Source organism: Ranitomeya variabilis, chromosome 7 (genome assembly GCF_051348905.1).
Source record: "Ranitomeya variabilis isolate aRanVar5 chromosome 7, aRanVar5.hap1, whole genome shotgun sequence".
In the NCBI taxonomy this organism is placed as follows: domain Eukaryota; kingdom Metazoa; phylum Chordata; class Amphibia; order Anura; family Dendrobatidae; genus Ranitomeya; species Ranitomeya variabilis.
In genome coordinates this window covers 68,130,698-68,274,876 of record NC_135238.1, presented here as the reverse complement: position 1 = coordinate 68,274,876, position 144,179 = coordinate 68,130,698, and the positions used below count along the sequence as shown (strand labels likewise).

The 144,179-nt window shown below is 44.5% G+C and overlaps 2 protein-coding genes and 2 long non-coding RNA genes across 7 annotated transcripts in view; 3 read left to right on the top strand and 1 right to left on the bottom strand.

Annotated features, from left to right (window-relative positions):
* Positions 1-8,907, top strand: part of METTL22 (methyltransferase 22, Kin17 lysine) — a 256,306-nt gene extending 247,399 nt beyond the window's left edge. For all 3 annotated transcript variants that reach the window (XM_077275255.1, XM_077275254.1, XM_077275253.1), the window contains one exon: positions 4,672-8,907. In XM_077275255.1, the coding sequence (XP_077131370.1) occupies positions 4,672-4,707 (36 nt within the window). In that variant the 3' untranslated portion in view covers positions 4,708-8,907. The remainder of the gene's footprint in view (positions 1-4,671) is intronic.
* A 7,359-nt stretch (positions 8,908-16,266) lies between these two features.
* Positions 16,267-20,006, top strand: LOC143784954 (uncharacterized). Its single transcript, XM_077273568.1, has 2 exons — positions 16,267-17,350; positions 19,677-20,006. The coding sequence occupies exons 1-2, from the start codon at positions 16,643-16,645 to the stop codon at positions 19,683-19,685; spliced, it is 717 nt and encodes a 238-aa protein (XP_077129683.1). The 5' UTR covers positions 16,267-16,642; the 3' UTR covers positions 19,686-20,006.
* Positions 20,007-69,278: 49,272 nt separating this feature from the next.
* LOC143786064 (uncharacterized) lies at positions 69,279-119,426 on the top strand. Of its 2 annotated transcripts, XR_013218228.1 has the most exons (4): positions 69,279-70,087; positions 70,163-70,327; positions 70,852-71,004; positions 118,632-119,426. It is a non-coding gene; the product is annotated as an uncharacterized LOC143786064 (long non-coding RNA). The 2 variants fall into 2 exon arrangements; XR_013218227.1 differs by having other exon boundaries at positions 69,279-70,327.
* Positions 116,206-120,863, bottom strand: LOC143786065 (uncharacterized). Its single transcript, XR_013218229.1, has 3 exons — positions 120,728-120,863; positions 118,976-119,122; positions 116,206-117,920 (listed from the first exon to the last, which is right to left on the bottom strand). It is a non-coding gene; the product is annotated as an uncharacterized LOC143786065 (long non-coding RNA).
* Positions 120,864-144,179: the final 23,316 nt, after the last annotated feature.

Genomic DNA, 144,179 nt, shown 5'->3' with positions numbered 1-144,179 from the left:
AGAGTTAATTTAAACACTTGTGGAAGTTGTTGTTATTCCAAAATCGATTGATTAAAATCAACATTTGTTTGTGGGAAAATCCCTTTCATAAATACAAATCATATTGACCAAAATTTATCAATATGTCACAAAATAAAAAAAACACACATTAAGAATCAGTGATATGTAGAAGCATTCCAAAGTTATTAATGTGTGAGGAGAATAATGAAAATGTAGCATGCACCACAAGATGCAGTTTTAACAGTCCTTTATTACAACTTATGTGCCCGGAGGAGCGGTTGACAGGGGGCATGTGGGGGTGAGGAAAACTGGCCGATAACCGTTTCGCACTACAACTAGCACTTCTACAGGACATGTAAAACCGCAAGTTGTAGCGCGAAACAGCCGTCGCCCAGTTTTCCTGACCCCCTGCCAACTGCTACTCCGGGCACGTATGCTGGAATAAAGGACTGTAAATGTGCAGCTTGTGGTGAGTGCTACTTTTTCATTGTTCTCTACACAACTTTCAAGCAATGTCTATTGTGGAGCACCACCAATATTTGCTGCAAGTGGCTAAATATATATGAGGGCTAGTTATGCAGATGTAATAGGACTGGTGCCTGCACAGCTTTACTTCTATATTATATTCCAAAATTATTACCACATAAAATGACACTGGTCAGATTTGTAAAATTTGGGCCTGGAGAGGAAAACGGAAAAATGGTTTAGATGGTGTGTGGGGTATCATTCTGTCTTTGTTCATATTTTTAGGAGTGTTGTTTTGTTGCTTTGTATCATTGTGTATCGCCATCTGGTCTAGAGTCTTAATTACCTTGCAAAATGTCCGATAATTGAATTAGCTCTGTTACCATCTGCAGCCTGAATGTGGCCATGCCTCTTGATGAACCCCTGCTGACTTTTTCTGACTGTCCATTCATGACCCTTCTGCTATTCCAATGCTGCAAATGTTCTCTGAGCCACTGTTCCCAGGTCTGGGGGGCATGAAAACCATCCATTCTGTCTGCCTACCTCTGGCTATAAGCAAGGGGGCCTGAGGGGGACAGAGAGACCAGTAAGATAGATCCTTTCTGGGATGCTTATGCTAGGGTCAGCACCCCAGAGAGACTTGGAGAAACCTGATTACCCTGTAAAATACTGGTGGAGGAGACCTGTACAGAGAAGTATCTGGGGCCGCACTGCCATATCGATCTTTAAGCGGATAATTTTGACTATCTTCTCCCTGGGCATTTATCCCGTGACTGGACTGCATCCGTGTTCCTTGATTATTTTACCATCTGTGTGGTGGATTGCTTTATGGATCTTTCGGTTTGCATGTAAAAAAGGTTCTTGGGACGGTTCCCTTATGTCTCGCTCTGTTGATTGTGTTATACCCGAGTAGGACTCTATGACAGGTGGGAAGAGTTTAAGAACACAGATTTCTCTCAACACAAATTTAATGCCAAGTGCTCGACCAGTCTCAGTTTCTCACATCCAAGTGAACGGTACATAATCTCCAGTACTTCGGCATCAGACACTAAACAATGTTCACAGCTGTGGAGTTTCGCTCTATACATTGCGTACATCTGGCCACACCTGGAGCAGACATCCATTCATCAGCCGGAGTGTTGGGTGTTAGACCCCCACCAATCTCATATTGATGATCTTATAATATGGAGGATGTCATCAATATGTTTCACCCAGACAATCCCTTTAACCTTTAGAAATAATGCAACCACACAAACTTAAAACTACCAACTAAATAGTTTTATTGCAATTCAAACCATAAAAATTTTTAGAGAAAATTGTAAGTTTTCAATTTATTTCCAAGGCCACATACCAAGTACCAATATCTCGGCTTCTCTTTCTTGTCACAGAAGTAGAAAATAGGGAAACTAATCCATCTACTGTGTATACAATTTCCAAGCAGATTCTCAGAATTAAACATTTTACCCACAATTTATAAGATGGAGAATTTTAAATGAAAATTTCAATCGGAATAGTAGTTTGGATATTTTGCCAAAGTTGTGAAAATATTTCTGGGCCCTTCAGCACTTCTTAGGCCATGTCCAAAATGGCACCTATATATATTTAATTTTTACGCTAAAAAGTCACCTATTTTTATGACATTTTTATTGTTCAAATTACTCATTTCTGCTGAAAGAGTACTGTGTCACTTACCTGTGTGTCTGTTTCACATATAGATCACACTGTACGAACTGTATAATACTTGTGCACTCTAGAGATGAACAGTATTCTTTAACTAAAGACACTTTTCATGAGCTGGTATTCGAAAAAACTTCAATATATAAAAGTGGTACACAAAATAAACGGGAATAGTCTTTTGGAGGGCAGGCTGCTTGGAGTATGGGCTTTTTACCACCAGGTGAATGTTCATGGAACCTTAGTGTGCTAGCTTACGTTTTTGGGGAATTTTGCGTTTGGCTCCAGTGACTTTAGTTTATGGAATTGTTCAATTTTTCGCATATTTTGTGATGGCCGATTCACATGACGAACACCCTTCTGTGAAGTTTTGTTTCTTTTTGGGAAAAAAAAGCATTGGAAACAGTTATGAGGGTGTACTCAAAAGATACCGAAGTTCTTTTATTAAAAAAAAAAGGGTCTTTGTACTTTTTGAAGCTTAAGGCTCTTTCAAAGTACTCTCCATCCGCAGCCTTCTTTTTGGTCAGGTGTGAGTAGGCGAGGCATGAATTTTATTGCAACTCATTTCATGCCCAATCTTCTCCATTTAAATTTGCCAACAGGCACTCCTTAAAATGCCGAACAACTCCATAAATTCATCAATGGTTCTGACAACAGATATTACAAAATGGCTTGACAAATTTTCAGCACATTTTCATCAGTTCAGTCGGTCAATTATAATAATAAAATAGGCAAAAGTTTGAACAACTCGTTGAAAAACAACGGAGCTAAACGGAACCTTCCCCAACAATGTTAGCTGGCATTCCGTGAACTCAACATCAGTTCATCAGAAAATGAATCCTTTTTCTTTTGGGTATCCCCTTTTATCATCCCTCTCCGAGAGTTTTACCATTTAACTCTCAAGAGTAGTAAAAATGTATTTGCCCAATTTAAAAAAAAAATGTTAAGTAAACTGGAACCATGGGCCCAGATTGTTCTAATTAAGTCTACATTGATGGCAGTGAGGACAAATCTAACAAGACCATTATTTGCCTTTTTGGTTTAAACAAAAGCTTTTAAAGGCAGAATAATTAGTTATGAATAAAATTATATACAGAGTGGGCCATGTATATGAAAACACCTAAATAAAATGGGATTGTTGGTGACATCAACTTCCTGTTTGTGGCACATTAGCATATGGGAGGGGAAATTCTCGATGGTTGGTGACCATGGCGGCCATTTTGAAGTCGGCCATTTTGCAAAATGGGCAAAACAAAAATTGGAACAGGACCCTCAGTTTACACAGAACATTATGTTCAGTGATGAGGCAAACTTTTTTGGGCAGGCCATTTATATGGATACACCTAAATAACATGGGAATGGTGATAATTTTCTTGCTTAGGGTGTCTTGCATTGAAATCTGCTGCAATGACCCGGGTACTGCGTTCACCAGACATCAACACAGTTTCTATCCACTCCTCATGTATTAACCTCTGCGACATGTCAATGACTGTAAACAAAGAAAAACTTGTAAATAGCTCATGAAATAATAAAGTTACATTAAAACCAAGCACACCATTGTTTTTCTTGTGAAATTCTTAATAAGTTTGATGTGTCACATGACCTTCTTCCCATTGGAAAAAATAAAGTTGGATCCAAAATGGCCTACTTCAAAATGCCTGCCATGGTCACCACCATCTTGAAAAGTTTTCCCTCTCCCATATACTAATGTGGCACGAACAGGAAGTTGATATCACCAACCATTCCCATTTTATTTAGGTGTATCCATATACATGGCCCACACTGTACAATACTTATTGCTAATTTGTAAAATAAACTTCAACGTGATCTGTGTAATAATTGTCGTACATAAAATGGCACACATTGCCTTTTGAAAAAGAAAAACGATACATATACTGCGCAGATACCTCTGCATAGAAAAGCATAGTCAACTGATTTCTTCTGTATGGTAAAGGTACACCAAACCCTCAAAGGGAATCTGACAATAGGATTAACCCTCCTAATCTATATGGGCATGCAGGTCATAGAAAGTTGACTACATTGATACCTTTGCAACTTAAATTTGATGTCTTATTCCAGATAAATCCACATTTGTTTAGTATGTAAATGAGCTGTTATGATCTATGAGTGGGCATATATCTCACTGAGAGTCTGCGTTCAGAGCTCATTTTAATTAAAAAGGTGCATTACCAATGTGAGACATGTAATGATTGACAGTCTGCTCTCCTGATCGACATGTCTCACACTGGTAATACCCTTTTTATTTAAAATAAGCTCTGGAGGCAGATTCTCAGGGAGATCTATGTCTGGCCCATAGATCTTAACAGCTCATTTACAGATTATGAAAAATGTGGATTGCTCTAGAATAAGACATCATATCATAGAAATCAAGGTATCACTTTAATCAGCTTTCTATGACCTACATGCCCATATAGATGGTATGAGGGGTTGATCCTACTGACAGATTCCCTTTACATACGTTTTTACTAGGTTAATTCTTAATGTAACTTTTTTTTATTATTATTTCAACAGGAGCTATGGAAAATTACAGCAACGACACTTACTTGATGTCTTTTACACTCTGTGTTAAGAGGAAAAAATGTGAATTTCGACGAAGGGAGAAAAACAAAGTATCATTGTACTAGAAAACCAGGAGCCATCGATAATACTTCAATTAATGCATACAAGAGATAGTATAATAGGTACTAAACTGTTATTGAGGTTAACTAAAACATTAACAACTTTAGGTTGGTACAAAATGTATTATGTTCTCAAGATATTTATTTTTATTCTGTATTTTTGATAATTAGTTAATGTAGATAAGCCTCAAAATAGCTGAGGAGATACTAGAAAAAATGCGTAACAAGTATCATACATGTTATACACCAAATTTGTGTATTAGGTGCTTTTTATACCATTATTTTGGTACAAAGTATTCTAGGAGGTAGCAAAAAAAGAAGTTTCTAACTTGTCTAGCAAGCTATACCAAATGTATGATATACCATGCAGCATGCAATGGATTTGGGTTTGATCTAGTGTTATCTAGTCTGGAGGCGGTTTGACGCTTCCATCATTTACGTTCTGATTATTGGCCATGATGATCACACTGGCAGTAGGTCTCCTGATCCAGACTCGACAGCCTCATATGTACCTATGAGTTGAGGTCTGGAGACCCGTGGCCGGTCTATACTCGGAACTTGAACATCAGAAATGTTACAGCGGCCTAAGTTTAGGACAGAAATAATACGTCCTTCATTTTTTTCCAATTTAATATTTCTCGGCAGCAGAAGAGTAAAAACTACAGAACAATATCAGGGTAAATTGTACCTCGCATTTCTCACTTCATAGTAGGAAGCAAACTTATCACTGTTACAGAAAAGCACTGTATTGTTTTAAGATGTTCAGAATATCTGTTCTTTAAATGAATGTATCATCAGAATATTTGCTTTTGCGTAAATCAAATTATCAAAATGTATTTTCCTTTTTTGTTTTGATAATTTTCACTTGGTTCACTAGTAGTATGCCTAATACTAGAACCCTACCTCCTGTTCTTTACATCAGCCATATGGATATTATCGGTGTTGCTGGAAAATTTAAAAAATGTTTCTAACTCTGGAAGCCTTTAGCTTGTCTGTGGATTTCAAACTGCAGGCATAAGATCTTTCCATATGGCGTTAGGTCTGTCCAAGACAGACAGAGGAAACAAACACTAGGGGTCCGAATCATCATTGCATTTTCACCATTTTTTTTTTTGCATGAATACCTCAATTAGTGGTTTCAGATCTATCAGTCTTATACACTGTTGAGCGTTGGTTGGCAGAAAGGGAAGGGTGAATGATGGCACATTTTCCCAGAAAAGACTGAAGAAACACTCAGTTGCGCTACGATCAGAGATTTCAAATATTGTGCTCCAGAAGAAACAAATGTGAATATCTCTGCAATGGAGTGACTCAATGCAAATAGAAAACAGCAGCAAAATAAGGGGAGCTCAAGGACTTTTACAAGGCGTTTTACTAACGTTTTGAGCAAGTGACAGGCCTTTAAACGGAACCTGACAGGTGATACACAGTTTGCATGTATCAGACTGTGGCTGTATGATTTTATGATTTCATCCATATATTTTTTACTCTAAAATGCTATAAAGTTTCAGAAAAAAATATAATTTAATAGCTGCATGGGAGATTTGTCAGAAAGGCGGGTTCCCGGTGGCTTCTTCCTACCTTGGAGAGACAGTTTTTTCCCTATATATGCTGTAAGGTGGCTGTAGGACACCTAGTGGGTGGGAGATTATCCTGGAGAAATGCTTTAGCACATATAGAACTAAAAGCGGTTAGTCGACAATGATATTTTGATTGTGAGCAGCTGATTATTTAGGGTGGGACAGCTGCTCACCATATCCCCACTCCTGGGTGTGGTTCACATGGTAAAATGAGACCTGTTAGTCTCGCACATGGTCTGTGTGTGGAGGTGTGCAGATCTCCTGGATTGAGTGCCTTTGCTAAAGGACTAAGCAGTTGGACTCTAAGTCAGGTGGACTATCCAGCACTATTGGATGGACTTTTTGCTTTATGTTGTACTCCGAGCTGGACAAGGGCTGTATTTGAGTTTCCTGTGATGTGGTTTATGAGGATTGGAATAAACCACTTGGAGTTTTAAATAGAAGCGGTTTCGGTGATACCTCATATTGCTCCCAAGTGAATAGCGTTGCTACAATGCATACAGAGATACCTGTGAATCTCGGGCAGCGGGCAAGGAAAAACCACCTGGGACCCGCCTATCCGACTAGTCTGTGCAGCTTGGTCCATGGTGACTATTAAACTATGTGCAGAAGTGTTTCAGAGTCAAGCATATCTGGCTGAAATCGTACAGCCACGGTCTGATACATACTGCCGGTGGATCGGGAAGCATGTATCAGCTGTAAGGTTCCATTTAAGTCAAACAGCCCTTTAAGAATAAAACTATTTCCTGTTTATTTCAGTAATTTAGATTTCAATATCCACTTCTGAATGTGGCTAAAAAGTCCAAGGTGTTGTAACTCATAAGAAACCTTATTTCTTGAAACAAGTTTAAGGTTTAGATATGTTTTATGGAAAGTAGGTTTCAAAGCAAAATTTCCTGCCATGACACTTCCAAGAGACTAAAAGGAAAACATACAAAAATTGGAGCTTCGCTTCATGACAAGATTTTACTAGTTCTAGGTTAGTCTACTAGCAGAAGGTCCTGTGCAAAGTTCACACTTACAGAAGTGTCATGTACTATATCTGTTGGCCATGGTATTTTACACTACTTTCATGTAATTTGGCAATTTTTAAGGAATTTTTTGTGTGTTTCAAGTAATCTCTCCTGGCTTTGAAATGGAAGAAGAAACACTCTGTGACTGAACATAAATGCAACCTTGGATAGAGAAGGAAGAACGATGATATTCTGGTACAGTATGTACTGCTACATTTCTAATTTGCCAAGAGGTAGCCTGACATAACTTCAAGCTTTAAAGGAAAAACACCCCGTCACTTGACGATGCATCTATGGGCCGTACGTTATAGAGCAGCAGACGCTGAGCAGAATATGATGGGGTTTTGTTTGTTTGTTTTTTAAAATTGAAAGGAACTTGTAATTTACTGATTAAAACCCATATGGATTTTAGAGTCCAGTGGGCGGGTCTACTAGATCTGTGCACACGGTGAGGGCTGTCGGTCACTTACTGGACTCATTCTGGTATTGAATAGATAGCCGGTTGCGTGAATTGTTCCTACAAAACTATATATGAAGCAACTTCACCTGAACTTCACCTGCATCTTCAGCTCCTGTACCTATACAATGCTGAAAAGAGCTAGTGCAACACTTTTTTTTAAAAGAATTCATAGTAAGTCTGTATTGTAGATGAGCCATTCTGTACGTAGACCAGTGTTCCCTAAGTCCGGTCCTCAAGAGCCACCAACAGGTCATGTTTTCAGGATTTCCTTAGTATTGCACAGGTGATGGAATTATTGACTGTGCAGGTGATGCAATTATCACCTGTGCAATACTAAGGAAATCCTGAAAACATGACCTGTTGGTGGCTCTTGAGGACCAGACTTGGGGAACAATGACGTAGACCATTCTCACCCAAAGATGCATTCACAAAAACTCAAAATACCGCTGTGTGTTCACTGTTTGTTACTTTGTGGGAAATGTCATATTTATAGCTAACATTAGTCACTGACTTTACAAAACTCTCTGAATGCTGCACACAGTTCAGCTAAACCTCTGTTCACACTCATGTCAAAATTTCCATTCCAAATTTTCGGTATGCACTATATCTAAAGCTGGGAACACAATAACATTTTTATATTCAGTTTTTCTCTTCCATTTCAGAAAAACAGAATTTGACTGATCAGTTCAATTCTCAATTGAATTTTGTGGCTTGTTAAAACGGTCAATTTGTGTCAGTTCAGTTCCGTTCTGTTCAGTTTCTGTTTAATAATTGGAAAAAAAGTGATTCTATTAGTAAAATCCGAATAGTATCTAACTAACCAGGTTCCACATTAGTGATTTTTTAATAAAGTGATCAAATAAGTGTCCTCTTATTAAATTACTATGCACATTTTAGGCCGGTTTGTGGTTTTTAGATTTGGATTTATCTGTGTGAAATGTTTGCAGTTTTTTTAAAATGATGCTGTACTGGCACAACTGTGTAAAATATAGACATTTTATGATGACAATTCTAATGCCGATACATATATTTATTGAAATAAAGTTCTTCAAAAAAACTAGTTGGATCCTTTTTTTCTTACCCTTTTTAATGGATTTGCAATAAAAATGTGTATTTTTAATAATCGATTGGATGTGCCAGTTTTTCCTCCAAGTTTTTTTTGTCGTTGTAGGGGATAATCATAAAGAAAAATTACCGCACACTCGATACTGAAGTATTGCAGAAAAAATGGTTTATGCCAATTTTATTTAAGAAAAAACAAAGTAATGGTTTGCCACATTGATAGAACAAAACCCGACGTTTCGACCCTCCCGGGCCTTATTCATGGGGTTACTGGAGAAACAAACAAAAATTATATATAAACAATGGTTTGACATAAATTGGATAAGGACACATAACTATAAAGCAGATAAACAAAATAAAATAAATCACCAAAGGAAAGGCAAGCAAGATTAATATATACAAAAAAATATATACAAAACAACTCCAAGGATGACAGTGGTCACACAATCCGGAGCGTCGAAACAATTCTGTCATAGAATGCAATGATATTGTAAATAGACTATCCAAGGTTTTACCTCTAGTCCAATGATATATATGCATAAAGGTGGCAGTAGTGGAGGAAAACAAACGATCTCTCTTTTTTAAAAGGGCATAACCTGTCACAGTGACAAGATCACAGTGTTAGTACATAAATCACATGAGAGTACAGAATACAGATCCTAACAATAAAGGATGGGTACCAGACACGTGTAATGTTAATTAAATATTATGAATGGCCGAGCCAGTAATAAGGTGTTAATCCGGGCATAGTGTAAGATGATACATATAATGTGTTGCCTCTGTGTGTACAGGCAATATATGGATAGCACTAAAACTGATATTAAGTGCTACAGAAAAGTGTCCCATTAGAAGTGCCCACGCTGATGTAGAACAAGGGAACCCTCATTAAGATAAGTCTTTACATGAAAAGTCAATTTACCTTATAATGAGGTCAGTAAGGGCTGCTGTCCCAGAGATATGTAGCTTATTATACAAGGGCCGTGTCATACATGGTGGGCCTGTAGAGTAGGTGGAGACACAAGGGTAAATGGGTGGTAACCAAGGTTACCAGGTAGAAGCGGTCAGAAACGACCGGCCGGAGAAGGAGAGGTGGCGCCACATATGTACCTGTTAGGGGTCTCCTGTGGAGTCAGCGGCGCATCCCGCGCCTTGCTGTGCTGTCCTGGACTGAGGCTTGCAGTGTGGGGGTGGGTGGAACTGCTGCCCTGAAATATCGCCGGACCGGAAGTCCCGGACCGGAAGTGACGTCACTGCACATGCTCACTAAGCCCTGAGTGTATGTAAGGGCAAAACTTTGCCCAGAGGTGGGAGTGTAGCAGCACTGTAAGAAGTGCTAGTGGAAAACCACTTGCGGAGGCTGTATATAGGCGCCAAAGGAGTATCATGACAATGTATATAGCTGGGGCGATTTGGGGATATATTGATAGAATTGATGGTTGAGAAAATGAAAATATGAATAGAAATAAAATGATGAAAATGAAAATAAAATGTAAACAATAAAAACAAAAATGAAAATAAAAAGATTGAAAAATAAAAAATATTAAAATAAATAGTGATTAATGAAAAAAAGGGAAAAAAATGAAAAAACGAAAAAGGAAATAGTGGACCAAGCAAGAAAGAAAAACCCTGACAAGGGGAAATGAGTATTCCGATAATGGAAAAATGAAAATAAAAATTAATGGAAACTAAAAATAAAAACTGGAATAAAATAAAAGTCAAAGAAAATTGTATATAAAATGAAAAAATAAAAAAATAAAAATAAAATAAAAAATAAAAAATAATAATTTGGAAAATAAGGAAAATTGTAGCAGCGATACCGAAAAAATATATATCCATATGCACCGGAAAACTCACCTAGTGGAGAGTAGGCTCAACGTGTCTGGAAGGTAAAAAGATTAGAGGGTTAGTGAAGCATTATAATAACCAATCAATTTCCCTATTGAGACCCTTGGGACTTAGGGTCTCAAGTTTGTGGATCCAGAATGACTCCCTTATTTTCAGTTGTTTAATATGGTTCCCACCTCTTCTGGGTCTAGGGACCTGCTCAATGACCTGATATTTGAGCTGCGCCACTGTGTGTCTGCATTTAATAAAGTGTTCCGGGATAGGTAGCCACGTTTTACTACATCGAATGGTGGACTTGTGGCTGGCTATACGGTCCTTCACATGCTGGGTTGTTTCTCCTACGTACAGGAGGCCGCATGGACATTTTACAACGTAGATGACGAAATTCGAGTCACACGTATAGTAGCCACGAATCGGGTAGGTTTTGCCTGTCCTGGGATGTGTTACACTATCTGACTTAATTACATTTGAACACGAGGCGCAATTGAGACACGGAAATGTCCCTGTGCATTGTGGGATCAGTACAGATTGGTTTGTAGTGGGGCGAAGGCTGCCTATGTCAGCCCGAACCAGTTTGTCCCTTATGTTAGGAGCTCTTCTGTTACACATGAGAGGTGGTGTGGAGAAGCTTGTGATGTTGGGGTAGGCTTTCTCTAGGAGGGACCAGTGTTTATGGATCACTCTCTCAACTTTAGGCATAAGGGGGTGGAACGTGTGGACAAATGGGATCCTGTTCTCATTGGTGTTCCCCGGAGGCAAAGATTGTGGTTGTAGGATCCGTGCTCTTTCACGGTCGAGTAAACGTTTTGGGTATTTCCTCTCCCTAAATTTTTGGGACATGTCCTCTAGGCGTGTAGGGAGTAAAGCCTGATCGGAGACGATTCTGGCAACCCTGGTAAATTGCGAACGAGGAAGGCTATTACGTGTAGCTTTTGGATGACTGCTAGAGTAGTGCAAAAGACTATTGCAATCGGTTGGTTTGCAAAAGAGGTCAGTTGTCAGAAGGCCCTGATCATCCTTCCGGACAAGAGTGTCTAGGAAGGAAATTTGATTTGAGTCAAACTGCATAGTAAATTGTAGTTCCGGATATATGGAGTTGAGTGTCTGATGGAATGCCTGTAGTGTCTCAATAGGCCCCGACCAGATAAAGAAGATGTCATCTATATAGCGTAAATAACAGCTAATGTGTTCCTCATACCTGGCATCAGTATAGACGAAGCTTTCCTCAAACGAATTCATGTATGCATTAGCATAGGCCGGTGCGACGTTCGAGCCCATCGCGGTACCCTGGCATTGTATGTAGTAGGTATCCTCATAGAGGAAAAAATTTTCGTACAGTACTAATCTTAGCAGGTCTATGCAAAGCTGTGTGAAAGTGGTAGATTTACCTGAATTTTCTAACAGCGATTTGGATGCTGCAATGCCTTTCTCGTGGGTGATGGAGGTGTAAAGGCTGCTAACGTCCATGGTGACTAGGAGACTGTCGGGTGGTACACAGTCATGTTGTCTCAATACTCTCAAGAAGTGGCCAGTGTCCAATATGAAGGACTTGTTGTTCTTGATCAGTGGTGTAAGGATTTTCTCAAGAAAAACTGATAAGGGTGACAGTATAGAATCAGTGGATGCCACTATTGGACGGCCGGGGGGATTTGTCAGTGACTTGTGGATTTTAGGGAGTATGTAAAATACCGGGGTAGTCGGGTGGAGATTGGTAAGAAATTTTGCTGTTTGCTGGTCAATTGTACCATTGTCCCTATAGGTTTTGGTAATATGTTCAATCTTTTTACGGATCTCAAAAGTGGGGTCCCTGGGGATCACCCTATATGTGTTGGTATCTGATAATTGGCGTAATACCTCGGTGGAGTATAGTGTGCGATCTAATATAACTATTGCCCCGCCTTTGTCCGCCGGTTTAATAACAATGGTTTTGTTGTTATGTAGAGAAGTGAGTGCCTGTTTTTCAGATGGTGTCAAATTTGCCCGTGTGGGGAAGAGGCCCAATCGATGCTGGTGAGATAGATCCTTCACATCCTTATCAACAAAAGAAATAAACGTCTCAACAGCATGAAATGTATGAGGTGGGGTAAAGGAACTAGGGTTCCTTAGTCCCAGTGACGCCAAGGGGATCTCCGCAACAGAGACGTCCCCGTTGGGAGACACTCTGTTCTCGGAATTCCCCGTCGAAGTCCCGAAGTGAGTTTTCAGCCTCACTAGACGATATAGTCTTTGTAGGTCCCGCTCCAGCTGGAAGCTATCCCAGATAGGAGTGGGACAGAACGACAGTCCTTTCTGTAGTACGTCGAGTTCCGCAGGGGAGAGCGTATATCCTGAAATATTAATGACTAGGTTAGGTGTCTTACCTGCAACCGAGTCGTCATTTTTCCTCAATCTTCTTGTTGGTCGGTACGTTGATAGCCTCCCCTGCGGCCTTTGGACAAAAAATGAGGTCTGCTTGAACCCGTGGACGAGTCGCTCTCCGTGCTGAAGGAGCCTGTTTTGCGTTGGTAGGGACGGCGCCAGGGATGGTTGCCTGTAGAATCGTTCCATCGGTACACCCTATTATGGGTATAATCGTCGTTGTCGCGTTGAAACTTTTGGCGTTTCTTTTCATCCAGAAATCTTTGGTGGTCTGCTAGGATCCTATCAGTCTTTTCCTTGAGGTTGGTCCAATCCGCAGATGCCAAGGTTGAGGATAATTGGGTTTCAATGGCTCTAATACTATCCTTCGTTTCGGTGATTGCTTTTTGTAGGAATTCAATGGTCAGTATAATAATGTCCATAGAACACTTATTGAGGATCTTTTTGTACTTGTCACAAAAATCAGGATTCTCTGAAAAAAGAGTGGGGCGTAGGTTGCATCTAAGGCCCCTCGGGATCCTTCCTTGCTTGTGATACTCTGCCAAAGTGATGCAGTGCAGATCAAAGGAAATTAGTTTCCGTCGTTCCTTCTCGTAGTCCCTTGTCCTCAGTTCATGTAGGGGTGTCTTCAGGAACTCACTAGAGTTCGAGACTTGAGATAGAATATTGGAGCTGGTTGTGGCGTCGTATGCAAAGGTATCTGACGACATCTGGTGGACCGGTGCTACACCAAACCAACCGATTGCAATAGTCTTTTGCACTACTCTAGCAGTCATCCAAAAGCTACACGTAATAGCCTTCCTCGTTCGCAATTTACCAGGGTTGCCAGAATCGTCTCCGATCAGGCTTTACTCCCTACACGCCTAGAGGACATGTCCCAAAAATTTAGGGAGAGGAAATACCCAAAACGTTTACTCGACCGTGAAAGAGCACGGATCCTACAACCACAATCTTTGCCTCCGGGGAACACCAATGAGAACAGGATCCCATTTGTCCACACGTTCCACCCCCTTATGCCTAAAGTTGAGAGAGTGATCCATAAACACTGGTCCCTCCTAGAGAAAGCCTACCCCAACATCACAAGCTTCTCCACACCACCTCTCATGTGTAACAGAAGAGCTCCTAACATAAGGGACAAACTGGTTCGGGCTGACATAGGCAGCCTTCGCCCCACTACAAACCAATCTGTACTGATCCCACAACGCACAGGGACATTTCCGTGTCTCAATTGCGCCTCGTGTTCAAATGTAATTAAGTCAGATAGTGTAACACATCCCAGGACAGGCAAAACCTACCCGATTCGTGGCTACTATACGTGTGACTCGAATTTCGTCATCTACGTTGTAAAATGTCCATGCGGCCTCCTGTACGTAGGAGAAACAACCCAGCATGTGAAGGACCGTATAGCCAGCCACAAGTCCACCATTCGATGTAGTAAAACGTGGCTACCTATCCCGGAACACTTTATTAAATGCAGACACACAGTGGCGCAGCTCAAATATCAGGTCATTGAGCAGGTCCCTAGACCCAGAAGAGGTGGGAACCATATTAAACAACTGAAAATAAGGGAGGCATTCTGGATCCACAAACTTGAGACCCTAAGTCCCAAGGGTCTCAATAGGGAAATTGATTGGTTATTATAATGCTTCACTAACCCTCTAATCTTTTTACCTTCCAGACACGTTGAGCCTACTCTCCACTAGGTGAGTTTTCCGGTGCATATGGATATATATTTTTTCGGTATCGCTGCTACAATTTTCCTTATTTTCCAAATTATTATTTTTTATTTTATTTTTATTTTTTTATTTTTTCATTTTATATACAATTTTCTTTGACTTTTATTTTATTCCAGTTTTTATTTTTAGTTTCCATTAATTTTTATTTTCATTTTTCCATTATCAGAATACTCATTTCCCCTTGTCAGGGTTTTTCTTTCTTGCTTGGTCCACTATTTCCTTTTTCGTTTTTTCATTTTTTTCCCTTTTTTTCATTAATCACTATTTATTTTAATATTTTTTATTTTTCAATCTTTTTATTTTCATTTTTGTTTTTATTGTTTACATTTTATTTTCATTTTCATCATTTTATTTCTATTCATATTTTCATTTTCTCAACCATCAATTCTATCAATATATCCCCAAATCGCCCCAGCTATATACATTGTCATGATACTCCTTTGGCACCTATATACAGCCTCCGCAAGTGGTTTTCCACTAGCACTTCTTACAGTGCTGCTACACTCCCACCTCTGGGCAAAGTTTTGCCCTTACATACACTCAGGGCTTAGTGAGCATGTGCATTGACGTCACTTCCGGTCCGGGACTTCCGGTCCGGCGATATTTCAGGGCAGCAGTTCCACCCACCCCCACACTGCAAGCCTCAGTCCAGGACAGCACAGCAAGGCGCGGGATGCGCCGCTGACTCCACAGGAGACCCCTAACAGGTACATATGTGGCGCCACCTCTCCTTCTCCGGCCGGTCGTTTCTGACCGCTTCTACCTGGTAACCTTGGTTACCACCCATTTACCCTTGTGTCTCCACCTACTCTACAGGCCCACCATGTATGACACGGCCCTTCTATAATAAGCTACATATCTCTGGGACAGCAGCCCTTACTGACCTCATTATAAGGTAAATTGACTTTTCATGTAAAGACTTATCTTAATGAGGGTTCCCTTGTTCTACATCAGCGTGGGCACTTCTAATGGGACACTTTTCTGTAGCACTTAATATCAGTTTTAGTGCTATCCATATATTTCCTGTACACACAGAGGCAACACATTATATGTATCATCTTACACTATGCCCGGATTAACACCTTATTACTGGCTCGGCCATTCATAATATTTAATTAACATTACACGTGTCTGGTACCCATCCTTTATTGTTAGGATCTGTATTCTGTACTCTCATGTGATTTATGTACTAACACTGTGATCTTGTCACTGTGACAGGTTATGCCCTTTTAAAAAAGAGAGATCGTTTGTTTTCCTCCACTACTGCCACCTTTATGGATATATATCATTGGACTAGAGGTAAAACCTTGGATAGTCTATTTACAATATCATTGCATTCTATGACAGAATTGTTTCGACGCTCCTGATTGTGTGACCACTGTCATCCTTGGAGTTGTTTTGTATATATTTTTTTGTATATATTAATCTTGCTTGCTTTTCCTTTGGTGATTTATTTTATTTTGTTTATCTGCTTTATAGTTATGTGTCCTTATCCAATTTATGTCAAACCATTGTTTATATATAATTTTTGTTTGTTTCTCCAGTAACCCCATGAATAAGGCCCGGGAGGGTCGAAACGTCGGGTTTTGTTCTATCAATGTGGCAAACCATTACTTTGTTTTGTCTTAAATAAAATTGGCATAAACCATTTTTTCTGCAATACTTCAGTATCGAGTGTGCGGTAATTTTTCTTTATGATAGACTTGACCTAATGGTCAGTTTACCAGCACCTCACTGTCCTTCGACCTGAGTGCACACCATTTCCCCTATACTTAGTGATTTTTTTCTTGGTGTAGCACCGGTCCACCAGATGTCGTCAGATACCTTTGCATACGACGCCACAACCAGCTCCAATATTCTATCTCAAGTCTCGAACTCTAGTGAGTTCCTGAAGACACCCCTACATGAACTGAGGACAAGGGACTACGAGAAGGAACGACGGAAACTAATTTCCTTTGATCTGCACTGCATCACTTTGGCAGAGTATCACAAGCAAGGAAGGATCCCGAGGGGCCTTAGATGCAACCTACGCCCCACTCTTTTTTCAGAGAATCCTGATTTTTGTGACAAGTACAAAAAGATCCTCAATAAGTGTTCTATGGACATTATTATACTGACCATTGAATTCCTACAAAAAGCAATCACCGAAACGAAGGATAGTATTAGAGCCATTGAAACCCAATTATCCTCAACCTTGGCATCTGCGGATTGGACCAACCTCAAGGAAAAGACTGATAGGATCCTAGCAGACCACCAAAGATTTCTGGAAGAAAAGAAACGCCAAAAGTTTCAACGCGACAACGACGATTATACCCATAATAGGGTGTACCGATGGAACGATTCTACAGGCAACCATCCCTGGCGCCGTACCTACCAACGCAAAACAGGCTCCTTCAGCACGGAGAGCGACTCGTCCACGGGTTCAAGCAGACCTCATTTTTTGTCCAAAGGCCGCAGGGGAGGCTATCAACGTACCGACCAACAAGAAGATCGAGGAAAAATGACGACTCGGTCGCAGGTAAGACACCTAACCTAGTCATTAATATTTCAGGATATACGCTCTCCCCTGCGGAACTCGACGTACTACAGAAAGGACTGTCGTTCTGTCCCACTCCTATCTGGGATAGCTTCCAGCTGGAGCGGGACCTACAAAGACTATATCGTCTAGTGAGGCTGAAAACTCACTTCGGGACTTCGACGGGGAATTCCGAGAACAGAGTGTCTCCCAACGGGGACGTCTCTGTTGCGGAGATCCCCTTGGCGTCACTGGGACTAAGGAACCCTAGTTCCTTTACCCCACCTCATACATTTCATGCTGTTGAGACGTTTATTTCTTTTGTTGATAAGGATGTGAAGGATCTATCTCACCAGCATCGATTGGGCCTCTTCCCCACACGGGCAAATTTGACACCATCTGAAAAACAGGCACTCACTTCTCTATATAACAACAAAACCATTGTTATTAAACCGGCGGACAAAGGCGGGGCAATAGTTATATTAGATCGCACACTATACTCCACCGAGGTATTACGCCAATTATCAGATACCAACACATATAGGGTGATCCCCAGGGACCCCACTTTTGAGATCCGTAAAAAGATTGAACATATTACCAAAACCTATAGGGACAATGGTACAATTGACCAGCAAACAGCAAAATTTCTTACCAATCTCCACCCGACTACCCCGGTATTTTACATACTCCCTAAAATCCACAAGTCACTGACAAATCCCCCCGGCCGTCCAATAGTGGCATCCACTGATTCTATACTGTCACCCTTATCAGTTTTTCTTGAGAAAATCCTTACACCACTGATCAAGAACAACAAGTCCTTCATATTGGACACTGGCCACTTCTTGAGAGTATTGAGACAACATGACTGTGTACCACCCGACAGTCTCCTAGTCACCATGGACGTTAACAGCCTTTACACCTCCATCACCCACGAGAAAGGCATTGCAGCATCCAAATCGCTGTTAGAAAATTCAGGTAAATCTACCACTTTCACACAGCTTTGCATAGACCTGCTAAGATTAGTACTGTACGAAAATTATTTCCTCTATGAGGATACCTACTACATACAATGCCAGGGTACCGCGATGGGCTCGAACGTCGCACCGGCCTATGCTAATGCATACATGAATTCGTTTGAGGAAAACTTCGTCTATACTGATGCCAGGTATGAGGAACACATTAGCTGTTATTTACGCTATATAGATGACATCTTCTTTATCTGGTCGGGGCCTATTGAGACACTACAGGCATTCCATCAGACACTCAACTCCATATATCCGCAACTACAATTTACTATGCAGTTTGACTCAAATCAAATTTCCTTCCTAGACACTCTTGTCCGGAAGGATGATCAGGGCCTTCTGACAACTGACCTCTTTTGCAAACCAACCGATTGCAATAGTCTTTTGCACTACTCTAGCAGTCATCCAAAAGCTACACGTAATAGCCTTCCTCGTTCGCAATTTACCAGGGTTGCCAGAATCGTCTCTGATCAGGCTTTACTCCCTACACGCCTAGAGGACATGTCCCAAAAATTTAGGGAGAGGAAATACCCAAAACGTTTACTCGACCGTGAAAGAGCACGGATCCTACAACCACAATCTTTGCCTCCGGGGAACACCAATGAGAACAGGATCCCATTTGTCCACACGTTCCACCCCCTTATGCCTAAAGTTGAGAGAGTGATCCATAAACACTGGTCCCTCCTAGAGAAAGCCTACCCCAACATCACAAGCTTCTCCACACCACCTCTCATGTGTAACAGAAGAGCTCCTAACATAAGGGACAAACTGGTTCGGGCTGACATAGGCAGCCTTCGCCCCACTACAAACCAATCTGTACTGATCCCACAACGCACAGGGACATTTCCGTGTCTCAATTGCGCCTCGTGTTCAAATGTAATTAAGTCAGATAGTGTAACACATCCCAGGACAGGCAAAACCTACCCGATTCGTGGCTACTATACGTGTGACTCGAATTTCGTCATCTACGTTGTAAAATGTCCATGCGGCCTCCTGTACGTAGGAGAAACAACCCAGCATGTGAAGGACCGTATAGCCAGCCACAAGTCCACCATTCGATGTAGTAAAACGTGGCTACCTATCCCGGAACACTTTATTAAATGCAGACACACAGTGGCGCAGCTCAAATATCAGGTCATTGAGCAGGTCCCTAGACCCAGAAGAGGTGGGAACCATATTAAACAACTGAAAATTAGGGAGGCATTCTGGATCCACAAACTTGAGACCCTAAGTCCCAAGGGTCTCAATAGGGAAATTGATTGGTTATTATAATGCTTCACTAACCCTCTAATCTTTTTACCTTCCAGACACGTTGAGCCTACTCTCCACTAGGTGAGTTTTCCGGTGCATATGGATATATATTTTTTCGGTATCGCTGCTACAATTTTCCTTATTTTCCAAATTATTATTTTTTATTTTTTATTTTATTTTTATTTTTTTATTTTTTCATTTTATATACAATTTTCTTTGACTTTTATTTTATTCCAGTTTTTATTTTTAGTTTCCATTAATTTTTATTTTCATTTTTCCATTATCAGAATACTCATTTCCCCTTGTCAGGGTTTTTCTTTCTTGCTTGGTCCACTATTTCCTTTTTCGTTTTTTCATTTTTTTCCCTTTTTTTCATTAATCACTATTTATTTTAATATTTTTTATTTTTCAATCTTTTTATTTTCATTTTTGTTTTTATTGTTTACATTTTATTTTCATTTTCATCATTTTATTTCTATTCATATTTTCATTTTCTCAACCATCAATTCTATCAATATATCCCCAAATCGCCCCAGCTATATACATTGTCATGATACTCCTTTGGCGCCTATATACAGCCTCCGCAAGTGGTTTTCCACTAGCACTTCTTACAGTGCTGCTACACTCCCACCTCTGGGCAAAGTTTTGCCCTTACATACACTCAGGGCTTAGTGAGCATGTGCAATGACGTCACTTCCGGTCCGGGACTTCCGGTCCGGCGATATTTCAGGGCAGCAGTTCCACCCACCCCCACACTGCAAGCCTCAGTCCAGGACAGCACAGCAAGGCGCGGGATGCGCCGCTGACTCCACAGGAGACCCCTAACAGGTACATATGTGGCGCCACCTCTCCTCCTCCGGCCGGTCGTTTCTGACCGCTTCTACCTGGTAACCTTGGTTACCACCCATTTACCCTTGTGTCTCCACCTACTCTACAGGCCCACCATGTATGACACGGCCCTTGTATAATAAGCTACATATCTCTGGGACAGCAGCCCTTACTGACCTCATTATAAGGTAAATTGACTTTTCATGTAAAGACTTATCTTAATGAGGGTTCCCTTGTTCTACATCAGCGTGGGCACTTCTAATGGGACACTTTTCTGTAGCACTTAATATCAGTTTTAGTGCTATCCATATATTGCCTGTACACACAGAGGCAACACATTATATGTATCATCTTACACTATGCCCGGATTAACACCTTATTACTGGCTCGGCCATTCATAATATTTAATTAACATTACACGTGTCTGGTACCCATCCTTTATTGTTAGGATCTGTATTCTGTACTCTCATGTGATTTATGTACTAACACTGTGATCTTGTCACTGTGACAGGTTATGCCCTTTTAAAAAAGAGAGATCGTTTGTTTTCCTCCACTACTGCCACCTTTATGGATATATATCATTGGACTAGAGGTAAAACCTTGTATAGTCTATTTACAATATCATTGCATTCTATGACAGAATTGTTTCGACGCTCCTGATTGTGTGACCACTGTCATCCTTGGAGTTGTTTTGTATATATTTTTTTGTATATATTAATCTTGCTTGCTTTTCCTTTGGTGATTTATTTTATTTTGTTTATCTGCTTTATAGTTATGTGTCCTTATCCAATTTATGTCAAACCATTGTTTATATATAATTTTTGTTTGTTTCTCCAGTAACCCCATGAATAAGGCCCGGGAGGGTCGAAACGTCGGGTTTTGTTCTATCAATGTGGCAAATCATTACTTTGTTTTTTCTTAAATAAAATTGGCATAAACCATTTTTTCTGCAATACTTCAGTATCGAGTGTGCGGTAATTTTTCTTTATGATAGACTTGACCTAATGGTCAGTTTACCAGCACCTCACTGTCCTTCGACCTGAGTGCACACCATTTCCCCTATACGTTGTAGGGGATAACACTTCCATAATACAAGTCCGGATGTACCATAGATAAGAAAGTTTAACAGTAAAATTAAATCATCATGAAACTTCCCAGACCTAGAAGTTAGTGCAGATCCCAGACAAGACCCTTAAAGTTAATGTACGATACAGATTCCAAAATGAATCCAAGCTTTAGACCAAGTAAATTTAGACCTTCAGTAAATATAGACCCCAAAGTCAATTCAGAACTCGGACTCGTGCCACCACACTGGTTCCAGACTCCAAATGCCATCCAAGGATGAAGTGATATCGACCATGGCATGGGAAGAGTAGGGATATGGAGGTTTTACTGTAATGATGGAAACACTTTGTGTCACCTACTGGCAACTAATGCCGAAACAACTAATACATTGACTAGGCTCTACATGTATTGTGTGTTAAAAGGTCCAGACTAAGAGATTAGGTCATACGATGGGTAGTGGTATCTGAGTATGCTCGGATGCTAACCAAGTATATTGGGTGTGCTCGAAAAATATATTTGAGACCCCACGGATGCATGTCTCGCTGCTGTTCTACAGCAGGGATTGCCTAACAAACAGGCTGTTGAATAGCTTCCAGATGGGAAGCTCCGGGATCTCAAACATATTTTTCGAGCAATCCAAAGACACTCGGTCACCACCCGAGCATGCTCCGATAACCCCTTATCTGAGCACGATCACTCCTCACTAAGCACTACCCATCGTATGGCCTAACTCCTTAATAACTAACTCATCACTAGTAGGGGAGTGCACAAGGTTTTTTTATTTTAAACGTTAGGGTCTCACTGACTGATTTAACCACTTCCAAGGACTTCCCTAAGGAACTCTAATGTGCATTGCTTGACCCAGTGATCCACATATAATAGCAGTCATACATAATCATCGACAGTAACCATTGAGCTTTTATTGTCAGGTGTTAAAAATAAAATTCCTAAATCTTGTAATGTTGTTCCATAAGTGCCAGTTCCATTACTGACTGGCACACACTGCACTACCTAACAGTGCCTGGTCCGACCCTATGTGGCAGCATCTGGAAGATCCATGTTAACAGGGCACTCGTGTAATAGTATGCAGGTACTGAGTATGTCACCACGGAACAGAAAGACCAGCAGTTGAGGGGTTTATTAACCCCTTCACCCCCAAGGGTGGTTTGCACGTTAATGACCAGGCCAATTTTTACAATTCTGACCACTGTCCCTTTATGAGGTTATAACTCTGGAACGCTTCAACGGATCCTGGTAATTCTGACACTATTTTCTCGTAACATATTGTACTTCATGATAGTGGTAAAATTTATTTGATATTACCTGCATTTATTTGTGTAAAAAACGGAAATTTGGCGAAAATTTTGAAAATTTCACAATTTTCCAACTTTGAATTTTTATGCAATTAAATCACAGTGATATGTCACACAAAATACTTAAAAAGTAACATTTTCCACATGTCTACTTTACATCAGCACAATTTTGGAACCAACATTTTTTTTGGGTAGGGAGTTATAAGGGTTAAAAGTTGACCAGCAATTTCTCATTTTTACAACACCATTTTTTTTAGGGACCACATCTCATTTGAAGTCATTTTGAGGGGTCTATATGATAGAAAATACCCAAGTGTGACACCATTCTAAAAACAGCACCGCTCAAGGTGCTCAAAACCACATTCAAGAAGTTTATTAACCCTTCAGGTGTTTCACAGGAATTTTTGGAATGTTTAAATAAACATGAACATTTAACTTTTTTTCACACAAAATTTATTTCAGCTCCAATTTGTTTTATTTTACCAAGGGTAACGGGAGAAAATGGACCCCACACGTTGTTGTACAATTTGTCCTGAGTGCGCCGATACCCCATATGTGGGGGTAAACCACTGTTTGGACGCATGACAGAGCTCGGAAGCGAAGGAGCGCCATTTGACTTTTCAATGCAAAATTGACTGGAATTGAGATGGGACGCCATGTTGCGTTTGGAGAGCCCCTGATGTGCCTAAACATTGAAACCCCCCACAAGTGACACCATTTTGGAAAGTAGACTCCCTAAGGAACTTATCTAGAGGTGTGGTGAGCACTTTGACCCACCAAGTGCTTCACAGAAGTTTATAATGCAGAACCGTAAAAATAAAAAATCATATTTTTTCACAAAAATTATCTTTTTGCCCCCAATTTTTTATTTTCCCAAGGGTAAGAGAAGAAATTGGACCCCAAAAGTTGTTGTACAATTTGTCCTGAGTATGCTGATACCCCATATGTGGGGGTAATCCACTGTTTGGGCGCATGGAAGAGCTCGGAAGGGAAGGAGCGCCGTTTGACTTTTCAATGCAAAATTGACAGGAATTGAGATGGGACGCCATGTTGCGTTTGGAGAGCCACTGATGTGCCTAAACATTGAAACCCCCCACAAGTGACAGCATTTTGGAAAGTAGACCCCCTAAGGAACTTATCTAGAGGTGTGGTGAGCACTTTGACCCACCAAGTGCTTCACAGAAGTTTATAATGCAGAGCCGTAAAAAGAAAACAAAACTTTTTTCCCACAAAAATTATTTTTTAGCCCCCAGTTTTGTATTTTCCCAGGGTAACAAGAGAAATTGGGCGCCAAAAGTTGTTGTCCAATTTGTCCTGAGTACGCTGATACCCCATATGTGGGGGGGAACCACCGTTTGGGTGCATGGGAGGGCTCGGAAGGGATGGAGCGCCATTTGGAATGCAGACTTAGATGGAATGGTCTGCAGGCGTCACATTGCGTTTGCAGAGCCCCTAATTTACCTAAACAGTAAAAAAAAAACACAAGTGACACCATTTTGGAAAGTAGACCCCCTAAGGAACTCAACTAGATGTGTTGTGACAGCTTTGAACCCCCAAGTGTTTCACTACAGTTTATAACGCAGAGACGTGCAAATAAAAAATATTTTTTTTTCCACAAAAAATATTTTTTAGCCCCCAGTTTTGTATTTTTCCAAGGGTAACAGGAGAAATTGGACCCTAAATATTGTTGTCCAATTTGTCCTGAGTACGCTGATACCTGATATGTGGGGGGGAACCACCGTTTGAGAGCATGGCAGAGCTCGGAAGGGAAGGAGCATCATTTGGAATGCAGACGTAGATGGATTGGTCTGCAGGCGTCACATTGCATTTGCAGAGCCCCTAATGTACCTAAACAGTAGAAACCCCCACAAGTGACCTAATATTGCTAACTAGACCCCCCAAGGAACTTATCTAGTTGTGTTGGGAGAACTTTGAACCCCCAAGTGTTTCACTACAGTTTATAACGCAGAGCCGTGAAAATAATAAAAATAAATTTCCCCTAAAAATTATTTTTTAGCCCCCAGTTTTGTATTTTCCCAAGGGTAACAGGCAAAATTGGACCTCAAAAGTTGTTGTCCAATTTGTCTTGAGTACACTGATACCCCATATGTGGGGGGGAACCACCGTTTGGGCGCATGGGAGAGCTCGGAAGGGAAGGAGCGCCATTTGGAATGCAGACTTAGATGGAATGGTCTGCAGGCGTCACATTGCGTTTGCAGAGCCCCTAATGTACCTAAACAGTAGAAACCCCCCACAAGTGACACCATTTTGGAAAGTAGACCCCCAAGGAACTCGTCTAGATGTGTTGTGAGAGCTTTGAACCCCCAAGTGTTTCACTACAGTTTATAACCCAGAGCCATGCAAATAATAAAAAAAAAATTTCCACAAAAATTATTTTTTAGCCCCCAGTTTTGTATTTTCCCAAGGGTAACAGGAGAAATTGGACCCCAAAAGTTGTTCTCCAATATGTTCCGAGTACGCTGATACCCCATATGTTGGGGTAAACCCCTATTTGGGTGCACGGGAGAGCTCGGAAGGGAAGGAGCACTGTTTTACTTTTTCAACTCAGTATTGGCTGTAATTGAGATCGGACGCCATGTCGCGTTTGGAGAGCCCCTGATGTGCCTAAACAGTGGGAACCCCGCAATTATAACTGAAACCCTAATCCAAACACACCCCTAACCCTAATCCCAACGGTAACCCTAACCACACCTCTAACCCAGAAACACCCCTAACCCTAATCCCAACCCTTTTCCCAACCGTAAATGTAATCCAAACCCTAACTTTAGCCCCAACCCTAACTGTAGCCTTAACCCTAGCCCCAACCCTAACCCTAGCTCTAACCCTAGCCATAACCCTAATTCTAGCCCTAACCCTAATGGGAAAATAGAAATAAATAAATTTTTTAAATTTTTTTATTTTTCACTAACTAAGGGGGTGATGAAGGGGGGTTTGATTTACTTTTATAGCGGGTTTTTTAGCGGATGTTTATGATTGGCCGCTGTCACACACTGAAAGACGCTTTTTATTGCAAAAAATATTTTTTGCGTTACCACATTTTGAGAGCTATAATTTTTCCATATTTGAGTCCACAGAGTCATGTGAGGTCTTATTTTTTGCGGGACGAGTTGACGTTTTCATTGGTAACATGTTCGGGCACGGGAGATTTTTTGATCGCTTTTTATTCCGATTTTTGTGAGGCAGAATGACCAAAAACCAGCTATTCATGAATTTCTTTTGGGGGAGGCGTTTATACCGTTCCGCGTTTGGTAAAATTGATAAAGCAGTTTTATTCTTCGGGTCAGTACGATTACAGCGATACCTCATTTATATCTTTTTTTATGTTTTGGCGCTTTTATACGATAAAAACTATTTTATAGAAAAAATAATTATTTTGGCATCGCTTTATTCTGAATACTATAACTTTTTTATTTTTTCGCTGATTATGCTGTATGGCGACTCGTTTTTTGCGGGACAAGATGACGTTTTCAGTGGTACCATGGTTATTTATATATGTCTTTTTGATCGCATGTTATTCTACTTTTTGTTTGGCGGTATGAGAATAAAGCGTTTTTTTGCCTCGTTTTTTTTTGTTTTTTTTTACGGTGTTCACTGAAGGGGTTAACTAGTGATATAGTTTTATAGGTGGGGTCGTTACGGACGCGGCAATACTAAATATGTGTACTTTTATTGTTTGATTTTTTTTTTATTTAGATAAAGAAACGTATTTATGGGAATAATATATATATTTTTTTTTTATTTAGGAATTTTATTTTTCTTTTTTTTTTACACATGTGGAAATTGTTTTTTTTACTTTTTTACTTTGTCCCAGGGGGGGACATCACAGATCGCCGATTTGACAGTTTGCACAGCACTCTGTCAAATTGTCGATCTTACTTCCAGCAGTGCAGGCTGCAGCTTTCATCTGCAGCCTGCTCTGCACCCGGAAGTACTCCCTGCAGGACCCGGATGCAGCCCCGCGGCCATTTTGGATCCGGGGCCTGCAGGGATACGAGGTAAGAGACCCTCGCAGCAACGCGATCACATCGCGTTGCTCCGGGGGTCTCAGGGAAGCATGCAGGGAGCCCCCTCCCTGCGCGATGCTTCCCTGTACCGCCGGCACACCGCGATCATGTTTGATCACGGTGTGCCGGGGTTTAATGTGCCGGGGGCGGTCCGTGACCGCTCCTGACACATTGTGCCGGATGTCAGCTGCGATAGGCAGCTGACACCCGGCCGCGCTCCCCCCGTGAGCGCGGCCGATCGCGCTGGACGTACTATTCCGTCCTTGGGAATTAGGGCCCACCCCACATGGACGGAATAGTACGTCCATTGGCAGAAAGGGGTTAACAGGAATCAGGTTCTCCTCGCAGCGAGGAAGCAGTGGAATATAACTAACAATATAACAGTGCAAAAATATGGGAGTCAAACAGTGTAACAGTAGAAAACGGAATTTCTTGGGAAAAAACACTTATCAGTCTGATGAGGACTTGCTTGAAGGGTCGTCTTCTCCAACGCAGGCGCAGAGAAACAGCGGCACTTGTCGTCCCTCTGTTGTACGTGGGCTGAGTAGTCTGTAGAACCCGCTGCCTGGGGTTTCAGGAGTTAATGTGATATACACCGCTCTGAGTCTTTAACTTTTACAGCACAGCCTATCCCGGGAAAACGATGATCAGTCTATTATTAAGTCTGTCAACAGGAATCAAGGGCTCTGCACTGGTACTGTGGGTACCCGGGGTAACAGTCTCTGAATGGGCGTCAAGGCGCCCCTCTCCAGTCATAGCCGAGTCTGCTTTCCGGTACTCACAAGATGCAGTCTTTTTGGGCGATCTCCCAGTATTTGTCCTCTGACTGGGAGCTCTTTCTCTTTCCTGGAGTGCAGCTGCGTCCTGCTCTGACCGCTGCTCACGCTGCTCTGAACCTTGCGCGGGCGCCTTTCCCGCTCTCTGCCCGGCTTCCTTCCAGTCCCAGTCTGCCCCCTGGGGAACCTGTAGCACAGCTCAATGGTTCCAGGCACGGAGCCGAGAAGGTAACCGCCCCCAGACTCTTCTTGTGCTTCACCTCCTTACACTTGCACTGGTCTGTAAGATCAGTACTTGGCTTTCCCTATACAGCGGCACTCCTGCCCACCCCTTGTAAATACTCTGATGCCACTCCTTCATATCTGGGTGGTCCAGAGTGATGCTGCACGAGGCAAATGTGAAAGCAAAGACATCCCAAAAGCAGCACTGCAGTCCCTTATTCTCAGGATTGATCATAAAAGGATGACATGTCCTAGAGATAAACCATTGCTGTACAAGAAAGGAATACCCCTTTAGATTGTGATTGTAGTTTCAGGAATACCTGCAGCAGTATGTCTTCATCTGCCTCTAGTTCCCCCTCACCTCTCCATAGAAGCTTATAAGCACCAACTGTCATCTCCTGTCTCAGTAATGGGAAAGTCTGAATACACTGAACATACATTTTTCCATGAATTGAGAGTGAATGATCAGTCCTGGAGGAGAAAGAAGCAGGTTTCTCTAATAAAATATATAACAAAGTTTCTTATTTTCTCGTGTACTATTGATTTAAGAAAAAAAAAATTAAACATTTGCTCTCCAAGCTTATAGGAACTGTCACATCCATACACACCTCATTCCATTGTATTTTTTTACTGATCATTAAATTATGATTAGTGAAAAGAACATTCATTTTTGATATCTATCATACAGGAGGACATTTCCTAGGTTGCTTCTCAATCATTAGGTTTTTTGTTTTACCGCTTCCTCACCACATTTTGCAATGGATTCAGTAAAATGTGACCGTTCATACACCTGTACACAAGAATATTCCTGCACAGCAATATTTAGGATTTTTCACTCCAGATGCATTCCATAACTACAGTGGTATCAGAGTCAGGTATCAGAGTCAGGTATCAGACTCAAGTATCAGAGTCAGGTATCAGACAGAGTATTTCTGATGTTATTTCTGATGTTTGACTTTGATTTGTGACCATGTGTGAAAGTCAGGTATAAGAGTCAAGTATCAGAATCAGGTATCAGACAGAGTATTTCTGATGTTTGACTTTGATTTGTGACCATGTCCTAAAATGAACACTGTACATAACACCTCAGCAGTGCCACAGGCTGATTGCCTCCATGCCACACCGCAACCCCAACCCAACCAAGTATTGAGTGCATTTACTGAACATACATTTCAGTAGGCCAACATTTCGGATTTTAAAATAATTTTTCAAGCTGGTGTTATAAAGTATTCTAATTTACTGAGATAATGACTTTGGGGTTTTCATTGGCTGTAAGCCATAATCATCAACATTAACACAAATAAACACGTGAAATACATCACTCTGTTTCTAAGGACTCTATATAATATATGAGTTTCACTTTCTGTAAATTTGTAATTTGTAAAGCGCTGCGGAATATGTTGGCGCTATATAAATAAAATTATTATTATTTTTGTATTGAAGAACTAAAATCATTTTGATGTTATTCTAATTTTGTGAGAAGCACCTGTAGATATTACCCTGTACAATAAATGAGTGAAAATCTGTGACATTTTTTAAACGTGTGCACATCACTCTTCTTCTACTACATGTAGAATGTCGGATGTCCATTTTTCTCACGTACCATAAAAACAGACCTATCATTTTGATCAGAGTGTGGTCTAAAAATGATCAGTTTTTCATGTACGTGAAGGCCATGAAAATCAGACCGCACTTGTATGCCATCTGATTTCTGTCCAATGTTTTTTCAGAGATCGATAGACTTGCATTGCTAGTTTTGATCTGACCATCGATCAAAATTGGACATGTCACCGTAAAAAATTACAGGCATGTGAATGACCCAATAGACTATCACAGGTGCTAGTGCTGTCCATGAAAACGACGGATAGCACTAGTACGTGAAAAAACAGATGTCTGAATGAGGCCTAAGGGACAGTGTCACATGCTTTATTTCAATGCCCAAATTATATCTCATGAAGAGCATGACAAAGATCTAGGATTCACTCACCTTATAGGAAAAAAAAAACGATCACTGTATTTGATACGACCTTCTTTTTCAGGAATCCATGCTGGTTATATGTTATTAGATTATTTTCTGTTATAACTGAATTTTCTGCTGGTAGTTTCATCCTCTCTTCCACTCTCAGGCTCATGGATGTTTTCAGGGCTTGTTTTCTTTTCCCAATAGTATATTTCAGCTAGCTTCCTCCAGAGATTGTCAATTTGATTAAAATTAGGACTAATTGATGGTCAGGACAAAACAAGTATTTTTTTCTCCTTAACCATTTTTGTGTACTACCTCATTTACTTTCTTACACTGGGAAGCCAATTTTACTCTAAAATTCTCTGATATTCCATTGATTTCTTTGTTCCGGTAATATGTTCAAGCCCTCCAGTTCTAGAAGTCGCAATGCAGTTTCAACATTATGGATCCCCCACCATGTTTCACTGTAGGTAGGGTAAACTCTTCCTCCTAGTCTCTATTTTGTCATCTATAAAAAGTTCCTTTTTTTGGTTTTACCTGTCCATAGAATATTTTCCTGGAAGGGTTATGGTTTTTCAATGTAATATTTGAAAGCATTGCTCTTTGTGTCTTTCCCGTCACTGATAAAGCCCTGCTGTGTCAGTGTATAGTGCAAGGTATCAGTTAAAACCAACATTCTAGGTGTCTCCAGCCTAGCCCGAAGTGCTATTGATTTTAGATTGTACATGGTTTATTTACCACATTTTAAACCAATCTTTTATGGGGTTCTCAAATCAATTAAAGTTTGTTGACTGAGTAGCAAACTTGTTGATAACATTTGGAACTGTTAGGGTACTGTCACACTCTGCAACTTTCCAACGATCACGACCAGCGATATACGACCTGGCCGTGATCGTTGGAAAGTCGTTGTGTGGTCGCTGGGGAGCTGTCACACAGACAGCTCTCCAGCGACCAACGATGCCGAAGGACCCGGGTAACCAGGGTAAACATCGGGTTACTAAGCGCAGGTCCGCGCTTAGTAACCCGATGTTTACCGTGGTCACCAGTGTAAAAGTAAAAAAAAACAGTACATACTCACATTCCGGTGTCCTTCAGGTCCCTTGCCGTCTGCTTCCCGCTCTGACTGAGTGCCGCCGTAAAGTGAAAGCAGAGCACAGCGGTGACGTCACTGCTGTGCTGTGCCACTGCCTTACGGCCGGCAGTCAGTCAGTGCGGGAAGCAGACGGCAAGGGACCTGAAGGACACCGGAATGTGAGTATGTACTGTTTGTTTTTTTTTACTTTTAGGCTGGTAACCAGGGTAAACATCAGGTTACTAAGCACGGCCCAGCGCTTAGTAACCCGATGTTTACCCTGGTTACAAGCGAACGCATCGCTGGATCGCTGTCACACACACCGATCCAACGATGACAGCGGGAGATCCAGCGACGAAAGAAAGTTCCAAACGATCTGCTACGACGTACGATTCTCAGCAGGGTCCCTGATCGCTGCTGCGTGTCAGACACAGCGATATCGTATGGATATCGCTGGAACGTCACGGATCGTACCGTCGTAGCGATCAAAGTGCCACTGTGAGACAGTACCCTTAAAGCTGGTGTGCCAAGGTCTTTGGAGATAATCTTGTACCTTTTTAGACTGCTTGTTCTTAATATTTGTGGTATGCTTGGACAGCTGTTTGCCTCTTCCTTAAAACTGGCATTTGTAGGCATCAAATCCATCATTCACACAGCCTGATATTGACCACAGCTGTATTCATTGTTCGTTTCTTTTTTCATGTTCCCAGAAAAAGACTCTGTTTATGTGTAGCCACCTTGCCTTGCTTCTCAAGATGAGCTCCTAAAAGTTTCCCTCAGGACGGTTTCACACGTCAGTGGCTCCAGTACGTGTGGTGACAGTTTCCTCACGTACCGGAGACACTGACACACGTAGACACATTAAAATCAATGTGTCTCTGCAGATGTCAGTGATTTTTCACGGACCGTGTGTCCGTGTTCAAAACACGGAGGCATGTCCACGTTTCTCAGGCAGCACGGTCCGCAAAGCGTCCCGCATATGTGCACACGGAGAACAGTGTGCACGCTCCTCCGTGTGCACGTACCACCACAGGAGAAACAGCGCTAGAGTTAAGCGCTGTCCCCTGCTTTTGGTGCAGAAGCCGGCATTCATTCCTTCTCCCCAGCAGTGTTCGCTGGAGAGAAGGAATGAAAAATCAAGGTTTTTTTTAATTTTTTTTTTGTTAAAAATAAAGTTTGGGGTCACCTCCCGCCTCCCACCCCCTGTGTGCCCGCCCGCTTGCATTGAAATACTCACCCAGCTCCCGCGATGCCTCCTCTCAGCGCCGGCAGCTTGTCCTGTGTGAGTGATCACGTGGTACCACTCATTACAGGGATGAATATGCAGCTCCACCTCCCAAGCTGTCCACTTAGGAAGCAACTCTTTTTGACAATCAATTTCACATGCTGTTGTGCAAATGGAATAGACAGATGGAAATTATTGGCAATTATAAAGACACACTCAATAAAGGAGTGGTTCTGCAGGTGGGGACCACAGACCACATCTCAGTACCAATGCTTCTGGCTGATGTTTTGGTCACTTTTGAATGTTAGTTGTGCTTTCACACTCCTGGTAGCATTAAACGGACTCTACAATGCACACAAGTGGCTCAGGTAGTGCAGCTCATACAGGATGGCATATCAATGCGAGCTGTGACAAGAAGGTTTGCTGTGTATGTCAGCGTAGTGTCCAGAGGCTGGAGGCACTACCAGGAGACAGGCCAGTACACCAGGAGACATGGAGGGGCCATAGGAGGGCAACAACCCAGCAGCAGGACTGCTACCTCAGTCTTTGGGCAAGGAGGAAAAGGAGGAGCACTGCCAGAGCCCTGCAAAATGACCTCCAGCAGGCCACAAATGTGCATGTGTCTGCGCAAACGGTTAGAAACCGACTCCATGAGGATGATCTGACTGCCTGACGTCTACAGATGGGGGTTGTGCTCACAGCCCAACACTGTGCAGGACTCTTAGCATTTGCCACAGAACACCAGGATTGTCAAATTCGCCACTGGCACCCTGTGCTCTTCACAGATGAAAGCAGGTTCATACTGAGCACATGTGACAGTCTGGAGACGCCGTGGAGAGTGATCTGCTACCTGCAACATCCTTCTCCATGACCGGTTTGGCAGTGGGTCAGTAATGGTGTGGGGTGACATTTCTTTGGAGGGCCGCACAGCCCCCCATGTGCTCGCCAGAGGTAGCCTAACTGCCATTAGGTACCTAGATGAGATCCTCAGACCCCTTGTGTGACCATATGCTTGTGCGGTTGGCCCTGGGTTCCTCCTAATGCAGGACAATGCCAGAAGTGTGTCAGCAGTTCCTGCAAGATGAAGGCATGGAAGCTATGGACTGGACTGCCCATTCCCCAGACCTGAATCCAATTGAACACATCTGGGACATCATGTCTTGCACCATCCACGAACGTCACGTTGCACCACAGACGGTCCAGGAGTTGGCAGATGCTTTAGTCCAGGTCTGGGAGGAGATCCCTCAGGATCCGCCGCCTCATCAGGAGCATGCCCAGGCATTGTAGGGAGATTATACAGGCATGTGGAGGCCACACACACTACTGATCATCATTTCCTTGTCTTGAGGCATTTCCACTGAAGTTGGATCAGCCTGTAACTTCATTTTCCACTTTGATTTTGAGCATCATTCCAACTCCAGACCTCCGTGGGATATTAGTTGTGATTTATGTTGATAATTTTTAGGTTTTATTGTTCTCAACACATTCCACTATGTAATGAATAAAGATTTACACCTGGAATATTTCATTCAGTGATATCTAGGAGGTGGGATTTTAGTGTTCCGTTTATTTTTTAAGCAGAGTATTTACCTTGAAATGTCTTCACATTCTGTTCCGTCCAGATGTGTCAGGATCCCAGAATTCCAAGCAGCAGAAGTTCACCGACCTCCATATTGAGAAACCCACACAAATAAAGACTGTATATGCCGTACACAACACACACACTGTATTTGCCGTATGCACCACACACACTGTATATGCCGTATGCAGTCTCTTGCACGGTACCACCAGCGGAACACCATCACGAACATGCCACCGCCAAGATCAGCCGAATAATTCACTGGCCGCCGCCATCTATGTACAGGAGGAGCGCATGCACAGTTTTAATGTGACTGCCGCTATCTGTCTGCACAAAAATGGCGGCGGTCTGATTTACTGCACCTGCGCAAGTTCCGTGCATACGAAATGTAATATCGTGTGCACCACAATTTAATCAATAATATATTAATAGTAAACAAGGTGCCACAGAATGCATGGAAAGAAGCTCTGCACAAATTGAGAAAAAAAACAATGCAAAAAGACTCACTGTGCGAGTTCCATGCAGGCATAGTGAATCAGTCAGCTGATCCCAGCGGCAGATGCGCAATATGTCAAGAGGCAGAGGAAGCCGGTCACATTAAAGGGGTTTTCCCACGAACGAAAGTTCATTTTAAAAATTGCGTCTGACCATGTACAGAGCATACCACATCTCCTGGGCAGGGGAGGAAGCAAAAGACAATACTGACATTACAGCAGGGAATCACAGGATTTCTTTTGTCAGATAAAATATTTAACTGACTGTTTTTAAACAATATTTTGCCTCATAAATGTATCCTCTCCGATCTCCTGCTGTAATGTCAGTATTGTTTTTTGCTTCCTCTCCTGCCCAGGAGCTGTGGTATGATCTGTACACAGTCAGACACAGAAAATTTTTAAAAAGATCTTTCGTTCGTGGGAAAACACCATTAAAAATATCAACGCCAACATGGCTTCTCCTAAAAAGTATGCCAATAACAATGAAAGGAAAGCAGCAAAGGCACAACGTCGAAGACAACAATGGGCCAGCACAGTGGAGGAGAGAGAGAGAGCAGACAAGGGGGAGAGCACATGGGGTAGACAGGTCAAAGAAGAGATGACATGAGAGGGGAAAACAGCAGATGGGGGAGAGAGCGCACAGGGGGAGAGACAGAGCACAGGGAGAGACAGCTCAAACAGAACAGCACATGAGGGGAGAACACAGCACAAGGAGAGACAGCAGACAAGGGGGAGAGCACATGGGGTAGACAGGTCAAAGAGGAGATGACATGAGAGGGGAAAACGGCAGATGGGGAGAGAGCGCACGGGGGGAGAGACAGAGCACAGGGGGATACAGCTCAAACGGGACATTTACTGTACTTATGTTGTGTTGTTCTATACAATAAGAAATAAGTTATTTATGGGGAATAATCATCTTTTATAATTTAGTACATACATGCGTATGTAATGTGGTGCTTTAGGGTCCGCCTAGGTCAAGATCTAACCTAATATGACCAGGGCATCAGTCATTAACACAACCACTGTGGAGTTTTTTCCCAAATGTGCAGTCCCAGAGACAGCTGAAAACACACCGACGTTCTACAAAATCTAGTAGTGCCTTTTTGGTTCGTATTTTAATTTAACTTATGGTTTACGATGGTGGACCAAGCACCTATACAGTGTCTGTGTGCAGTAATTATACACTGGCAGTATCTAACATGTTTGTGATTGTTTAGTTTGTATAAATTCAGCCATATTGTTGCCACAGGACGTCACTTATACTCATGTCCAGTTTTGTCATGACACATGTAAGATGGCTGTTTAGTATGGATAGTGTATGATACTTTGAGATCATGTCAACCCTGCGTGACACAGGACAAGTATTGATCTGCGGTAGGTCTGGAGAACAGATGTTTTACTCCACACATGTTGGGCTACGCGTGAACAGCATATTTGGGTGCACACGACTGATTTCTATTGGGACTGGTAAAGTATATAAATTTAGACAAACGTTTTACAAACTGATGAACTGCTTAGTAGACTGGAGAAACGCTGGACTGGATCTAACACCATCACAGATTTTTATAACTATTACTAGATGGAGGCCCGATGCTATCGCATCGGGAGGGTGCCCCAGTGGTCTGGATCCGAGCGGCGGCCGGGATCCCACTGGCGGCCGGGATCCCACTGGTGGCCGGGATCCTATCATCAGTCTGGATCCCAACGGAGGCCGGATCCCAGCTACGGTCTGGATCCCAGCGGCAGTGGTGATCCCAGCGGAGGCCTGGATCCCAGCGATGGGGAGGGGTCCTTGCGGTGTTGGGTTCTTACGGTGGGGGAGTCCCAGAAGTGGGGGGTCCGGCGATGAACCACAGGTGGTAATGGGCAAGGGCCTGGTACCACCAGCAGGTGCCATATTGGAATAACCATCACTTGGGTATTCCAATATGGCAGTCGGCGTACTTCCGGTGCGGCACGGTGGATTGTGGGATTCGAGGACATCCAGACGGAAGTGGATGACAGACAATTTAAGGTAATTGTATAAATAGATGGTATGTCTTTTATATGTATTTTAATTCCATTGTGTTGTTCATGAGACGGGGTTACATCAAAATGCAAATATCACTTACAGTAAACAAACTAACAATTACAGATGGAAGGTCTGCGAGATGGAGGAAAGATAATTAGTTCAGATTTGTCCACTTTGGGTTCTGACATGATTGCTGATATTATATTCTATGAAACACGAGTGTTGTGAAATGATTGTGTGACAGCCCTAGTATATACATGGCATACTTATAGTTGCATTGGGGAAGAACCCTGTGAGGCCGATATGTGGTAATCTTATACTTTTCCACTTAAAGGGAACCTGACAGCTGATACATGCTGGATGTATGTCGAGGCGGAGTATCAGAGAACGTACTTTGAAAATCACCAGGGACTTAGCTGCACGGGACACTAGTCACACAGGTGAGACCCTGAAGGCTTCTTTCCGCCCTCTGCCACTAACTTGTCTCTCCCTTTACACTTAGGGCAAGAACTGTTACTCAAGGGGAGTGCCATGGAGAAGCCACCAATGACCTGCCTGCTCAACTAGTCTCCGATGCTGCTTGGTTCCCGGTGGCTTTTAAAGTATGTTTTACTCTGCGGTATTTCAAAGTCAAAACTTACCCGGCTGAAATATTGCAGCCAGTTTCTGATACATGCTGCTTAAGGAGAGAACTGTCCCTCAAGCGGAGTGCCATGGAGAAGCCACCAATGACCTGTCCAACTAGTCTCCGATGCTGCTTGGTCCTCGGTGGCTTTTAAAGTATGTTTTACTCTGCGGCATTTCAGCATCAAAACGTTCCCGGCTGAAATATTGCAGCCATTTTCTGATACATGCTGATTAGGGAGAGAATGTCACTCAAGGGGAGGGCCATGGAGAAGCCACCAGTGACCTGTCCAACTAGTCTCCCATGCAGTTTTTAAAAGTATATTTTACTCTGAAACGCTGTGGCGTTTCAGAGTTAAAATGTACCCGGCTGAAATATTGCAGCTAGTTTCTGATACATGCTGTCCATGGTTCTGAAGTCATGTATCCTCTGTCAGGTTTACACTTCTTTGATATTCTTTCATATGATGCTGGTAAACTTTCTGTTCTTGGAATATGGCAGCATAGACATCACTATGATTGTGGTACTTCAGCGGGCAGCAACACATCATGTCACCAGTGTCGGCAACAAGACATCCGACATGGAAGTTACTTTAATGAATCCTCAAGCACAAATGTTCACAGCAGATAGGACTTTCCCATGTATTAGTATCATCACCACAACGACTAATAACATTTCTGAACTTATCACCCAGATAGTTCTGCACGTTCCACATCTCCGAAACACAGATCCACTGCAGATTATAAAGCAGATAGAACAGACTAATGTTAACGTGTTAGAAATCAATACTGTATGTGCTGAGCTCATGGCAGGGGTCGTTTCACAATTGGGTGAAATGTTATTTTACAAAAGTTCATTAGATTTTCATGAAAGTACAATATAAAGAATTATCTTACCATGAAATCCAAGTCCTTGGAGAGATGAATGATAAATTATTAGCTTTACTATATAGCAATCGATCATCTCTTTAATATGTCCATTTTTACTTTATTATCCCCATAAACCATGTTTGGTATTTTCATTCTTTATTTGTTTATCTATTTGCATCTTTATTATATAAACTGTTGTAGTATTCATTAAGAAACAAGCAACAATATGTAAGTAATTTATTCCATATAAACAAAAATACTGGGACACCCAGACATGACACCTACAGGAACATTCGAAATCCACTGGCGTTACGATGAAGTCAGTCCATCTTTTGCAGCTATAACAGTTGTCGTTCTCCTGAGAGGGCTTTTATGAAGACTTTGGAAAGTGTCTGTAGGACTTTTTGCCTATTCATGTAGATGAGCCTTTGGGTTGCGAGACCATGATGTCTAGGGCCAGGCTCACAATCTGTGATCCAGTTGATGCCATAGGAGTTGGATGAGTTTTCGTTCAGGGCTCCCTAATTCTTCAACTCCAAACTCGCCCCAACCAAGCTTTTATGGAGTTGGCTTTGTGCATCGGGGAACAGTCCCGGTGAACAGAAAAGGACCTTCATCAAACTGTTTCCACAAACTTAGAAGCTACAATTGTCCGAAATGTCTTAGCATGCTGAGGCATTAAGATTTCCCTTCACCTGAGCAAAGAGGCCTAGGTCAACTCTTAAAAAATGTCCTTAGAGGGTGTGTAGAACAGGCTGTGAATCAGTGCACTGGGGAGTGATCACAATAAACTCACAGTGAACAGTGACTGTTACCGCTCCCTGCTCCACCCTAATGACTGGAAATGAGCAGCTGCAGGGAAAATATAACTTTGTTTTCTCCCTGTAGCTCCATAAAGGCAGGCAGACTACCTGTAGATTACTTCCAGATATGCAGGAAATTTGTTTTCTGTACACTTTAAAGGTATTTCCATTAGTCTGATATTGATAAACTATCCTATCATCAAAATGAGATCAGTAGGGGTCCGGCACCCAGTTCTCCCACCAATAGGCGGGTACCTGCTCCGGCAGTGGCCAGATGTGGACAGTGTACGTAGGGAAACACCACAGCACTATTACTCTGTCTACACCTGTCTGCTGATGATCCGTGGAGATGCTGGGTGTTGGATCTCCACCTGTCTGATATCATAACAGTGGACAATCCCTTTAATCATAATATAATAATGCATTGTATTGTTATTTAATAGAAAGTACTAAAACCTCTACACTGAATGTGCAATTTTCTTGGAATAAGCTTTGATGGAACGTTCCCAGCACTTTAGCATCTATGGACTGATTGATCACAGCCATCATGTAATTGCCAAGCGCTCCTTTCAGCTAAGAGTTTGTTTGCAGGAACATCTTTGCAACACTTGTATGAAAATGTGAAGGAATAAAATAAAGTGGCTCTCTGAATTTCATTTTTCTGAATAAGACAAATTCCTAGTACAGTGTTCATTATTCCTATTATTCTTTTAATCACAAAAATGTTCTTCATAATGTGAGGCTGTAATAATATTTCTGAAATTGAGTAACCCCCTTAGAAATGGAGATGGATTTTCCATTGGGCCTGAGTGGGGGCCTGTATTTTGTGGCATGAGTTGATTTTTTTTTTGTACCGTTTTCACATACATAACGCTTCTTGATTGTTTTTTATTCAAATTTTTCAGAAGCAGAAAATTCCACAGTCAAATCAGCAACGTGCGCATATTGCCTGATAATTCCACTCCTTCTAGTTTGGTTTAACCCCATCCTCCACTCTCAGGTGTTTACCTCTTCTGTTTGTGTGAGTATATTTGTATGACTGGCATTTTCCTTTATCCCTGTTCATATTACCTTGTTAGTGTGGTTTGTGTGCTATGATACACTACTATTACCCTCTTCCCTGACTGGGGGAAGGGTACAGACTTAGGGTTGATTCAGGAGCTAAAGCAAGGTACGTGGCCCCAGCATCTTCACCATCAGAAGTAATCCGGGGAACAGGGCGAGCTAGGGCGCTCCTAGCATTAGGGACAGGGAAGGAGCCCCTGGTCCCAGGACACCCTACAACAGAGCCGTGAAAAAAAGATAGAAACGTTTTGCTCTTTCGTACCAGCCTGGGCACTTTTCTAACAAAGTGGGTGAGACTTATAGGAAAGGATATTTTATTGAAAGACGTTTCTATTTAAATTTGATGAATTCTTTGCTAATACCAGCATTTTTGCCAATGATAAATTCAGACAAAATTATGCAAGGTAGTTACATAACTTTATTTTTATACAATGACCTAGCTTTATATATATGATATAAAATTAGAACACTTATTACATGTTAAAGGTCAATCTTTCACCAGTTTTCTGCTGCCTAACCTAAGAGCAGCGTAATGTAGGACCTGAGACCCTGATTTCAGCGGTGTATCACTTACTGGGCTCCTTAGTGTACTTTTTTTTAAAATACTGTTTTATCAGCAGGATATTATCAGTAAAGGACTAATAAACTTGCTGTCAGGTAGTCCAACTACGCCGCTATCACTGATTGGCAGCTTTCTGCTTATGCACAGTGTACACAGTAAGCTGTCAAACAGTGGTGTGGGCGATGTTATACAGAGGTCAGGTGGTTGATCTGCAGCAGATAAAACTGGTGTTAATCAAAACTACAGCATGCAGTACAGTAAGTGATACATCACTGGAATCAGCATCTCTGCCTCTACATCATGTTGTTCTCAGAAGGGGTAGAAAAACCTGTTGACAGATTCCCTCCTAGAAAATTATATTGGGGTTGCTAAGACACCCACTAATTGTCCTGACCAAGTTGCCGTTTGAGGAGAGGTAGCTACACAACTCTGAGACAGAAAATCATATTTTGGTCATCACCACAAAATATAAAGCATTGCAGTGTCATGAATCGATTGTTAATGGAATCTATGAGTAATAACACTAGAGTCTTATGTCAAACCAACAAATCCTTAACAAAATAGTAAAAAAATGAAGCATTCATTGAAAATGAGCAGAAACATTTCTTCAGCTCCCACAGTAATTAATACATGAAACAAAATGGCCATGCTGGCTGTAATAGTTGGTTTCCGGAGTAGCTGTAAGGTCAGTATTGTGATGTGTCTTTGTTTAGGGAGAAAGAACGACAAATTACAGCAATTACGTCTGCCCAGATAAATGAAAGCCCAGGAATAATTGCTGTGGTCGGACAGCTGCCTGTACAGGAATGAGTCATAACCATCCACCAAGGATATAGAGAACTGTAACATGCCTTCATTCTGGATTATGAAAATTTGCGCGACGGTTTCCAAAAATTGCAGGCAAGTGTGGCGTTGCAGCATTGAAATTCGCAGTGCAACAACCCAATTTATCGATTAGCTAATGCTAAAATGAGACAAAATATATTTAATTTTGTTAATGACATAATCAGTCCATCACGTACTGGTAGCGGTTATTTTCTTTACCATAGAACACACATACAGAAACTGCAGATGCCTCCTCCTTCTCCCCCTCCTCCTCCTTTGGATCTACAAACTGTTTTGCACTCTTATGTATTTTTATTTTTTCTAAAAAATAATATCCCAATCGATATGCTAATATTCTATATGAAAAAGAAAATGTGTTTAACCTCTTTACGACCACCGATACACGGACGTTAAGAGGCCTTATTCCCTCATTGATATTTTAAAACATCAATCATGAATACCAGCAAAAATCCTGTATATGACAGCTAACACCCTGCGGCATCAGCCTCGACCGAAAATCTTAAGTACTCGACAGCGTCATTTAAGGCTGGTTTCACATGTGCGCAGCGTTTCATCTGCAACTACCCGAATGCGTCCTGTGTACCTATCTTTAACATGGTGTACGCAGGGACATTTGCATCAGTTCGCATGCATCAGCGTAGCATGTGTCATTTCTCGGTGTGCGGCGGGGTCCGGAGAATGCAACGTGTTGCATTTTTTTTTTAAGCTGCAAAAATCCGTCAAATATGTGCAGTCATGCACATGCGAATGAGTGCGTAAAAAAACGCATTACTGTCTATGAAAATGCATGTGTACGCAATGACATGCATATGCACATGCTTTCAATACGCATGCGTAATTTTAATGAGCTGGTCCAGGAAGTGATTCAACCACCTGCTAATTGATAGCTCTATAAAAGGAAGTGTGGACACTGCAAGGCCATAACTCTCTGTACTCTGGACGATAGCAGAAGACTGGCTATGTGAGTATAGAATCTTTGAAAATGTATGTCTCTCTCACTGCTGGTTGTACTTTGTGCTAATTTTTGTATCTGTTACTTTTAGAGTTGACTACTCTCCTGGTGCAGTGGTTGTCTCCTGGTTGTCTCTTGGTGCAGTGGTTGTCTCCTGGTTGTCTCTTGGTGCAGTGGTTGTCTCCTGGTTGTCTCTTGGTGCAGTGGTTGTCTCCTGGTTGTCTCTTGGTGCAGTGGTTTTCTCCTGGTTGTCTCTTGGTGCAGTGGTTGTCTCCTGGTTGTCTCTTGGTGCAGTGGTTGTCTCCTGGTTGTCTCTTGGTGCAGTGGTTTTCTCCTGGTTGTCTCTTGGTGCAGTGGTTGTCTCCTGGTTGTCTCTTGGTGCAGTGGTTGTCTCCTGGTTGTCTCTTGGTGCAGTGGTTTTCTCCTGGTTGTCTCTTGGTACAGTGGTTGTCTCCTGGTTGTCTCTTGGTGCAGTGGTTGTCTCCTGGTTGTCTCTTGGTGCAGTGGTTGTCTCCTGGTTGTCTCTTGGTGCAGTGGTTGTCTCCTGGTTGTCTCTTGGTGCAGTGGTTGTCTCCTGGTTGTCTCTTGGTGCAGTGGTTGTCTCCTGGTTGTCTCTTGGTGCAGTGGTTGTCTCCTGGTTGTCTCTTGGTACAGTGGTTGTCTCCTGGTTGTCTCTTGGTGCAGTGGTTGTCTCCTGGTTGTCTCTTGGTGCAGTGGTTGTCTCCTGGTTGTCTCTTGGTGCAGTGGTTGTCTCCTGGTTGTCTCTTGGTGCAGTGGTTGTCTCCTGGTTGTCTCTTGGTGCAGTGGTTGACTCCTGGTTGTCTCCTGGTGCAGCGTTTGTCTTCTGTTTGTCTCCTGGTGCAGCAGTTTTCTTCTGGTTGTCTCCTGGTGCAGCAGGTTTTCTCCTGGTTGTCTCCTGGTGCTGCTGTTGTATTCCCGGTGCTGCCTTCTGTCCTGGTGAGGACAACACTGTCTATGTAAGTATGGAAGCTTTGAAAATGTCTGTCTCTCTCAATGCTTTTTCTGTTCCTTGTAGACTGTTCGACTCTCCTGGTGCCGCGGTTTTCTTCTGGTTGTCTCCTGGTGCTGCTGTTGTCTCCTGGTGCTGCCGTCTGTCTCTGGCCTGTGCTGACTGCTGTGCTGTTGGAATAGTGCCTGTGATGTAAGTATTGGTGTCCATGTTTTGTTTTTTTTTGTCGACATTGTATTATTATCTTAACAAATTTAATTTTTCTTCTCTGTTCTTTTCTGTAGTTGGCTGCTGCCTGCTTTTCAAACATGTCATCAAGCGAAGAACTGACTTCTTCCCAGGGTGGACCTGACAAAGATTATGTAATCACATTTGCTATAATGATTGGTATGTATTGACTGGCAATACTCCACATATGTTAAATCATAATATTGCAAGTCCCAAAGTCATATTTATTGGTCTGGGGCAAACACATGTGTGTTATATGCAGCCAGACCCATCAATTCGCTCCAAAAAACATTTGAATAAAGATAGGAGAAACCGGAGCATAATATATAAAAAGATACTTTATTATTAAAAGATTTAAAACCAACATCAGTAATACTTAGAGGTATATAGTAGTTGCCATGATTCACATATATCGGGGGAAACCCACCCCTCTAAAGTCCCCATGCTGTGCAATGGTCCTGGAAGGGGGAAAAAGATATAAGAATCCCTTCCATACAATACCGCCTGGTACAGCGATCAGCTGGTGACTGGATGCCAAATGAACAAAATAAATATATAAACAATAAATCACCAGTAACATAACGTTATTCTGGCGGGACCCCGCTCCTCTATCTCCCCTCCTGCGTCCTGGTAAGTTGATTCAGGCTGATTTATTGTTTATATATTTATTTTGTTCATTTGGCATCCAGTCACCAGCTGATCGCTGTACCAGGCGGTACGGAAGGGATTCTTATATCTTTTTCCCCCTTCCAGGACCATTGCACAGCATGGGGACTTTAGAGGGGTGGGTTTCCCCCGATATATGTGAATCATGGCAACTACTATATACCTCTAAGTATTACTGATGTTGGTTTTAAATCTTTGTAATAATAAAGTATCTTTTTATATATTATGCTCCGGTTTCTCCTTTCATGTGTTAAATCATGTAATTTTTTAACAGGTACCTACCAGTGATGAAGAACAGTCAAGTGGAAATGAAGCTTCCTAGCAACATTGGGCCCATGTGTCTCAAGAGGAAACACCGGATTACGTACCGGTAAGGCTCTTTCATAGAGCCACGACAGCACCCACTGAGAGAGGGGATCCGCCCCTAGGAACAGGAAACCTACGGAGAGATAAAAGGGGCGGTCCCCCTCGCTCCCACAGTTTGGGTTACAGAGATTGCGAGGAACCGCCCACCAGTTTTAGTAGGTCATTCTATATTAACATTTTATCTTAACTTAATTTCGTATATTTACAAGAACCAATCACCCTTAATAGTGCTCATATGCAAACTAATATATAAGGGAGGGAAGTGAAGGGTGCTGTCGTGGCTCTATAAAAGAGCATTACTGGTACGTAATCCGGTGTTTTCTCTTCGCCACGACAGCACCCACTGAGAGACTTTCAGAGATAGTTATTTGGGGGGGATTATTGTGTTAAGAACTGATCTACCGAAACACAAGTCAGTGGAAGCAGATAGATCTAATCTATAGTGACTATAGAAGGTAGTAGGAGAAAACCAAGTTGCGGCCTTACATATGAGATCTATTGGAACCTCTGCCCGCTCAGCCCAAGATGATGCTATCGCTCTGGTGGAATGTGCCTTCACAGTCTCAGGTGGATCTTCCCCTTTAGACGAATAGGCCAGGTATATCGCCTCCCGAATCCATCGGGATAAAGTGCCTTTTGTAACACCAGCTCCTTTCCTTTGACCCTGAAAGGAAACAAAGAGAGCCCTGCTCTTCCTCCAGGGACTAGTCCTGTCTAGATAAGTTATTACAGCCCTTCTTACATCTAAAGTATGGTACTTCTCCTCTTCCTGATTTGTAGGGTTATTATAGAAGGAAGGAAGAAGAATTTCTTGAGACCTATGAAATTTAGTACACATTTTAGGTAGGTAGGAAGGGTCTGTTTTCAGGACAATTCTATCTGGCAATATTGACATAAAGGGAGGATCTACTGATAATGCCTGTATGTCACTTACCCTTCTTGCCGATACTAGAGCGACAAGAAGAGCAGTCTTGAGGGAGACGTGTTTAATATGAGCTGAGTGTAGAGGCTCAAACGGGTGATCTGTCAAGGCTTCAAGGACTAGATTAACATCCCAAGGAGGTAAGTGGGGAATTTGAACTGGTTCTGATCTCTGGCAGGCTGAAATAAATCTGGCTATCCACCTATCACCCGCAATGTTGTGACTATACAAGGCTCCTAGTGCAGAAACTTGTACTTTTAAGGTACTAACTGCAAGGCCTAAATCACGTCCTCTCTGGAGAAATTCGAGAATAATAGAGACCGGAATTTCATTTGACAGGGCTGATGGATAGAGGCTTAAGAATTTTTTCCACACTCTTACATAGATAGATGTAGTGGATCTTTTCCTACTTAATAATAAGGTATCAATTACTTTATCAGAGAAGCCTCTTAGTTTTAACAGCTGCCTCTCAAATTCTAGGCTGTCAACCGTAGTCCCTTCACATGAGGGTGGTTGAAGGGCCCCTGGAAGAGAAGATCCTGATCCTCTGGGAGAATCCATGGATCCAAGATGGACATGGCTCTGAGCAGGGAAAACCATGGTCTCTTTGGCCAAAACGGGGCAATCAATATTATGTTCGCTCTGTCCTCCCTTATCTTCCTGATTACTGTTGGAAGAAGAATCAACGGAGGAAAGGCATATGCCTTCTGAAATGTCCATGGAACCTGGAGGGCATCGAGAACATCAGGGTTGTCGGTTCGGAACATGGAGGCGAATGTTTTTACCTGCCTGTTGTCTCTTGTAGCGAAGAGATCTATGTGGGGTATACCCCATTTCATGGTTATCATCTTGAATATCTGATGATTTAACACCCACTCCCCTTGGTGGAGGGTATGACTGAGAAAGTCCGCTTTTGAGTTGTCTACTCCTCGGACATGAAGAGCTGACAAGGACAGAAGATGATTCTCGGCTAGGGTTAGGATGTCTTCGGCTATAGACATGAGAGTGCCTGATCTTGTTCCCCCTTGATGATTGATGTAAGCCACTGATGTCATGTTGTCTGAGAGAACTCTGGTATGTGTTCCGTGTAGCTGCGGAAGGAATTCACATAGGGCATGATAGATAGCTTTTAGTTCTTTTTTATTAGAGGAGTCATCTGACTCCGAAACCGACCATAGCCCTTGGACTATCTGGTCCCTTAAGTGTGCTCCCCAACCATTAGGACTGGCGTCTGTAAATATTATATTTGAGGGTTTAACCACCCAGGGAACCCCGCTAGTTAGATGATCCGGTTCTAGCCACCAGGTTAGGGATTGGATTACATCACCGGAAAGGGAAATTTTACCGTCTAGTCGTCCTTGTAATTTTATCTCCTCATGTAAAATTGCATACTGTAAACACCTTGAATGGAACTGAGCCCATGGAACAGCCGGTATACACGACGTGAAGGAGCCAAGTAGGGACATGCCTTCCCGCAGGGAAATTATAGGTTTATCTAATACAGACTGAACTTTATTTCTAACTGTTATATTTTTGTTTTCTGGGAGGAAACATTTCTGTTTTATAGAGTCTAATATAATCCCCAAAAATGTTTGTCGCGTTGTCGGGACTAGCCTAGATTTTTCCCAATTTATTAACCACCCTAATTTCTGTAAAGATGAAATTATATCACACAATCGTTGCTGACATTGTGATGGGGATTTTCCTACTACCAAGAGGTCGTCTAGGTATGGGATTATGAGGGTGTCTTTTGATCTTAGATATGACATTACCTCTGACATCAGTTTAGTGAAAACCCTTGGAGCTATTGATAGTCCAAAGGGCATCGCTGTATACTGAAAATGTCGTATACACCCATTTAGTACAATCGCCACGCGGAGATATTGTTGATGTTCCTTAAAGATTGGTAGATGGTAATACGCATCTTTCAAGTCAAGAACCGCCATAAAGCAATGGGGAAACAGGAGTTTTATGGTGGACCGGATAGATTCCATTTTAAAGGTTTGATTTTTTAAGAAGGTGTTCAGTTTTTTAAGATTTATAATGGTTCTGAATGATCCATCAGGTTTTGGAATTAAAAATAAAGGGGAATAGAACCCTTTCCCCTCCTGAAGAAATGGAACCTCCACCAAAACTCCTTTTGACAGAAGCTTCATTACTTCTTGCTCTAATGCCTCCTGTTGAGACGGTGATTTTAAAGAAGTCAATAGAAATGAGTCCGGAGGGACTCGGGCAAATTTTAACTTTAAACCAGAGGTGATGAGACTATTTGCCCACACGTTTGATGTTATTTTCCTCCATTGGTTTGAGAAGGAGGACAATCTACCTCCCACAGGTAGATCTGCTCTAACGGGGTTTGTCTTCAGGTTTGAAAGGGCGCTTCCCAAAGAATGCACCCCTTTGTTTGGTATCTCTAGGGGTCCAGCGGTCTTGGTGCTTAAACTCTTTTCTTTTATTAAACACGGGCTTCCGGAACGCTCTCCTATAGGACGGAAGGTAATTATTATTAGGGAAGCCCTTCTTTCTCTCTCCCGCTTTAGTGAGGATTTCGTCCAGTTTGGTACCAAACAGGTACTCACCCTGACATGAGAGGCCACATAATTTGGATTTCGTCTGGGGATCACCCTTCCAGCCCTTAAGCCACAGGGCTCTACGTGCTGCATTCGTGAGACCTGCTGACTTGGCTGCCAGGCGTATGGAGTCGGCAGATGAGTCCGCTAGGAAGGCTGTAGCACCCCTAATTAAGGGTATAGAGGACCTCAGTTTGTCTCTAGAGAGACCGCCTTTTAGTCCTTCCTCTAAGTCATTTAGCCAGACTAACATGGACCTAGCGGTGCATGTTGCTGAAATAGCCGGTCTAAAAGCTCCCGTACATGACTCCCAGGCTCTTTTTAACAGAGAGTCGGCTTTACGGTCCAGTGGGTCCTGTAATGAGCCTGAATCCTCTACAGGTAGCAGGGATTTTTTTGATGTGGATGCCACTGCTGCGTCCACCTTCGGGGCTTTTGTCCATGTTGAAAACTCTTCATCATTGAAGGGATAACGCCTTTTTGAGGATGGTGGTAATCCTCTTTGTCCCTGAGTCTCCCACTCTTTTTTAACTAGATTTTTTACCGCCGCTATTATCGGAAAGGAGGGTCTTTTCTTCTCCGATAAACCAGCGAACATTATGTCCTGCTGCGTTTTAGGGACTTTCGAATCCTCAATGCCCATGGTGTTACAAACGGACTTCACAAGGTTATCAATACTATCGGTGGGAAAGCATGTATCCTGATCCTCATCTGAGGAAGCATATTCGTTGGTAATATCCGAGTCTGCCTTCTCCATATCAGAAGACTGATCAGATATAGGGGACACGTACCCCTTTTTCCTCTTTGGTACGTGGCTCCTTGTCAGAACTATGAAGGGCTCGTAATTCCTGCCTAATCATAAGCCTGATATCTTCTGATTTAATTGCGGCTTCCTGCCGTAAGGTGGAATTAATGCATGATTTGCAAAGCCTCTTTGTGTAACTATCCGGAAGGGGCTGGAGACATAACGCACACTGCTTGTGTTTCGTCTTTTCAGTTTTCTTTCCCTAGGGTGTATAGAAGGAGAGGGAACAATAAGCAGCCTATCAGGGTAGATGCACACTCACCCCAGTGAAGCTGTCTGTTTAAGGTACCGACTGACGAGGAGGAGACTGTGGCAGAGCAATAGCTCGGTCCGACTTCTGCCTAGAAGATCCGCTCTGATTAGAGCGACTGCTGCTGCCCCGGCTGCGTGGGATGGTTGCGGTAGCTTCCACAGAAGGCACCGCAGAGTCCTGCATGGAATCCATATTGGACGCCGGAGAGTTAGCGCCGGCGTCCTTTTCACATGGGAGCCGCCATCTTCTTCCGGTTGAACCCGGAAGTGCTAATCACTTCCGGGTCGCGGCCATACTCTATGCACCCGCGCTGCCACCGGCATCAGCGCGGGTGCCGTCCACCTCCTCTCTCACTCCGGAGTTTACCTCTGCACTCCCGGGGAAATAGTGGAGCTCCACGCCGCATGAGCGCTCGCCAAGGCGCAGCGCTCACCCTTCCTCGGCGCTTGGTCCCGCAGACGATCCAGGTGGATTTCCATGAGCCAGGAACCCCTGCAGTTCTGGCCTCATGGTGCCTGCCAGCAGAGGGGGGAAGCTGAGAAGAGGACCCCCAACGCTGCATCCAGCTCTGGAGCCCTTGCCGTCCTCACAGGTAAACTGCGCAAGCGGCATCCAGGCTAGGCATCCTCTTCTCCGTGGATTTCCCATAGGAACAGGAAACCAAACTGTGGGAGCGAGGGGGACCGCCCCTTTTATCTCTCCGTAGGGTTTCCTGTTCCTAGGGGCGGATCCCCTCTCTCAGTGGGTGCTGTCGTGGCGAAGAGAAAAGATGGGGTGTAAGTAATCTTTTCATCAGAGTTGTACTAGATTTTTTTTTTAAGTTTTACTTAAAATTCTTTTTTTCTATTTTCTCTATAGGTTTCACAATGGGAAGAAGCCAACATGGATATAGAAAACTAGATGGTGGCCCAATTCTAATGCATTGGGTGTTCTAGAATATGTATGTATGTATGCATATAGCAGCCACATAGTATATAGCACAGGCCACGTAGTATATAGGAGCCATGTAGTATATAGCAGACAAATAGTATGTGGCCTGTGCTATATACTATGTGGCTGCTATATACATACATATTCTAGAATACCCGATGCGTTAATACAGGCCACGCAGTACATAACACAGCCCACGTACTATATAACACAGCCCACGCAGTATTTAGCGGCCACGCAGTATATAACACAGGGCACGTAGTATATAGCACAGCCCACGCAGTATATAACACAGCCCACGCAGTATATAACACTACCCATGTAGTATATAGCACAGCCCCCGCAGTATATCACACAGCCCACATAGTATATAACACTGCCCATGTAGTATATAGCACAGCCCTCACAGTATATCACAGAGCCCAAGTAGTATATAACACTGCCCATGTAGTATATAGCACAGCCCCCGCAGTATATCACACAGCCCATGCAGTATATCACACTGCCCATGTAGTATATAGCACAGCCCTCGCAGTATATCACACAGCCCACGCAGTATATCACACTGCACATGTAGTATATAGCACAGCCCCCGCAGTATATCACACAGCCCACACAGTATATCACACTGCCAATGTAGTATATTGCACAGCCCCCGCAGTATATCACACAGCCCACGCAGTATATCACACAGCCCACGCAGTATATCACACTGCGCATGTAGTATATAGCACAGCCCCCGCAGTATATCACACAGCCCACACAGTATATCACACTGCCCATGTAGTATATAACACAGCCCCCGCAGTATATCACACAGCCCACGCAGTATATCACACTGCCCATGTAGTATATAGCACAGCCCCCGCAGTATATCACACAGCCCACGCAGTATTTAGCAGTGTGAGCACCATATCCCTGTTAAAAAAATAATTAAAATAAAAAATAGTGATATACTCACCCACCGGGATCCACCGAAGCCCTGGAGATGCGCGCGTGGCTGCCGCCATCTTCCGTTCCCAGGATGCATTGCAGTGTGGCGAAACCGCTAAGTCTTCTGGGTAATTTTGCAATGCATCTCTGGGAACGGAAGATGGCGGCAGCCGCGTGCGGCTCGGCGGACTACGGAGGGTGAGAATAGCAGATTTTTTGTTTTTTTTAATTATTTTTAACATTACATTTTTTTACTATTGATGCTGCATAGGCAGCATCAATAGTAAAAAGTTGGGGACACACAGGGTTAATAGCAGCGGTAACGGAGTGTGTTACCCGCGGCATAACTGGTCTGTTACCGCTGCCATTAACCCTGTATGAGCGCTGACTGGAGGGGAGTATGGAGCGGGCGCCAGGCACTGGGCACTGACTGCGGGGAGTAAGGAGCGGCCATTTTGCCACCGGACTGTGCCCGTCGCTGATTGGTCGTGGCCATTTTGCCACGACCAATCAGCGACTTGGATTTCCATGACAGACAGAGGCCGAAACCAATGAATATCCGTGACAGACAGACAGAAGGACAGATGGACGGAAGTGACCCTTAGACAATTATATAGTAGATGAAAAACTAATCCACCTTGTGCAAGAGTGAGTACCATTGTGGAACACCCGTGACATCAGCAATCCAACAATGTGGCGATTCGATGTCTCTGGGAAGAAGTGTCAACATCGCTGCTGGCTGATTGGGACCGTGCCACGCCACATGCCAGAAATGATTTTGGTAAGTATTGCAATGTGGTCTGACGTGGCAGTGAACCGGTTAATGTATGTGCATTGTTTCCCAATTATTTTTTTCCTTTTTTTTCCCCCTTCACAGTGAAGAGAATCAAAATCCATTGGCGCTCGATGAAGGACCGCTTCAACAAGGACATGAGAGAGGAGATTCTGTTTAGAAGTGGTGCTGCTCAAAGGTTACGGAAATACAAATACCACCGGAAACTTGCATTTCTGAGGACTGCACTAGCTCAGTGAACGTAAGTAATTTATTTTTTTATTTTCTTTTTAATAATGTTTCATTTTTTCCCACACAGAACCTGGAGCAGCACAACACAACCTGGATTTTTTCACTAATGTTTTTCTCTTTTCCACACAGAACCTGGTGCAGCACAACACAACCCGAATCATCCTCTGTTGAAGCGGCCCCTCATCTACCAGCCACTGAACAGACGCAGTCCCAATCATCCACCAGCGATGGAGCAACCTTGCAGGCTTCACAGGCCGGGGTACAGGCAGCCGGTCCACCAGGTTTTCCCCTCTCCCAGCCCTCTGCCGCTGCTTTTGTTGGGTCTTCAAAGCTACAATCAAGAGGCCGGAGGATATTACCAGCAGCCCATCTATTTTAAAACTCCAACAGCACCAAACTATCCTACACCACCACCGCCTCCAGATCACAGAGCGACCACGCTGCTGAGTTAATCAACCCTGCAGCCGGCAGCATCCACCATGCTCCAGAGTCCAGCACCCATGCAGCCAGCAGTATCCACGATGCTGTCCACTCCAGCACCCCTGCTCAGTCCAGCACCCCTGCTCAGTCCAGCACCCCTGCCCAGTCCAGCACCCCTGCTCAGTCTAGCACCCCTGCCCAGTCCAGCACCCCTGCCACAAGCAGTATCCATGATGCTGCCACTCCAGCACCCCTGCAGCCAGCAGGATCCACAATGCGGCCCAGTCCAGCACCATGCCAGATGACTGCTACAGAGGCCACCACTCCCACTCAGCCAAGAAAATAGAGGGCCAAAAAAAAGAATAATTCTACCAGAATGAAAATCAGGAGCCAGAAAAACATCGAACCCACCACCTCCACCCTCAGCTACCAATTTGTCATTACCTTCCCTTTGTGTCTTTGTCTGTCCCTTCCAGTTTGTCTATCGATTCACATGATTCCACTTTGTTATCTATCCTCAATGTCTCCACTGCCATCCCTGATCAAATCCTTCAATTTGTTGCCCCTTCCCCTGTAGACGCTTCCCCTGTATCCCCTTCCTCATCAACTACCACCTAATCCTAACAGCTCCACAACCCCAAGGTCCACCCCATCTCACCCTCACGTAAACCCTGAAAAAAACCAATCACCCCAACCTTAACCTTCCTTTTTGTTAAATTTTGTAAAATAAAAGTTGTATTTTATTTGCACTATATCTTGTTTTATGTGTATCTTTATGCGCCGCCACAAACACACACGTGTATTGTATTTTTGAGGGAAGGTATTTAATTATTTAACTCAGCCAAGATTAGAGGTAAATTTTAACATTACATGTACATATTTACATCCCAGGTACATTTATGGAATGTAACATAACAGGTATGTAATTTTTCCATTACAGGTAAATTTAAACATAACAGGTACAATTTACTTAGCGGCTTAAAGGGAAGCTGTCACCTGAATTTGGCGGGACCAGTTTTGGGTCATATGGGCGGGGTTTTCGGGTGTTTGATTCACCCTTTCCTTACCCGCTGGCTGTATGCTGGCCGCAATATTGGATTGAAGTTCATTCTCTGTCCTCCGGAGTACACGCTAGCGCAAAACAATATTGGACACAGAATGAACTTCAATCCAATATTGCGGCCAGCATGCAGCCAGCGGGTAAGGAAAGGGTGAATCAAACACCCGAAAACCCTGCCCATATGACCCAAAACTGGTCCCGCCAAATTCAGGTGACAGGTTCCTTTTAAATCATTTCGTCTTGCCATGCCACATGTCCATTATCTGAAACAAAATAATAAGCAAACTTATCCCTCATCTGGGCAACTTCCACTGTGGTTCTCAGAGGGTGAAATTGGTAATCATGCAATGATTTCACAACCTCATCAAGTGTCAATTTTTAGATTAATGGATGTGCACAAAATGCTCCATTTAGATACCAGCAATCCAAACGCACACTCCACGGTTCTTCGTGGCCTTGTCAGTTGGTAGTTGTAAAATGTTTTTGTGTGATTTAAGTTACAACTTGAGCATGGTTTAATGAGGTTGGCACACATTTGGAACGCCTCATCCCCAACAACAACAAAAGGCATTGTCGGTCCATCAGTGTTAGGAAGAGGTCATGGCTGCGGAAAATTAAAATCATTCCCATACAGAAAGCTACAAAAACCATTATGTTAGCTCATCGCATATCCTTCCTTTATAGTACCTAAAAGACAAGCTAGAGAATTTTAAAAAACACTTAAAAAATGAAGAGGCATTGTAGATTATGACTTTATCTTCTGATGTGGGCTGCACAGAATGGTGCTGGAAAGCAGATTATTCACTGTGCATTTTAGAGATATAGTACATTAGTCATGACAAAACGGATGGAGGAGATAATTGACATAAAGATTTGAAGAATGCTTGAGCCATGAGCTAAGGACATCGCTGAATAATAGTAATGGTCCTGAGGAGAGACTCTGTAGGAACCATTACTCTGTGAAAGAAGACAAAAAATTTCAAAAGAGTACATTTATTTTGCAATAAAAAAATGCTCATTAATTTTCAAATTAACCCCTCAAAGATGCAGCCCACTTTCATTTTTTCAATTTCATTTTTCTTCCAAGAGACATAAATGTATCATTTTTCTGTTGATATAGCTGCATGGATACTTGTTTTTATAGAATAGTTTTAAATGTCAGCATTTATTTTGCCTTATTGCGAATTAATAAGTGGAAAACATTACAAGGTATATAAAATGAAAAAAATCTGCAGTTCTGCCATCGTTTCAGTGCTACAACATTCTTTGGGTCATAAAAATGACCTGGAGACATCATTTTCCAGATGAATACAATTTTGGTGATATGAAAAGTGTTGTTTTTTTTATTTTAGGGTCTTTTTAAAATTATTTTAGTGGCTTAAAGAATTTTTTTTTTCAACAATTTCCTAGACTTACGGTAAGTTTTTCATTTTTTCTGCCGATAGAGCTGTATGAGGGCACATATTTTGTGTGCTGAGCTGTTTTAATTATGTCATTTTGGAGTACATAAAACATTTTAATTGACTTTATTTTTTTGAGGGCACAAGGTGACCAAAAAATTGCATTTTTGGTGCTTTAATTTTTTTCTTGAAAAAATAATGGGTTCAATAAGTTTAGATTTCTATAGAATTATTATGGATGCCACAATATCGAAAATAAATACTTTTTTCATTTTTTTTTTTGAGGGGGGGGGGGGGTTTGGAAAAGCTGGTGTTTTAAAGACATTTTATTTTTCTTCTTTATATTTATATATACACACACACACACACACTACCATTCAGGAGTTTAGGGTTACTTAGAAATTTCATTATTTTTGAAAGAAAAGCACCAGTTTTTTTCCAATGAAGCTATCATTAAATGATTCTGAATTACACTCTATACATTGTTAATGTGGTAAATGACTATTCTAGCTGGAAACGTTTGGTTTGTAATGCAATAACTTTATAGGTGTATAGAGGCCCTCCTATGCCCTTCGGTTCTGCCGTGCAACCTAAAGTACAACACAGCCTTGGGCTCCCGGTGCCTGCTTCCTGCGCTTCGGCTCTGAGGGTGCCCTGTCACAGTTCCCCCTGAGCCCCTTTCCTTCTCCGGTACTTTGCTCCTCAGATGCTTCACTACATTCAACCTCTTGGGTTCCTTTCCTTTCCTGGAGCTCAGTCCTGGCTGCACCGCTCCGCTGTCAGACTTCCTCTCCCTTCCACTGTCTCTCCAGGCTCCACTCCTGTCTCCAACTGACTAACTCCTCCTCCAGACCAGAATACTTAAAGCTGGGGAAGCTCCCGTGAATCCGGGTTCAGAGCTCCCCCTTCAGGCCTGGATCTAGAATGTGTTGTATGTAGGTGCGTTACCTGATAAAGGGAATCCTCCTTGCCTCCAAGCACGATATCACCCTCCACGAAAGGAAGGCAACATCAGGTAACAACCGGTTACCTGGGGTGTTACAGAAACATTGATGAAGGTCTCATTAAAAACTAGGCCCATTGTAAAGGAGCATGTCTCCTAGATTGTAATGCCCATACACGAAGACACCGTTGCCAAAAATTGGACTGCCTGTAGTGGCACAGAAGACGTTAAGCCTGGTGATCTAGTGGTGGAGAATGAGGAGACATAAAGATAAATCATATGATGCCAGATTGTGTTCAACGAGATATGTTTGTCCCTAGCAACAGCTCAGAGACAGCGAAATGAAAAAAAAAAAAATATAATAGTATTTCAATATTTTCATATTGCAGAGGTATACACTAGGTCATAAAAGAACGGTGCAGAGATATTAAAACTGGAATATATAAGAATAAATGGGAAAAATATACGTACATCTCATTTTGATGACAGTTCCCCCTGGGGGAGTTTATTTTGGTTTCTAATTAGTAACGAGCATCAGAAAAACACCATTGCACAAAAATTGAGTGACTTTTGCATCAGGGAATACGTTCACGTTGTACTGGATGTGGATGATGAGGATAAGGAGGAGGATAACACCAAACAGACCAAATCAGGAAGCGGATACCCATGTGTGGTTGGGGAGAGGTGCATGACAATACACCTCCAAAAAAAAGACAATGTATTAGGCCGGCGTCACACATGCGTGCTTTACGGACGTAAGAGCGCAAAAACTACGTCCGTAAAACTCGCATTACATACGGCACAATGATTCTCAATGGGTCTAGTCCTATCAGCCGTATATTACGGATCCGTAATATACGGCGTTCTACGGCCGTACAAAATCGCAGCATGCTGCGTTTGTCAGCGTATTGCGCAAATAATACGCCAATGAAAGTCTATGGGGGCGAGAAAAATACGGATTCCACACGGATCAGCAGTGTGACTTGCGAGAAATACGCAGCGGTGTTAGTGAAAAGTCGGTAATTCAATTGCCGGCTTTTCATTTCTCCTTCCCAAACCCGACAGGATATGAGACGTGGTTTACATACAGTAAACCATCTCATATCCCCTTTTTTTTTGCATATTCCACACTACTAATGTTAGTAGTGTGTATGTGCAAAATTTCAGCGCTGTAGCTGCTAAAATAAAGGGTTAAATGGCGGAAAAAATTGGCGTGGGCTCCCGCGCAATTTTCTCCGCCAGAGCGGTAAATCCAGTGACTGAGGGCAGATATTAATAGCCAGGAGAGGGTCCATGGTTATTGGCCCCCCCTGGCAACAAACATCTGCCCCCAGCCACCCCAGAAAAGGCACATCTGGAAGATGCGCCTATTCTGGCACTTGGCCACTCTCTTCCCACTCCCTGTAGCAGTGGGATATGGGGTAATGAAGGGTTAATGCCACCTTGCTATTGTAAGGTGACATTAAGCCAGATTAATAATGGAGAGGCGTCAATTATGACACCTATCCATTATTAATCCATTTGTCTGAAAGGGTTAAAAAACACACACACAGATATCGCGCTGTAGTAAATATAAATACAGAATATATATATATATATATGTGTCTCAATGACATATATATATACTGTATATATGTTTTCCCGAACATTTGAGCACATAAATCCATTAGATGTCGGTTTTGCAAGCCTGCGAGAAAATATCGCAGTACGAATGCCATACGGATTACATACGGAGGATGCCATGCGCAAAATACGCTGACACACCCTGACTACGGATCAATATTTTGGGAACATTTCTCTGTATTACGGCCGTAGTATGGACGTATAATACGTTCCGTATTGTCTTACGCCAAGTGTGACGCCGGCCTTAGAGGTTATGTTTCGCTGTTTTCACTTGTGATGTACAAAAGTTTTGCCCAATCCAGCCCTTGTTCATTTTTATAAGAGTCAGCATTTTCAGTTGACAGGCGGATGCACATATCTGTTATAATTCCACCAGTGGCATTAAAAACCCGCTCTGACAGAACGCTAGCAGCAGGGCAGGCCAGGACCTCCAAGGCGTACAGAGCCAGTTCATGCCACGTGTCCAGCTTGGATACCCAATAAATAAAAGGCACAGAGGAATCACGGGGGACATTTGTGCGATCCGCATGGTACTCCCTCAGCATCTTCCCAAACATTGCACTTCTTGTGACAGCACCCCTTGCTTCTGTGCCTGCGAGATGGGAGGGTCTGAGAAAACTGTCCCAGAACTTTGCCATTGTTCACCTGCCTGAGCTGGATTGCACTTCTGTCTCTCTCGCTTGGACTCCTTGATTTTACAACAAACTCTGACGTCTGCTGCCAGAATTCTCACATGGGAATTTTCTAAGTAATTCAGCTAAAAGGCTAAAAGGGCCCTCTGGTACTGCAACATTTTAGTACACCTCTCTGCCTCTGGCAGAAGAGATTGAAAGTTCTCCTTGTAGTGTGGGTCTAGACAGGGCAGTTTCTAGCCCAAAAATGACACAGGGCGAGAGTAGGAAATTTCTCCCCCCCCCCCCCCCCCCCCGGCACCGAAAATAATAAACATTATTTTTGTGGGCTTGAGTAATAAATAGAGAGCAGGCTTGTATCTTCCCTTTTTTTAATAAATTATAATTTGCCTTTAACTTATATAGAACTTGGGGAAAAGGGACAAGTATGCTAATTATTAACGGTGAGAACAAAGTTGTAGGTAAATAATATCTATTAATTATTTTGGAAACAGATCCTAAAAATTGTAGGTTGCAGATTTATGAGAAACTGACTCTTCTAGATTTAGCCGCTGCAAAAGCATTAATAGCTTCCGAATAATTCAGCTTTTCTGCCAGTTCATTTTCTATTGATAAAATAGCAAGAGATGATAACCTCTCATCTGTCATTGTGGTACGAAGATATGTTTTTATCAGCTTCAGTTTGCTAAAGCTTCTCTCACTGCTTGCAACTGTAATCGGAATAGTTAGTAATATCCTCATGGCAATCCATATGTTTTTAAACAGGTCATGAGAGTGCGTGTAATTTATGTGCTTCAAAACCTCCAGTGGTGTTATAGAAGAATTTGAAATCATTGGCTGAATATGTTTTAATTCTTCCAGCAATTCATTGCCGTCAATGTCACATTGTAGTTTGTCTACCTCTGCAGTATGGCTTAGCATATTTTCCAACGATTTGCACATATTTTTAAGTTGTTCTTTTTCTGGCAAATCTTTAATGTTGTATAGAAAGCCCCAACATTTATTATGCTCAGACAGTTGTGAGAAACGCCTCTCCAGTGATGCAACCATGTTATCTACAAGAGGGTAGAAAACAGAAATCTTAAAATGTTGCTCTGCATCTGTAATTAACTCATCCTGACTTTCATAGTCAAACAATTTTTTTTTTTTACTGGGCCTTTTATTTATTGTAAATTTAGCTTCGATGCCCAAGTCTGTAGCCATTTCAGTGGCCACGGTCTTTGCAGATTCATAGCCAGAATCACGATATTCTTTTACAAATATGGTACACTTCTTCAACAAATCGTTGCATCGAGTCATCTCCATATTTTTTGACTGCATAGATTTACTTACGATTTGTACCTGAAATAAAAGGTCATACCATACTACCAGTGTGATTAGAAAGGCAAAGTCTTCCAACATCACTGACAGTGACTTTGCTTCAGAAGCAAGAGTGGGATCATCAACCTTTTGCTCCAAATCTAGGAGAGCCTCGTGAATTTCCGGATATTGGGGCTGCTGGGAAGGGAAGGACTAATCCATAGGCAGGGGGTGGGCATTTTTGCTATACTGCTACCACTGTCAGACTAGACTGCAGCCTGTCCTGTCCAGCATTGAAATTGGCAACAGCCAGGCAGCCTAGTCTGACAGTGATAGTGTGTGTGCTTAGCTCTTTGATCACTGTCTCAGGGAGCGCCCGTGCTCAGCCGAGAGCGCGGCGCCCCTGCACAGTATATTGGGACAGGTGAACGGCACGGTATATTGGGGGCAGGTGAACAGCACGGTATATTGGGGGTATGTGAATGGCACCGTATATTGGGGGCAGGTGAACGGCATGGTATATTAGGGCAGGTGAATGGCACAGTGTATTGGGGGGCAGGTGAATGGCACGGTATATTGGGGCAGGTGAATGGCACGGTATACTGGGGGCAGGTGAATGGCACAGTATATTGGGGCACGTGAATGGCACAGTATATTAGGGCAGGTGAACGGCACGGTATATTGGGGGCATGTGAATGGCACAGTATATTGGGGGCATGTGAATGGCACAGTATATTAGGGCAGGTGAACGGCACGGTATATTGGGGGCATGTGAATGGCACAGTATATTGGGGCAGGTGAACGGCACGGTATATTGGGGGCAGGTGAACGGCACGGTATATTGGGGCAGGTGAATGGCACGGTATATTGGGGGCAAGTGAATGGCACAGTATATTGGGGCAGGTGAATGGCACAGTATATTAGGGCAGGTGAACGGCACGGTATATTGGGGGCATGTGAATGGCACAGTATATTGGGGCAGGTGAACGGCACGGTATATTGGGGGCAGGTGAACGGCACGGTATATTGGGGCAGGTGAATGGCACGGTATATTGGGGGCAAGTGAATGGCACAGTATATTGGGGCAGGTGAATGGCACAGTATATTAGGGCAGGTGAACGGCACGGTATATTGGGGGCATGTGAATGGCACAGTATATTGGGGCAGGTGAACGGCACGGTATATTGGGGGCAGGTGAACGGCACGGTATATTGGGGGCAGGTGAACGGCACGGTATATTGGGGCAGGTGAATGGCACAGTAATTTGGGGGGCAGGTGAACAGCAAGGTATATTGGGGGCAGGTGAACGGCACGGTATATTGGGGGCAAGTGAATGGTACAGTATATTGGGGGGCATGTGAATGGCATAGTATATCGGGGCAGTCACTTTTGAGAGAAGAGGCAGATAACTGGGGCATGTCGCTGTCACTGACACCTTTGCATTGTCGCCTGGTGCCAAGTAGAAATCAGCAGGAGCTAAATGTTTCCACATACCAGCGCGGAGCGGAGGTGAGTGGCGGCGCCGAGGTGGCCGCAACCATTATGTGCGGTGCGGGGGGGGGGGGCGCGGCGACGCGAGGCGATGATCTGACCGCTCAGCTGTCAGATTTGCAGCTGAAGGTACCTTCACACGAAACGACATCGCTAGCGATCCGTGACGTTGCAGCGTCCTCGCTAGCGATATCGTTTCGTTTGACACGCAGCAGCGATCAGAATCCTGCTGTGATGTCGCTGGTCGCTGAATAAAGTCCAGAACTTTATTTGGTCGTCCGATCGCTGTGTATCGTTGTGTTTGACACCAAAAGCAACGATACCAGCGATATTTTACACTGGTAACCAGGGTAAACATCGGGTAACTAAGCGCAGGGCCGCGCTTAGTAACCCGATGTTTACCCTGGTTACCAGCGTAAAAGTAAAAAAAACAAACAGTACATACTCACATGCGTCCTCCAGCGTCTGCTTCATCACACTGACTGAGCTCCGGTCCCTAAAGTGAAAGTGAAAGCACAGCGGTGACGACACCGCTGTGCTGTTAGGGCCGGAGCTCAGTCAGTGCAGGAAGCAGAGGCTGGGAGACGCGCAGGTGAGTATGTACTGTTTGTTTTTTTTACTTTTACGCTGGTAACCAGGGTAAACATCGGGTCACTAAGCGCGGCCCTGCGCTTAGCAACCCGATGTTTACCCTGGTTACCCGGGGACCTCGGCATCGTTGGTCGCTGGAGAGCGGTCTGTGTGACAGCTCTCCAGCGATCAAACAGCGACGCTGCAGCGATCGGCATCGTTGTCGCTATCGCTGCAGCGTCGCTTCGTGTGAAGGTACCTTGAGTTCGGGCAGGGCGCGCCCGCGCTCAGCACTGAGCGCGGCATCCGCGCCCCTGACAGCCCTTAAACAGCAGCAGCAGCGGGCAGGGGACCACCGGGGCCCGAGGCCTCTCCTGCGCCCCCCGGCCCCACGGCGCCCCGTGTGGCCGCCCTGCCCGCCCTGTTGAAGAAACGGCCCTGGGTCTAGAAGTGTCACCAACCAGTAATGAGTGTCACCAAAAATGTTTATAATGCGAGGATCACGTGAAATGCAGCGCAACATAAAGTCAGCCGTGAGTGCCAGACTGCTAGCAGGCAAGACTTCCGTGTCCTCATCAACAGGATGACTGACCATGCTGTCCTCCTCCTCCTCCTCATCCTCCCTGTCCACTGAACAGACGGTATGACAGCTGTGCTTGCAGTACCATCTATAGCGCATGAAAGTAGCTCCTGTTCTTCCTCCTCCTCATTGCCTACCAATCCACGTTGGGAAGACATGAGGCTGGGCTGAGTCTAATCCTCCTGTATGGCTCCTTGCCCCATGTCCTCGTGCTCTGCCTGCAATGCATCCTCTTTAATTGTGAGCAGAGAGGTTTTCAGAATGCAGAATAGAGGGATGGTGACACTAATTATGGCATCATCGCCGCTCACCATCTTGGTGCAGTCCTCAAAGTTTTGTAGGATGGTACATATCTCTGACATCCATGTCCACTCCTGAGGTCTTATGTGTGGAGTCTGAACTGAATATCGATGGCTTTGTTGATGTTGGTAGTCAACAACTGCCCTCTTCTGCTCACAAATCCTTTCCAACATATGCAGTGTAGAGTTCCACCGCGTGGGGACATCACACACCAATCGGTGAGCTGAAAGCTGCAAACGCTGCTGCAGCATGGCAAGGGCTGCTGAAGCTGTAGCTGACTTTCTAAAATGGGCAGACAGATGGCGTACTTTCACTAACAGATCCGCAGCTTCGGGTAGCTTTTCAGAAAACGTTGAACCACAAGGTTAAGCACATGGGCCAGGCAAGGTACGTGTGTGAGCTCACCTTGCCTCAACGCCGCCACCAGTTTCTGGCCATTGTCACACACGACCATGCCTGGCTGTAGGTTCAGCGATGTCATCCAAATATCTGATTGCTCTTTCAGCGCTGTCCACAACTCTTCTGCATTGTGCGGTTTGTCACCAATGCAGATTAGCTTCAGCACAGCCTGTTGCCGCTTGGCTGAGGCAGTGCTTCCAGCTTCTGACTAATGTGTTGATTTCAGAGATGGAGGCTGAAGAGGAGGAGGAGGTGCAGGAGCTGTAGACTGTGGGGGCAACCCTGATTGACGTAGGGACCGCAATCCTCGGCGTGGGGAGGATGTGTTCCATCCCAAGGTCCAACTGGGTCCCGGCTTCCACTATATTAACCAAATGTGCCGTCAGTGAGATGTACCGCCCCTGCCCACAAGCACTTGTCCACGTGTGTGAGGTTAGGTGGACTTTCCCAGTAACAGCATTGTTGAGGGCACGGGTAATGTTGTGGGACACATGCTGGTGTAATGCCAGTATGAAACAACTGAAAATATGTCTTATATTCTAGGTTCTTCAAAGTGGCCACCTTTTGCTTTGATGACTGCTTTGCACTCTCTTGGCATTCTCTTGATGAGCTTCAAGAGGTAGTCACCAGGAATGGTCTTCCAACAATCTTGAAGCAGTTCCCAGAGATGCTTAGCACTTGTTGGCTTTTTTGCCTTCACTCTGCTGTCCAGCTCACACCAAACCATCTCGATTGGGTTCAGGTCTGGTGACTGTGGAGGCCAGGTCATCTGGCATAGCACCCCATCACTCTCCTTCTTGGTCAAATAGCCCTTACACAGCCTGGATGTGTGTTTGGGCTCATTGTCCTGTTGAAAAATAAATGATGGTCCAACTAAACGCAAACCGGATGGAATAGCATGCCGCTGCAAGATGCTGTGGTAGCCATGCTGGTTCAGTATGCCTTTAATTTTGAATAAATCCCCAACAGTGTCACCAGCAAAGCACCCCCACACCATCACACCTCCTCCTCCATGCTTTATGGTGGGAACCAGGCATGTAGAGTCCATCCGTTCACCTTTTCTGCGTCGCACAAAGACACGGTGGTTGGAACCAAAGATCTGAAATTTGGACTCATCAGACTAAAGCACAGATTTCCACTGGTCTAATGTCCATTCCTTGTGTTCTTTAGCCCAAACAAGTCTCTTCTGCTTGTTGCCTGTCCTTAGCAGTGGTTTCCTAGCAGCTATTTTACCATGAAGGCCAGCGGCACAAAGTCTCCTCTTAACAGTTGTTGTAGAGATATGTCTGCTGCGAGAACTCTGTGTGGCATTGACCTGGTCTCTAATCTGAGCTGCGATTAACCTGCGATTTCTGAGGCTGGTGACTCGGATAAACTTATCCTCAGAAGCAGAGGTGACTCTTGGTCTTCCTTTCCTGGGAAGACTCATGTGAGCCAGTTTCTTTGTAGCTCTTGATGGATTTTGCCACGGCACTTTGGGACACTTTCAAAGTTTTCCCAATTTTTCGGACTGAGTGACCTTAATTTCTAAAGGTAATGATGGCCACTCGTTTTTCTTTACGTAGCTGCTTTTTTCTTGCCATAATACAAATTCTAACAGTCTATTCAGTAGAACTATCAGCTGTGTATCCATCAGACTTCTGCACAACACAACTGATGGTCCCAACACCATTTATAAGGCAAGAAATCCCACTTATTAAACCTGACAGGGCACACCTGTGAAGTGAAAACCATTCCTGGTGACTACTTCTTGAAGCTCATCAAGAGAATGCCAAGAGTGTGCAAAGCAGATATCCAAGCAAAAGGTGGCTACTTTGAAGAACCTAGAATATAAGACATATTTTCAGTTGTTTCACACTTTGTTGTTAAGTATATAATTCCACATGTGTTAATTCATAGTTTTGATGCCTTCAGTGTGAATGTACAATTTTCATAGTCATGAAAATACAGAAAAATCTATAAATGAGAAGGTGTGTCCAAACTTTTGGTCTGTACTGTTTATGTCTCTGATTTAAAGGGCATAAAAATTCAAAGTTTGAAAATTGCAACATTTTAAACATTTTCACCATATTTTAGTTTTTTTCATAAATAAACGCAAGTATTATAGAATAAATTTTATGACTATCATGAAGTACAATATGTCACGAAAAAACAGTCTCAGAATCAGCGGGATCCGTTAAAACGTTCCAGAGTTATAACCTCATAAAGTCACAGCGGTCAGAATTGTAAAATTTGGCCTGGTCATTAAGCAGCAAATTGGCTCCGTCACTAAGGGGTTAAAAAGGGGGCTGCCTCTATCTCCAGAGAGACAGTACAGGAGATCAGCCCAAGTGACCGCGGCTCTAGTTGGTGGAATACAGATCTGCGCCACTGCCCATAACTGAACCCGTGAAGACGCTGAGAGAACCGAGCTGAGACTGTTGTATATGTTGTTGGCGGCTGAGGTTGGATATGCGCGCTATGGTCGTATTATCCATCATCTGGGGAAGCATGGGCTGTGACTGCACACTATACCGCCGGGAGATACAAAAGCTGTGAGCCAATCAAACATTGGGAGACAGTGGGTTTCGCCTGGTACGGTAGCAGTGGAACTACCGGCCCCAGGGTGGGATCTCGTGGACTGGGGGCATTGCATGGTAGTCATCTACCCGGAGTTGCTATGTTTTTCTCTTTTTAAATCATCATGACAACCCAAAACATCCAAATGACCCTGATCAAGAGTTCTCATACCCTGGAGATTTGGGCCTGATAACATGCACAGAAGTTGACACAAATGGGTTTGAATGGCTGCTGAAGGTAACATCCTCACCGGTGACCTGTTTGCTGTAATCAGTGTGTGTGCATAAAAAGTGAGTGAGTTTTGGCTGTGTAGTGTAAGAGCAGCGTGCTGTAGGGACGGAGACCCTGATTCCAGTGATGTGTCACTTGCTGGTCTTCATGCTGTCATTTTGATACAATCACAGTTTTATCTGAGTCAGATCTACCACTGCTCAAAATGTTGATCCCCGTATAACCCCACCCACACCGCTGATTGGCAGCGTTCTGTGTACACTGTGCATAGGCAGAAAGCTGCTAATCAGTGGTGGGTCGGAGTTACACAGAGCACTTGACTGAGAGGCACAAAACACCTAGTCCTGTGGTGATAATCTCCTGGTGATAAAGCAGATTTTATTGAAACAACAGCACATATCCTAGTAAGAGGCACATGACTGGAATTGGGCTCTCAGCCCCTACATCATGCTGCTCTCGGATTATAGATTACTAACCTCCTGACAGGTTCCCTTTAAAGGAAATCTATGAGAAGAATCAACCCTACTACCCCGTCTATATGGATTTTAACTTCCTCCTGAGCGGCGCCTGCACAGAAGACACTTGGAGCCACTGCCCTTACACTGCACACAAGCGAGGACAGTAGCGATCTGTGCCTGATATCACACATGCAGAGAGGGGGTCAATGTACAAGCATTAAAATACGCTCTGCAGACAGACACTTGGGAAGATCTCTGTCCCGCCCAGGGATCTTATCAGCTCATTTACATATTAAGAAAAATGTAGATATCTCTGGAATGAGATCTCAGATATCAAGGTATACTGAACGTGTGAACGTGGCCAAATACTGAACGTGTGAACGTGGCCAAATACTGAACGTGTGAACGTGGCCAAATACTGAATGTGTGAACGTGGCCAAATACTGAACGTGTGAACGTGGCCAAATACTGAATGTGTGAACGTGGCCGAATACTGAACGTGTGAACGTGGCCAAATACTGAACGTGTGAACGTGGCCAAATACTGAATGTGTGAACGTGGCCAAATACTGAACGTGTGAACGTGGCCAAATACTGAACGTGTGAATGTGGCCAAATACTGAACGTGTGAATGTGGCCAAATACTGAACGTGTGAATGTGGCCCTATCTCTGATACCCAGGCATCCAATATGCTCCTGCTCAAAATGCAGGAGCTTTAACCCCTTCATGACCACACGATTTTCTATTTTTGAGCTTTCAGGTTTTTCCTCCAGTTCTACCCAGAGTCATAACTTTTTTATTTTTCCATTAATATGGCCCAAAAAAACCTGATTTCTGTTGTTTTGATTTTTTTCTTGTTGCGCCATTTACTGATCGGATAGTTTTTATGTTTAATAGATCGGGTGTTTCTGAACGCAGTGATACCAAACGTGTTTCTTTTATTGTTTTATTTTAAATGGTGCAAAAGGGACTCGGGTGATTTGAACTTTTCTGTTATTTTTTGCACTTTCCGCTGACTTCAATAGTCCTGCTAGGGCTTGGAGCTGCGCTCTTCTGATTGCCTGTGCTATACACCGCACTGCTTCAGCCATGCTCTGTGCATAGCAAAAATCACAATCTCTTATGAACACTGGCCAGGAGGTGGCGTTCACAGGAGGTTCATGATCACAGGGATGGGGGACTTTAGCAGACCCCCGGCTGTCATGACAACCTATTGGCGATCACGTGACAGAGGCGCTGATGAGCGGGATTTGTGACGCGCTTCTGGCCTGTATGTAAAATGCAGATGTAAGTGATTGACAGCAGCAGTTAATTGGTTAGCAGCGGCGGGTGGATCCGAGATCCACCCACAGCTGTTAAATGCACTTGATGGCTGATTAAATCATCCATCTAGCATGGTGAAAGAGGCAGGCTCAGCACCGGAGCCCGCATCAGAGTCAGGCACACGAGGTTTGATGTACCACACCATGTCTTCTACGTATGCTGCGTGTTACACAGATCCCCGTACACGTTAATGGCAAAGGCTGATGATATAATGCTCCGAGGCTCGTGGACCGCAGACACAGACCTGACGTGTACATGGATTAATGAAAGTCATTGGCTCAGTGTGGGGTCTGGAAAAAATGGCCGCAGTAAGACGTGTGACAAGGACATGTGAATTAGGCCTAAGCCCAGGTTCAGACCAGCGTCGGCAAAATCATCCAGAAAAAAAATCCATTTTGTGTCCATTTTTACATGAACTATTTAACAGATAATAAAAGACCAAACAAAGTTTCCTGTTAATTGTAACAAATCGGTGTAAAACCCGAGATACGGATGGGAGTGTGAGTGTGCCGTCTGTCCACCACCGGCTGTGCACATGGACACTTGTCTGAACAAGCCCTTGGGCTCCATCCAGCCGGGTGAATTTTACCATCAGAGAGAAAAGGACAATTTTCCTAAAGTCACGATCACACGTTCAGTGTTCGCCCAGTATTTTACCTCAGAATTTGTAAGGAAAAACCAGGAAAGGAACAATCAGAGGAAAAGTGTAATAGGAACATGTCAGCACTTCTGTATTTATCACCCACTGCAGGTTGGGGCTTAGAAATACTGAGGTAAATACTGGGTGAATACTGAACGTGGGGACGTGGCCTTATAGTGTCAGCCTCGTTGTTTTCATTATTTTCTCTCTTACTGAAGAGTTGTTGGTTCCCAACCTAGAAAAAGACCCCGGAAGGTCACGTTTTTATTCAAATGTATCACTAAAATCATATAAACTAAAAGGTGCACCATGAACACAAATACTAAAAACTCATCATAAAAATGTAGAATTTTAATAAATGACAAAAGATATATCAAATAAAATACGTCAAATACTAAAGTTGGCCAGAAGATGGCGCCACAGGGTAACAAATCAGCAAATCCCTCAAGAAAGTGATTGGAACAATGAAAAATAAGTGATAGTGAGGTAACTATAAAAATAGAAATGTGAAAATAAAATCCAGTGAAAAAACATCAAAATTTATGTGAGGTAAAGTAAATACCGTGAATATGCTGTGGAGCCAACCTGTCCCTGCGCACGTTTTGGGAGTAAAAAAGCCTTCTTTCCAAAGATGGGTGAAAGTAGAAGCCGTCCAGCTCACATCAGTCCGTCACAGCTCACATCCGTGTGTCACAGCTCACATCCGTGTCACAGCTCACATCCGTGTCACAGCTCACACCCGTGTGTCACAGCTCACACCCGTGTGTCACAGCTCACATCCGTGTCACAGCTCACATCCGTGTGTCACAGCTCACATCCGTGTGTCACAGCTCACATCCGTGTCACAGCTCACATCCGTGTCACAGCTCACATCAGTGCGTCACAGCTCACATCCGTGTGTCACAGCTCACATCCGTGTCACAGCTCACATCCGTGTGTCACAGCTCACATCCGTGTGTCACAGCTCACATCCATGTGTCACAGCTCACATCCGTGTCACAGCTCACATCCGTGTGTCACAGCTCACACCCGTGCGTCACAGCTCACACCCGTGTGTCACAGCTCACACCCGTGTGTCACAGCTCACACCCGGGTGTCACAGCTCACATCCGTGTGTCACAGCTCACACCCGTGTCACAGCTCACATCCGTGTGTCACAGCTCACACCCGTGCGTCACAGCTCACACCCGTGCGTCACAGCTCACACCCGTGTCACAGTTCACATCCGCGTGTCACAGCTCACACCCGTGTGTCACAGCTCACATCCGTGTGTCACAGCTCACATCCGTGCGTCACAGCTCACACCCGTGTGTCACAGCTCACACCCGTGTGTCACAGCTCACACCCGGGTGTCACAGCTCACATCCGTGTGTCACAGCTCACACCCGTGTCACAGCTCACATCCGCGTGTCACAGCTCACACCCGTGTGTCACAGCTCACATCCGTGTGTCACAGCTCACATCCGTGTGTCACAGCTCACATCCGTGTCACAGCTCACATCCGCGCGTCACAGCTCACGCCCGCGCCTCACAGCTCACGCCCGCGCCTCACAGCTCACGCCCGCGCCTCACAGCTCACGCCCGCGCCTCACAGCTCACGCCCGCGCCTCACAGCTCACGCCCGCGCCTCACAGCTCACGCCCGTGCCTCACAGCTCACACCCGTGCGTCACAGCTCACATCCGTGTCACATCCGTGTCACAGCTCACATCCGTGTCACGGCTCACGCCCGCGCCTCACAGCTCACTCCCGCGCCTCACAGCCCCCATACCACTTGTGGCCGGTGCGGAGCAGAGTAGGACCTGATCTGGGTCCCATGGATCGCACTCACAGCGGTGTTTTCCGGGCTGTGGATAGAGCCATGACCCTCTATGGGTCGGTGACTGCTGCCCATGGTACATAACGGACAGTACACGGATCAGTGAGTGCAGCCTACAGGCTCGATCACACACGTGCACTGGCCGGAGGTAAATCGGACCTCACACGGACCCATGCTGTGCCATAGGGCTGCTCAGATCCCAGCTGCACCACGGGCTCCAGGTCTCGGATGAGTCGCCTCCCAGCATCCGGGTCACACGCGAGGTTTGCGGCCACATTCCCATCCTAACACGGGTCACTGTATGTGATTCTGGACATTGGGGTCCTGTGGAGAAAGCACGCCCCCTACTGCCTGCAGGGCCGGTGATGGGGGTCTGACCCCCGGTCTGAGGGAGCCCAGTGCCGCTTCTGCGGATCCGTGCGGGTCTCGGGTCAGACACGGGCAGTGGTGGCACCTATAGAGCCTGCACCTCGGGTACTGCCGCCCCCATCCCCGCCCTCCCGGAGAGACCACCCCAGCCCCTCACTGCTAAGAAATGCCAGCAGTGACGTCACTCCGATCCCCCCAAAACAAGCCCCCCGTGAGTGTGAGGCGAGTCCCGGACCATGTGACCGGCAGGGTCATGTGATCTCCTGACGTCAGGAGGTGATCGCCGAGCAGAACTGCTGGAGCCGCCTGCGGTAGAACTGCCCGTAACCGGGTGGCGCCTGTCAGCTCTGCAGATCGGAGGGGCCGGGAGTGTCCGCAGCGCACGGACAGGTGAGGAGCGAGCGGGGGGCTCAGCGCCATCACTGCCCGGTATACGGGTCACTGACTGCGGGTTACACCGAGCAGAGCTCAGCCTGCGGGACAGGCCACTTCCAAGTCGGCTAAAGGACCTCTGTGACGTCATGCCCATGTGACCAGAAGGGGCGGTGCCTCTTCCTCCATAGAGCTGAGCAGACTAAAGGAAGCTGTGGGTGTCATGGCGGGTTTGAGAGTTTGGGGATCACAGATCAGGTAAGTGGATGTTCATGCACCAGCTGGGAGTCTGCCTGGGGAGAAGGGGGTGGTGATGCTTGCATGGGGCTGCATGTGCATGCTGGAGGGGGGAGGCTCTCTGGGGAGAAGGAGGAGATGTTGCTTGCATGGGACTGCGAGCTGTGAGTCTCCACGGGGAAGGGGTGACGCTTGCATGGGACTGCGTGCTGGAGGGGCCTGCCTGGGGAAGGGAGGCTGCGTGCTGGGGTCTCTGTTGGGAATGGGGTCATGTTGCATGTGTGGGGGGGTCTGCCTGCAGAATGGGGCTGATGTTATTCGCGTGGGTCTGCGTTTTCTCATTAATATTATAGGGGGACACATGACGTCAGGTTGATGACTGACCTATGACCTCTGGGAGAGAAACTGTGTGACAATAATGTCTCCAGACCCCGGGCTTTATTCTCTCCTCGCCCGCTGTGCTGGTCAGTATTAGCCTGGTGGCCACTGGTGTCAGCCACTACTTGTATCGAGATTTCTGCATGATTTTTTCTGTTTTATTCTAGGTATTGTGGCTTTCCCCATCCTGTGTCCCCCAGAGCAGTGACCTCCCTGCAGATGTTATTTCATCACTGGACTTCACCAAGTGGAAAGCTGGAGCCCCCACAATCCATGTGAGGACCCAAAGGGCTGACACTGTGGGCCTCTGATAATGTCAGGTACCTCCATTTATATCCTGCTAAGGTCTGTCCTTCTGGCCATCGGTCCTGTCTCTCCCCTGTTCTCCCCCCCCCCGTCCCCTGTTCTCCCCCCCCCCCGTCCCCTGTTCTCCCCCCCGTCCCCTGTTCTCCCCCCCGTCCCCTGTTCTCCCCCCCCGTCCCCTGTTCTCCCCCCCCCCGTCCCCTGTTCTCCCCCCCCGTCCCCTGTTCTCCCCCCCCCCGTCCCCTGTTCTCCCCCCCCCGTCCCCTGTTCTCCCCCCCGTCCCCTGTTCTCCCCCCCCGTCCCCTGTTCCCCCCCCCCGTCCCCTGTTCTCCCCCCCCGTCCCCTGTTCTCCCCCCCCGTCCCCTGTTCTCCCCCCCCCCGTCCCCTGTTCTCCCCCCCCCCGTCCCCTGTTCTCCCCCCCCCCCGTCCCCTGTTCTCCCCCCCGTCCCCTGTTCTCCCCCCCGTCCCCTGTTCTCCCCCCCGTCCCCTGTTCTCCCCCCCGTCCCCTGTTCTCCCCCCCGTCCCCTGTTCTCCCCCCCGTCCCCTGTTCTCCCCCCCGTCCCCTGTTCTCCCCCCCCCCCGTCCCCTGTTCTCCCCCCCCCGTCCCCTGTTCTCCCCCCCGTCCCCTGTTCTCCCCCCCCCCCGTCCCCTGTTCTCCCCCCCCCGTCCCCTGTTCTCCCCCCCCCCGTCCCCTGTTCTCCCCCCCCCCGTCCCCTGTTCTCCCCCCCCCGTCCCCTGTTGTTCCCCCCCCCGTCCCCTGTTCTCCCCCCCCGTCCCCTGTTCTCCCCCCCCCCCCCCGTCCCCTGTTCTCTCCCCTGTTCTCTCCCCCCCGTCCCCTGTTCTCTCCCCCTCGTCCCCTGTTCTCCCCCCCCCGTCCCCTGTTCTCCCCCCCCCGTCCCCTGTTCTCCCCCCCCGTCCCCTGTTCTCCCCCCCCCGTCCCCTGTTCTCCCCCCCCCGTCCCCTGTTCTCCCCCCCCCGTCCCCTGTTCTCCCCCCCGTCCCCTGTTCTCCCCCCCCCCGTCCCCTGTTCTCCCCCCCCGTCCCCTGTTCTCCCCCCCCCGTCCCCTGTTCTCCCCCCCCTGTTCTCCCCCCCGTCCCCTGTTCTCCCCCCCCCCGTCCCCTGTTCTCCCCCCCCCGTCCCCTGTTCTCCCCCCCCCGTCCCCTGTTCTCCCCCCCCGTCCCCTGTTCTCCCCCCCCGTCCCCTGTTCTCCCCCCCCGTCCCCTGTTCTCCCCCCCCCCGTCCCCTGTTCTCCCCCCCCCGTCCCCTGTTCTCCCCCCCGTCCCCTGTTCTCCCCCCCCCCGTCCCCTGTTCTCCCCCCCCCCCGTCCCCTGTTCTCCCCCCCCCCCCCCCGTCCCCTGTTGTTCCCCCCCCCGTCCCCTGTTCTCCCCCCCGTCCCCTGTTCTCCCCCCCCGTCCCCTGTTCTCCCCCCCCCGTCCCCTGTTCTCCCCCCCCCGTCCCCTGTTCTCCCCCCCCGTCCCCTGTTCTCCCCCCCCCGTCCCCTGTTCTCCCCCCCCCCCCGTCCCCTGTTCTCCCCCCCCCCGTCCCCTGTTCTCCCCCCCCCGTCCCCTGTTCTCCCCGTCCCCTGTTCTCCCCCCCCCCCCCGTCCCCTGTGTCTCCTTTTTTTGTCATTAATCTCTAATGTTTAATTCATTATTTTGATTTCTAAACCTCTTTATTATTCATTTGTATGTATGCATATATTTATATATTTCTCTTTTATTTTTATTTTTTTTCTAACTTTTTGACGTATAATAAACTTGTTTGACAGCTACGAGTTGAATTTTCCTTTCTAGAATTCTAAAGCTCGGGGTGACATTAGTGGAGAGTAACTGCAGCTGGATCTGTATCAGGCTGAGTTTACACATTGCGGTTTATTGGGGAAACTATCTGCAGCGAAGTCCTCACCAGTAGACCAGACCCGCACTTCCATGTAGCCCATACAGCCGGACTAGTTTTATGTGTTTTTTTACTGATTTTTTTAAATCAATAATTGTTTTTTCTTAAAAAGACATAAGCTGCTTTTTGCTGAGGGTTTGATTGCTGCTGCCACCACTGATGGGACAGGCTATGACATATTTTCCAGAGGGACAATGTATCTTTATAATGTTAGGCAATATTCACATCAGGGGCGGGTTGGGCCGGTGGCAGAAACGCATATGCCCCCCGGGCCGGTGTCTAAGCAGCTGCACAGGGCCGCTGCAGGACTGGCAGTGACTGTAATACATAGCACATCTGTAGTGCACGGTGGTGTCATCCCGCCAGCAGCCCTGACATGCAGGCTGCAGGGGTATGTGATGAGCAAGCTCCTATGCACCACTGCCACTCTGAGGGACAGAGCCAGCAGCCAAGGTGGAAGGTCAGCATACTGGGCCTGTGTGTGCACAGAGCTCTGGCTTCTCCTGCTCTTATCTGCTATCCCTGCAGAGAAGGAGAGATGCGGGAGGTGCCGGGACAGTGCAGAGCTGTGAGCAGGAGAAACTGAAGAGCTGTACATGGACATCAGCCGCCCCTGCGCCACAGAGGAGTGTGTGATGTGTGTATGAGGTAACTGGGGTGTGCGTGAGCTGCATGCGTGCGTGAGCTGCATGTGTGTGTGTGTGTGTGTGTGTGTGTGTGTGTGTGTGTGTGTGTGTGTGTGTGTGTGTGTGTGTGTGTGTGTGTCATTATACAGTGTGGCCGTACGTGTGCCTGTCATACAGTGGGGCTGTGTGCGTGTGTGTCATTATACAGTGGGGCTGTGCGTGTGTGTCATTATACAGTGGGGCTGTGCGTGTGTGTCATGCAGTGGGGCTGTGCGTGTGTGTCATGCAGTGGGGCTGTGCGTGTGTCTGTCATTATACGGTGGGGCTGTGCGTATGTGTGTGTCATTGGTGCATTCACTCTGTGTCATTCTATGGACTGCAGACTTGTGCTTCTCACATTGCTCGCAGTGCTGTGGTCATTTGGCGGGTGTGTGGCTGTAAGTTTGTGATTTGCATACATGCGGTCACATGCTGACTAGACTTGCATGGCCTAATGCAACTGTATTGAACAAGGCCCAAAACAGTCTAGTCGAAATGTGGCTGGGAATATATATATCGCATGCTTGCAGTCACAAGACCACCTGTTGCCGGCACCAGAGAATCTTCACAGCGCACATGCGCACGATATGAGGATTCACACATAGTGTCTGTAGACATGTAGCATAAGATCCGACAACCCCTTTAAGGATGAGCCGCTACTCATGGGCCACTGCTGTGTGCTTGCCCCCCAGGCCAAAATTTGCCAGTCAGCCCCTGATTCACATTTTTATTTTTTTGTACTAATGGTTTACAAACTTCTGACGACCGGTGACAGAGCTGGAATGAATGTGTCGCATGGATTTGTCTTGCTCCATCAATTAAGGAATGTGCTCCTCAGACTCCTGGAGACTTCACATCCCTGGATCAGACCTAAATCACAGGACAATAAAAGCTCACACTCCTTATCTATGAACTGCTGCAATATTTATGGCCACAACTGTTTCCCCCTCCCATATTGATAGTTCTGTGTCACCTGTCTTATTTCCGGCCAGTTCGGTATAATATGGGAATCTTCACATTGTGTTTAGCTCATGCTGGCATAAAAATCAGATGAGTGCAATCCTGTAAGTATCGGCTGCACTCGGAGCAATGTTCTTCCATCAGGCCGGGCCGGTCGGTCTTCAGCTGCAATGTGACTGAAATCAGATGGGTGTGAGCAGAAAACATTGGCTGCCATACGGCCCATCAGTGCGACATTTATAAAGATACAATTCTGTAATATGGAATAGTGAAAAAGGTCCTGTAAGATGAATAAACCTGGGCGAGCACAGCAATGAGAAGTGAGAACAAATCATCCCGTTCTCCTGGATGAGCGTGGGAGCGCTTTCTGTATCCACTGCTGTAAGCGTCCTCCTATACTGAGCCTGATAGAGACCGGAGGAGACCCCATGACGCCGGCTACAATCATTGTTACACGTCTTCTTTAAAAGGAGATCAACCACTGATGATTCTCAAATTTTAATATTTTACTAATTTTTTTTTTTTAAGAATAATTTAGACAGTTACTGTATACTGTTTATTTACCATCCTGGCGCAGCATGCCGTAACAACCTGATGCATGCTGCCAGATATAAAGCATGGTTCAGTGTGCCCTAATTCAGCCTCTTCTCTACTGGGAATTATTGTTGGGTGGGAACATGAGGAGAGCATCAAATGAAGGTCGTGGTGGAGGTATAGCTGCTTCAAGGAGATGACATGGTTGATCTGTGCCCGTTACGTGTCTACATGAAACCCGTTCCTCTGGTGCATGCAGTCCACAGGATGGATAGTGAGGCAAGAACATGTGGAGGTGCTGTTAGATTGGATGGCTGAGAGCGCCTCCAGTTTCCCTTCCACTGGGTCCACTGCTGAAAGTGCAGTTTTCACCTGAGGACCTTGGGCATCTTTCTTCCACCTCACCCCCTTGCAAGTCGGCCAAGCAGTATCAGCCCAAAGTCATGAAGCAGTCTCTTCTGATTTTTCTAACATTTTCTTAACCTGAGCACCACCTGCATCTGAGTTCTAAGTACGAGCTGCAGTAGAGTAGACACCTTAAAAAACATGACAGATGTGAGCTTTCCTCCTGCTCCCTCTTCTGCTGCGGTCTTGACCTCTTCATCCAGCTCACGGACAACAGCCTGCCCGCAAAGACAGGATGTGACATCGCCACCACCACCAACAGTGTCACCGAGCATCTCCATCCTGTCCCATGGAAGTGTTCACCTCTCCACCACCCAAACCCCATAGAGAAAGAGGAAATACCCCACTACCTGCCCACAGGCCCTGGTCCTGAATAACAGCATTCACCAATTCCTGGCCTTTGAAAGGCTGCCATTCCAGCTGATGGAGAAAAAACGTTTAAAAAAACTGATGGTGGTGGCTGTTGCGAAGTACGTGGTTCCCATCCACCACTAATGTTTCAAGTTGGCCATCCCTGCCCATCACACACATATTGCCACCAAAATCAGGTGTGCACTGCCCAACGCCATCAGTGGCAAGGTCCGGGCAGGGAAGTTACATCTCCCTATCTGCACACTGGGTAAATGTGGCAGCTGGGACAGAGGGGGAAGGCGTTCTAGCACATGGCCTACATCTATTGCTGGACATTGTTCTGCCCATGTGGCCTCCTACTCTGCTTACTCCATCACCTAAGCAAAAAGGTTAACACCTTAGGGGACCAATAAATTCCAAAATATTCAATAAAGAAATAAATTTGTTTCTAAATGAGCAAAAAGGAAACCATTTATCCAACCCCAGTGCAACAAAGGAAGAGAGTGGAAACCACTCAACAAGTCTAGGAAAACCAACCACCAGACCTATGGACCAACTTCAAAGAAATTACTAGCAAGGATATAAATGTAAAATTGCACTTTATTTGCAGTAGTTCCAGTATACATTGTGTGCACATGTTTAAGGACAAAAAAATATTAGCAAATCACTAAAATATAAAAACCTAGATAGGCATGAGGGGCACCATGAAAGGATATAGATAATATACAGGTCTCCTGTGAAACTAGATGTAATTGAAAAAAACTCCACAAGGGACCCCAAAAATATGGGGGTTAACTAGAAAATCATATATCTTAGCTATAACGTGACCAAGTCCATCAAGGAACAAAAACCTATGTGAAGCAATAATGTGCTAAGTGCAGTGTGCAAAAAGGGAATAAATAGGAGTTCCTGTACCTTTCGGGCGCCACCTGGTCCAAACAATGCGCACACCCCGACGCGCGTTTCGGATTGAGAATCCTTCGTCAGGGGGAGGCAAATTCTATGATCAAGGAGTTCATATAATGTGTATGCATCCGACATCAGACGCCAGGGCAGTGTGCGGTGCAGACGCCGACAGGCAGATCCGGAAGTTCCTGCCCCGCATCACGTGGCCGGACGCACGGGAACTGAGGACCTGGCGTTGCCAAGGCCACAGAGACACAAGGAGCGAGGACGACGGGCCGCTGAAGACGCATGCGCACAACTCCGGCGTACAGATATGGGCAGCAGGATTCTAAAAGCCAACATAAAGACTGGTAAATGTAAGGGGGCAGTATAGTCTAATCGGATGGCATAATGGTGGCCTAAATTACTATATAAATTATACATGTAGGGCATAAAAGGGCGAATCAGATAGAGGCAAGGTGCATCAGAAAGTGCAGGATGAGCACATATTATAAAACACAAATTATATAAATTATACATGTACAGCATAAAAAGGTGAATCAGATAGAGGCAAGGTGCATCAGGAGGTGCAGGATGAGCACATATTATAAAACACAAATTATAAATTATACATGTACAGCATAAAAAGGTGAATCAGATAGAGGCAAGGTGCATCAGGAGGTGCAGGATGAGCACATGTTATAAAACACAAATTATAAATTATACATGGGCATAAAAAGGTGAATCAGATAGAGGCAAGGTGCATCAGGAGGTGCAGGATTGGCACATGTTATAAAACACAAATTATATAAATTATACATGTACAGCATAAAAAGGTGAATCAGATAGAGGCAAGGTGCATCAGGAGGTGCAGGATGAGCACATATTATAAAACACAAATTATAAATTATACATGTAGGGCATAAAAAGGTGAATCAGATAGAGGCAAGGTGCATCAGGAGGTGCAGGATTGGCACATGTTATAAAACACAAATTATATAAATTATACATGTAGAGCATAAAAAGGTGAATCAGATGAATACAAGGTGCATCAGAAAGTGCAGGATGAACATATAAAAATAATTTAAAATGACAGGAGATATAACATACCGGTAAATAGCCGTGTAATAATACACAGTATGTGAAGTACGCTATAAAGAACATGTGTATGCATCAAATTAGATACTCCAATAAAGAATACACAGGAGTAATCTAATATCATAACACTTAATCAAAGAAATAAAATGTAATCTATTAATAAATAGTAAATATCTACATAATGATCAAGCATGTGTATCAAGGATTAAGTATCAATATTGGCTCAAAAAGTGAAGCTCACCGCAACTCTATTTATCTACCCAGAGACAGGTGAAAAAAGAGAGATCTGAAAGGGCCTCTAAGGAAAAAGTAACCTAAATCCAAGAATTAATGTCAATCATGCACCAGGAGGTCCTGGATGAACAAAAGAAAAGTGTAGAAAAAAATTATATAAAAGTAATATAAGTGCATCACAAAGCACACACCACATAGAGTGTATTTTTAAGGCTACTTTCACACTTGCGTCGGCCTGACGTACCGACGTACGTTGTGAAAATTATGCACGACGTGGGCAAAGGATGCATTTTTTCAACGCATCCACTGCCCATTCTAAAGTCCGGGAAGGAGGGGCGAGTTCACTTGAACGTTTTTTCGTGCCGACGGTCCGCCAAAACACGGCGGATCCAGTGCACGATGGACGCGACATATGTCCATACGTCGTGATCCATCCGCAATACAAGTCAATGGGCAGAAAACGCATCCTGCGAGCACATTTGCAGGATCCGTTTTTTACCCAAAACGAAGGATTGCGACGGAAAACAAAAAACGCAAGTGTGAAAGTAGCCTAACATGTATAAGATTATTTCAGCAAAAAATAATAAAACTATAAATACATTCTGTATGTGATTTCTGTGACTCAGGTGATCATCAATATGAAAGTAGCATATACATTCCCTTACAGTAACATATTCTTAAAGTAATATAATCAATAATATTTTCGTATCCAGATGTAAAGCAAGGAGGATGCTCCGGCCAAGGCCCTCCTTCGCTGCCCAGAAGAACATTCTCCGGATATTCCAAAGGGAGCGGCTCTATGGACCCAGATGACCAAAATAAGCAAGACTATAGCGATGTAGAACCCACAGAACATATAAGGTCAGGTAAGTAAAAGTCTAAAATCAGGAGAAAAGAGATGATTAAGAATCATATACTATGTTAATATAAAACATATATATATAAAAAAATATAAAAACCTTGATTAAAAGAGTAAAAAATTAATTAAGATTATAAGATAAAGGTTTATTTTACAAGAAGGGGGCAAAACTCACGTTTTCATTTAGGCCATGTGGAGAGACAGTATCCAATGTCCGTATCCACCTGGCTTCCATTCTTGCCAAGGGTGCACTGATTTTTCACCTCTTTCATTCTGTCCAATCATATAAATGCCGATCACTTTAACTAATGAGGCATCACAATTGTGGTGGACTTTAACATGTTTAGGAATCGTTTTTAGAAATATCCTCAACATCTTTTGCAGCCTGTATTCCCAGGACATGTTCGTGACCAACGGGGTGTAAACCATGCAGCAAATGTGTGGCCTGCCCCAATATTTTGAGAGCTCAAGATTTTAGCAATTCTAAGGGTACAGCTATGTATAAAATCAAACATACCATAAATTGCACCTCGAAGGCAGTGATTTACTCTGCACCTGTCCTTGTCCTCTCACATGTGGGGCTAACTACCCGTCAGTAAAAAATCCGTACCCACGAACATGTCCTGGGAATACAGGCTGCAAAAGATGGTGAGGATCTTTCTCTACTAAAAACGATTCCTAAACATGTTAAAGTCCACCACAATTGTGATGCCTCATTACTTAAAGTGATCGGCATTGATATGATTGGACAGAATGAAAGAGGGGAAAATCAGTGCACCCTTGGCAAGAATGGAAGCCAGGTGGATATGGCCATTGGATACTGTCTCTCCACATGGCCTAAATGAAAACGTGAGTTTTGCCCCCTTCTTGTAAACCTTTATCTTATAATCTTAATTAATTTTTTACTCTTTTAATCAAGGTTTTTATATATTTTTTATATATATATATATGTTTTATATTAAAATAGTATATGATTCTTAATCATCTCTTTTCTCCTGATTTTAGACTTTTACTTACCTGACCTTATATGTTCTGTGGGTTCTACATCACTATAGTCTTGCTTATTTTGGTCATCTGGGTCCATAGAGCCGCTCCCTTTAGAATATCTGGAGAATGTTCTTCTGGGCAGCGAAGGAGGGCCTTGGCCGGAGCATCCTCCTTGCTTTACATCTGGATACGAAAATATTATTGATTATATTACTTTAAGAATATATTACTGTAAGGGAATGTATATGCTACTTTCACACAGGGTTGCAGTCTCTTTACCTTTTACTGATGATGTTCAGGTACACAGATTACAGGTAGTTTTTGGATTCTGAGCAGCCTGGAAGCGATTTGGAATCCCCCTAAGCAGCTGAGGTTGGAACCTTTCTTAATGCGCTGTATTCTCATTCCCTTGCTGCCTGAGGCTTCGCACAAGGTCCTTTCTCAATCTGTCCTTTTAGGCGGACACTACCTGCATTGCAGGCAACTCGAGCCTTTTTACAGGTGTCCCTTGTCATGGTGACTCCGGGCTCTAATCTGCTGCTGTGCCTTTGGGTGTAATTGTGGCCAGGAGACTTGGAATCTCCTGCCCGCCGGTTTCTGCTGTGGGGTATATAGTCCCCCCACAACCTTGGACTGCCGGCATCCGGTTTCATGCACTTAAAACTGGAGGGAGCCCAGTCGCAGCTCCACTCCAGTTTCTCTCTCCTCTCTTGCTCCTTCTCCCCTCAATGACTACTACAATCTCTTTTACTCCTCCTCCAGCCAGAATATATATAGGGAAGCTACCCTGAAACCGGGTGCAGAGCTCCCCCTTCTGGCCTGGAGTCAGAAAAGTGTTGCATGTAATTGTTACTTGTTAAGGAGATCCTCCTCACTTCCAGGCATGGCATCCCCCCCCCCCCCCTGTGAGGTAGGCAATACCACTGTGACAACTGAATTCCTGGGGTGTCACACCTGCACGTAGCTGAATGCAGCGGCGAGAGTAACTTTAATAACAATTGTTTAACTTTAATGACAATTGTATAGTGGCTGAAATTTGTGACTATCAGTGATCTTTTGAGATAAAATCAGATGACTAAGAAACTATAGATAGGTGAAATATACGGTTGGGGATCAGGTAAGTTTCCATACTTACTAAATAATATGCTATTTCTATATTTGTTTGCTGTCTCTGGGATGTCACTGCAGCGCCCCAGAGTCCTGGTCGTTGCAGTACTGTTGCTCCGCCACTAAGGGGAGTGATGGTATGTCCGATGGCACTGAAGGAGTTCACCTGACCAGGTATCACAGGCACCAATACACTTCACAGTCTGGCCTCCAGGGGGAGCAAAGGGTACTATGTATTAGGCCACTCCTCACAATATGGTAAAACTGGGGGTTGGAGAGAAGATGACTGGGTTGGAACCAGGCAACATCCTGTGGCAGAGGGTGTTGCAGGGGAAGATTCGGGGGGGTCCCTGTCAGGGGTGGGATCCTGACAGAGGCCTAGCGAACAAGGCAGAACGTTAAGGAACAGCGCCTGCACTACATTGCGGCGGTATCTCAAGAAAGGACAAGAAGCGAGGTTTATTGTGGAGAAGTGAGAAACGAGATCACAGCAAAAAGGAGATAACACCAGTAGGAGTAGTGCCGTAAGATCGAGGCAACATCCTACTGAGGCGCGTAGCCGGTGGCCGGAATGCCGAGGAAGTATTGGGCTCCAAGCATTACTTCAAACAGCAGCAGGACAGTTAATTATAGGTTGGCTGTCTCACCTAAATCACCTAAGCAGACATAGGGGGCAATTGTGGGAGAGGGGCGACTCCAGGGTCCCGGAAGAACTCCAGGCCTACCCGTCATACGGGTGCGTCCTAGCCAAAACATCTGGGGGATGGAGAGAACGAACATCAGAATAGAAACGAGAGTTGTGAGAAAGAACATCAGGAACAGGCACAACAGTTGTGAGGACTATCCCGTGGTGCTCAGCAGGGAAGTACTACAACACACAGGCGCTAGTAGGTAGGCACTGATTTCCACCTGCAAAGGGAACTCTGGATGTGCCTTCGGACCGGCCGGTCTCAGCCAGCCCTGTCAGCAGTGCTCCGGATTGCGGATCCTGAAGCCTACAGTAAAGAGGTAAAGAGACTGCAACCCTGTGTCTTCGTTATTTCATCGCACCACCACCTTTAATTGGACGCCCCTTAGCAGGGTCACGGACCGGGTCAGGCCACCGTGACAACCCCGAGACCGAGAGGCCCGGTACCGAGTACCCCGTGGCCCTGCGTCTGGGGGCGCTCCAACACCACGTTGTGATGTCACTGCTGCGAGTTCTGAAGGTTCTTTCCACCAAGGTTCTTCAGTCACTTTCTGCACAGTGAGTGATTTGGTTGGTTGGATCTTACAACTGACTGCGTTATGGGATTGCATTTTGGATCAAAAAATGTTCTGGCTGAAAGGTTTATCCTCAGGTCAGCCATTGACATTTTTCAGAATGAAAATGATGAAGCTGAAAAGCCTCATTAATAACCAGGAATATAGAGATAAAGTAAAGCGGCACTGAGAAGAATACAACAGAAAGAAGAACGAATTCCTGGAAGTCCTCAGTAGGGTTGAGCGAAACGGATCGGTCATTTTCAGAAATCGCCGACTTTTAGGCAAAGTCGGGTTTCATGAAACCCGAACCGATCCTAGTGTGGGATCGGCCATGCGGTACACGATCAGAGCGCCAAAGTCGCGTTTCGTATGACGCTGTTACCGCCGTTTTTCATCCAATGAAGGAGGAGGCAGAGTGTGGGCAGCGTGATGACATAGGTCTCTGTCCCCACCATCTTAGACAAGGGCATGGCAGTGATTGGCTTGCTGTCTGCGGCGTCACAGGGGCTATAAAGGGGCGTGCACACCGACCGCCATCTTACTTCTGCCGATCTCCGCATAGGGAGAGTTTGCTGCAGTTAGTCAGAAGCAGGGACAGAGTTAGGGAGGAAATATAAACCCCCAAACCGCTTGTGCTGGAGCGATTTTCACTGTCCCTCACCACCTTTTTGTGCAGGGACAGTGGAGGTCGTATTTTAGTGCAGCAGCTGCATAGCTGTGTGCACGGTGCTGTGCAAACCAACTGCTTTTTTCAAAGCAAAAATCCTGTTGCTCCTCTCTGCACAGTTACCTGCCTTGTTTATTTGTCCACACTTTTTTGTTCTGAAGTCCTTTTTATTGCTGCCATACTTGTCCTGAGATCATTGTAGGGACTAGGGAGCGTGTTATTGCAGTAATTTTTTTTTTTTATAATAATTACAGCCACTTTTTGCCACGTTCATAGTGTTGTGTTATACCATTGTGCCAGAGTTGTGGTTCAGTATCTCCGCCCAAAAGTGAGATAGTAATTCTCACACAGTTTATATTCTGCTGTACTGCTAGTGTGTCATATATCAGGCAGCCACTTTCTGCCACGGTCATAGTGTTGTGTTATACCACAGGGCCAGAGTTAGGGTTCAGTGTCTCCCCCCAAAAGCAAGTCATCTTTCAGGCAAGCTACGTGTCAGCAGGGGAAGGTGGGGCAAAAGAAAAAAACACCAGAACACAGGCAGAGATGCTTACGGGTATGTGTCCATGTTCAGGAAATGCTGCGTTTTTGACGCAGCGCTGAGCCGCAGCGTCAAAAACGCAGCATCCAGATGTTACAGCATAGTGGAGGGGATTTAATGAAATCCCGTCTCCACTGTGCAGGAAAAAACGCATGCGTTTTTCCCGCGAAAACGCACATGCGGTGCATTTTTTAAGAACGCAGCATGTTGCTACAATGAGCAAAACACGCAGAAACACCGCAGGTGACCTGCCAGTGACCTCAGGTGCATTTTTGGTCAGGATTTTACTTGCATAAAATCCTGACCAAAGCCTGAAGCAAAACTGAACGTAGACACATACCCTACCTGTTCAGGGCCTCCAACAATTGCACTAACCAGGGTGCACTAGTATTGGCTGCATTAGTATTATTTGCACCTGTGTATTTGCTATCTCTACTTGGGCCTGGTGCACCCTGGTTAGTGCAATTGTTGGAGGCCCTGAACAGGTAAGCATCTCTGCCTGTGTTCTTGTGTTTTTTTGTTTAGTATAGTGGAGGTTTTTCCTCTTATGGTGTTTTTTTTAGATTAGGACTGCCAATATACAAGGACCCTTGACGTGGGTTGGCAGCTTAACCCCTTAATCCCGTATGACGTACTATCCCGTCAAGGTGACCTGGGACTTAATTCCGGGTGACGGGATAGTACGTCATACGCGATCGGCCGCGCTCACGGGGGGAGCGCGGCCGATCGCGGCCGGGTGTCAGCTGCCTATCGCAGCTGACATCCGGCACTATGTGCCAGGAGCGGTCACGGACCGCCCCCGGCACATTAACCCCCGGCACACCGCGATCAAACATGATCGCAGTGTACCGGCGGTATAGGGAAGCATCGCGCAGGGAGGGGGCTCCCTGCGGGCTTCCCTGAGACCCCCGGAGCAACGCGATGTGATCGCGTTGCTGCGAGGGTCTCCTACCTTCTTCCTCCCTGCAGGTCCCGGATCCAAGATGGCCGCGGCATCCGGGTCCTGCAGGGAGAAAGGTGGCTAACCGAGCACCTGCTCAGAGCAGACGCTGGTAAGCCTGCACCGATGTAAGTGAGATCGGTGATCTGATAAAGTGCAGTGCACACTATCAGATCATCGATCTGTGATGTCCCCCCCTGGGACAAAGTAAAAAAAAAAATTTTCCACATGTGTAAAAAAAAATAAAAAATCCTAAATAAATAATAAAAAAAAATATATATATTATTCCCATAAATACATTTCTTTATCTAAATAAAAAAAACAAAACAATAAAAGTACACATATTTAGTATCGCCGCGTCCGTAACGACCCAACCTATAAAACTATATCACTAGTTAACCCCTTCAGTGAACACCGTAAGAAAAAAAAAAAAAACGAGGCAAAAAACAACGCTTTATTATCATACCGCCGAACAAAAAGTGGAATAACACGCGATCAAAAAGACTGATATAAATAATCATGGTACCGCTGAAAACGTCATCTTGTCCCACAAAAAACGAGCCGCCATACAGCATCATCAGCGAAAAAATAAAAAAGTTATAGTCCTGACAATAAAGCGATACCAAAATAATTATTTTTTCTATAAAATAGTTTTTATCGTATAAAAGCGCCAAAACATAAAAAAATGATATAAATGAGGTATCGCTGTAATCGTACTGACCCGTCGAATAAAACTGCTTTATCAATTTTACCAAACGCGGAACGGTATAAACGCCTCTCCCAAAAGAAATTCATGAATAGCAGGTTTTTGGTCATTCTGCCTCACAAAAATCGGAATAAAAAGTGATCAAAAACGGTCACGTGTCCGAAAATGTTACCAATAAAAACGTCAACTCGTCCCGCAAAAAACAAGACCTCACATGACTCTGTGGAGCAAAATGTGGAAAAATTATAGGTCTCAAAATGTGGAGACGCAAAAACTTTTTTGCTATAAAAAGCGTCGCTGGTTTCACACTTGCGTTTTTGTCTTCAGCGTTTTTTGCACAAAAAAACGCATGCGTTTTTTCCCTATATTTAACATTGAAAACGCATGCGTTTTTCTGTACGCGTTTGGTCGCGTTTTCAAACGCATGCGTTTTTTTTCTGCATGTGTTCATTTTCAGAAATACAGCCTGCAGTATTTTCTTGCGTTTTTAAGCACATGCGTTTGCGTTAAAAACGCATGCGTTTTTATCGAAAAAAAACAGAAAACACACTGAAAAGCCACCCACCACCATCAAGGTGATAAAGGGATCCAAACCCTAACCCTAATTCTACCCCTAACCTCACCCCTAACCGTTTAATGAACATTTTCTGACAGTCATAGTGCCACGTATTTCAGTGCCACATATTTCAGTGCCACGTATTTCAGTGCCACGTATTTCAGTGCCACGTATTTCAGTGCCACGTATTTCAGTGCCACGTATCACGTATTTCAGTGCCACGTGTTTCAATGCCACGTATTTAAGTGTCACGTATTTCAGTGCCACGTATTTCAGTGCCACATATTTCAGTGCCACGTATCACGTATTTCAGTGCCACGTGTTTCAATGCCACGTATTTCAGTGCCACGTATTTCAGTGCCACGTATTTCAGTGCCACATATTTCAGTGCCACGTATCACGTATTTCAGTGCCACGTGTTTCAGTGCCACGTATTTCAGTGCCACGTATTTCAGTGCCACGTATTTCAGTGCCACGTATTTCAGTGCCACGTATTTCAGTGCCACGTATTTCAGTGCCACGTATCACGTATTTCAGTGCCACGTATTTCAGTGCCACGTATTTCAGTGCCACGTATTTCAGTGCCACGTATTTCAGTCACGTTTAGGGTTAGGGTTAGGGGTAGGGTTAGGGTTAGGGCTAGGGTTGGAGGTAAAGTTAGGGTTGGGGCTAAAGTTAGGGTTGGGGCTAAAGTTAGGGTTAGGGTTTGGATTACATTTACGGTTTGGATTAGGGTTGGGATTAGAATTATGGGTGTGTCAGGGCTAGGGGTGTGGTTAGGGTTACCGTTGGGATTAGGGCTAGGGGTCTGTTTGGATTAGGGTTTCAGGTAGAATTGGGAAGTTTCCACTGTCCAGGCACATCAGGGGCTCTCCAAACGGGACATGGCGTCCAATCTCAATTCCAGCCAATTCTGCGTTGAAAAAGTAAAACAGTGCTCCTTCCCTTCCGAGCTCTCCCGTGCGCCCAAAAAGGGGTTTACCCCAACATATGGGTTATCAGCGTACTCGGGACAAATTGAACAACAACTTCTGGGGTCCAAGTTCTCTTGTTATCCTTGGGAAAATAAAAATTTGGGGGGCTAAAAATCATTTTTGTGGGAAAAAAAGATGTTTTATTTTCACGGCTCTGCGTTATAAACTGTAGTGAAACACTTGGGGGTTCAAAGTTCTCACAACACATCTAGATAAGTTCCTTGGGAGGTCTAGTTTCCAATATGGGGTCACTTGTGGTGGGTTTGTACTGTTTGGGTACATCAGGGGCTCTGCAAATGCAACGTGACGCCTGCAGACCAATCCATTTAAGGCTGCATTCCAAATGGCGCTCCTTCCCTTCCGAGCTCTGTCATGCGCCCAAACAGTGGTTCCCCCCCACATATGGGGTATCAGCGTACTCAGGACAAATTGGACAACAACTTTTGGGGTCTAATTTATCCTGATACCCTTGTGAAAATACAAAACTGGGGGCTAAAAAATCATTTTTGTGAAAAAAAAAAAAGAATTTTTATTTTCACGGCTTTGCGCTATACACTTTAGTGAAACACTTAGGGGTTCAAAGTTCTCAAAACACATCTAGATAAGTTCCTTGGGAAGTCTAGTTTCCAATATGGGGTCACTTGTGGGGAGTTTGTACTGTTTGGGTACATCAGGGGCTCTGCAAATGCAACGTGACGGCTGCTGACCAATCCATTTGTCTGCATTCCAAATGGCGCTCCTTCCCTTTCGAGCTCTGTCATGCGCCCAAACAGTGGTTCCCCCCCACATATGGGGTATCAGCGTACTCAGGACAAATTGGAAAACAAATTTTGGGGTCCAATTTATTCTGTTACCCTTGTAAAAATACAAAGCTGGGGGCTAAAAAATCATTTTTGAGAAAAAAAAAATATATATATTTTCACGGCTCTGCGTTATAATCTGTAGTGAAACACTTGGGGGTTCAAAGCTCTCAAAACACATCTAGATAAGTTCCTTAGGGGTCTACTTTCCAAAATGGTGTCACTTGTGGGGGGTTTCAATGTTTAGGCACATCAGGGGCTCTCCAAACGCAACATGGCGTCTCATCTCAATTCCAGTCAATTTTGCATTGAAAAGTCAAATGGCGCTCCTTCCCTTCCAAGCTCTGCTATGCACCCAAACAATGGTTTACACCCACATATGGGGTATCAGCGTACTCAGGACAAATTGCACAACATTTTTTGGGGTCCAATTTCTTCTCTTACCCTTGGGAAAATAAAAAATTGGGGGCGAAAAGATCATTTTTGTGAAAAAATATGATTTTTTATTTTTACGGCTCTGCATTATAAACTTCTGTGAAGCACTTGGTGGGTCAAAGTGCTCACCACACATCTAGATAAGTTCCTTAGGGGGTCTACTTTCCAAAATGGTGTCAATTGTAGGGGGTTTCAGTGTTTAGGCACATCAGGGGCTCTCCAAACGCAACATGGCGTCTCATCTCAATTCCAGTCAATTTTGCATTGAAAAGTCAAATGGCGCTCCTTCCCTTCCAAGCTCTGCTATGCGCCCAAACAATGGTTTACACCCACATATGGGGTATCAGCGTACTCAGGACAAATTGCACAACATTTTTTGGGGTCCAATTTCTTCTCTTACCCTTGGGAAAATAAAAAATTGGGGGCGAAAAGATAATTTTTGTGAAAAAATATGATTTTTTATTTTTACGACTCTGCATTATAAACTTCTGTGAAGCACTTGGTGGGTCAAAGTGCTCACCACACATCTAGATAAGTTCCTTAGGGGGTCTACTTTCCAAAATGGTGTCACTTGTAGGGGGTTTCAATGTTTAAGCACATCAGGGGCTCTCCAAACGCAACATGGCGTCCCATCTCAATTCCAGTCAATTTTGCATTGAAAAGTCAAATGGCGCTCCTTTCCTTCCGAGCTCTGCCATGCGCCCAAACAGTGGTTTACCCCCACATATGGGGTATCAGCGTACTCAGGACAAATTGTACAACAACTTTGGGGGTCCATTTTCTCCTGTTACCCTTGGTAAAATAAAACAAATTGGAGCTGAAATAAATTTTGTGTGAAAAAAAGTTAAATGTTCATTTTTATTTAAACATTCCAAAAATTCCTGTGAAACACCTGAAGGGTTAATAAACTTCTTGAATGTGGTTTTGAGCACCTTGAGGGGCGCAGTTTTTAGAATGGTGTCACACTTGGGTATTTTCTATCATATAGACCCCTCAAAATGACTTCAAATGAGATGTGGTCCCTAAAAAAAAATGGTGTTGTAAAAATTAGAAATTGCTGGTCAACTTTTAACCCTTTTTTAACTCCGTCACAAAAAAAATTTTGGTTCCAAAATTGTACTGATGTAAAGTAGACATGTGGGAAATGTTACTTATTAAGTATTTTGTGTGACATATGTCTGTGATTTAAGGGCATAAAAATTCAAAGTTGGAAAATTGCGAAATTTTCAAAATTTTCGCCAAATTTCCATTTTTTTCACAAATAAACGCAAGTTATATCGAATAAATTTTACCACTAACATGAAGTACAATATGTCACGAGAAAACAATGTCAGAATCGCCAAGATCCGTCAAAGCGTTCCAGAGTTATAGCCTCATAAAGGGACAGTGGTCAGAATTGTAAAAATTGGCCTGGTCATTAACGTGCAAACCACCCTCGGGGCTTAAGGGGTTAAATATTGTGGCCATAATATCAACCAATACCTTGCATACATTGTTATGTTTTTGTGCACTGTATATTTTTCCAGGGTGCGACTGGGCCCTAGATGGCTCTGTACACTGTGGCCTCTGTTCACACGGGATGCATCATGGTTAGCCCGCTATACATATGGCGTCATTAATAGGCTTTGCACCATATACTTTGCATTCCTGTGTGAACATGCCACATACAGACTATTTTTTGCACGGGTGCTTCAAGCGGCCAATTCCTGATTGTAGGTTGGCTGCATTAGTATTATTTGCACCTGTGTATTTGCTATCTCTACTTGGGCCTGGTGCACCCTGGTTAGTGCAATTGTTGGAGGCCCTGAACAGGTAAGCATCTCTGCCTGTGTTCTGGTGTTTTTTTGTTTAGGAAGGTGGGGCAAAAGAATGTGAAATCCATGATTGGTTAATTTAAATGAAGGTTAGCTAATCAACATTTTTGGTAGCCAGACGTGTCCTTTTTTCGGTCAGTATTGAACCAGCAGCACTGAACACTCTTTCTGAAAGCACACTGACAGCAGGGCAATCGAGGTCCTGTAATCCATATTCTGGCAATTCAGGCCTGGTGTCTAGTTTAGATGCCCAGTAATCAAAGGGGAATGACCTGTGAGGGAGAACATCGATAAGGGCGGAAAAGTAGTTTGTAACCATACTGGACAAATACTGTCTCCTGTCACTTTGAATCGATGCAGCTGTCCCTGTCGTGTCAGCGGTCATTGCGAAATCATTCCACAACCTTGTCATAAAACCCCTCTGTCCAACGCCACTTCGGATTTCTGCACCTCTAGCACCTCTGCCATGTTGCCCCCTGCAGCTCGTGTGAGAACCATCACCGCCGCTGTGTGCTGGGAATGCCTGAACCAAACGGTCTACAAGAGTTGCTTGTTTGGTAGCCAATATTTGACCTAGGTTCTCATGTGGCATGATATTTTGCAGTTTTCCTTTATATCTTGTATCCATGAGGCAGGCCAACCAGTTGTCGTCATCGGTCATCATTTTAACAATGCGGGGGTCCCTTTTTAGGATACGCAAGGCATACTCAGCCATGTGGGCCAATGTTCCAGGTGTCAATTAACTGTTTCTGCTGGGTTGAGGACCACTTTCTTGCAAATCAACATCACAAGTGTCCCGCAATAAACCTGTACCAGACCTTGCAATGCCACCAGTTTCTATTGCCACCTGAGAATCATCCTCCTCCCATACATATTCATCCCCATCATCCTCCTCCTCATCCTCTTCGTCTGCCAATTCGTCCTGGACAGTTCCCTGAGCAGACAATGGCTGACTGTCATCAAGGCTTCCCTCCTCCTCGGCTGCAGACGCCTGCTCCTTAATGTGCGTCAAACTTTGCATCAGCAGACGCATAAGTGGGATATTAATGCTTATGATGGCGTCGACCACTGCACACCAGACAACTCCATGTCTGCCATCCAAGTGCCTGCCCGTGTATCCTCCCACAAATTAATTACAGCACGCCTCTGTTCGCACAGCCTCTGAATCATGTGCAGTGTGGAGTTCCACCTTGTTGCAGCGTCGATTATTAGGCGGTGCTGGGGAAGATTCAGCGATCACTGATGGTTCAGCATACGCCTGGAGTGTATGGGCATCCGGCAGATGTGCGAGCAAAGTCTTCGCACCTTCAGGAGCAGGGCTGGTAACTTTGGATAATTTTTGAGGAAGCCCTGCATCACCAGGTTAAAAGTGTGAGCCAGGCAAGGTATGTGTTTCAGTTCTGAAAGGGCTATGGCAGCCATAAAATTCCTTCCGTTATCACTGAATACTTTGCCTGCCTCAAGATGTACACTGCGCAGCCATGACTGAGTTTGTTGCTGCAAGTACTCCACCAGTACTTCCGCGGTGTGTCTGTTGTCGCCCAAACACTTCATTTGAAACACAGCCTGCTGACGCTTACCACTAGCTGTTCGATAATGGGACACCCTGTGTGCAACACTGGCATCTGCGGATGGAGTGGTAGGGCAACTGCGCTCTGTGCACGAGCTTTCGCTTCTGGAGGAGGAGGAGTGGCGAACGCCTTATGCCAAATGTTTCCTTAGACTGTGGGATAGGCTGAACTGTCCCACTATGGCTGCCCCCTGTGGACCCTGCATCCTACACATTAACCCAGTGCGCCGTGATGGACACGTAACGTCCCCGGCCATGCCTACTGGTCCATGCATCTGTTGTGAGGTGCACCTTTCCACTGACTGATTGCCTCAAGGCATGGACAATGTGGTCTTTGACATGCTGGTGGAGGGCTGGGATGGCTTTTCTCGCAAAGAAGTGGCGACTGGGTAGGTCATAGCGTGGTACTGCGTGGGCCATCAGGTCTTTGAAAGCTTCGCTTTCAACCAAACGGTAGGGCATCATCTGTAATGAGATTAGTATAGCAATGTGGGCGTTCAAATCCTGTGTACGCGGATGAGAGGATGAGTACTTTCTTTTCCTAACGAGAGTCTCTTGTAGGGTGAGCTGGACTGGAGAGCTGCATATGGTGGAACTAGCGGTGGTGGTGGTGGACATGGCAGATTGAGAGTGAGTTTGTTATGGTATTCTTGTTGTTGGCCTACATACAGTCTTTCCTACCAATAACCTTGTGATTCCTTGACTGCTTTGGCCTTACGACGATACCTCCACATTTGCTGCTGGTGGTGTCCTAACCGGTGGGCTTACAGTGAGGGAAGCAATGTAGCATTGCTGACTACCTTCATTCCGAGCAGGTGCACTAACGGTACGGGACGTTTGGTAGTTAGTCCGGGCTTGCAAGTGCATGCTGGTTAAATGTCTAAGCATGCATGTTGTATTTAAATTTTGAAGATTCTTCTCTCTGCTAAAGGTCTTTGAGCATTTCTAACAGATAACTTTTGACTGATCATTCTGATCTTGGTTAAAAAATTGCTACACTACACTCTTCCTACTATCGAAAACCTTTTCAGGCATTGTGCGCTGTGCTTCTTTCACCGAATGGCCACGCTCTCCTAAAACTGTTTTTGTTTTACGCAATCATTTTTGGCCGGCCAGATGACAGCTGTTGCAATGTAGATGGCTGCTGCGGATCATCCTCCTCCGCTTCTGAGCTAGTGGCACCGGCACCCTCTTCCCCCAATGGCTGCCAATCTGGGTCAACAACTGGGTCATCTATCACCTCCTCCTCAATGCCATGTGCACCTTCCTCAGTGTCACCGTGTAAGGTGCTATAGCGTTTGGGACAAGGCACCATAGTCTCATCAGGGTCACTGTTATGAGCTGGTGGTTTAGGAGCAACATGGGACGTGCTCTGGAGGAGGTGGTACCTGTACTGACCGCATTTCCTGAGCTTAACACAACACTAGAAGTAGCCGTGGGATGTTCCTGTCACTCCCTAGACACCTCGTCACAGCCGGAGGACTAAATATCCCTAAAGATGCATGTTGTATTTAAATTTTGAAGATTCTTCTCTCTGCTAAAGGTCTTTGAGCATTTCTAACAGATAACTTTTGACTGATCATTCTGATCTTGGTTAAAAAATTGCTACACTACACTCTTCCTACTATCGAAAACCTTTTCAGGCATTGTGCGCTGTGCTTCTTTCACCGAATGGCCACGCTCTCCTAAAACTGTTTTTGTTTTACGCAATCATTTTTGGCCGGCCAGATGACAGCTGTTGCAATGTAGATGGCTGCTGCGGATCATCCTCCTCCGCTTCTGAGCTAGTGGCACCGGCACCCTCTTCCCCCAATGGCTGCCAATCTGGGTCAACAACTGGGTCATCTATCACCTCCTCCTCAATGCCATGTGCACCTTCCTCAGTGTCACCGTGTAAGGTGCTATAGCGTTTGGGACAAGGCACCATAGTCTCATCAGGGTCACTGTTATGAGCTGGTGGTTTAGGAGCAACATGGGACATGCTCTGGAGGAGGTGGTACCTGTACTGACCGCATTTCCTGAGCTTAACACAACACTAGAAGTAGCCGTGGGATGTTCCTGTCACTCCCTAGACACCTCGTCACAGCCGGAGGACTAAATATCCCTAAAGATAGAAACAGGAAAGCTATCTTGCCTCAGAGAAAATTCCCAAAGGATAGGACAGCCCCCCACAAATATTGACTGTGAGTGGAGAGGGAAATGACATACGCAGAATGAAACCAGGATGTAGCAAAGGAGGCGGCCAGTCTAACTAGATAAATAGAACAGGAAAGAATACTGTGCGGTCAGTATTAAAAACTAGAAAAATACACCACAGAGTTTACAAAAATCTCCACACCTGACTAAAGGTGTGGAGAGTAAATCTGCTTCCCAGAGCTTCCAGCTTAACTGAATGATTCCATACTGACAAGCTGGACTAGAAAAAACATAGAAAGTGCAGAAAGATTAAGTCCACAACAAGTGGACTGCAAAAGAACAAAGCAAGGACTTATCTTTGCTGAACTGGTCAGAATATCAGGGAAATCCAAGCAGAGATGTGAATCCAACCAGGAACCATTGACAACTGGCACAGGCTGAAGGATAGAACCAGGCTAAATAGTCGAGCCAGAAAGACAATCAGTGGAAGCAGCTGCTGACTACTAAATCCAAGGAGCAGCAGTACCACTTAAAACCACCGGAGGGAGCCCAAGAGCAGAACTTGCAAAAATGCCACTTACAACCACCGGAGGGAGCCCAAGAGCGGAATTCACAACAGTACCCCCCCCTTGAGGAGGGGTTACTGAACCCTCACCAGAGCCCCCAGGCCGATCAGGACGAGCCAAGTGAAAAGCATGAACCAAATCGGCGGCATGGACATCGGAGGCAACAACCCAAGAATTATCTTCCTGGCCATAACCCTTCCACTTGACAAGATACTGAAGCCTCCGCCTCGAAAAACGAGAATCCAAAATTTTTTCCACCACATATTCCAACTCCCCATCAACCAACACCGGGGCAGGAGGATCAACAGAGGGAACAACGGGCACCACATATCTCCGCAACAAAGATCTATGGAAAACATTATGGATGGCAAAAGAGGCTGGAAGGGCCAAACGAAAAGACACCGGATTGATAATCTCAGAAATCTTTTAAGGACCAATAAACCGAGGCTTGAACTTAGGGGAAGAAACCTTCATAGGAACATGACGAGAAGATAACCAGACTAAATCCCCCACCCGAAGCCGGGGACCAACACACTGACGGCGGTTAGCAAAACGTTGAGCCTTTTCCTGAGACAACGTCAAATTGTCTACCACATGAGTCCAAATCTGCTGTAACCTGTCCATTACAGAATCCACACCAGGACAATCAGACGGCTCAACTTGCCCCGAAGAAAAACGAGGATGAAAACCAAAATTACAAAAGAAAGGCGAAACCAAAGTAGGCGAACTAGCCCGATTATTAAGGGCAAACTCGGCCAACGGCAAGAAAGCCACCCAATCATCCTGGTCAGCAGACACAAAGCATCTCAAATAGGTTTCCAAGGTCTGATTAGTTCGCTCAGTTTGGCCATTTGTCTGAGGATGAAATGCCGAAGAAAAAGACAAATCAATGCCCATCCTAGCACAAAAGGCCCGCCAAAACCTAGAAACAAACTGGGAACCTCTATCAGACACAATATTATCCGGAATGCCATGCAAACGAACCACATGCTGAAAAAACAAGGGAACCAAGTCAGAGGAGGAAGGCAATTTAGGCAAAGGTACCAAATGGACCATTTTAAAGAACCGGTCACAAGCCACCCAGATAACAGACATCTTCTGGGAAACAGGAAGATCCGAAATAAAATCCATGGAAATATGCGTCCAGGGCCTCTCAGGGACCGGCAAAGGCAAAAGCAACCCACTAGCGCGGGAACAGCAAGGCTTGGCCCGGGCACAAGTCCCACAGGACTGCACAAAAGAACGCACATCCCGCGACAAGGAAGGCCACCAAAAGGACCTAGCAACCAAATCTCTGGTACCAAAAATCCCAGGATGACCAGCCAACACCGAACAATGAACCTCAGAAATTACCTTACCTGTCCATCTATCAGGAACAAACAGCTTCCCCACAGGACAGCGGTCAGGTTTATCAGCCTGAAATTCCTGAAGCACCCGCCGTAAATCAGGGGAGATGGCAGAAAGAATCACCCCTTCCTTAAGAATGCCAACCGGCTCAAGGACTCCAGGAGAATCAGGCAAAAAACTCCTAGAGAGGGCATCAGCCTTAACATTCTTAGATCCCGGAAGATACGAGACCACAAAATCAAAACGGGAGAAAAACAGGGACCATCGAGCCTGTCTAGGGTTCAGCCGCTTGGCCGACTCAAAGTAAATCAGATTCTTATGATCGGTCAAGACCACAACGCGGTGCTTGGCTCCCTCAAGCCAATGTCGCCACTCCTCAAATGCCCACTTCATGGCCAACAACTCCCGATTGCCGACATCATAATTGCGCTCTGCAGGCGAAAACTTTCTGGAAAAAAAGGCACACGGTTTCATCAAAGAACCATCAGAACTCCTCTGAGACAAAACGGCCCCTGCCCCAATCTCAGAAGCGTCAACCTCAACCTGAAAAGGAAGAGAAACATCCGTCTGACGCAACACAGGGGCAGAAGTAAATCGGCGTTTAAGCTCCTGAAAGGCCTCAACAGCCGCAGAGGACCAATTCGTCACATCAGCGCCTTTCTTCGTCAAATCGGTCAGGGGCTTAACCACACTGGAAAAGTTGGCAATGAAACAGCGATAAAAATTAGCAAAGCCCAAAAATTTCTGAAGACTCTTCACAGATGTGGGTTGAATCCAGTCATGAATGGCTTGGACCTTAACAGGATCCATTTCTATAGACGAGGGAGGAAAAATAAAACCCAAAAAAGAGACCTTCTGAACTCCAAATAGGCACTTAGACCCCTTCACAAATAAAGCATTATCACGAAGGATCTGGAATACCATCCTGACCTGCTTCACATGAGACTCCCAATCATCGGAAAAAATCTAAATATCATCCAAATACACAATCATGAATTTATCAAGATAATTGCGGAAAATATCATTCATGAAGGACTAAAATACAGAAGGAGCATTAGAGAGCCCGAAAGGCATCACAAGGTATTCAAAATGGCCTTCGGGTGTATTAAATGCAGTTTTCCATTCGTCACCCTGTTTAATACGAACAAGATTATATGCCCCTCGAAGGTCAATCTTAGTAAACCAACTAGCCCCCTTGATCCGAGCAAACAAATCAGAAAGCAAAGGTAAAGGGTATTGGAATTTGACCGTGATCTTATTAAGAAGGCGATAATCAATACAGGGTCTCAAGGAGCCATCCTTCTTGGCAACAAAAAAGAATCCCGCTCCCAATGGTGACGAAGACGGCCGAATATGCCCCTTCTCTAAAGACTCCTTAACATAACTCTGCATAGCGGCATGCTCTGGCACAGACAGATTGAAAAGTCGGCCCTTAGGGAACTTACAGCCAGGAATCAAGTTAATAGCACAATCACAGTCCCTATGTGGAGGAAGGGAACTGGACTTGGGCTCATCAAATACATCCTGAAAATCCGACAAAAACTCAGGAACTTTAGAAGAGGGGGAAGAGGAAATTGACATCAAAGGAACGTCACTATGTACCCCTTGACAACCCCAACTAGTCACAGACATAGATTTCCAATCCAGCACAGGATTATGTCCCTGTAATCATGGAAAACCCAGTACAACAACATCATGCAAATTATGCAACACCAGAAAACGGCAATCTTCCTGATGTGCTGGAGCCATGCACATGGTCAGCTGAGTCCAATACTGAGGTTTATCCTTGGCCAACGGCGTAGCATCAATGCCCCTCAAAGGAATAGGGCTCTGCAAAGGCTGCAAGGAAAAACCACAGCGCCTGGCGAAATCCAAGTCCATCAAGTTCAGGGCAGCTATAGAACCAGAAACACATGGGCCACTTGCACATTGAACAAGTCTGTAGGAACCTGTTCACACCACCAGAAATCTTGAAGACACAAAAGAGCACAGTGAGGTCAAAAATACTCTGTTGTAAAAAAAAAAATCACAGTAATCAGCAAGTGCTAGTCAAAAGATGTAAAGAAAACAGGGTATTTAGTTGATACGTTTTTTTTGCAAAAAAATGTATACTAAGCTGCTCCACCAAATCGTCAAGGTATACCCTTATAGAACAGTCCTAACTAATGTATAGAATCCCTATCTGATGTATTTAAAACCTGATCATCTGTATAGTACCTGTATAAGCAGGGTTCAGAGAAGGACTATCCATGTGGACATGCAGGATGGAGCAGTTAAATGCAGATGACCCACAGAGGAGTGGTGGACTCCCCAGTCTTGTAGAAACAAGAGAACAATTATAGAACCAGAAACACATGGGCCACTTGCACATTGAACAAGTCTGTAGGAACCTGTTCACACCACCAGAAAACTTGAAGACACAAAAGAGCACAGTGAGGTCAAAAATACTCTGTTGTAAAAAAAAAAAAATCACAGTAATCAGCAAGTGCTAGTCAAAAGATGTAAAGAAAACAGGGTATTTAGTTGATACGTTTTTTTGCAAAAAAATGTATACTAAGCTGCTCCACCAAATCGTCAAGGTATACCCTTATAGAGCAGTCCTAACTAATGTATAGAATCCCTATCTGATGTATTTAAAACCTGATCATCTGTATAGAACCTGTATAAGCAGGTTTCAGAGAAGGACTATCCATGTGGACCTGCAGGATGGAGCAGTGTCTTCAAGTTCAGGGCAGCGCCTGAATCCACAAATGCCATGACAGAAAAGGACGATAATGAGCAAATCAAGGTCACAGATAAGAGAAATTTAGGCTGTACAGTACTGATGGTAACAGACCTAGCGACCCTCTTAGTACGCTTAGGGCAATCAGAAATAACATGAGCAGAACCACCACAGTAAAAATACAGCCTATTCTGGCATCTGAATCCCTGCCGTTCTGCTCTAGTCAAAATCCTATCACATTGCATAGGCTCAGGACTCTGCTCAGAGGACACTACCATATGGTGCACAACTTTGCGCTCGCGCAGGCGCTGATCAATCTGAATGGCTAGAGACATAGATTCGCTCAAATCAGCAGGCGTGGGGAACCCCACCATAACATCTTTAAGGGCTTCAGAAAGACCCTTTCTGAAAATTGCTGCCAGAGCCTCCTCATTCCATTTAGTGAGCACAGACCATTTTCTAAATTTCTGGCAGTATACTTCTGCCGCTTCCTGACCCTGACACAGGGCCAACAAGGTCTTTTCTGCATGATCCACAGAATTAGGTTCGTCATACAATAATCCGAGCGCTTGAAAAAATGCGTCTACATTAAGCAATTCCGGATCCCCTGATTCAAGGGAGAATGCCCAGTCCTGAGGGTCACCACGCAGCAGAGAGATGACAATTTTAACCTGCTGAATGTTCAAAAACTTGGATCTATCCCCAAAAAACAAATCAGGGGTTGGAATTCTAGGCTCTAAAGCCGGAGACAACATAATCTTGGATACTCTGTACTCTTGCAGCAAGTTGATCCACACGAGAAAACAAACCCTGAACATCCATGCCAGCGCCAAAATCCTGAACCACCCAGAGATTAAGAGGGAAAAAAAAGACAAAACAGACTGCAGAAAAAAAAAATGGCTCAGAACTTCCTTTTCCTTCTTTTGAGATGCATTTACTTCATTTTGGGCCAGTTGTACTGTTATGAGCTGGTGGTTTAGGAGCAACATGGGACGTGCTCTAGAGGAGGTGGTACCTGTACTGACCGCAGTTCCTGAGCTTAACACAACACTAGAAGTAGCCGTGGGATGTTCCTGTCACTCCCTAGACACCTCGTCACAGCCGGAGGACTAAATATCCCTAAAGATAGAAACAGGAAAGCTATCTTGCCTCAGAGAAAATTCCCAAAGGATAGGACAGCCCCCCACAAATATTGACTGTGAGTTGAGAGGGAAATGACATACGCAGAATGAAACCAGGATGTAGCAAAGGAGGCGGCCAGTCTAACTAGATAAATAGAACAGGAAAGGATACTGTGCGGTCAGTATTAAAAACTAGAAAAATCCACCCCAGAGTTTACAAAAATCTCCACACCTGACTAAAGGTGTGGAGGGTAAATCTGCTTCCCAGAGCTTCCAGCTTAACAGAATGAATCCATACTGACAAGCTGGACTAGAAAAAACATAGAAAGTGCAGAAAGATTAAGTCCACAACAAGTGGACTGCAAAAGAACAAATCAAGGACTTATCTTTGCTGAACTAGTCAGAATATCAGGGAAATCCAAGCAGAGATGTGAATCCAACCAGGAACCATTGACAACTGGCACAGGCTGAAGGATAGAACCAGGCTAAATAGTCGAGCCAGAAAGACAATCAGTGGAAGCAGCTGCTGACTACTAAACCCAAGGAGCAGCAGTACCACTTAAAACCACCGGAGGGAGCCCAAGAGCAGAACTCGCAAAAATGCCACTTACAACCATCGGAGGGAGCCCAAGAGCAGAATTCACAACAGGTCACATTCTGGCTCAGTAAACTGCGAGGGCAATGTAGTGATCAGAGTCAATGGAACAGCATCACAATCTAGCTGTGGCTGTGCATCAGTGCACTCCATGTCCGATTCTTCTTGTAATTGGCAGTGTACAATTTCCCTTTCTAACCCAGGCACGGTATGTGTAAAGAGCTCCATGGAGTAACCTGTAGTGTCGCCTGATGCATCCTTCGCTTTTGGTTTGGGAGAAGGACACAAGGAAACGTCTTTTTCCTGACCGGGAGCATCCACTGATGACTGGCTGCTCTTACATTTAGAACTTTGGGAAGAGAAGGCGAAAGAGCTAGAGGGTGAGTCAGCAAGGAAAGACAACACTTTTTCCTGCTTCTCCAGCTTTAAAAGCTGTTTTCCTACTACCAGGTAAGGGAGCCTTCGAGGCCTTGTGTAGCCAGACGATGATGCAGGCTGAACACCTCCAGCCTTAGGTGCTACTGTGCTTTTGCCACTACCACGAGATGCAGCACCACCAGCACCATCAGTACCAGCTGGCAACCCCCGCCCACGGCCTCTTCCACCTGACTTCCTCATTTTTGGGGGGAGACACTGATCCACAACTCATATTACACCGTCGTAGTATGAGGGGCCCTGTGCTAGTACCGCCGCCCACGAGAGAGTGTTCCCCCCCCAGCTTGAACAGTGCTCTACCACTTTATTATTTGGGCGTAATAACGGTGTCTGCCGCTGCTTCTTTTTTTCCTTCACTGAACAAAGCTGAACTTCAACTGTTGTCCTGTTTCAAATATTAAACTGTATTTGGCCTACTTGTTGGGTTTGGGCCTACTAATGGTGTCTGTCGCTCCTTGGTGTTCTCCTGGTTTATTTTTCTTGCACTTCAATCTTCAGGCTTTCGTTTAAATATTTTTTATATTAAACTGCATTTGACCTACTTGTTTGGTTGGGCCTACTAACGGTGCCTGCCGCTGATTGTTGTTCTCCTCCACTGAACAAAGCAATGCCACCTGTTTACTCCTGTTACCAATTTTTAACAGCTTTTAGCCTACTTTTTTTAATTTTGGGCCTATATCTGTGTTTCCTCCTCATTCCTGCCCATTGCCCAGCCACTGCTAGATGAGTCTGCTGGTACATTGACACAGACCACTACATTCCCCTTGCACTCTACACAGCCTGAATCTGACCCTGCTGAAACTCAGGTTCCCCTTCCCGCATACTATACCACCTTACACGGGGACAAAGAGGAAGGTGCAGATGAAAGTGCAGGTTCCTTCAACAGGTGGGGGGGGCATACTCATTGGTGACGTCACTGGCACAGGGCCCCTCATAGTACGCAAAACTGTCTCTGCCGGTGGGAGGCGCCCCCGCCGTCAATCACAACGCCGTACTTTGAGGGGCCCTGTGCCAGTGGCAATGCGAACGAGTGTGCCCCCCCCCTGCTTGCTCAGGATCACAGCACTTGCAAAGTTGAAATACTTACCTCTCCCTGCTCCACCGCCGTGACGTAGTCCGCGTTTCCTGGGCCCACAAAAAACTTGAGCCAGCCCTACTCCCCCCACAACTGTTGCCAAATGACCCCCAAATTTTCAATGGCTAACTATTATTATAAGGTAAATTAAGATTGACAAGCTTAAGTAACAAGAATTGATGTTTTTGGCATTAAAATGGGCTCTGTTGGTGTTTTCCTGTCCTCCACTCACTGCCGACTTTGATTCTCCATTGACTTGCATTGGGTTTCGTGTTTCGGTCGGATCCCCGACTTTTCGCAATAATCGGCCGATTTCACCCGACCCGACTTTTGACAAAGTCGGGTTTCGCGAAACCCGACTCGATCCTGAGAAAGTAAAAGTCGCTCAACCCTAGTCCTCAGTGATGTGGCCTGCATGGACAACGATGTGGAAGCCGCTCTTCATGTGATATTTCATCTGCAAAATTACCAATTTCATCACCATCCACCCATGTGAGGAACACGTCTTCTCCATGTGCCCTAGACAACTGTGAGAAATCCCACCTGTCGCTATGAAATGACCGTGTTAGGCAGAATTACCACAGTTGTCATAATCATCATCATCGCCATCATCAGACACCAGCCTAACACAAGCATCTCCATCTATCATCATGTGCGCAGAGTAACGGCTCCGTTTTACACCATAAATGAAGCGAGGCTGATGTGGCGATGTGGCTGGGATGCCAATGAGTCCCCAGATGTGGCTGAGATTCCAGTGAGTCCCAAGATGAGGCTGAGATGCCAGCGAGTCCCCTGATGTGGCTGAGATGCCAACGAGTCCCCAGATGTGGCTGAGAAGCCAGTAAGTCCCCATATGTGGCTGAGATGCCAGCGAGTCCCCATATGTGGCTGAGATGCCAGCAAGTCCCCAGATGTGGTTGAGACGCCAGCGAGTCTCCAGATGAGGCTGAGATGCTAACGAGTCCCCTGATGTGGCTGAGATGCCAGCGAGTCCCCTGATGTGGCTGAGATGCCAGCGAGACTTCAGATGTGGCTGAGATGCCAGCGAGTCCCCTGATGTGTCTGAGATGCCAGCGAGTCCCCAGATGTGGCTGAGATGCCAGTAAATCCCCTTATATGGCTGAGATGCCCGCGAGTCTCCAGATGTGGCTGAGATGCCAATGAGTCCCAAGATGTGGCTGAGATGCCAGCGAGTCCCCATATGTGGCTGAGATGCCAGCAAGTTCCCTGATGTGGCTGAGATGCCAGCGAGTCCCCAGATGTGGCTGAGATGCCAGCGATCCCTCCAGATGTGGCTGAGATGCCAATGAGTCCCCAGATGTGGCTGAGATGCCAACGAGTCCCCAGATGTGGCTGAGATGCCAGCGAGTCCCCAGATGTGGCTGAGATGCCAGCGAGTCCCCATATGTGGCTGAGATGCCAGCAAGTCCCCAGATGTGGCTGAGATGCCAGCGAGTCCCCAGATGTGGCTGAGATGCCAGCGAGTCCCCAGATGAGGCTGAGATGCCAGCGAGTCCCCAGATGTGGCTGAGATGCCAGCAAGTCCCCAGATGTGGCTGAGATGCCAGCGAGTCCCCAGATGTGGCTGAGATGCCAGCGAGTCCCCAGAGGTGGCTGAGATGCCAGCGAGACTCCAGATGTGGCTGAGATGCCAGGTACAGATCATACTGTGAGTTATCTACAATGATAACTACCAGTTACCCAGTTGAAAAGTCAACTCCTTTCCTGGCCTTGAAATGGTGAAGATTACAGGGACGACATCTCCATGTTCTGGAATATTCTTCCACAGGATGCTTATCTGGGCCGTGTGTGTGTTCTACAATGATTTAGTTGTGTTTGGAATAAATCTAATAATGATAAATTCCAGTCCGTCTCACTGCGTCATTTCTACTCTCTTCACATATTACAGGGATGACATCATAGAAATCTTTTATTGAACTCTTTTGTTTATTTTCCTAACTAAATAAAAAACAATAATTTCATGAATAATTATTTTTTGCAAAATGTATTAAATAGCTACTGGGTATCATCATGAATTTTTAAAGGGATTGTCTGGTCTAAATCGATAAGTCTGCAGTCATTCTGTATAACTGCAGACTTATGAATCCCCCCCAGAATGCACTGTGTGCTGCGGGGATCCACTGGTTTCTGACCCAGGATTGGAGGGTATGTGTGTGTTATACAGTTATACATACTGCTGGCCAGAGCCCGTCTAGTGGGCGTGGCTTCACTTCATATAATTGTATTGAGCGAGGCCACGCCCGTCCAGTGATTGGGCCATGCAGTGGGCGTGGCAGACTGGAGGGCACTGCCTTGTCCCATGCAGGTGTACGGAGCGAGGCTGCACCAACTGGATGGGACTATGCATTACTCATACACACTCTCCGGTCCAGGCCCATAAACCGGCGAATCCCTGCAGCGCACAGTACGTGTGCTGGGGGGACTCATAAGTCTGCAGTCACACAGAGTGACTGCAGACTTATCCATTTGAACTGGAAAACCCCTTTAACCCTTCACGCCGCAGCCCTTTTTCGTTTTTGTGTTTTCGTTTTTCGCTCCCCTCCTTCTCAGAGCCATAACTTTTTTATTTTTATGTCAATATGGCCATGTGAGGGCTTATTTTTTGCTGGACGAGTTGTACTTTTGAATAACACCATTGGTTTTACCATGTCTTGTACTAGAAAACAGGAAAAAAATTCCAAGTGTGGTGAAATTGCAAAAAAAGTGCAATCCCACACTTGTTTTTTGTTTGGCTTTTTTGCTAGGTTCACTAAATGCTAAAACTGCCCTGCCATTATGATTCTCCAGGACATTACAAGTTCATAGACACCAAACATGTCTAGATTATTTTTTATCTAAGTGGTGAAAAAAAATGAAAAACTTTGCTAAAAAAAAAAAAAATAGCTCCATTTTCCGATACCCGTAGCGTCTCCATTTTTCGGGATCTCGGGTCAGGTGAGAGCATTTTTTTTGCGTGCCGAGCTGACGTTTTTAATGATATCACTTTTGTGCAGATACATTCTTTTGGTCGCCCATTATTGCATTTTAATGCAATGTTGCGGCGACCAAAAAAACTGTAATTCTGGCGTTTTGAATTCTTTTCTCGCTACGCTGTTTAGTGATCAGGTTAATGCTGTTTTTTTTTTTATATATCGGGCGATTCTGAACGCGGCAATACCAAATACCAAATACCAAATCATTTTTATTGTTTTATTTTGGATGGGGCGAAAGGCGGGTGATTTAAACTTTTATTTTTTTTATTTTTTTCATATTTTTTAAAACATTTTTTTTTACTTTTGCCATGCTTCAATAGCCTCCATGGGAGGCTAGAAGCTGGCACAACTGGATCATCAGATCGCTGCTATGTAGCTGAATTGCAGGCTTGCTATGAGCGCCGACCACACGGTGGCGCTCACAGCAAACCGGCATCAGTAACCATAGAGGTCTCAAGGACCTCTATGGTTACTATCCTGACGCATCGCTGACCCCCGATCATGTGAGCGGCATTTAGCTGGTTAATGGAGGCGGGTAAATCACGATTTCACCCGCCGCTATTGCACGCACATGTCAGCTGTACAAAACAGCTGACATGTCGCGACTTTGATGTGGGCTCACCGCCGGAGCCCACATCAAAGGGGGAGACACGACATGCGCCGTACTAGTACGGGGCATGTCGTGAAGGGGTTAACTACAGAGTTTTGCATTCATTAACACTTTCCATTCAGTGCAAACATCAGACTGTGTATGAAGGGAAGGCGTGCAGGCAGAAGCATAACTACTCACCCAGAGTAATCCCAACTAGTGATGAGCGAACGTGCTCGCCACTATTCGGTAGTCGCCCGAGTATCACTATGCTCGGTGTACTCGGCGAGCATTTCCGGGATTATTTGGCGGGAGCTCGGGTCTCCTTTTAATTGTGGCCCTTTTTGGAGCGCCAGTAAACGTGCAGGGATTGTCTGCCATGCACTGTAATGCCGCAGCCATCTTTGTTGTGGTATTACAGTGATTGGCTGGCCGTACAGCGCCATCAGGATAGGAGACCTGGCGCCGCCCTGCTCGGCGCATTCTGCTCCGGACTCAGCTAGTGTAGGGAGAGCTGCGGCTGAGATAGGCTCAGATTCGTTCTTTTATTAGATAGTGTGGGTCTACCATTGTTCAATCCACAAATCCTGATAAACCAACAGTCCTTTTTAGGGCTAATTCGGGGGTATACAGATTTCAGTGCTAGGTAGGCAGGGGAGTCTATGTGCGCATAGCCACATCAGTGCAAGGCATGCAGGCACTGTATGTGAGTATATAGATCTCTCTGCATACATCAAAAAGCCCCATTACTGTCTGCTGCTGCATATTTTATATATACCGAGCTGCAGGGATCCGTGGCTAGGAATTTTTTTTTGCACCTTATACCTGCTAATTTTATTACAAAGCAATCCATGGCTCCCTTTTCGCTACATTTATTTGCTTGGTCACACTGTAGACTACAGCCAGGATATTTTAATACAAGAGCGTGAAAATCTAATAATTTAATTTTTTTAATTTATTGGGTTTTTTTGTCGCAGGCATCAGATTTTTTTTGGGCACTATAGTATTTTTGGGAGTGTCTTACAACATTTTTGGACACCATTTTGCTGACCAAAAATTTTTTTAGCTGGCCTAAAAATATTTAGCTACCGTTCTTACAGTTATATGAAAAACTTTGGGCACCCCTATTAATCTTAAGCTTAATGTTTTACAAAAATTGTTTTTTTTGCAACAGCTATTTCAGTTTCATATATCTAATAACTGTTGGACACAGTAATGTTTCTGCCTTGAAATGAGGTTTATTGTACTAACAGAAAATGTGCAATCTGCATTCAAACAAAATTTGACAGGTGCATAAGTATGGGCACCCTTATCATTTTCTTGTTTTAAACACTCCTACCTACTTTTTACTGACTTACTAAAGCACTTTTTTTGGTTTTGTAACCTCATTGAGCTTTGAACTTCATAGTCAGGTGAAAGCAATCACGAGAAAAGCTACTTAAAGTGGCCACTTGCAAGTTGTTCTCCTGTTTGAATCTCTTCTGAAGAGTGGCATCATGGGCGCCTCAAAACAACTGTAAAATGATCCGAAAACAAAGATTATTCAACATAGTTGTTCAGGGGAAGGATACAAAAACCTGTCTAAGAGATTTAACCTGTCAATTTCCACTGTGAGGAACATAGTAAGGAAATGGAAGAACACAGGTACAGTTCTTGTTAAGGCCAGAAGTGGCAGGCCAAGAAAAACATCAGAAAGGCAGAGAAGAAGAATGGTGAGATCAGTCAAGAACAATCCTCAGACCATCTACAGAGGGCTGCAGCATCAACTTGCTGCAGATGGTGTCACTGTGCATCGGTCAACTATACAACACACTTTGCACAAGGAGAAGCTGTATGGGAGAGTGATGCGAAAGAAGCCATTTCTGCAAGCACGCCACAAACAGAGTCGGCTGAGGTATGCAAAAGCACATTTGGAGAAGCCAATTTACTTTTGGAAGCAGGTTCTGTGGACTGATGAAACCAAGATTGAGTTGTTTGGTCATACAAAAAGGCGTTATGCATGGCGGCAAAAAAACACAGCATTCCAAGAAAAACACTTGCTACCCACAGTAAAATTTGGTGGAGGTTCCATCATGCTTTGGGGCTGTGCGGCCAATGCCGGCACCGGGAATCTTGTTAAAGTTGAGGGACGCATGGATTCCTCTCAGTATCAGCAGATTCTTAACAATAATGTTCAGGAATCAGTGACAAAGTTGAAGTTACACAGGGGATGGATCTTTCAGCAAGACAATGATCCAAAACACCGCTCCAAATCTACTCAGGCATTCATGCAGAGGAACAATTACACTGTTCTGGAATGGCCATCCCAGTCCCCAGACCTGAATATCATTGAACATCTGTGGGATCATTTGAAGAGGGCTGTCCATGCTCGGCGACCATCAAACTTAACTGAACTGGAAATGTTTTGTAAAGAGGAATGGTCAAAATTACCTTCATCCAGGATCCAGGAACTCATTAAAAGCTACAGGAAGCGACTAGAGGCTGTTGTTTTTGCAAAAGGAGGATCTACTAAATATTAATGTCACTTTCCTGGTGAGGTGCCCATACTTATGCACCTGTCAAATTTTGTTTGAATGCAGATTGCACATTTTCTGTTAGTACAATAAACCTCATTTCAAGGCAGAAACATTACTGTGTCCAACAGTTATTAGATATATGAAACTGAAATAGCTGTTGCAAAAAAAACTATTTTTATAAAACATTAAGCTTAAGATTAATAGGGGTGCCCAAACTTTTTCATATAACTGTATATTTATCACTTTGAATTGTACGCCACATGCATCTCATATCATTGCGCTAAATATTTTACAATTTTAGTACTCCAATTTTTTTTTGTGTGTCATAGCCTACTTATTGATGCAATTTTGGTGGGCCCAAAAAAATCAAGGCCACATTTTGATCAGTCTGTTATCTCCATCAGGCACCCAGTCTATCTGTGGTCTACAAATACTTGCTTTTCAGGCATACATTCCACTTTTTTGTCTGTCTGCTACCCTTGGTCTATACAGTATTTTTGGGGTAAAAAAAAATTTAAAACCTCTAGGCCACATATAGAAACAGTTTGTAATCTCATTCTGACGCCAGGTCTGTCTGTGCTGTACAAATACTTGCTTTTCAGGCAAACATTCCACTTTTTTGTCTGTTTGCTACCTTTAGTCAATACAGTATTTTTGGGTAAAGTTTTTTAAAAAACTCCAGGCCACATATTGAAGCAGTCTGTTATCTCCGTCTGGCGCCTGGTCTATCTGTGCTGTACAAATACTTGCTTTTCAGGCCTATATTCCACTTTTTGCTGTCTGCTACCCTAGGTCTATAGACTATTTTGGGGTAAAAAATTAAAAAATACAGGCCACATATTGAAGAGTGTGATATCTCTGTCAGACTCCTGGTCTATCTGTGCTGTACAAATAGTCTCTTTTCAGGCCTACATTCCACTTTTTTGTCTGTCCACTACCCTAGGTCTATACAGTATTATGGGTAAAAAAAAAAAAAAAACTCCATGCCACATATTGAAGAGTGTGATATCTCCATCAGACTCCTGGTCTATCTGTGCTCTACAAATAGTTGCTTTTCAGGCCTACATTCCACTTTTCTGCTGTCTGCTACCCTAGGTCTATACACTATTTTGAGGTAAAAACTAAAAAAAATACCTGCCACATATTGAAGAGAGTGATATCTCCGTCAGACTCCTGGTCTATCTGGGTTCTACAAATACTTACTTTTCAGGCCTACATTCCACTTTTTTGTCTGTCTGCTACCCTTGGTTTATACAGTATTTTGGGGTTAAAACATTTTTAAAAAGTCCAGAAAACATAATATAACAGTCTGTTATCTCCGTCCGATGCCTGGTCTATCTGTGCTGTACAAATACTTGCTTTTCAGACATACATTCCACTTTTTGTCTGTCTGCTACCCTTGGTCTATACAGTATTTTTGGATAAATTTTTGTTTAAAAACTCCAGGCCACACATTTAAGAGTGTGGTATCTCCGTCAGAATCCTGGTCTATCTGTGCTCTACAAATAGTTGCTTTTCAGGCCTACATTCTATTTTTTTGCTTTCTGCTACCCTAGGTCTACACCATGTTCCAATTTATTAGGCAAATGATATTTTTCTCGGATGTTCCTAAATGGTCAGTGCAAATGACAGTCAGTCTAATAAGAGTCATCACCCGTTAGCGTATACATCTAGTTTTATTGAAGAAACCTCCCAATGATAACAGTGTAATCTTCAAAAGGAATACAAACTCAAAATGCACTGTTCCAAATTATTAGGCACAGTAGAATTTCTAAACACTTGATATGTTTTAAAGAACTGAAAATGCTCATTTGTGGAATTTGCAGCATTAGGAAGTCACATTCACTGAACAAAAAAGCTATTTAACTCCAAAACATCCTAATAGGTCAAGTTACATGTTAACATAGGAACCCTTCTTTGATATCACCTTCACAATTCTTGCATCCATTGAACTTGTGAGTTTTTTGAGAGTTTCTGCTTGTATTTCTTTGCATGAAGTCAGAATAGCCTCCCAGAGCTGCTGTTTTGATGTGAACTGGCTCCCACCCTCATAGATCTTTTGCTTGATGATACTCCAAAGGTTCTCTATAGGGTTGAAGTCAGGGGAAGATGGTAGCCACACCATGAGTTTATCTCCTTTTATGCCCATAGCAGCCAATGACTCAGAGGTATTCTTTGCAGCATGAGATGGTGCATTATCATGCATGAAGATGATTTTGCTCCTAAAGGCACATTTCTGCATTTTATACCATGGAAGAAAGTTGTCAGTCAGAAACTCTATATACTTTGCAGAGGCCATTTTCACACCTGCAGGAACCTAAAAGGGCCCTGCCAGCTGTTTCCCCATGATTCTGGCCCAAAACATGACTCCTCCACCTCTTTGCTGATGACGCAGCCTTGTTGGGACATGGTGGCCATCCACCAACCATCCACTACTCCATTCATCTGGACCATCCAGGGTTGCTTGACAGTCATCAGTAAACAAGACTGTTTGAAAATTAGTCTTCATGTATGTCTGGGCCCACTGCAACCGTTTCTGCTTGTGAACACTGTTTAGGTGTGGCCGAATAGTAGGTTTATGAACCAAAGCAAGCCTTTGAAGGATCCTAGACTTTGAGGTTCGAGTGACTCCAGAGGCACCAACAGCTTCAAATATCAGTTTGCTGGTTTGTAATGGCTTTTTAGTAGATGCACTCTTAATCCGATGAACTTGCCTGGCAGAAACCTACCTCATTATGCCTTTATCAGTACGAACACATTTGTGCTCAGATTCAGAAACAAATCTCTTAACAGTATGATGATCACGCTTACGGTTTTTGCGAAATATCTAATGTTTTCATCACTTGACCAAGGCATTGCACTATTAAATGCTTTTCGGCAGCAGAGAGACCTTTTTCCTTTCCCATGTTACTTGAAAACTGTGGCCTGCTTAATAATGTGGAACATCATTTTTAAGTAGTTTTCTTTTAATTAGAATCACCTGGAAAACTAATTATCACATGTGTTTAAGATTGATTTCAGTGATCCATTGAGCCCTGAGAGAAAATACAATCCATGAGTTTAACCCCTTCACCCCCAATTGTGGTTTGCACGTTAATGACCAGGCCAATTTTTACAATTCTGACCACTGTCCCTTTATGAGGTTATAACTCTGGAACGCTTCAACGGATCTTGGCGATTCTGACATTGTTTTCTCGTGACATATTGTACTTCATGATAGTGGTAAAATTTACTCGATATAACTTGCTTTTATTTGTGGAAAAAATGGATATTTGGGGAAAATTTTGAAAATTTCGCAATTTTCCAACTTTTAATTTTTATGCCCTTAAATCACAGACATATGTCACGCAAAATACTTAATAAGTAACATTTCCCACATGTCTACTTTACATCAGCACAATTTTGGAACCAAATTTTTTTTTGTTATGGAGTTATAAGGGTTAAAAGTTGACCAGAAATTTCTCATTTTTACAACACCATTTTTTTTAGGGACCACATCTCATTTGAAGTCATTTTGAGGGGTCTATATGACAGAAAATACCCAAGTGTGACACCATTCTAAAAACTGCACCCCTCAAGGTGCTCAAAACCACATTCAAGAAATTTATTAACCCTTCAGGTGTTTCACAGGAATTTTTGGAATGTTTAAATAAAAATGAACATTTAACTTTTTTTCACACAAAATTTATTCAGCTCCAATTTGTTTTATTTTACCAAGGGTAACAAGAGAAAGTGGACCCCAAAAGTTGTTGTACAATTTGTCCTGAGTACGCTGATACCCCATATGTGGGGGTAAACCACTGTTTGGGCGCATCGCAGAGCTCGGAAGGAAAGGAGCGCCATTCGACTTTTCAATGCAAAATTGACTGGAATTGACATGGGACGCCATGTTGCGTTTGGAGAGCCCCTGATGTGCCTAAACATTGAAACCCCCCACAGGTGACACCATTTTGGAAAGTAGACCCCTTAAGGAACTTATCTAGATGTGTGTTGAGCACTTTGACCCAACAAGTGCTTCACAGAAGTTTATAATGCAGAGCCGTAAAAATAAAAAATCATATTTTTTCACAAGAATGATCTTTTCGCCCCCATTTTTTTATTTTCCCAAGGGTAAGAGAAGAAATTAGACCTCAAAAGTTGTTTTGCAATTTGTCCTGAGTACGACGATACCCCATATGTGGGTGTAAACCATTGTTTGGGCTCAGGGCAGAGCTCGGAAGGGAAGGAGCGCCATTTGACTTTTCAATGCAAAATTGACTGGAATTGAGATGGGACGCCATGTTGCGTTTGGAGAGCCCCTGATGTGCCTAAACATTGAAACCCCCCACAAGTGACACCATTTTGGAAAGTAGACCCCTTAAGGAACTTATCTAGATGTGTGTTGAGCACTTTGACCCAACAAGTGCTTCACAGAAGTTTATAATGCAGAGCCGTAAAAATAAAAAATCATATTTTTTCACAAAAATGATCTTTTTGCCCCCATTTATTTATTTTCCCAAGGGTAAGAAAAGAAATTAGACAACAAAAGTTGTTGTGCAATTTGTCCTGAGTATGACGATACCCCATATGTGGGGATAAACCACTGTTTGGGCGCATAGCAGAGCTCGGAAGGGAAGGAGCGCTATTTTACTTTTCAATGCAAAATTGACTGGAATTAAAATGGGACACCATGTTGCGTTTGGAGAGCCCATGATGTGCCTAAACATTAAAAAACCCCACAAGTGACACCATTTTGGAAAGTAGACCCCCTAAGGAACTTATCTAGATGTGTTTTGAGAGCTTTGAACCCCCAAGTGTTTCACTACAGTTTATAACGCAGAGCCGTGAAAATAAAAATTCCTCTTTTTTTTCACAGAAATGATTTTTTAGCCCCCAGCTTTGTATTTTCACAAGGGTAAAAGAATAAATTGGACCCCAAAAGTTGTTGTACAATTTGTCCTGTGTACGCTGATACCCCATATGTGGGGGTAAACCACTGTTTGGGCGCATGGCAGAGCTCGGAAGGGAAGGAGCGCCGTTTGGAATGCAGACTTAGATGGATTGGTCTGCAGGCGTCACGTTGCATTTGCAGAGCCCCTGATGTACCTAAACAGTAGAAACCCCCCACAAGTGACCCCATATTGGAAATTAGACCCCCCAAGGAACTCATCTAGATGTGTTGTGAAAACTTTGAACCCCCAAGTGTTTCACTACAGTTTACAACGCAGAGCCGTGAAAAAGTTCACCTTTAATCTGTTTAGAAGTTTTTCTGGGCTCTTGTTACCATTCATATTATCTGTCTCTTTGATTAGTCATAAATTTTCCTCCTGCAGCCACGTCCAGGGAGGTTGGCTACAGTCCCATGGATCATACATTTCTGAATAATATGTGCAACTGTAGCCACAGGAACATCAAGCTGCTTGGAGATGGTCTTATACCTTTTACCTTTAACATGTTTGTCTATAATTTTCTTTCTAATCTCCTGAGACAACTCTTTCCTTTGCTTCCTCTGGTCCATGTTTAGTGTGATACACACCATGTCACCAAACAGCACAGTGAGTATCTGTAGCCCTATATACAGGCCCACTCACTGATTCCAAGATTGTAGACACCTGTGATGCTAGTTAGTGGACACACCTTGATTTAACATGTCCCTTTCATCACATTATTTTCAGGGGTACCATCATTTTTGTCCAGGCCTATTTCATGAGTTTTATTTTTTTACAATTCTGTGGAAGCATGGCTGAAAAGCAATATCTGACTTTCAGAAACAAAAGATCACACTGGCGCTCACCACAGGGTGGACAGCTGCCTCCCCTAAGAGGGGATGAGAAGTGCCAACCCCTAGCTGCTGGAATCAAAAACAGGATCTGTGCCTATCCTATATATATGAACAATACTAAACACAAAGTGTGATGCCGCGCTTAGGGGTTAAGTAACTAGTGGTGCTTAGCTAAGTGACTGTGCACCGAAAAGAATGGATTGGTGGCAGAGGCAAATTGAACAAGTTCCCCTTGTTAGTTGCTGTAATACATATATAGTTATGAAGATAAGCGCTTACCCTATTTGTTGTGAACGTGCGTCCTCTGGATCAGAGTTCTGATGAAGAAGGTCGTTTGCCTTCGAAACGCATTGGTTACCCTCCTCTTTCTGGTCCTAACGCCGCTCCGTAGAAGTGTGACGTCACATGTAGGCACGCGCGAGCAGGTACCAGCACTCCGGCAGCCATCTTCCTCCAGCTGTAACCAGGGACGCCTTCGGCTGAGGCTCCCTGGTGTTACGCAAGCTGTGACGCGCCTCCCCGCTCCCTGCCCTCGATACTTACCAGCAGCAGACAGCAGACTCCACAAACTCCTACCTCCCCTCTCTGCGTACTCAACGCCGATCGGCCACGCTACCCCGAGGTACCTTGATCCAGAGGACGCACGTTCACAACAAATAGGGTAAGCTCTGATCTTCATAACTATATATGGTATTACAGCAACTAACAACCCCACTAACCCCAACACACTACTAACCCTAATCTTAACCCTATTTCCAACGCTAACCCTAATTCCAACCCTAACTTTAATTCCAACCCTAACCCTAAGGCTATGTGCCAACGTTGAGGATTCGTGTGAAGATTTTTCCGCACCGTTTTTGGAAAATCCGCAGGTAAAAGGCACTGCGTTTTTCCGGTGGATTTACCCCAGATTTCCAGTGCTTTTTGTCCGGATTTCACCTGCAGATTCCTATTGAGGAACAGGTGTAAAATGCTGCGGAATCTGCACAAAGAATTGACATGCTGCGGAAAATACAGCGCAGCGTTTCTGCAAGGTATTTTCCGCACCATTGGCACAGCAGATTTGGTTTTCCATAGGTTTACATGGTACTGTAAACGTGATGGAAAACTGCTACGAATCCACAACAGCCAATCCACTGCGGATCCGCAGCCAATTCCGCACTATGTGCACATAGCCTAATTCTAACCCTAATTGCAACCCTAACCCTAATTCTAAAACTAACCCTAATTGCAACCCTAACCCTAATTCTAACCTTTATTGCAACCCTAACCCTAATTGCAACCCTAACCCTAATTCTAGCCCTAACCCTAATTCTAGCCCTAACTCTACTTGCAACCCTAACCCTAATTGTAACCCTAACCCTAATTGCAACCCTAACCCTAATTACAACCCTAACCCTAGTTCTAACCATAACCCTAGTGGAAAAATAAAAGTAAATATATTTTCTTTATTTTATTATTGTCCCTACCTAAGGGGGGGTTTATTTACTATTTTTTTTATTTTGATCACTTTGATAGGTTCTATCACAGTGATCAAAATGTACCTCGAATGAATCTGCTGGCCGGCAGATTCGGCGGGCGCACTGCGCATGCACCGCCATTTTGGAAGATGGTGGCACCCATGGAGAAGATGGACAGACAGCGGGAGGGATACCGGGACTCGGTAAGTTTGGGGGGTGGGATCGGAGGAGGATCGGGTGGGAGCGGACAGGAGGACGGAGGGGAGCCGAGGACAGGATGGAGGATGGAGGGGAAGAGATCAGTGGATCAGTGGCGGGGGCAGATCATGATCCCAGCCATGGCCGATGATATTGCAGCATCGGCCATGGCTGGATTGTAATATTTCACCAATTTTTTTATTGGTGAAATATTACGATTGCTCTGATTGAAAATGAAACAGTCACTTTCAACAGCCAATCAGAGCGATCGTAGCCACGGGGGGGCGAAGCCACACCCCCCCCCCCCCCCGGGCTGAAGTACCACTCCCCCTGTCCCTGCAGGTCGGGTGAAATTACAGTTAACCCTTTCACCCGACCTGCAGGAACGCAATCATTCTGTTACACAGCATATGCGTCACAGGTAGGATTGGCACCGGGATCCGGTGGCATTTATTTGCTTTTTCAGCCTTCATTGGTTTATAGAGTGGTTGTACCGCTGTTTTGTGATGACAACTGTATGGACATGATTTTTAATGATTTTATTTTTGAATTTATGCTTTTATTATTATTATTATTATTATTATTTATTTATATAGCACCATTAATTTCATGTGGTGCTGTACATGAGAAAGGGGTTATATACAGGGTTATAGATATCGTTTACAGTAAACAGGTTTACAGTGACAGACTGGTACAGAGGGTAGAGGACCCTGCTCTTGTGGACTTACATTCTATTTAAAAGAACTTTAAAAATGTTTGCTTTGTGATGCCATTTAGTGTTGAGGGAATATACTCGTTATTCGAGATTTCTCGAGCATGCTTGGGGGTCCTCCGAGTATTTTTTAGTGCTCGGAGTTTTAGTTTTTCTTGCTGCAGCTGAATGATTTACATCTGTTAGCCAGCTTAAGTACATGTGGGGATTCCCTAGCAACCAGGCAACCCCCACATGTACTTATGCTGGCTAACAGATGTAAATCATTCAGCAGCGGCAAGAAAAACTAAAACTCCGAACACTAAAAAATACTCGGAGGACCCCCGAGCATGCTCGAGAAATCTTGAGTAACGAGTATATTCGGTCATCACTATTGCCATTTACTGGACCTCCGTTTTTGTATATTTCTGCAGATACACCTACAGTTGTGCTCAAAAGTTTACATACCCCAATAGATTTTTTGCTTTGTTCCTGTAAATTCCTAGGCTGTCTAGCATGAACGACGCACTTGAGATCTCCCCAGATTGGCTCAATGATAATGAGGTCAGGAGACTGAGATGGCCACTCCAAAACCTTCACTGTGTTCTGTTGTAGCCAATGACAGGTTGACTTGGCCTTATGTTTTGGATCATTGTCATGTTGGAACATCCAAGCACGTCCCATGTGCAGCTTCCAGGCAGATGATTTAAAATTTGCCTCCAGTATTTGCTGATAAAATGCTGCATTCATCTTCTCTTCAACTTTGACCAAGGTAATGACTATACAAAGTAGTCAAGTGCTATGTATATTCTGCTGTATTGTAAAGGTCCATAAAAAATCTCAGATACACATGATATACGCTGACTTCATTAATATCTTTATTCAAGTTGGATAATGTAGAAGTTTTCATTAAAAGTCAGGACAATAATCTTAAATGCGGCCATGATGATGATGGGCCCTTGACTCAAAAAGAGTCGTCCTTTAACACTCAGGAGAGGAAAAACCCCCAATGGTGGAAACCTCTAGGGAACCATGGTTAATGGAGTGCCCTTCCCTTGGGCTACGAATAGGTTAGAGCAGAGACCGAGCCCGGAATCTGCCTCTTCTTACAGCCGGTACCTCATCTGTGTCATGAGTACACTTGGCTGCTGAAAGTCTAGCAAATGTCATATGAATGGATGAGAGCAGTCCGAGCCCGGAATCTGCCTCTTCTTACAGCCGGTACCTCACCTGTGTTGTGAGTACACTTGGCTTCTGAAAGTCTAGCAAATGCCATATGAATGGATGAGAGCAGTCCGAGCCCGGAATCTGCCTCTTCTTACAGCCGGTACCTCACCTGTGTTGTGAGTACACTTGGCTTCTGAAAGTCTAGCAAATGCCATATGAATGGATGAGAGCAGTCCGAGCCCGGAATCTGCCTCTTCTTACAGCCGGTACCTCACCTGTGTTGTGAGTACACTTGGCTTCTGAAAGTCTAGCAAATGCCATATTAATGGATGAGAGCAGTCCGAGCCCGGAATCTGCCTCTTCTTACAGCCGGTACCTCACCTGTGTTGTGAGTACACTTGGCTGCTGAAAGTCTAGCAAATGCCATATGAATGGATGAGAGCAGTCCGAGCCCGGAATCTGCCTCTTCTTACAGCCGGTACCTCACCTGTGTTGTGAGTACACTTGGCTTCTGAAAGTCTAGCAAATGCCATATTAATGGATGAGAGCAGTCCGAGCCCGGAATCTGCCTCTTCTTACAGCCGGTACCTCACCTGTGTTGTGAGTACACTTGGCTGCTGAAAGTCTAGCAAATGCCATATTAATGGATGAGAGCAGTCCGAGCCCGGAATCTGCCTCTTCTTACAGCCGGTACCTCACCTGTGTTGTGAGTACACTTGGCTTCTGAAAGTCTAGCAAATGCCATATTAATGGATGAGAGCAGTCCGAGCCCGGAATCTGCCTCTTCTTACAGCCGGTACCTCACCTGTGTTGTGAGTACACTTGGCTGCTGAAAGTCTAGCAAATGCCATATGAATGGATGAGAGCAGTCCGAGCCCGGAATCTGCCTCTTAATGCAGCAGGTACGTCACTTTATGTGATCATATCTGACTGCGGAAAGTTCGGTAAGTGTCATATCCATGGATGAAAGCAGTCCAAGCCTGGAATCTGCGCCTTCATGCTGCAGGTAAGTCACTTGTCCGTGATCACGTCTGCCTGTGGAAAGTCCGGTAAGTGTCAAGTCTATAGGTGAGAGCAGTCCAAGCCTGGAATCTGCCTCTTCATGCAGCAGGTAAGTCACTTGTCCGTGAACATGTACGTCTGTGGAAAGTCCGGTAAGTGTCATATCCATAGGTGAGAGCAGAGACCGAGCCCGGAATCTGCCTCTTTGTGCTTAATCATAGGTTGCCTGATCCTCACATGGTAGCCACCATGTAATGGAGTTGTAGCGGAGTCGTCATCTCCTGCTGGATTCCTTGTTCATTATTGGATCTCACAGCAATCTCGATTTTTCTGCAGAAACAATAACGGATTATGACTAAACATGGAGCAACAGAATATTATGTATAAGAAACATTAAATATAGATATTTTTTTACATGACATCCCCTTAGGAGAATCTAGATAATATTACATCACTAATCTATGGCCTCTTGGAGAATCCAGCTTGATATAAATGACAGTTTGTATCCTATAGATCAGATCTCAAAGTTTCTCTATAGAAAATATAGACTTTTATACAAAACTAAATCATAGCTTTAAGGGGCTATTCCCATCTTATCCATTTATGGCATATCCACCCAATAGTTTGTATGGAAAAAAATCACCATTCAAAAGAATAAAATAGGATGAAGTAGATAAAACACTGAAGAATTTAGGAACTAATTTCTTTACTATATTCACTGTAATCATCTAAATAATGGGACAGGGCAGCAATAGTTAAATCCTCTGAATACAGCGATGAAACATTGCATGTTAACTATGTAACAACAGAGAGTATTTGCAGAACATGTATACGGCACCATTTCAATACCATGAAATCTTCCCCATTAGTGGCTGTAATAACTAGTCACCCAAGAACCAAGTCTTTTAATCAATGAACCTATTCCCACCACAACGGGACACTTGGGAGGTGGAAAAAAGACTTGTGAATTTTAGGAAATGAATGAAATACTGGTGTCAGTGGATAATTCACCAATAATTGTTCTATGTTTTTTTTTTTCAGACAATACTCCCAAAACAACTTCTTCACGTCGGTCTTCAGGAGGCGCACTGAAGTCAGAGGATACTGAGTTACGGAGAGGTATACACCTCTTTATAACGCAGGAGTGTTTATTATAGGTGTACACCTCTGGTGAGAGTTTTTCATGGCTTCACAACTGCCGCCGATGGCCATGAATTTGACGAGAGGTAGTCGCCACTCCACCATCCTGCCCAAGCTCCAGCACATTGTCGGAAATGGGCAAAAACGGTGTGAGAATGCCAAAAGCCACAATATTTTAGTCCTAGTGAAAGAAATTAAAGATGAACTTCTGATAAACTTTGAGCTGAGATTTGAAAAACACTCACTTTTTTTCTGGAAGCATCTAATTAGACATCCACATTTTTTAAAGGAAACCTTTTTCCATTTGTTTTTAGCTTTCATTTCCTTTTTTCCTTTTAGAATATAATGAGGAATTGGAAGGCCTCTAAAAGTACCGTAACTGTGAAATTCTCCTGAAACACAAAATATTGAAATTAGATTTATTAAAATGCAAGATTCTATGTGATTAAGAATATTAACATTTACAGGTTATTATAACTTCTAAATAGTACATTAGTCTGAGAAAAATGGACACAATCTCCAGAGAAATGCTCCAGCGTTTCAGAGAAAACATACCGTATATACTCGAGTATAAGCCGACCCGAGTGTAAGCCGAGACCCCTAATTTTGCCACACAAAACTGGGAAAACTTAATGATTCGAGTATAAGCCTAGGGTGGCAAATGCAGCAGCTACTGGTAAATTTCAAAAATAAAAATAGATACCAATAAAAGTAAAAATAATTGAGACATCATTAGGTTAAGTGTTTTTGAATATCCATATTGAATCAGGAGCCCCATATAATGCTCCATACAGTTCATGATGGGCCCCATAAGATGCTCCATGTTAAAATATGCCCCATATAATGCTGCACAAAGGTCATAATGGCCCCATAAGATGCTCCATAGAAACATTTGCCCCCATACAATGCTGTATAAATGTTAATTATGGCCCCATAAGATGCTCCATAAAAAATGCCCCATACAATGCTGTATAAAGGCTGATGGCCCCATAAAATGCTTCATAGATTATGCCCAATAAGATGGTTTATAGATTATGCCCCATACAATGCTGTATGAAGGTTGATGGCCCCATAAGATGCTCCATAGATTATGTCCCATAAAATGCTCCATAGATTATGTCCCATAAAATGCTCCATAGATTATGCCCCATAAGATGATCCATAGATTATGCCCCATACAATGCTGTATAAAGGTTTATGGCCCCATAAAATGCTCCATAGATTATGCCCGATAAGATGCTCTATAGATTATGCCCCATAAAATGCTCCATAGATTATGCCCCATAAAATCCTTCATAGATTATGCCACATAAAATGCTCCATAGATTATGCCCCATAAGATGCTCCATAGATTATGCCTCATATGCTGTTGCTGCGATTAAAATAAAAAAAAATAACATACTCATCTCTCGTTGCTCAGGCCCCCGGGACTTGTGATATTCACCTTCCCCATTCCACTGCTGCACTCTGTCTTCCGGCTTTCTGACTGTTCAGGCAGAGGGAGGCACGTACTAACTACGTCATCACGCCCTCTGACCTGAGCAGTCACAGGCAGAGGGCGCGGAGGACGGAGAGGCGCCTGGTAGTGGAACGGGGTCAGGAGGGGCACTTTCAGCCTTAAAAAATGGGCTGAAAATCTCAGCTTATACTCGAGTATATACGGTAGTTTGAAGAGCCACCCGGGGACTAAAGAGAGACCTGACTGATCCAACGCTGCTGCCAGCTGGCTTCCCCCTGCACTGCTGCACTTGATTGTCAGGTCTACCCTAAAGATATGGCAGAGACATGTCAGTCAAGGATATGCCAGCTGAGGGCAGCACCAGATTTGTCAAGTCTTCTCCTGTTGTCGCTGGCCTGCTCTGTAAAATATGTTTTCTACAGTCATGCAGACTCTCAGACTCTATATTAGTAGGTTTACTATCTTGGACTGTTATTTTATTTCCAAAATAGTTTGCTTAATCTTTAAATATATTTGATACAATAGTTCTGAAACTTACTGTCAGAGAGGAAGACCACATTCCCATCAAGGCGGCTGGTGATATTTCTGTTGGTGGGGCGAGCCATGTTGATCTTTGTGACTCCCTTTTTAGCCTCAGGTCCATGAGGAACATTCTCATCTGTAACAGTTCTTTTGACCTCATGATCTCTTGTAACGGACAAAATTGAACGTAACCTTGAACGTAACTTTGAACGTGACTTTGAACGTGAGTTTGACCGTAGCTTTGAAGGTAACTTTGAAGGTGACTTTGAAGGTGACTTTGAAGGTGACTTTGAAGGTGACTTTGAAGGTGACTTTGAAGGTGACTTTGAAGGTGACGTCGAAGGTGACGTCGAAGGTGACGTTGAAGGTGACGTTGAAGGTAACTTTGAAGGTGACTTTGAAGGTGACTTTGAAGGTGACGTTGAAGGTGACAGTACCGTTGAACGTAACTGTGACTGTACCATTGAACGTAACTGTGACTCTGCCGTTGATTGTACTTTTGATCGTAACTTTGATCGTAGCTTTGAACATAACTTTGAACATAGCTTTGAGCATAACATGCAACTTAATAGTGAACAGCACACTGAACATAACGCGTCTCTCAGTTTATTCCTGGGTCCACGTGGAGACTCATCAATTGTGATTGCTATGTAGTCCTGATGTTTTCCTGTAAAACAAAACATTGAAATCAACATTTCTTAAATAAAAGCTTCCATCTCGATTCTGTTGTATGTTTAGGAATCTTATTCTAACAAGATCCTTTAAGAGACTATTTTTTTCTTTATTGTTGTTTTTCTATTAAATGTATTTTTACGTTGTAGAAGACAAATCGGAAAGTCCTCAGTGTCAGTAACGGACTTCACAATGCGTCTTCTTCCATGTGATATAAAAGCCGACAATAACCGTCTGTATGAAGAGATATCAAAGAAGCGCTCTGAGATAAATTTGCTGATCACTTCTGAACATCTCAGTCGTGTAGTGTATATGGTAAAACACTGATCGCTGTCTTCTCCAGTTTGCAGCACAGCTCCAGTCCTCTGCTGAACCATGTGACTGTATACCAAGATGGCTATCACAGTGTCTTTCTTATGTGTGGACTGGAAGTTGCTTTCTCATTATAAGTATATGGAACCTCGTCCTGAGTCTCATAGGCTGACATTGGAGAAACCACTACTGCGCCACACATAAGACATATTAATTTACAGTCCTTGTTGGTGTAACTCTCCTATAATAATAGGTGTACACTCACAAAAATTCTTGAAGAAATTGATAATAATCTAGGCGCAAATTTAAGCGTAGGAAAAGGCAGTGGATAAATTAGAGTACAGATAAATTTAAAATAAATGTATTTTATTAATGATGTGGTAAAACAAAGTAAAGTTAATATTAACATAGGTGCACCTTTCTTAATTTTAACTTTACTTTGTTTTATCATTTCATTAATACAATAAATTTATTTTTAATATCCCTGTACTCTAATTTAGCCTCTGCCTTTTCCTTCTGTATAATTTGCGCCTAGATTATTATCAATTATATCACACATAAGACGTTGTGTGAGCCGACAAAGCTGAATCGTGGTCATATGGTTCAGAAGACGACCAGAATGGCGCTGGAAACCAGAGAAGACGGCAAGTGGTAAGTATTTTATCACATGTACATGACACTACTGATATATCTAGAAGGGATTGGACAATACATATGTAAACGGAGTGCTTCTGTAATGTCAGATTTATCAGGCTGTACTTACCAGTTAGTTTGGTGTTCCTCTCTGTAAAGTCATCGGCACAATGTTTGCTTTTAGCATCTTTCGTTGGCGTTTTCTTTTTCAGACAACTATAAAATTGCAAAAATAAAAGTCACATTGTAAATCATAAAGTAAAACATGTCTGTATTCTGCAGAATGTAAGAATGAAACATTTAATCTAGTCCTATCTGTAGAGAGATCACCAGTCAGTCATTTTGGTGTCTATGACAATCCGCAATTTATTTTAATAAAGTGTATACGAGTTGTAGCAGAGCCAGGGAGGACAGGGTTAAGTCCTAGCTTTTCAGGATTTGATAAGAAGCCCCACATAGCTTTTTGCTAAAACCAGGGCCTGTGTTCACTAGATGTTTCAGTCTGCTGGATGGAGCTTGTGAGTTGGAGTTTTATGAAAGCAATAAACCTGCACCGGTTTGGACCAAACCGCATTGACTGTGTGAATGCTGCCTAATCCTTACCTTAGAGTGTGAATCAGTAGTGTAGCTACCGGGGGGGCCGCGGGGCCATCCCCAAGGGTCCCGCGCTCTGAGGGGGCCCACCCGGTGCTACACTACTGTAACTGTATTGGCATGTGCAGCACGGGAGAACAGTTACATTCTGCGGCAGAGCAGGAAGAATCGATCTCCCTGCACTGGCACCCAGCCGCTATGGGGCCCCTGAGCAGGCGGTGCTGGGCCCTGTGCCAGCAGTGGGCCCCTCACCATCATCGTGGACTCATCTGTATCGCCTGAATGCTAATACAGCTGACCGCAGTGATGAGAAAAGGAGCTTTACACCTCCTCTCCCATCATCCCCCTGTCAGCGTCTGAAGTCACCGACGCCGACACTGACAGCGGCGCGATGACATCACCACTCGGTGCTTGCAGTCGGAGATGAGTGGGGGCATGGATCAGAGCCGGAACCAGGAAGAAGAGCGGTGAGTACTTAGTTTATGGGGCTACATTATACTACAGAGGGTGGCTATGGGGGTGCAATACACTGCAGAGGCTGCCTATGGGGGTGCATTTTACTATAGAGGATGCCTATGGGGGTGCATTTTACTATAGAGGATGCCTATGGGGGTGCATTATACTACAGAGGGTGGCTATGGGGGTGCATTACATTATAGAGGATGCCTATGGGGTGCATTGTGCTACAGAGGATGCCTATGGGGGTGCATTATACTACAGAGGGTGGCTATGGGGTGCATTATACTACAGAAGGTGGCTATGGGGGTGCTTTACACTATAGAGGATGCCAATGGGGAGAACTACACTACAGAAGCTGCATATGGGCGGGCATTACATTATAGAGTCCACATATGGGGTGCATTACACTACAGAGGCTGCCTATGGGGGTGCATTACATTATGGAGGATTACTATGGGGGAGCAACACAATACAGAAACCGCCTATGGGGGTGCATTACACTACATAGGATGCCTAGAGGGGAGCATTACATTATAGTGTCTGCCTATGGGAGTGCATTACACAACGGAGGCAGCCTACAGGGAAGCATTACATTACAGAGGCCACCTATGAGGGTGGACTACACTACAGAGGTTGCATATGGAGGAGCATTACATTATTGAGGCCACCTATGGGAGTGTATTACACTGCAGAGGCTGCCTATGGGGGTGCATTACATTATAGAGGCTGCTTATGGAGGTGTATTACATTATAGAGGATGCCTATAGGGGAGCATTACATTATAGAGGATGCCTATGGGGGTGCATTACACTACAGAGGCTGCCTATGGGGTTGGATTAAATTATAGAGGCTGCCTATGGGGGAGCATTACATTATAGAGGATGCCTATGGGGGTGCATTACACTACAGGGGCTGCCTATGGGAAGTTCAGAATACTAGAGTCTGCCTATTGGGAATGCATTATACAGTATAGTCTGCCCATGTGGAGTGCATTATACTATATGGAGGCCTATGGGGACTGCATTTTACTATATGGAGACAGTGGGTCTATGGAGAGTGCATTATACTATATGGAGACGGAGGGCCTATGGGGAGTGCATTATACTATATGGAGATGGAGGGCCTATGGGGAGTGCATTATACTATATGGAGACAGTGGGGATATGGGAAGTGCATTAAACTATATGGAGACAGTGGGCCTATGGGGAGTGCATTATACTATATGGAAACAGAGGGCCTATGGGGAGTGTATTATACTATATGGAGACCTATGGGGAGTGCATTATACTATATTGAGGACTATCTGGTGTATTATGCTATATGGAGGCTTTCTAGAGGGCCATCATACAGTGTGGAGATTACAGTGAGGGGCCATCATACAGCGTTGAAGCCATTAAACAGTTTAGGGGCTACTAAGTGGTCAGTATACTGGGTGGTACTATACAGTGAAGGTGCATTGTACTGTGTATAAGAGAACAACATACTGTGTATAGGGGGCTGTACAGGGGGAGACTCGGGATATTATTAAATGTAAAGTGGGCACTTATTCTTATAGGGGAACCCCCAGGTTACTGTGACTGTCAAAGAAACGCACACAGGGCAATATTACTTTTTAGGGGGACAAAATGTGGGCGCTGTTTTCTAGGGCACTTGCTCCTGGCATTACTATAATCTAGAGGGTTGCTTTAGAATTTAGAGGGTACAGAGTACCACACAGAAGGTGCAGTATTAGGGACACATGCGGCAGCAGCATTGGGTACCAGAAGGATGAGGAGTTTGTGCAGGTTGGGAATATATGGTGATGGGGCTGGAATATGAGATGTGAAATGTGTCTTTGTTGTATTCTCTGTAGCCGAGTTCTGGGTGGAGGAGTTGTCATGTCGGTCTGGGCCAGAAGGAAAAGGCGTGAAAAGTGAATGACTCCATCAGAAAGAACGTCAGCTGTAAGTCACCATCTGTAACTGTGCTGTGATCGCTTATATGTTCTGTAGGGCTGGTGTCTACCACTGACCATATGGCGGTGATATCAATATTGGTCTTTATATAGAGATTAGCTTTAGCAACAGCGTGGTCATCTGCTGAGGTTCTCCTGTGTAGCCTATAAATCATTACTTACTATACTTACCAATAGATGACAGCAATGGCACCAATAATTGCAGCAAGGACGAAGAGCACCGGTATAACAATCCTATAGAGTGTATCCTCAGATGTTTTTGGAGGCACGGTGATATTCTCTAAAAAAGACACAGAACATAAGTGATCAGGTAACCAGAGCTGGAATGTGCTCAGAAGTGGAAACCAAATACATGGACTGGGCGGACTGAGGAACCAAGTATCACTACTACAGAGAGGGGGATTTAGTTTGGAAACATGATGGATTATTTTTGACGTCATAACAATATATAATGGAGAATACAGAGATCTGTTCTTTTATATTCCAGGAATAGGGAACAAACACAGGATGGGAGATGACACCTGAAATTACAAGTGACATGAAAATTCCTCCATTCCATGTATTATGTGACGCCATATAAATCTCCAGTCACAGAAGAAAAGTTACAGAAGCCCTAATGACACGGAGCCTGACGCTCAGAAACTGGGCCCTAATAATGGATCCTAATAGTTTCTGGGTCCGGATGTGAAATGCTACATGTGAAGGACATATCTGATTTCTGAGCTGCTTATCACGTCTCTTGTGGGGCCTTCTGCTACATGTAGTAGTCAGAGTATCCAGCCAGGAGAGAACAGTATTAATGTTATTACACTGGAGCCCAAACTGCATTTTTTCCCCAATTTCACATTGAATGGTAAAATGAATGTTGTCATTCAAAACTACAACTCGTCCCCCAAAAAGATAAACAAGCCCTCATACGGCCATAGGAATGGAAAAAAGTTATGGCTCTTGGAAGAAGTGGAGAAGGAAAAAAAGGCCAAAAATGACATTTCACTGAGGAGGGAAGGGTTAACCCCATAGTCAGAGTGTATCTGGTAATGCACTTACCTTCGTTAATCGTGATCTGCTCTTGTGATCGAGGGTTGCGGGTGAAGATGGGAGCACCTTCCGCAGGTGCGAATAGCACGCTGAGAACTAGAAGTATTCTAAACAGCATTGTAGCCTGGAGAAATATCGCTTACTTGTGTACGGCACAATCAGCTTCTCCAGACAGAGGATCTCACTGCACAATCGCTGGTTACAGCTAAGAATTCCGTGACATCACAAATGGAACCCAACTGTGACATCATGGTGGGCGGGGCTACACATGAGTGATGTCACAATGGGGCTCATCCACTAAACGTTCCCAGTTTCTATCAGACGACCTCTTATTACGGCTAAATGTAGCAAGACTTTACGTGACATGTTGGTACACGGCCTTCATATCTCTCCGACTACAATATTTTATTTGGCTCAAAAGCCCCCAAGTGGGGCACATGGAACTGTGGAAACTGCCAGGCGAGCAAATCTACTGACAAAACAGAAACCTTTCCAGATTCCGCAAGAGAGGACGATACCAAGATGTTACATTTTATTCGCTGCAGGACAACATTAGTCATTTATCTCACAACTTGCCTTTGTGGTCTGAATTGTTTTCACATGAAAATGCGGGAATTGAGAATCCGGATCCAAGAACACATGAAGGATATTAAGGCGGCAGAAAAGATCCCACAGGAAGACTTGTGTGCGAATGCAAAATATTATCCTTTAGCCAGATATTGTTGTGAATTCCATCAGTGGCACAAACTCCGCTTATGAGGAATCGATCGTCTTTATCCAGGTAATAGAACAGGTGACATGACCAAGAAATTGGCCCAATTAGAATGCACATGGATGACATTATTAAAATGCATGAAGACAAGGGGTTAAATGAACCATGGGGCTTGGGGAGTTTCCTATAAAATACTGATCTCTTGCCTGTTACTATGTACATGTCAGATATTGGTCCCTGGCTCCTATGTCTTTTCTTTCCCAATTTTCCATAGAAATACTTTTTCTAGCAGTGAATACTTACCTTTTGCCGTTTTTTCAGTTGTCTGGATGGAGTGTTATCCATTAGAATAAAATGATTTTCTTTTTGTATTTTTTCTAGGACATAGAATATAACACACATATGTCATCTTGGAAATAATACTTTATCACGGTATATGAAATTTATGATAGTGTATTTTTATATAGATATATGTGTGCATGTATATAATAATTTTACAAAAAGAAAAAAATGGAAAGGAAAGAAGAAAAAATAAACAAGGAACATAATTTTTCCTCATATTCACATTTATTATTATATTTTTATATACTTTTATACAACAAGAAATTGTTCCCTTTTGGGAGAATGATCTTTCTCACATTCAGTCATTTATTTTTTCTGTTTTCCTAATTTCTTTCAACACTCTCTCACACATTTTCTCATTTTATTATTTGTTTTTCACTTTATTTGTATTTTTATTCATTTTCACACATACATACACACATAAAAAGAAATAACTTTCTATTAGGCCGGTTTCACACGTCAGTGGCTCCAGTACGTGAGGTGACAGTTTCCTCACGTACCGGAGCCACTGACACACGTAGACACATTAAAATCAATGCATCTGTGCAGATGTCATTGATTTTTTGCGGACCGTGTCTCCGTGTGCCAAACACGGAGACATGTCAGTGTTCGTGGGAGCGCACGGATTACACGGACCCATTAAAGTCAATGGGTCCGTGTAAAACACGGACCTCACACGGACGTTCTCCGTCTGGGGTCCGTGTGCGTGCAGGAGACAGCGCTACAGTAAGCGCTGTCCCCCCCACATGGTGCTGAAGCCGCGATTCATATGTTCCGTGCAGCAGCGTTTGCTGCAGATTAATTATGAATAATAGTGTTTAAAATAAAGATCTATGTGTCCGCCGCCCTCCCACCCCCTGTGCGCCCCCCCCCCCGCTGTTCAGAAAATACTCACCCGCTCCTACGTTGGCTGTCACTCCTTCCTCTCTGCCCCGCGCCTTCTACTGTATGCGGTCACGTGGGGCCGCTCATTTACAATCATGAATAGTCGGCTCCGCACCTATGGGAGGTGGAGCCGCCTATTCATGACTGTAAATGATCGGCCCCACGTGACCGCATACAGGAGAAGATGGGGCCAGACCAGGAAGGAGCGACAGCCAACGTGGGAGCGGGTGAGTATTTTCTGAACAGCGGGGGGGGGGGGGGGGCGCGCACAGGGGGTGGGAGGGCGGCGGACACATAGATCTTTATTTTAAACACTATTATTCATATTTCCTCTGCAGCATACGCTGCTGCAGGGAACGTATGAATCGCGGCTTCAGCACGATGCAGGGTACCACACGCGTGGGTACCACACGCTCCGTGTGGTACCCACTCGCCATTCGGGCGGCACACGTGTGCCGCACGTATGGCCTACGTGAGTTCCCAGGCACACGGACACGGATAACTCCGGTACCGATTTATTCCGGTACCGGAATTATCTGGACGTGTGGGACAGCCCTTAGGGTTTTTCCACCATCATTATATCACTTAAAGTCACATTTTTCTTTTTTCATATTTCCCCATTTTTCTCTACTCATTTTCAGCACATATTTTTTGTAGTTACTCTGTATTAGTCTACCATACTGCCATCATATAGATTGACTAGTAGTGATGAGCAAGCACTAAAATGCTCACGTGCTCGTGGCTCGTGTCGAGCAAATTGGAATACTCGGGTACACGACCCGGGCAAACGAGCCCAATGTAAGTCTGGGAAACATGAGTATTTTTACCGCAATCCCCCCGGGGTCCTTTTAAGGACTCATACTCACTTGCGAGCAAAACGCCCCCTGCTGGCATAACCTCATATGAAATCAAGCTTGAGAAAATATTCTCAAAAATCCCCATGCTTGAGTTCATATGAGGTTATTCCAGCAGGGGGCGCAGCACCGGCAGTCTAGGTAGCTACGTTTCCCTGCATTCCATTCATTCCCCAGTTTTTACAGCCAGGAGCACAGCTTCATTAGCAGAGCTCCTGGTTGTAAAATTATTTAACCCCTTCAGATGGATTTACATCGTGGGACATGACTGTAGCGGCGGAAAGGTATGGGATATTGTTGTTTGTTTTTTTACCTTTTTTACAGAAGACGTGGGTCGTCACAGGATTGGGGTACAGGATGGGACCACCACATGACAGGATTGGGGTACAGGATGGGAGCACGTGACAGGATGAGTGCTCAGGAAGACAGTAGCACATTACAAGATGGAGGCACACAAAACAGGATGGGGGCTGCACATGACAGGATGGGGGCGCAAGATGGTAGCAGCACATGACAAGATTAGGGCGCAGGATGGAAGCAACACATACCAGGATGGAGACCATATACCAATATAAATGCTCGCCACCCGGGCATAGAACGGGTACAATAGCTAGTATATATATATACTAGATGGTGGCCCGATTCTAACGCATCGGGTATTCTAGAATATGCATGTATGAGCCACGCAGTATATAACACTGGCCACATAGTATATAACAGCCCATGTAGTATATAGCAGTGTGAGCACCATATCTGTTGTGAATTTGCTTTTTGCTCCCTCTAGTGGTTACTAGTTTTTTGACTCTGGTTTTTCTGTCTTTCCTTTTATCCGCACCTGGGTCGTTAGTTAGGGGTGTTGCTATATAAGCTCCCTGGACCTTCAGTTCAATGCCTGGCAACGTAGTTATCAGAGCTAGTCTGCTGTGCTCTTGTCTACTGATCCTGGTTCCAGTTATATCAGCTAAGTCTGCCTTTTGCTTTTTGCTATTTGTTTTGGTTTTGTATTTTTGTCCAGCTTGTTCCAAATCTATATCCTGACCTTTGCTGGAAGCTCTAGGGGGCTGGTGTTCTCCCCCCGGACCGTTAGACGGTTCGGGGGTTCTTGAATTTCCAGTGTGGATTTTGATAGGGTTTTTGTTGACCATATAAGTTACCTTTCTTTATTCTGCTATCAGTAAGCGGGCCTCTCTGTGCTAAACCTGGTTCATTTCTGTGTTTGTCATTTCCTCTTACCTCACCGTCATTATTTGTGGGGGGCTTCTATCCAGCTTTGGGGTCCCCTTCTCTGGAGGCAAGAAAGGTCTTTGTTTTCCTCTACTAGGGGTAGCTAGATTCTCCGGCTGGCGCGTGTCATCTAGAATCAACGTAGGAATGATCCCCGGCTACTTCTAGTGTTGGCGTTAGGAGTAGATATATGGTCAACCCAGTTACCACTGCCCTATGAGCTGGATTTTTGTATTCTGCAGACTTCCACGTTCCTCTGAGACCCTCGCCATTGGGGTCATAACAGTTTGCCAGGCCAGTATTAAATGTTTAATGCATTGCAGAAGAGGGATTATAAGAAAGAAGATTCTGAGTTTTTTTTTTCTCCTTCCCCTTTACCTCAGAGTGGCTATGCTTGCTGCAGACATGAATGTCCAGACCTTGATTACAAGTGTGGACCAGCTGGCTACTCGTGTGCAGGGCATACAAGACTATGTTATCAGAAATCCTAGGTCAGAACCTAAAATACCGATTCCTGAACTGTTTTCCGGAGACAGGTTTAAGTTTAGGAATTTCGTGAATAATTGTAAATTGTTTTTGTCCCTGAGACCCTGTTCATCAGGAGATTCTGCTCAGCAAGTAAAGATTGTTATTTCGTTCTTACGGGGCGACCCTCAGGATTGGGCTTTTTCGCTGGCGCCAGGAGATCCGGCATTGGCTGATCTTGATGCGTTTTTTCTGGCGCTCGGTTTACTTTATGAGGAACCCAATCTTGAGATTCAGGCAGAAAAGGCCTTGCTGTCTATGTCTCAGGGGCAGGACGAGGCTGAAGTGTATTGCCAAAAATTTCGGAAATGGTCCGTGCTGACACATTGGAACGAGTGTGCACTGGCCGCTAATTTTAGAAATGGCCTTTCTGAAGCCATTAAGAATGTTATGGTGGGTTTTCCCATTCCCACAGGTCTGAATGATACTATGGCACTGGCTATTCAAATTGACCGGCGGTTGCGGGAGCGCAAAACCGCAAATTCCCTCATGGTGTTGTCTGAACAGACACCTGATTTAATGCAATGTGATAGAATCCTGACTAGAAATGAGCGGAAAATTCATAGACGCCGGAATGGCTTGTGCTACTACTGTGGTGATTCTACACATGTTATCTCAGCATGCTCTAAACGTATAGCTAAGGTTGTTAGTCCTGTCACCGTTGGTAATTTGCAACCTAAATTTATTCTGTCTGTAACTTTGATTTGCTCACTGTCATCTTATCTTGTCATGGCGTTTGTAGATTCAGGTGCTGCCCTGAGTCTCATGGATCTCTCATTTGCTAAGCGCTGTGGATTTACTCTTGAACCATTAGAAAATCCTATTCCTCTTAGGGGTATTGATGCTACACCATTGGCAGCAAATAAACCGCAGTATTGGACTCAGGTTACCATGTGCATGACTCCTGAACACCGCGAGGTGATACGTTTCCTGGTTTTACATAAAATGCATGATTTGGTTGTTTTAGGGCTGCCATGGTTACAGACCCATAATCCAGTCCTGGACTGGAAGGCTATGTCAGTCTCAAGTTGGGGCTGTCGTGGTATTCATGAGGATTCCCTGCCTGTGTCTATTGCTTCTTCTACGCCTTCGGAAGTTCCGGAGTATTTGTCTGATTATCAGGATGTCTTCAGTGAGTCTGAGTCCAGTGCACTGCCTCCTCATAGGGACTGTGACTGTGCTATAGATTTGATCCCAGGCAGTAAATTTCCTAAGGGAAGACTGTTTAATCTGTCGGTACCTGAACATACCGCTATGCGTTCATATATCAAGGAGTCTCTGGAAAAAGGACATATTCGTCCGTCTTCTTCCCCTCTTGGTGCGGGATTCTTTTTTGTGGCAAAAAAGGACGGATCTTTGAGACCTTGTATTGATTATCGGCTTTTAAATAAGATCACTGTCAAATTTCAGTATCCTTTACCGCTGTTGTCTGACTTGTTTGCCCGGATTAAGGGTGCCAAGTGGTTCACCAAGATAGACCTTCGTGGTGCGTACAACCTTGTGCGCATTAAGCAAGGTGATGAATGGAAAACCGCATTCAATACGCCCGAAGGTCATTTTGAGTACTTGGTGATGCCTTTTGGGCTCTCCAATGCGCCTTCAGTTTTTCAGTCCTTTATGCATGACATTTTCCGGAAGTATCTGGATAAATTTTTGATTGTTTATCTGGATGATATTTTGTTTTTTTCTGATAATTGGGATTCGCATGTGGAGCAGGTCAGGTTGGTCTTTAAAATTTTGCGTGAAAATTCTTTGTTTGTCAAGGGCTCAAAGTGTCTCTTTGGTGTACAGAAGGTTCCCTTTTTGGGGTTCATTTTTTCCCCTTCTGCTGTGGAGATGGACCCAGTCAAGGTCCGAGCTATTCTTGATTGGACTCAGCCCTCGTCAGTTAAGAGTCTTCAGAAGTTCTTGGGCTTCGCTAACTTCTACCGTCGTTTTATCGCTAATTTTTCTAGCATTGTGAAACCTTTGACGGATATGACCAAGAAGGGCTCCGATGTAGCTAACTGGGCTCCTGCTGCCGTGGAGGCTTTCCAGGAGTTGAAACGCCGGTTTACTTTGGCGCCTGTTTTGTGCCAGCCTGACGTCTCACTTCCCTTTCAGGTTGAGGTGGATGCTTCGGAGATTGGGGCAGGGGCCGTTTTGTCGCAGAGAGGCCCTGGTTGCTCTGTTATGAAACCTTGTGCCTTTTTCTCTAGGAAGTTTTCGCCTGCCGAGCGAAATTATGATGTGGGCAATCGGGAGTTGTTGGCCATGAAATGGGCATTTGAGGAGTGGCGTCATTGGCTCGAGGGTGCTAAGCATCGTGTGGTGGTCTTGACTGATCACAAAAATCTGATGTATCTCGAGTCTGCTAAACGCCTTAATCCGAGACAGGCCCGCTGGTCATTGTTTTTCTCCCGCTTTGATTTTGTTGTCTCGTATTTACCAGGTTCAAAGAATGTGAAGGCCGATGCTCTTTCTAGGAGCTTTGTGCCTGATGCTCCTGGAGTCGCTGATCCTGTTGGTATTCTTAAAGATGGAGTTATCTTGTCAGCTATTTCTCCGGATCTGCGACGTGTGTTGCAGAGATTTCAGGCTGATAGGCCTGAGTCTTGTCCACCTGACAGACTGTTTGTTCCGGATAAGTGGACCAGCAGAGTCATTTCCGAGGTTCATTCCTCGGTGTTGGCAGGTCACCCGGGAATTTTTGGCACCAGAGATCTGGTGGCCAGGTCCTTTTGGTGGCCTTCCTTGTCAAGAGATGTGCGGTCATTTGTGCAGTCCTGTGGGACTTGTGCTCGAGCTAAGCCTTGCTGTTCTCGTGCCAGCGGTTTGCTCTTGCCCTTGCCTGTCCCGAAGAGACCTTGGACACATATCTCCATGGATTTCATTTCTGATCTTCCGCTATCTCAGGGCATGTCCGTTATCTGGGTGATATGTGATCGCTTCTCCAAGATGGTCCATTTGGTTCCTTTGCCTAAGCTGCCTTCCTCTTCCGATCTGGTTCCTGTGTTTTTCCAGAACGTGGTTCGTTTGCACGGCATCCCTGAGAATATTGTGTCAGACAGAGGATCCCAGTTCGTTTCCAGGTTCTGGCGATCCTTTTGTAGTAGGATGGGCATTGATTTGTCGTTTTCGTCTGCTTTCCATCCTCAGACTAATGGACAGACGGAGCGAACCAATCAGACTTTGGAGGCTTATTTGAGGTGTTTTGTCTCTGCTGATCAGGACGATTGGGTGACATTCTTGCCGTTGGCTGAGTTTGCCCTTAATAATCGGGCTAGTTCCGCCACCTTGGTTTCGCCTTTTTTCTGCAACTCTGGTTTCCATCCTCGCTTTTCTTCGGGTCATGTGGAGCCTTCTGACTGTCCTGGGGTGGATTCTGTGGTGGATAGGTTGCAGCAGATCTGGAATCATGTGGTGGACAACTTGAAGTTGTCACAGGAGAAGGCTCAGCGCTTTGCCAACCGCCGCCGCGGTGTGGGTCCCCAACTACGCGTTGGGGATTTGGTGTGGCTTTCTTCCCGCTTTGTTCCTATGAAGGTCTCCTCTCCCAAATTTAAACCTCGTTTTATTGGGCCTTACAAGATATTGGAAATCCTTAATCCTGTATCTTTTCGTCTGGATCTTCCTGTGTCGTTTGCTATTCACAATGTATTTCATAGGTCCTTGTTGCGGCGGTACATTGTGCCTGTAGTTCCTTCTGCTGAGCCTCCTGCTCCGGTGTTGGTTGAGGGCGAGTTGGAGTACGTGGTGGAGAAGATCTTGGATTCTCGCCTCTCCAGGCGGAGGCTTCAGTACCTGGTCAAGTGGAAGGGCTATGGTCAGGAGGATAATTCCTGGGTGGTCGCCTCTGATGTTCATGCGGCCGATTTAGTTCGTGCCTTTCATGCCGCTCATCCTGATCGCCCTGGTGGTCGTGGTGAGGGTTCGGTGACCCCTCACTAAGGGGGGGGTACTGTTGTGAATTTGCTTTTTGCTCCCTCTAGTGGTTACTAGTTTTTTGACTCTGGTTTTTCTGTCTTTCCTTTTATCCGCACCTGGGTCGTTAGTTAGGGGTGTTGCTATATAAGCTCCCTGGACCTTCAGTTCAATGCCTGGCAACGTAGTTATCAGAGCTAGTCTGCTGTGCTCTTGTCTACTGATCCTGGTTCCAGTTATATCAGCTAAGTCTGCCTTTTGCTTTTTGCTATTTGTTTTGGTTTTGTATTTTTGTCCAGCTTGTTCCAAATCTATATCCTGACCTTTGCTGGAAGCTCTAGGGGGCTGGTGTTCTCCCCCCGGACCGTTAGACGGTTCGGGGGTTCTTGAATTTCCAGTGTGGATTTTGATAGGGTTTTTGTTGACCATATAAGTTACCTTTCTTTATTCTGCTATCAGTAAGCGGGCCTCTCTGTGCTAAACCTGGTTCATTTCTGTGTTTGTCATTTCCTCTTACCTCACCGTCATTATTTGTGGGGGGCTTCTATCCAGCTTTGGGGTCCCCTTCTCTGGAGGCAAGAAAGGTCTTTGTTTTCCTCTACTAGGGGTAGCTAGATTCTCCGGCTGGCGCGTGTCATCTAGAATCAACGTAGGAATGATCCCCGGCTACTTCTAGTGTTGGCGTTAGGAGTAGATATATGGTCAACCCAGTTACCACTGCCCTATGAGCTGGATTTTTGTATTCTGCAGACTTCCACGTTCCTCTGAGACCCTCGCCATTGGGGTCATAACACATATCCCTGTTAAAAAAAAAGAAAAGTTATATACTCACCCTCCGTCGTCCAGCGAAGCTGTCCCGATGCGCGAGCCGCTGCCGCCAGCTTCCGTTCCCAGAGATGCATTGCGAAATTACCCAGATGACTTAGCGGTCTCACGAGACTTGCATAATAATTTGGAACATAGTGTATATATATATATATATACATATATATATATATATAAAAAATTGTCTAAGGGTTTTTCTGTCTGTCTGTCTGTCCTGGAAATCCCGCGTCTCTGATTGGTCGAGGCCGCCAGGCCTCGACCAATCAGCGACAGGCACAGCATGGCGACGATGATGTCATAAAGGTTGCCTCGACCAATCAGCGACGGGCACAGTCTGCCGCGAATTCGCCTCGACCAATCAGCGACGGGCACAGTATCGACGTAGATGTCATAATGGTTGCCATGGCGACGATGATGTCATAAAGGTTGCCTCGACCAATCAGCGACGGGCACAGTCTGCCGCGAATTCTGGAATCATCATTGTCCATATACTACGGGGACATGCATATTCTAGAATACCCGATGCGTTAGAATCGGGCCACAATCTAATATATATATATATATTCAGAAAATGTTCATAAGAAGTAATGAGGGCACTCACCGCACTGTAGTAAAAAATGGTTCCTTTATTGAAGATAGTACATCCAGATAACGATCATGGCCGGGGGAGAGGCAGCTCGTGCGAGCAGGGGTGGACTACGGCCGTTTCACGCTATCCTGCGCTTCTACGGGTCAAATTGTAGCAAGCACCTGACAACGGATATAGTGTGCCGGCCAGACACACCCCGTCGATCAGTGCCTCCCACAACCAATGAGATACAAACAACAATTTAAAAGCGATTAAAAACATGGAAAGAGTACAGCTGACACATAAAGCAGATTATCCTGAATGGGAAAAATAACGAACAATGTAATAATATCGTAAGACTGTATCCACTACACCGAAAACAAGGGAGACATACAATAACCGGCAGGGTATCAGAAAGCCGCATTCACGGACTCAGGCAAGAGAATCAAATACACCGCTAGGAGAGCGGTCATGCGCATTTGACTGCACCAATGGGTGTTCCTACGCCCCCTACAGGAATATCGACATATCCACCCTGTCGTTGAAACCAAGTGGACCCATAGCATTGCTGCGCAAGATCCACCTGGCCTCACACCTCAGTAGAAGATTGTCCAAGTCACCACCTTGTGCCGGCAGGGTCACCCTCTCAACACCCGCAAAGGTAAGGCAGTCCGTAAGACCTCCGTGTGCCTCTCTCACATGTGCAATGAAACGCGGTACTCCCTTGCCTGTCACCACCGTTCTACAATGTTCTTTGAAGCGGATATATAGCGGACGAATAGTCTTACCAACATAAAACCGCTTACACGGACAGAACATAACATTGACAACGTGATCAGTTTTGCAGGTTATGAAGTCGTTAACTACATGTGAAACGGCTCCTATAAGAAGGAGACGATCTGTCAAATGCTGTGGACAAACTGAACAATGGCCACATTTGAAATTCCCTTTAAGGGACGTGCTTTGTAGCCAATTTGTCTTAGGTTTTGTCACCCGATTCCTGACTAGCCTGTCCCGTAATCTAGCACTCCTCCTATTAGCTATTAAGGGGCCTCTCATCGCTACCTCAGTCAATTCTTTGTCCCTTTCTAAGAGGTGCCAATTCTTTTTGATAGCTAATCTAATCTGTTGGTCCATACTACCATATTTAAAGCAGAAATTAAACCTTTTTAAATTTCCTTGTTCCTGGCCAGAGTTTATTTTAGTCAGTGGGGTCATCCTTTCACTTTTGACCCTATCCAAGGCCGATGACAACAATCCCTCCGGATAGCCTCTATCTATAAACCTCCCTTTCATTTCAGTAGCCTGGCGAAGAAACCCTTTCTCAGTGTTATTAACCCTACTGGTTCTCAAAAACTGGCTGTAAGGTACAGCCCGTTTAGTGTGTGGCGGGTGATAACTCTTAAAGTGCATGAGTGTATTGGCTGCAATCGGTTTTCTAAAAAGAGAGGTGCATATCCTACCTTCTTTGATCTCTACTAACACGTCTAGAAATTCAAGTCGGGAGCCCCCGAACGACGAAGTAAAGGTCATATTCATATCGTTAATCTGATTGAGATGTCCCACAAATGCCTGGAAAGTTTGCTCAGTCCCGTCCCAGACCAATACTATGTCATCCACATACCTGCGAAAAAACTTAATATGTTGCAGAAAACCATTACTTTCAGAATAGACATATTTCTCCTCAAAAAAACCTAGGAACAAGTTCGCAAAAGTACACGCTGCCGGGGTCCCCATCGCAGTACCCTCCTTTTGTAAGTACCAATCATCCAGAAATGTAAAAACGTTATGGGTCAAAACGAATTCTAAACCCTCACATACAAAATTGGTGAAATTGTCACTCTTATCAGTAGTACTCAGAATAGTTCTAATTGTCTCTACCCCCATGGACTGGGGAATCCTAGTGTAAAGGCTTTCCACATCGATGGACGCCAGCGAAAAACCCTCCTGCCAAATGAAGCCTTGTATGCTTTTTAAGAAAGAATTGGTATCTTTTAGGTATGAAGGAATACTTTGGAGCATGGGGCGTAGCAACCAATCGATGTACTGGGACAGGGGCTCAGTGAGCGACCCTATCCCTGACACGATGGGGCGACCAGGGGGACAAGTAGCAGATTTATGCACCTTAGGGATGTGGTACCAATGAGGCCTCGTGGGGAACCCCGGCAGCAGCCTCTCGGCTTTCTTCTGCGAAATTGTCCCTAGTTCAACGTGTCTCCTGAGCAGGGACCTCAACTGACCCTTATACTTCTGTAACGGGTTACCAGGGAGTAGTTTATAAACAGTCACATCTGATAGTTGTCTTTTGGCCTCACTGATATAATTTTCTTTAGAGAGTAAGACAATCTTGCCTCCCTTATCAGCTGCCCTAACTACAGTATCTTCCCAAGACCTGATCTCTTGCAGCGCTTTTTCTTCTTTTTTCGTGATGTTACTGGTAGCTTTATGGTATAACAACGCCTCAACGTCCTTTAAGACCTGTACCTCAAACAGATCGATCAAATTCCCAGGGGACACAACGGGCATAAATCTTGAAGGGACGCCCCCTCTAAAAGGTGCTCCCCTCATGACCTCACCGCTGTGGTCACTGCTAGGTTCTCCTACTAATCCTAGCAACAGCTCTGCATCCTCTCTCACATCAGCCAAAGCTCCTGTCCCTGCCATAAACCCCAGTGGGCCAATCCTGCACGGAATATCCCCTTCCAGGGTATCGCCAGAAAAGCCTTTATTAACAAAATTTTTAAAAAGGTGGATTTTTCTAACAGATTTAAATAAATCAATCTTAAATTCCGTGAGGTCGAATTCCTCTGGAATACTATAATTCAATCCCTTGGACAACAACAATAGATGATCGGGCGTCAGAACATGGCTAGTCAGATTAATAACCGCTTCTTCTGGTACAGCGGTTAATACTTCCGTGTCCAAGCAACGTGTCTCCGTTTCCGTTGCTTTCTTTGTTCTCCTCCATTGTCTTTTTCTTCCGCCCCTCCGGGTTTTAACCCTAAAGGGGTCGACATACTTGTAGCTTCCGTGTCAATCGTTGGGAAAATTTCAAGGGAACCAGTCAGAGCGCTTGCACCGTCGCTGAGGCTAGATTCAGACTCAGTGGTGAGATAGTCCCTATTACGGTTCCTGTTGTTCGGACCTGATTTCCTTTTCCAATACGTCATATTTCTATTTCTGCCATTATTTCCATTAGCAACATTCCATGAAAAAATTCTGCCAGTGTCAAAATCGGCCTTGTCACGTATGTATTTATCTCTCTTTCTCTGTTTGATATTAGCCTGAATGGGTATGAGTCTGCTTTCCAATTTCTTCTGGCAGATCCCCCACTGGCTTTCCGTAAATCTTGTTTTCAGTTCTTCTTGTGTTTTAATAAGATCAGTACTTACGGTCTCATAATTTTTTAAGTTGGTTTTTAAGACCAGCGATAATAGTTCTTGAGAACATTTCAGCATAATATTTTCCCATTCAGTACGAAATCCCACGTCATCATTGTGCTGGGAAATCTGTTTCCAGACCCTCAGTCCCCGCGGGACTCTCCCACTATCACAGTAGGACTTAAGAGATTTGTTGGTCCAAAACAATTTTACTTCTCTTTCTGCTAAATTAGTCATTTTGTACTCTAACGCCTTTGTGCTTAAAGAACGTATCTCATCCACCTGCTCGCACTCTTTAAAGTAATTGTCCACATCCACCCGGCCAGCCTGTAATCCTGCTCTGGGTACAGCAGCTGTGAGTTCCATCTGTTCCATATTTAAATAACTTCGCCGTAAAGTGCAAAAAATCCAACTCCTCAGGGTGTGCTCAGCTCAAGAAAGTCCAAAACCTAAATGTCCAAAAAGTACAACAAAGCGGCACTACCCATGTATAAGTGACATCGCACAATGCTTACTGCGGGAACAACAGAAGGTTTTTATGCTGCGAAAAACCATATAAGTACGTGGTGCTCCTTCAAGGAAAAAAGTCTTTAGAATTCAGAAAATGTTCATAAGAAGTAATGAGGGCACTCACCGCACTGTAGTAAAAAATGGTTCCTTTATTGAAGATAGTACATCCAGATAACGATCATGGCCGGGGGAGAGGCAGCTCGTGCGAGCAGGGGTGGACTACGGCCGTTTCACGCTATCCTGCGCTTCTACGGGTCAAATTGTAGCAAGCACCTGACAACGGATATAGTGTGCCGGCCAGACACACCCCGTCGATCAGTGCCTCCCACAACCAATGAGATACAAACAACAATTTAAAAGCGATTAAAAACATGGAAAGAGTACAGCTGACACATAAAGCAGATTATCCTGAATGGGAAAAATAACGAACAATGTAATAATATCGTAAGACTGTATCCACTACACCGAAAACAAGGGAGACATACAATAACCGGCAGGGTATCAGAAAGCCGCATTCACGGACTCAGGCAAGAGAATCAAATACACCGCTAGGAGAGCGGTCATGCGCATTTGACTGCACCAATGGGTGTTCCTACGCCCCCTACAGGAATATCGACATATCCACCCTGTCGTTGAAACCAAGTGGACCCATAGCATTGCTGCGCAAGATCCACCTGGCCTCACACCTCAGTAGAAGATTGTCCAAGTCACCACCTTGTGCCGGCAGGGTCACCCTCTCAACACCCGCAAAGGTAAGGCAGTCCGTAAGACCTCCGTGTGCCTCTCTCACATGTGCAATGAAACGCGGTACTCCCTTGCCTGTCACCACCGTTCTACAATGTTCTTTGAAGCGGATATATAGCGGACGAATAGTCTTACCAACATAAAACCGCTTACACGGACAGAACATAACATAGACAACGTGATCAGTTTTGCAGGTTATGAAGTCGTTAACTACATGTGAAACGGCTCCTATACGAAGGAGACGATCTGTCAAATGCTGTGGACAAACTGAACAATGGCCACATTTGAAATTCCCTTTAAGGGACGTGCTTTGTAGCCAATTTGTCTTAGGTTTTGTCACCCGATTCCTGACTAGCCTGTCCCGTAATCTAGCACTCCTCCTATTAGCTATTAAGGGGCCTCTCATCGCTACCTCAGTCAATTCTTTGTCCCTTTCTAACTCATGCACTTTAAGAGTTATCACCCGCCACACACTAAACGGGCTGTACCTTACAGCCAGTTTTTGAGAACCAGTAGGGTTAATAACACTGAGAAAGGGTTTCTTCGCCAGGCTACTGAAATGAAAGGGAGGTTTATAGATAGAGGCTATCCGGAGGGATTGTTGTCATCGGCCTTGGATAGGGTCAAAAGTGAAAGGATGACCCCACTGACTAAAATAAACTCTGGCCAGGAACAAGGAAATTTAAAAAGGTTTAATTTCTGCTTTAAATATGGTAGTATGGACCAACAGATTAGATTAGCTATCAAAAAGAATTGGCACCTCTTAGAAAGGGACAAAGAATTGACTGAGGTAGCGATGAGAGGCCCCTTAATAGCTAATAGGAGGAGTGCTAGATTACGGGACAGGCTAGTCAGGAATCGGGTGACAAAACCTAAGACAAATTGGCTACAAAGCACGTCCCTTAAAGGGAATTTCAAATGTGGCCATTGTTCAGTTTGTCCACAGCATTTGACAGATCGTCTCCTTCGTATAGGAGCCGTTTCACATGTAGTTAACGACTTCATAACCTGCAAAACTGATCACGTTGTCTATGTTATGTTCTGTCCGTGTAAGCGGTTTTATGTTGGTAAGACTATTCGTCCGCTATATATCCGCTTCAAAGAACATTGTAGAACGGTGGTGACAGGCAAGGGAGTACCGCGTTTCATTGCACATGTGAGAGAGGCACACGGAGGTCTTACGGACTGCCTTACCTTTGCGGGTGTTGAGAGGGTGACCCTGCCGGCACAAGGTGGTGACTTGGACAATCTTCTACTGAGGTGTGAGGCCAGGTGGATCTTGCGCAGCAATGCTATGGGTCCACTTGGTTTCAACGACAGGGTGGATATGTCGATATTCCTGTAGGGGGCGTAGGAACACCCATTGGTGCAGTCAAATGCGCATGACCGCTCTCCTAGCGGTGTATTTGATTCTCTTGCCTGAGTCCGTGAATGCGGCTTTCTGATACCCTGCCGGTTATTGTATGTCTCCCTTGTTTTCGGTGTAGTGGATACAGTCTTACGATATTATTACATTGTTCGTTATTTTTCCCATTCAGGATAATCTGCTTTATGTGTCAGCTGTACTCTTTCCATGTTTTTAATCGCTTTTAAATTGTTGTTTGTATCTCATTGGTTGTGGGAGGCACTGATCGACGGGGTGTGTCTGGCCGGCACACTATATCCGTTGTCAGGTGCTTGCTACAATTTGACCCGTAGAAGCGCAGGATAGCGTGAAACGGCCGTAGTCCACCCCTGCTCGCACGAGCTGCCTCTCCCCCGGCCATGATCGTTATCTGGATGTACTATCTTCAATAAAGGAACCATTTTTTACTACAGTGCGGTGAGTGCCCTCATTACTTCTTATGAACATTTTCTGAATTCTAAAGACTTTTTTCCTTGAAGGAGCACCACGTACTTATATGGTTTTTCGCAGCATAAAAACCTTCTGTTGTTCCCGCAGTAAGCATTGTGCGATGTCACTTATACATGGGTAGTGCCGCTTTGTTGTACTTTTTGGACATATATATATATATATATATATATATATATATATATATATATATATATACCTATACTATGTGTAGACATTTATTTTAGTTATTCTATTGCAACCTGTCAGTGTGATTTTACTGTAAGCGCACAGGAATTGCTGGCTTTTCTATCTATCTATCTATCTATCTATCTATCTATCTATGTATCTATCTATCTATCTATCTATCTATCTATCTATCTATCTATCTGTCACATATATATATATGTGTAACAATCCAGAAAAATTGGAGGCAGCACACCGTTTGTAGTGAAGAGGAGCTATTTATTCAGCCCACAAAGCGACGTTTCGGTCCCGACAGGAATGTTGTAGCTTATCAGTCATTATATGAATATATTGTAGCGCTGAGGTTTCGTTCCTTTGTAACATGCTTATGATAGACTTATGACTATGGTGTTTTATATTAAACACAAGATGAAAATTGAATTATAATCGTGCTAGAACACTGTTGTACATTTATTTTTCTGTTGATACATATTTTTTCAAAAAAAGCGCTGTGACTTAGTAGTGCTGAGGGTTCGTTCCTTTGTAATATGCTGTTTACTTGGATCTTTTTACCTTTACCTAAGGCCGGTTTCACACGTCAGTGGCTCCGGTACGTGTAGTTACAGTTTTCTCACGTTCCGGAGACACTGACACATGTAGACCCATTCAAATGAATGGGTCTATGCACATGCCTGCGTGTTTTCACGGACCGTGTGTCCGTGTGCAAAACACGGAGACATGTCCGCTTTTCTCCAGCAGCACGGTCCGCAAAGCGTCCCGCACACGTGCACACGGAGAACATTGTGCACTCTCCTCCGAGTGCACGTACCGCCGCAGGAGAAACAGCGCTACAGTTAAGCGCTGTCCCCTGCGTGTGGTGCTGAAGGCGGCATTCATCTCTTCTCCCCTGCAGGAGAGAAGAGATGAAAAATCAAGTTTTTTTTGTTGTTGTTAAAAATAAAGTTTGGGGTCACCTCTCGCTTCCCACCCCCCATAGGGGTGGAGCCACATATTCATCACTGTAATGAGCGGTACCACGTGACTGCTCACACAGGACAGGCTGCCGGCGCTGAGAGGAGGCATCGCGGGAGATGGGTGAGTATTTCTCTGCAAGTGGGCGGGTGCATGGGGGTGGGGAGGGGTTGGACGCAGGAGGTGACCCCAAACTTTATTTTTAACAAAATAAAAGTTGATCTTTCATCCCTTCTCTCCTGCTGCTTTCAGCCGAGCAGGACAGAAGGGATGAATGCCAACTTCAGCACCACACGCTGGGGACAGCGCTTACTGTCTCTCCTGCACGGTCTGTGTGGTCCTCAG

Coding starts and splice junctions, on each gene's coding strand:
- LOC143784954 (XM_077273568.1), top strand. CDS start 16,643: ATGTCGTCAGATACCTTTGCATACGACGCCACAACCAGCTCCAATATT.